Here is a 144,179-nt window from a genome sequence, read left to right as displayed (position 1 = left end):
GTATAACTTTTGTTCAACAAACTTATAACTTTAGTTTTATATAATTTTATCATCTGAACTTTAAGATTAGAAACTAAAAAAACCAACAATAACAAAAACAAAAAAGAATCGAAAATAACTTTAATCCATAATAACAAAAACCCGTTAATCTAACAAAAAAATCGTAAATCTAAGAAATAACAAAATAACAAAATCATGATTCATCAAAAAAAATTTAACAATGAAAAATAAAAATTTAATTTATTACTAAAAAATAAAAAAACCGTCTCACAACAACACCAACACACAAATTGTATAACTTTAATCGTAAATTGTATAACTTTAATGTTTAAAGGGTATAACTTTAGTCGTAAATTGTATAACTTTAATATTTTAAGGGTATAACTTTAGTCGTAAATAGTATAACATTAATGTTTTAAGGGTATAACTTTAGTTGTAAATAGTGTAACTTTTATAAAACCAAATAAATCTGAAAAATTAAAATCAACAAATAAATCTGAAAAAAAAAACAAATAAGAATAACAACCAAATAACAAAAACCCGAAAAAAAAAACAAATAACAAAAAAAAAGTAAATCTGAAAAACAAAAACAAATAACAATAACAACCAAATAACAAAAACAAAAAAAACCATTCATAGATCTGAAAAAACCCGACACACCTCCTCACCCCGCCTGTCACACTGACCCGAGCATCCCGACCACCCACCCGGCAACCTCTGCCCACAACCGTACCCCACAACCCCCACACCATCACTAATAGATCTGGAAAAAATATGAAACAAAGAAAACAAAAAAAGTAGAACGAAAATTTGGTAGCATGGCTGTAATGTGCATAAATTCTTTATCATATCATATTATAACAATATTCCCGAGAAAAGGGGACATTCTTTATGCCACTGCCTTCACATTAAAAATCAAGATCTATACCAGAAATTCCAGGAAAAAAAGCATTAAACACCAAGATTATGAAAATTTTAGAAAACCGCCACAAAACAACCACCGCCTGACCCCACCATCAACTCCCACTGCCGTTGACATCGCTACTGACCACGCCTTCTAACCGCCGCACCACCAACCACCATCACTACCCAGATCTTTAAAAAAAATAAAATCAACAAAGCAAAAAAAAAAATCGAAAAAACCCACCATATATACCCAGATCTGAAATATTTTTCGAAAAAACCGCCAAAGATGTTGTGGTAGGATGGTGGTGGCGTCGTTGGGTTGGGGGAGGAGGGTGGCGAGGGGAGTGGTGGAGGTAAATGGGCAGGCGGGTTTCGTGGTGGCGAGGGGAAGGCCGGTTGTGGATGCGGGTGTAAGTGGGTCCGGTGGTTCGTGGCACGTGAGGCAGTTGTGGGGTTGTTCGTGGTGGTGGAAGGGTGGTGGTGAAAGTTGAAATTGTGTTTTTTTGGTTTTTTATTTGTTGGGAATTTTAGGGAAAATGGTTTTTTTTTTTGGGTTTTTTTTGTTGTTGGGAATTTCAGAGAAAATGGGATATAGTGAGAGAGTAGAAGGGTGGGATAATGAGAGGAGAGATTAGGATAGGGTGAATGTTTAAGGAGTTAGAATGATTAAGGGAGTTAATTAGATGAGATTAATTTGTGGCCACTCAATGAGAGACAATCCCATCCCTCCAATCCCTTCATCCAAAGGCCTAGATGAAGACTTAGGGACTCATAATATATGAAGGACTTACTAGAACCCTTCTATATATATATATACATATGTATATATATACATATGTATATATATACATATGTATATATATACATATGTATATATATATATATATATATATATATGTATATATATACATATGTATATATATATATATTGTTGGGAAATGTGTCCTCAACAATAGTGCGATCACATGATTTAAATATCATTATTAAATCTCATTTTAAGAATACATGTGGGATGTAATATTTTACAGTCAACTGGTCCACACATATCGGTAATGATTGGCTGACTAGAGTTTGACATTACTGTCGTGCGACGGTGGTGATCAGTTGATCCCCTTAGGTCATACCTATAGGGAAATACTCTTAATTAATAATTTAATTGATCGTATACCGATACGAGTTAATTAAATTGCTTAAAATTGACGGATGATTTTGTGAGTATAATTTACGTATCTTATTGTAAATATGATTAAATGAGACACGGTCTAAGTAATCGAATTATTTTATTACTTAGATGAAATTATTGTTTAAAGAAACAATTGAAACGGAATGAATAAATTATTATAAATACAGAATGTTGTAGTTTATAATTTGGAAACATTTTTGGTACAAGTAATTACGAATTACTAGTCGATTTTGTAAATGACATATTTTATGAATATGTTGATTTTTAATATGTTAAAAATACATTACATTGTAACATGTCATGTAACATGTTACATGTGACAAATTTGACAAAAGACAAAATAAAATGGATTCTCCATTTTATGCTAAAACCGAAAATAAGGAGTTAGTGGAATAAAATTGTGTTAATTGTTTAGTGGTAGACACAATGATAAAAGCTAACTAGTAGGCTTGCATGCCTAGTCTCTTGTGAAGAGCAAAGATGAAAGCTATTGGGCAACCTACCCAAGGCTAATTTTCGGCCACTCCACATGAAAAGAGAAAAGAGCTTTTCTCTTAGATCATTCATTCATTCTTCCCATCTAATTTTCTAGTGTAAGAAAATCCATAAAAACTCTCTACAATTTATGAGAATTCTAGAGAAATAAACTCACAAAATTACTATCTCTTGAACCGAAATTCCAAGAGTAAAATCATTGATTTTGTGTCAATTTTATTGTAAAACTAATATTATTACTAGATCTAAATAGTATTGGTTTATTAAGATGTATTCCTTGGGTATATGCTTTTGGGAGGGATTCTACACTTGAATCCTTGTTCTTCCATTTGGAAAGCTCAAGAACAAAAGAGAAGGAGATCTCTTTTGTGCCCATAAAACCGAAACATCCATTGTAAGAATATGATTTCTTCTCTTTTTGTTTATTTGTTTGCATGCATAAAATCCACATTTAATTTTATGACAAATTAATTTCGACATATATGAGTATGTTAGTATGTATATAGATCTACATTTCCTTCAATTGGTATCAGAGCCGCGGTTGTTTGCATGCAAATCGGTTAAAAGTTTTTCCGAGTTATAAAGATTAACATATAAAACTTGTAAAATTTGTGTTATTATGATATATCACGAATTTAATCCATGCATGTTAATATTTATGGTCCTAAAATGTTTTAGGATTTTTTGGTTATTTTTACGGATTTTTATTGTTCATATTTCACTATAATGACATTTAAATATGATTTTATGAGTAAAAATGTCATTTTTGGTCTAAAATTAGCTATACTTCGAATTTTCAGTTGGTTTTTGGATATGTTGTTACATATATTATTTTGAGATAACCTGTAAATTTTCATAATTTTTGGACTTGTTATGCTCGAAAAATGGATTTTTCATTTTTAATTCGGATTTAAAGTGAAAAAATAGGTTAATATGAGTTAAATTTCGAATCTGGTCATAGAAATTTTATATGTTGTCACATGCAATTTTACAAGATGTGTGTAAAATAATTGGCTATAAAGAAGTCTTTTAGCATGATTTATGGATTTTTGAAGAAAAATAGCATAAATAGTGACATTATTAGTGAAAATTAATAAAACATAATCTATGACTTAGGAAAAACGTCTAATGTTGCATTTTATTATCTTTTTCAGATCTAAAATTGAAAAGTTAGTGAAAATAATTTTTCCATATTTTTATGATTATTTTATTAAAAAACGATAAACCGCAACATTGTTTTTCCGGAAACTTTTCGAAATTTTTAACCTAAGATTTTGAACATTATGAGTGTCATGGAATTTTTCCAGAATGTTCATAAATTTAAATTTCAAATTTTGAATTTATTTGAAATTTTGTGATTTATTTGAAGTTTATGGCTTATTTTTGTAATTTTTGGTCCATTTATGAACAATTTTATAAAATATGGGTTAATTATGGTCAAATTATTAGTGAAGACTATATTTTGAGTCCTAAGAGGTTAGGGTAATTAACTTATGCATAAATATGAGTTTATGTATTTTTGTGATTATAAAAATGTTGAAATCACGCAAATCCGTAAAAACCGAGTAATATACGATATTGGCTATTTAAAGGCGATTTAGCATAAAATTGAGCATGTTCATACATATTATAATGCTGCATTTTCTTTATGATTGTCATAATTTTAATTTATGTAATTTTGAATTATGTAATTTTACTTAGTATGGCCTTAGATTTTAATTGGTATTTCCCGAAATGTATGGGAATATCGATTCGGTTGTAATTTTTATTGTGATCTCGTATCACCGTTTTGTAATTTAATAGATTTATTTTAATTTATAAGTTACAAATGTATAATAGGAAATTATGTAATTTATTATGTAATTTTATTCATTCCGGAGTTCCCAAAGACGGATTTCTTCAAGAATGGCGATACATAAAGACGGTGTTACCTCGAGATGCGTGCCACAACCGAAGTTCAAGGGACCAATGGAGTTGGTTTCCGAAATGTAATAGTTAAATAGTTTTTCTATTTTAGGAAAGGCCATACTAGGATTTATTTATCTTTATGCTTGCATTTTATTTTATGTCACATGCATCGCTAAATCGCCATAACTAAAACATGCATCTTTATTTTATCGAGTTTATCGACCGTGTCAATTAAAATTATCGTAGTTCACCGCTTTAGTTCACTTGAAACGTGATAGATAATAAATTGACATGACCTCTCGCTAAAACAATCAATTGAGACATAGCCTTACCAAATAGTAGAAACCATGAAAACCTATTTCGCGAGGGAGTGCGCTCGGCCCTACCGGGGTACAAACCTTGTTACGTAGGGGAAGTGGGTGATGAATGTTAATCCACCGAATTCATGTTGATAAGGGATGAATCGGCCCTACCGTGCCCAAGTTGATGTGGATTTGGATCATGGACACATTTATTCGAAATTTGGATTGAACTCAACAAAAGTTTTTCGATAAGGGATGTATCGGCCCTACCGTGCCCTTGTCGGATGTGTTTTGGGCTATAGATAATTTTTAATGTAATATTATCGACCAAGAGTTCTAAAAGTAGAATCGATTAAAGAGTTAATCCACCGAGTTATATTGATAAGGGATGAATCGGCCCTACCGTGCCCAAGTTAATATGAATTTGGATCTTGGAATCATTTATCATAGTTGGGTAGAGGTCACTATGTAAATGCTTTACTTGTTATCTACAAGTATTATTATAACGATGAATGTTTTGTTTTCACTATTCCGTTATTATATTGTTCTATTTCTTTACCACTATTCATATACGATATCATTTCGTTTTTGATTCAAATCTCCATTAAAACATCGTAACTAAAGACAAATATGAGTTTGCTTCTAAGACCTCGAATTATCCATTGTAAGGATCTCTCGTAAAAGGTATAGATTAAAGTTATTCATTATTAAACAGGTTTTTGATTCTTGACTAACACATCTACTTACAATGAATTATGTTTCATATACTTAATTGAATTAAGTACCTTGAAGCGATAAATTGTTTTGGTAACTAGATTTATAGGAAATCAAAATTGACCAAAATAACGCAACCACTTCAGTGAAAGTTTTAAGACTAAAACGAACAAATGAAGAGTAATCTTCATGAATTAAATTTTGCTTCTCAAAGCAAAGACTCATTGAAATGAGTGGGAGCATTCTCTTAAACCGTTAAGATGAGGACGAGGTTCAAGAAGTAATGGAATTGATACAAGGTAATGTTAAAGGTAAAGTTGTTGAGAATGACGATACTAAACCTATCAATCCCGACCGATAAAGTTTCCAATGTCTCAAATGTTGGACACGAGAAAGGAAACTACCCCAAATTATTGAAGAATCAACAAATTAGTTGTGGGACATCTAATAGGATCTTCTTCTTTAAATGTTTATTTGATTAAACACAAACTTTGCTAGTATCACTTCGTCAATATTAGAAACCAATGGAGGTTTTCATCATTATGTTTGATACATAGGATGATTAGAATATGACGACTAGCAACGACGAAGTCGAGAGAATGAGTCATTGTGTACTGAATCTAGTTTTGGGTTTGGAGTGGTACTTAATTGTGACTATTAAGTACATAAACTCTAAATAAGAATACAAATTTGTTAAGATACAAAAGAGGTTTCACTCTTGTGACCCTATACACCACGATTTGATATATGGCTAGCCCATTATCAAGGTGATAATATTCTAAACCAAACTAGAACGATGTATCATGAAGATGATGCAAGACTCAAATTGGTAACCCAAGATTAAACCTTAAATTTTGGAATTATGAACGCAAAGAGTTATCGAGTACTCTTGAAACCATTAGATTGTTAATGGTTTATGCGTATCTTGTATTCAAAGCAAGATGTCTCGTGCCTTTTGGTTGAAAAGGAGATCGAGGTTGTAAATCATTGATCCAAAATAGGTTGATCATTTTCTTTTACCAACGATTTAAGTTGACGCTAATATGTTCACTTAATAAGGTAAATAGAAAAAAATCTTTGAAGAAGTTTAAAGAGTTCAAGGAATCACGATTAAGTCGTGATGGGATTATCAAAGTGAAGACTTTGATATAAGCCAAAGGAAATGTGATATAGTATCACAAGTTAATCTCTCTTAGCACGCATTATAGAATAATGTATGGTTGCATAAGAAATCAAACGCTATTCGATATGGTTTGAACTTCAATCAAGTTACTTTGAGTTACTTGATCCTTTTGGGGATATTATCATTTTTGTCTAAATTATTTTTCCACTAAATCGAATCATATGAGATATGAAATGGTAAGGGTACCATGTTTGTAAGTTTTTACAAGAAACAAATGCTCATTTTTCCCTTTCAATTATCACGAGTACGACGGGTTTGCGGCTCATGAAGCTGTCTTTCTGAAATACAAGTTTATTTCTAGAAGACAGAGTGGGAGAAATTATTCAAAGAGCCACAAAGAATGTTATGTCGCAAGAAACTGGTCTTTCTTGACTACATGAGACGTTTTGTGTAAGAAGTTGTTTCTTTTAAACCTAGGAGGTTAAATTCGTCACTTGTTAAAAATGATGAATTCATGCTACTTTTAAGAAAGTAAAGAGCTTATAACTTACAAAAGAAATTGTTTGATTCAAGTTAATTACTTCTAGAAAGTAATGAACAAATGACTTATATAAGAGTGTTTAAGTCACAACTCAATACAAGGCTTAGAGCCATGAGAATCCGAAAATAAAAGGCTTGATTAGTGACAAAGGTTTTTGCACTAATAAAGAGATATTTCAATACAAGATTGGATGCAAAGGGTTTTGCACTAATTGAAATGCTTAAGTCTATTTGGATCTTCTTAAGGATTGTGTTTCATTATGAGGTTATGAAATACGTAGCAAGTGAATCTAAAACCCGCTTCTTCATAAGAAGGAATGTATTCAATACATGTCATGAGTTTTGTAGATTCTTGCAATCCTAAGATAATGTGAAACTTAAGAGAGGGTCTTAAGTAGGACATCAATGAGTTGGAATCAACATTTTGATGTGATAAAACATTTCTCGATAAGTCGAGAAGTTGTGTTTATACATGAAGTTTAGTGGGAGTTACGGAAATTTTAATTAGTCCGATATGTGGTTGACATATTGATCATTAAGAATGATTTAAGACTTTTGGAGTATTATAATACATCTTTAATATCCAGATTTATGAAGATAAATCCACATGATATTAGCGTCAGTAAGAAGTCTTATGTTGATAAGATTCATGACTAGTTCAATTAAATTGAACATATTTGATTGATTCCATTTGCTTCCGCTGCCGAATCAATTAAAAAGAAATGATGTATAACACTTCATATGTTTTGAGTATGATGAATTGTTTTTCAAAAATCGAATTTAAGTAATCTTTACCAAGTAAGCTATAAAGATTACCCTTAAGTGCTTGCAGAAGCATTAAAGAAGTAAAGCAAAGTGTTTATGATGCAATATTGTGTAAGGGTGTTACACAAGTGACAATTGACAATTGAGATTGCGCATGGTTTCCGACAAAACCATAATCAAAACACATTAGGATGGTTAAGATACCATTGTGGCAATGTTAATTAAGAAGTAGATTTTCTAGAATCGTTCTAGGCAATAAAGAACAATGAGAGATATTTATAACGGAAATTGAGTACACTTGCAATCATGGGATGTGCAAGAAGGAAGAGTCCCGCACTGCAAAAAAAGTGGGAGCTATTCTAAGGATAGAAGGCCTATGTCTTGATTGGATCTCGACACGTACTCAGAAAGTTTTGTGATGCAAATGTATACATTACAAAGGAAAACGAGTATGTAGTAAGGTTGAGTAAGGTACAAGAAGTTGATAAAACCTACTAACCAAAGCCTTCTCAAAGGCTAAACATGATGAGTCATGTCATTTCAATTGAATTGAAATGAACAACTACGTACAAGATCAAATTAGATTATAGAATATGAAATAGTAATCAGGCATTGGCTATTCATATGTGATAATCACATTTGTCGTTCGAGTTTTACTTTAAAACTCTTTTATTATACACTGTTACATCCAAACGGGTTGTAGAGACAATTGAACCCCGTTAAAGTGAACACGGATTAGCATTGTATTCGCCCATAGTCATTTGTATGAGGTGACGTCTCGAAGTGACTAGAGTGTGATGCGATTGATGGCAAGTTCAAGTGCCATAGAGTCATGTGAGATGACTAGTCGATCACATAGGCAGACTGTTAGGAACATTTTGTCGGGCCTAATGACCGCTTATAGAGTTCTGGCAATTTATATAGCCTGGTCGTGGCGAGAGCTGCTATAGTATTCTAATGAGTCGATTCTTTTGACTAAAGACTGTTCACCTAAGATGGCACAGTTTCAGATTAACTTTGATTTATGTTACTACGACCTTCGTAAATGGGGTCAAATGGGCATATTTTGGGTTATGATGGCTGTGGCTAGTCGAAGGGAATGAGTGCGATAGGAATTGTCCATCCCCTTGTCAGGGTTAAAACAATATCTCAGGGCCACTCGAGGAGTAATGAACTGGAAATGCGTGGCCACGCTCGGAAGGTATCCAGAGTGGATAAATCCGGTCAATCAGTTGTTCTCCAGATCGAGGAAACCACTCTCGATATGATCACTTGCAAGTACGACCCGAAAGACACCTTGCATTGAGTGGGAGATAGTAATAGGACAAGAGAATTGGTGACGCACACTTGTCGAGGACAAGTGGGAGATTGTTGGGAAATGTGTCCTCAACAATAGTGCGATCACATGATTTAAATATCATTATTAAATCTCATTTTAAGAATACATGTGGGATGTAATATTTTACAGTCAACTGGTCCACACATATCGGTAATGATTGGCTGACTAGAGTTTGACATTACTGTCGTGCGACGGTGGTGATCAGTTGATCCCCTTAGGTCATACCTATAGGGAAATACTCTTAATTAATAATTTAATTGATCGTATACCGATACGAGTTAATTAAATTGCTTAAAATTGACGGATGATTTTGTGAGTATAATTTACGTATCTTATTGTAAATATGATTAAATGAGACACGGTCTAAGTAATCGAATTATTTTATTACTTAGATGAAATTATTGTTTAAAGAAACAATTGAAACGGAATGAATAAATTATTATAAATACAGAATGTTGTAGTTTATAATTTGGAAACATTTTTGGTACAAGTAATTACGAATTACTAGTCGATTTTGTAAATGACATATTTTATGAATATGTTGATTTTTAATATGTTAAAAATACATTACATTGTAACATGTCATGTAACATGTTACATGTGACAAATTTGACAAAAGACAAAATAAAATGGATTCTCCATTTTATGCTAAAACCGAAAATAAGGAGTTAGTGGAATAAAATTGTGTTAATTGTTTAGTGGTAGACACAATGATAAAAGCTAACTAGTAGGCTTGCATGCCTAGTCTCTTGTGAAGAGCAAAGATGAAAGCTATTGGGCAACCTACCCAAGGCTAATTTTCGGCCACTCCACATGAAAAGAGAAAAGAGCTTTTCTCTTAGATCATTCATTCATTCTTCCCATCTAATTTTCTAGTGTAAGAAAATCCATAAAAACTCTCTACAATTTATGAGAATTCTAGAGAAATAAACTCACAAAATTACTATCTCTTGAACCGAAATTCCAAGAGTAAAATCATTGATTTTGTGTCAATTTTATTGTAAAACTAATATTATTACTAGATCTAAATAGTATTGGTTTATTAAGATGTATTCCTTGGGTATATGCTTTTGGGAGGGATTCTACACTTGAATCCTTGTTCTTCCATTTGGAAAGCTCAAGAACAAAAGAGAAGGAGATCTCTTTTGTGCCCATAAAACCGAAACATCCATTGTAAGAATATGATTTCTTCTCTTTTTGTTTATTTGTTTGCATGCATAAAATCCACATTTAATTTTATGACAAATTAATTTCGACATATATGAGTATGTTAGTATGTATATAGATCTACATTTCCTTCATATATGTATATATATATATATATATATATATATATATATATATATATATATAATCAGGATCCTGTGCGAACTAAATTAAGGTGCGAACTGTACGAACTAAATAAGAAATGTCAGATAATATAAATCAATGGTCACGATTAAAACCCAATATGTAATACCCCCATACTCCAAGTGTCTTACCAGGACCACTCAGGTATGAAGACATTACCATCTCGGTTACCCGAGGCAATGATAATCAAATAAACAATGAAGAAACAACGTTTAAATATAAATACTTAGCGAAGAGTTACAATTCTCAAAACCAAACATAATGTGTAATACATGTTCTCAAACTAACTGTTCTAGCTGAAATGTAAATAACTAATAAGCTACAGCGGAAGACTTCTATCATCATGTCGTGGCAATCCCAGCTATTCCAGTACTCATCTCAATACCTGCTCAATATCTGCTCACCATCCCCGAATGGATCACCGCAGGTTTACAAAACAACATCGGGGTCAGTACTAATGACACAACTCAATATATATATTAACAATAAGTTAAACAGACAGCTTAACTGTCATACACACACAATCACGCCAAATCCAATCATCTCAATCACTGACTGTCCACTGGACCAGCCCTGCCAGTGGGGGACCGCAGCCGTACCCACCAAATCCCCGCTCCACATAGTGAGCGATAACCCTGTCCATTAATGTGGACATCCCTTCTGTGGCGGGTTCCACAGAAGGCGAAACTAGGGCGTGAAGCCACTCCCGCAAGTGACCTCACTCAGCCGAGGCCACGCCTCGCGAACCATAGACAACGATCACAATCACAATCACAATACAACTACTATATCAAACAACCAATCACAACACATCAACCAATATCCCATTATGGGACTAATACTGAGTAGGAAATCCTACCTGGAAAGCACACTGTCAGACGGTCTCTACTGCTGTATCAAAAAGCTTCCTCTATGAACCCTCCTCCTATCATACAACATATAAAGGCTACCAAATCACATACTACACATAAACCCCCAAATCCCTTAGTTAGGGTTTAACCAAAATAAAGGAAAGACAATAAAAAGGGTACATAGATCTTACCCTCGACGCAAGGAACTCAACGGTATAACCAACGCTAAGAACTGACCTTCCAAACTTCGGGGATTGCTAATAATGCGATTAGGATGAAGAACTTGCTTGATTTCTCTCTTAAACAGTAATTTAGGTTTTGCAAAAAGTGATTTAGAATAATGACGACAAAGCTTATATACCTTAATCGCATAATTAACAAAACCCGAGAAAACTCTCCGTAAAACCGGACACTCGATCGAGTACCCGAGGTACTCGATCGAGTACCCCCTTACTCGATCGAGTACCCTAGTTACTCGATCGAGTACCCAACAGGTCAGAAACTTTTCTAAAACGCAACTTACCCTTACTCGACAGAGTAAGGCCTACTCGATAGAGTACCCCAAGACTTATAAATACGGAGTATTACAGTCTTCCCTCCTTAAAAGGAACTTCGTCCCCGAAGTTCAAACCACTACTAAACAAAGGTACTCCCATAACATTCCCGACTCAACAACCAAAACAAAATTCAACATAAAACATGTTACTAACCCAACTCATCCCGACAAACATACCGACGCAACATACAAAAGGGGTATAAAACTCTTAAAAACTGTTCGCGATCATCTCCTACCCCCCTAAAAGAAACAAGGTTACGTCCCCGTAACCATACATACCTGATCAAAAAGGAAAGGGTAACGCTCTTTCATAGCTTCCTCTGGTTCCCATGTAGCTTCCTCGGTCTCGTGGTTAGACCAAAGGATCTTAAGCAAAACTGTCTCACCACTCCTAGTCTTCCTAAACTTTCGGTCAAGAATCTGCTTAGGCACCTCAAGATATGATAAGGACTCATCTAGCTCTAAGCTCTCTGCCTCTAACATATGTGACGGGTCACTCACATACTTCCGCAGCTGCGATACATGAAACACATTATGCACTCTCTCTAATGCAGCTGGTAAAGCCAGACGATATGCAACTTCCCCAACTCGCTCTAAGATCTCATAAGGCCCGATAAACTTCTGACTTAACTTGCCTTTCTTCCCAAATCTCATAACCCCCCGCATAGGAGACACTTTCAAAAGAACTTTGTCCCCCACTTGAAACTCTATGTCCCGGCGATGTAGATCTGCATAACTCTTTTGCCTATTCTGAGCTGCTCTCATCCGTTCCCTGATCATCTTAATCTGTTCCACCATCTCATACACCATCTCTGGTCCTAAAACCACTGCCTCAGCACTATCGTCCCAACAAATTGGACTCCTACATCTCCTCCCATACAAAACCTCAAACGGTGCCATACCAATACTAGTGTGAGCTGTTATTATAAGAAAATTCTATAAAGTCCAACCTCTGTTCCCAGCTACCACCAAAGTCCATCACACAAGCTCGCAACATATCCTCAAGAGTCTTGATTGTTCTCTCAGTCTATCCGTCTGTCGCAGGATGAAATGCTGTACTCATCTTCAAAGTTGTTCCCAACGATTCCTGGAACTCCTTCCAAAACCTCGATATAAACCTCGCATCTCTGTCAGACACTATGTCCTTAGGGACTCCATGTAACTTAAGCACGTTCTTTCGATAGGCCATAGCCAATTGTGCCTTAGTCCATGTATCTTTCATTGGAACAAAGTGAGCCGACTTGGTCGGATCGATCCACTATTACCCAAATCATGTTGTTACCTTGTTGACTCTTTGGCAAACCCACAATGAAATCCATGGAAATGGATTCCCACTTCCACTCGGGTACCTCTAAAGACCTGAATCTTCCCTTGTGGTCATTGCTGTTCCCCTTTAACTCTTTGGCATGTCAAACAACGGGACACAAACTCAGCTGTCTCTTTCTTCATCCCAGGCCACCAAAACGTTTTCTTCAAATCCTTGTACAGTTTGTCACCACCCGGATGTACTGAGTATGGTGTACAATGCGCCTCTGTCATGATAGTCTTTTTCAATTCCTCATCATTAGGGACACACCACCTACCATCGAACCTCAAACTACCATCTGTATGAATAGAAAATCAGGACACTGTCCCTTTCTCTACTCCAGCTCTCCACTCCACTATCTTGGGATCCAACGCCTGTTTACCTCGAATGTCATCATAAAACTCAAGATGTACTGTCATATCACCCATGGCGTCTCCTTTATGCATCATATGTATCCCAAACCTCGCTACCTCATCTCTCAGCCTCATCAAAGATAGAGCTGTACACAGAGAATGTACACTCTTCCTACTCAAAGCATCAGCAACAACATTGGCCTTCCCTTCATGGTAGATTATTTCCATGTCATAATCGCCAATCAGCTCCATCCACCTCCTCTGTCTCATGTTCAACTCCTTTTGAGTGAAAATGTACTTGAGACTCTTGTGATCAGAAAATACCTTAAAGATTGCTCCATAAAGGTAATGTCTCCAAATCTTGAGAGCAAACACCACCGCACCCAACTCCAGATCATGAGTAGGGTAGTTCTCCTCATAAGGCTTCAATTGCCTAGAAGCATAGGCAATCACTTTACCGTTCTGCATCAACACACATCCCAACCCATTCTTTGAGACATCTGTATAAACCTCAAAGTTCTCGATCCCTTCAGGCAATGCTAAGACAGGAGCTGTGGTCAAACGCTCCTTTAATGTTTGGAACGCCGTCTCACAACTCTCATCCCAACGAAACCTGTTCTCTTTCCTCATCAACGCTGTCATAGGTCTAGCTATCTTGGAGAAATCTTTCACGAACCGTCTGTAGTACCCAGCTAAACCCAAGAAACTCCTAACCTCAGCAACATTCTTTGGTGCTTCCCACTTTGTCACTGCTTCTATCTTTGCCGGATCCACAGCTACCCCATCTTTAGAGATCACATGCCCCAGAAAAGCAACTTTCTCTAACCAGAACTCACACTTGGATAGCTTAGCATACAACTCATGGTCCCTCAAAGTTTGCAACACAATCCTCAGAAGCTCCTCATGCTCCTCCTTAGTCTTGGAGTAGACTAAGATATCGTCGATAAACACCACTACAAACTTATCCAAAAACGGTCTAAAGATCCTATTCATCAAATCCATAAACAATGCCGGTGCATTAGACAACCCAAACGGCATCACCACATACTCATAATGACCATACCTCGACGTAAAAGCCGACTTTGGTATGTCCACCTCTCTAATCTTCACCTGATGGTACCCCGACCTCAAATCAATTATATAAAAGACTGATGCACCACTCAACTGATCAAACAGGTCATTTATCCTTGGCAAAGGATACTTGTTCTTTACCGTCACTCGGTTCAGCTCTCTGTAGTCTATGCACAACCTCAGACTCCCATCTTTCTTCTTCACAAAAAGAACTGGTGCTCCCCACGGTGATACACTAGGTCTAATGTATCCCTTCTCTATCAGATCATCCAACTGCTTTCTAAGCTCCGCCATCTCCTTAGGACCCATGCGGTACGGTGCCTTAGAGATTGGCCCCGTCCCTGGTTTCAACTCTACTGTGAAATCTATCTCTCTTCCCGGCGGCAACCGCGGAATCTCCTCTGGAAACACATCCTCGAACTCTCCCACCACTGGTATCTGATCAACTGTCGGACCCTCTATCCGGTCATCTCTCACATGGCATAATATCAACGGACATCCCTTCCTCAGATATGACTTCAAAGTAACAGCTGCAATCAACTTAACTTTGGGTTTGACTAGAAACCCACGATAAGACACACTAACGCCCTAAAGACCTCTTAAAGATACTTTCTTTTGATGACAGTCTATCTTAGCTTTATACTTTCCTAACCAATCCATCCCGACTATCATCTCAAAACCGTCAAAAGGAAACTCTAGCAAGTCTACAGGGAAATCAACTTGCCCAACTATCATAGATACATCTCTAAACAACCTCCCACATGATACAGACTCACCCGAAGGTATAAAAACTTGCTCACTAACAGACTCATATACCCTCAGACCCAACCGCTTAACATGACTCGAAGATACAAACGACTGAGAAGCCCCCGAATCAAACAAAACAAATGTATGAATACCATTAACAAGAAAAGTACCAGTGATAACGTGAGCATCCTCCTCAGCTGCTTTCTTCTCCATCATGAATAACTTTCCATCGGTCTTCGTCCACCTCCCGGACAAGATCTTGGTGATGTGGTTGGCTTAGCACCCGACCCTTGATTGTTGTTGTTGTTCGTTGGTGGTTTCTGATAAGAATTGTCGTCGTTGCGGTTGCCTCCACTCTGGTAACTCGACTTCCCGGTTTGGCCATGACCCGGCCCGGTCTATTGCTCGCATAGCTCTGCGCAGGTCTCTGGAAAGTTCCCGGTGCACTTGTGCACTCATGTCTCTTGTGGCCTACACCACCACAGCTATAGCAGGTCACTCCCCAACTACCACTAACACTTCCACATCCACACCCAAAGGAAGCCCCAAAGATCGAACCCCGACCTTAAGAAAACCCCTTAGATCGATTGTGGTTGCCTTTCTTGTGATTAGATTGGCCACCACCCTCGCTCTCAGACTTCCTCTTCTCACCACATGACCTCTCCTGAGCAATCTCCACCAACCTCTCAGCTCTCCCAGCCCTCTCATAGGCTTCCTTAACATCAGTAAGAACTCCCACGGGTAACTTATCCATAATCTTAGGGGTCAACCCTCTCTCAAACCTCAATGCCAAATTCTCCTCACTCAAACCCATATCCTCAGCATACCTAGACTTATCATTGAACCGCTGTAGTACTCGGCCCACGACATCTCGGCGGTCATCTTAAAAAAAATCAAACTCTTCTCTCAACTTACTCCTCACATGCTCCAAAGACAAACTCCTTTCTCACAGCCCTACGAAACTCCTCCCAAGGTATAGCAGGTAAGCCTTGGTTTGTATATATCTCCTTAGCACTCACTTTCACTATATCCCACCACTTGCCAGCTGCCTCCCTCAGATAGAACGCAGCCTATTCCACTCTCATCTCATCAGGACAGTGAACCAAATCTAGTATGTTCTCCATCTCTCTAAGCCAACTATCGAGAAGGTTAGGCTCCCCAACTCCCTTATACTCTTTCGGGTTAAACCTCACTATATAAAGGCTGATTTTAGAATGATCAACCTCTTTCTCCTTATCCTTATCCTTATCCTTCCCCACAGTCTTTAAAGCCTCAGTGAGAGCATCCTGATGCTCCAACATCTTAACGATGTCATCTATGTTCATAAGCTCAGCTCTCGCATACAAAGCAGTCTTCTTGGGCGGCATCTTGAAACTATCATAGAAAAAGGGGTGGATATAAACATACGCGCCAAAACCTCAAAACAAGGAAACACGCTGCCCAGACCCCTACTCGATCGAGTTCCCAAACATACTCGATCGAGTAACGGGCTACTCGATCGAGTGCCCAACATACTCGATCGAGTGCCCCAACATCAGACCTCAAACAGACCTTCTGACCTCTAACATACTCGACCGAGGTAGCTAAGCTACTCGATCGAGTGACCCCCTACTCGATCGAGTGCCCGAGGTACTCGATCGAGTGCCCAAAAACACGATTCTGGACTCAAAATCGTCAAAAACCCACCCGATCAAGTCAGTCCCACTCGATCGAGTCATGCTAACTCAGAAACGCTACCCGCATGCTATATCATATGCTAACATGCTAAAAACTTTATAAAACCACATATTATATCATAACTAAGCATATAATGCTACGCATCCTTTAAATACGATCTACGAGATCATTATATCATGTTATTAAATGCCACCTTATAAACATCCAACATGTTATCACTCCAACAACAAGTCTACATATATCATTAACCTTTCTTTCACATTCTCAACTTTCTACTTCAAACATCCAACAACTACACACACTTCATCACATTCATACACAAGCTAACCAAACAACACATACGACCTTGACATACACCCCCCATGTGACCGGTTAAAAATTGTAGGGCAAGTTCGCGACTTTAGGACGTCTCCCAAGCCTTTGCATTAGCTCCTACAACTTTTACCCCGGGTTCATTTTAATTGACTCCCTATGTTCATTAGGTTCATTGGTTACAGGTTTCAGGATCGTCTCTCAGATACCATTTGTAATACCCCCATACTCCAAGTGCCTTACCAGGACCACTCAGGTATGAAGACATTACCATCTCGGTTACCCGAGGCAATGATAATCAAATAAACAATGAAGAAACAACGTTTAAATATAAATACTTAGCGAAGAGTTACAATTCTCAAAACCAAACCAAATGTGTAATACATGTTCTCAAACTAACTGTTCTAGCTGAAATGTAAATAACTAATAAGCTACAGCGGAAGACTTCTATCATCATGTCGTGGCAATCCCAGCTATTCCAGTACTCATCTCAATACCTGCTCAATATCTGCTCACCATCCCCGAATGGATCACCGCAGGTTTACAAAACAACACCGGGGTCAGTACTAATCACACAACTCAATATATATATTAACAATAAGATAAACAGAACGACTTAACTAACGTCATACACACACAATCACGCCAAATCCAATCATCTCAATCATCGATCGTCCCTTTGGACCACCCGCCATGGGGGACCGCAGCCGTACCCACCAAATCCCCGCTCCACATAGTGAGCGATAACCCTGTCCATTAATGTGCACATCCCTTCTATGGCGGATTCCACAGAAAGCAAAACTAGGGCGTGAAGCCACTCCCGCAAGTGACCTCACTCAGCCGAGGCCACGCCTCGCGAACCATAGACAACGATCACAATCACAATCACAATACAACTACTATATCAAACAACCAATCACAACACATCAACCAATATCCCATTATGGGACTAATACTGAGTAGGAAATCCTACCTGGAAAGCACACTGTCGACGGTCTCTCGCCGTATCAAAAAGCTTCCTCTATGAACCCTCCTCCTATCATACAATATATAAAGGCTACCAAATCACATACTACACATAAACCCCCAAATCCCTTAATTAGGGTTTAACCAAAATAAAGGAAAGACGATAAAAAGGGTACATAGATCTTACCCTCGACGCAAGGAACTCAACGGTATAACCAACGCTAAGAACTAACCTTCCAAACTCCGGGGATTGCTAATAATGCGATTAGGATGAAGAACTTGCTTGCTTTCTCTCTTAAACAGTAATTTAGGTTTTGCAAAAGTGATTTAGAATAATGACGACAAAGCTTATATACCTTAATCGCATAATTAACAAGACCCGAGAAAACTCCCCGTAAAACCGGACACTCGATCGAGTACCCGAGGTACTCGATCGAGTACCCCCTTACTCGATCGAGTACCCTAGTTACTCGATCGAGTACCCAACAGGTCAGAAACTTTTCTAAAACGCAACTTACCCTTACTCGACAGAGTAAGGCCTACTCGATAGAGTACCCCAAGACTTATAAATACGGAGTATTACACAATATCCCATTGACTCTCACCATTTCAACGTAACCACCCTCCCCCACTTATTGTCTGTTATTCTAATTTAGTCATAACCCTATCTGAGTTCCGATGACCACCCACCACCATTGGCGATATACTTGACGCCGGCGAGTCATTTATGTCGGTGTCCCATCGCAATTCTTCACATTTACTTTTATTTCCTCTTCTCTCTCTTTTATTTTTTTGCCTTCCGTCGCGCTTCCCTACACCACCGCCGGAGGTTCGACGACTGGTTCTTTTTACCAGAGTTAAAAAGGGTCCCCTCACTCCGACTCAAACAATGCATCTGCTACTTCCTCTATATTTTCTCTCCTCGCAATTCGCCTCATCCCTCACCATACGCAGCCATGTCGGTGAGTCCTTGTCGTTCTCCGCTCAGCCTCTGTACTATTGTCATTATCTGCATCATTCCTCACCATACGCCGACGGTCTTTGCTCATTTTTATTTTGCAATTTCAAAAATTTCGTGCTTGAAAACATAGATCTACTAAAAACCAATTATAATTTCATAAAAATACTCACAATAATGATTTAGTTGGACGATTTCGGGTCAGTAAACGCCCTCGTCGGTTGGAAACGACTCCGGTGGTTATCGAGGTGGTGGCGGCAGGCGAGTTTGTGGTCCTGGGTTTAATGGCTAATGACGGTGGAGGGTAGGATGTATAATGAGAAAGTTGAAATTAAGGTGTCGTGTGTTCTCTGGAGTAGTCAACGTCGTCGCCGGAGTCGTCCAGTGTGGTCGAGCTGTCACCGACGTTGGTTTGGTTGCATTGTCTGGTTTCAGTTTTTGGTTGCTGAGGTGGTGTTGGTGTTGGTCTGGTGGACTTCGGTTGGTTGTAGTTGTGTGGTGGTGGGTTGTGGTGTTGTGGTTGGCTTCGTGGATCATAGTGGTGCGGTGGATACACAAAATACCAGCACGGATACGTATGGTATTACTACTGGATACACAAATTGATTTGTGTATCCGGAGGGAGTAACATGTGTATCTGAGACGTAAAAATGGTTGTCTCTACGTGCAATGTAATTGGCATGGCCTTGATCATCGTGGCGTCAAGCCCTTTCGCAGGAGCTGTTGTGATGCGCGTTGGATGAACACAACGACGGTGCTGAGGTGGCGGAAGCAAAAGAACCAACGAGAGTAAAAGAGGAGTAAAGTGGCGAGTAGGACAATGGCGAATAGTATGAAGAGGTAGAATAATGTTTGGCCGTGTATATGGAAGTTTGTGTTTTCTAATTGAGTGTAGTGTAATTGGGATAAGGGGGAGGTGTTGGGTAAATACAAGGAGTAAGAACACCATCTCCAATGACAGGTGAAACAGCAAGTATGGTGACAAACAAGAGACTGCATTTTGCAAAGACTGGTCAAATAGTATTTCAAACACAACACCGCCCAAACATAACAAATACTCCGTACTTCGTAGTAATTACTAATTAGCAAAACTCTCTAAGGTGTTTACGTCCAACTTCTTTGTCTTCCTTTTCTTGATTTGGGATCAATCCAATTTTCACATTTTGGGATTTCTGAAGATAGTCAAAAAAGGACGGCAATGAGAAAGGGTAATCATAAGAGGTACCTTTGACATGATTTACCGGAAAAATCTCCATATTTTTTTGCTGGTCGTCAATGGCGGGGGTATGTTGTACAAGGGCTTATGGTTTATCTATCCAATTGGTCTTGCTAAGTCCTAGGCAGTCTAAGTCTGAACACAAATTCTGGTTTGAAACGGAGATGGATAAGACGGAGATGGTCATTCCGTCTTAAACAAGACTTGCCGCTTAAGTTAAGACGGTCTAAACTGGAATTGGTACTTGACAAAATTAAACCGACTCGACACATGAACTCAAGACCTGGGTTTCACCCGAACCCAAATTGACCCAATTGAATATAACCCGACCGGAATGTTTGTTTAAATTAAATGTTTCACCTATTTCAATTGTCACAACAACATAGTAATGTACATTTATTAATTTGGAATACTTGAGCCTACATGCATATTTGTTACATTTATCATTACGTAAGTAACTGTAATAACCGATCTCGATAAAAAAATTTATGGTAGAGGATTGAATACTCGACAATATAATTTAATGAAGGGAATTGGAGATATATCTTACATAATACACTTCTTTCGTACAACTCATTTGTTTTCCTTTTTTATTCTTATTAGTTAACGGTGGGATCGATCCGGTGTGGTGGATTTTATGATGGTATCGGCTTTTGGTCATTGACGTCAAGATCTAAATTTGTTCAACCGATTTAACTAGCTAGATAGATACATACACTCCTTTAAGTTGTTAAATACATACTTCTAGCTAGCTAAAGAGCTTCCTTAAGTTGCTAGATACATATCTCTAGTTAGCTGGATACACTTTTTAAGTAACTAGATACATACCACTAGTTAGATAGATACACTCCTTTAAATTGCTAGATACTTAAATTTAACTTGTATGAATGCGTATCTGTGTTTGATAACATGTGTATCTAGGTTCGATAACATGTGTATCTGGGGTATTAGAAGGTGTATCTGAGGGTAATTACATGCGTATCTAGGGGTAATAATATGTGTATCTGAAGTATTATTATGTGTATCTCGACTTTTATTTTGTAAATTTATACATATAATATTCCCTCCGTCCCAATCATTTGTTTACCTTTGATGATAATACTATTTTTTCTTTTTTGTCACTCTTAAATGATTAGTGTCGTCTGGTAGAGTTTCATTAGCTTGAAGAGAGAATAATGAATTTGACTTCCACAAGAGAAAGCATACTAATAGTTGCGCTTCATTAGACCCGTAGTTAAACAAAAATACCCCTTTCATTAGTTACCTTCACAGATTCTCCCCTCTATAAAATAATTGTTCATCTTCCACAAGAAATTGAACTTCAACCAAGAAATCCAACAAGAATCAAGAAATTCACGTGCTTCTCGGTCTCTAATTTCAAATCATGCATTGTACAAAATAACTAATTACTAATTGGTTCTTTAATTACAATTAAATTTAGTTGTAATATCCTTGTGTATCTATAGTAATACCCTTGTGCATTTAGAGTAATATCCTTGTGTATCCCCATTTGATAGAACTTGAAGATTTAACAGAACAATGGATGCATAAAAACTACGTCATTAAGAACAGAAAAGACAAACCTAATATCAACACCAATCCTAATACCAAACCTAATATTTCCTTTTTTGAACCACATACTCTGGCAAGGTCGAGAGGAGAGATCAATGCTAGACCATTTTAACTCGAATCAACGGCAACATCTGACAGCACCGAGGATATCTCACGCACCAATTACCTTGCCATAGCTCCGCTTCCCTTCCCCATCTCCACCATTTATGGCACCAAATAGTCGCCGTCGACACCAAAATGAGACGACGAAAGTTCGCCGGAGTGAGACGACGAAAGTTCGTCAGATCTACATTAATATTTCGGTACCGAGGCGGTTAAGGATCATTGACGGTGAATGTGACGACGAAAGTTCGCCGGAGTGTCATGCCGTGGAAATAAAGGTGATAAACGAGTCTCCGAGACGTCGGTCGGTGCCTATTGTTGGTGGATAGGATAGAGAAAGAACAAATGGTGTTCGCGAGATCTGCGCTGCCAGGCTTGATAAGGAGATGGCGGTGACGATGTGTCGCCGGTTAGAGTATATGATATGTGGGTGACTAGGATATTGAGTGACATGGGTAATTGAAATTTACGGGGATAAGTCAGTATGTATGGAGGTTTAAGTTGGACTTTCCTTCTTTGCTTAATCTGACCCTTTTTAAGTTAGTTCATACAGTTCGTACTGAACATTAGTTCGTACCGGATCCCGCCCCTATATATATATATATATATATATATATATATATAAATAATCAGGATCTCGTGTGAACTAAATGTTCGGTGCGAACTTACGAACTGACTAACAGACCAATCAAAAACCACTCGCGCAAATTTTTTTTAATGCAACCACTCTTTCAGTCTACCTTACCCATGCTCCTTCACATCAACTATCATCCACATCGTCTTTTTCTCTCTTCTCTACCCACAACCTCCACCGCCGGCGTCGGACAGCCAGACCATGCCGGCAACGCCGCTAGTCCTCGGTTTCTCACCACCGTACTTTCAAATCCTCACTCCCCTCGTCCCATAACCAACCATCACACACAAGTACACATCCAACTTCATTGTTGACGGAGCTCTGGCGTATACGTCCCCAGTAAGCCACCTTAACCCCACTGTCCCTTAATCTCATTTTTGTCTTTGTTGTTTTTAGATCTGGAATTTATATCTACAAATTTTGCCGATGATGGCTTTCTGGTGGCCTCGCGTATGGGTTTATGTCGAGTAGCCGACAACGGTTACTCGAATCCATCGCCGTCAGATCAGAGATAGCGGGGGTGGAGCTCTGATGTGGTTTTATGTTCTCTGGAGGTTGTAGTGGTGTTCTATGTTGGTGATGATGGTTGTTGGGGGTACGGGAATTCAGTGAGAAAAGGTGGGAAAATTGGTGTGGAGATGAACTACGGGGAGGAACGATAGTGGTGGTTTGGTGTTAGTTGGCGATGGTGAGTGGTGGTGATGAGTGGTGGTCGGCAGTGGTAGTAGAGGTGGTGGTAAGTCCCATGGTGTTTGTGGTGTGTTAGTTAGGGTCAGAGTTGGTAATGGCGGCGGTGGTGGCAGCGACGGTGGTGGGGACAGTGGTGATGGTGGTGGCAGTGGATACACAAAATACCATCCTAGATACATTTCATATAACTACTAGATACACTTCGTATAACTATTAGATACACATGTATCCAGTAGTAATACCATGTGTATCTGGGGTAGTTCGTACGATTCGCACCATACTTGATTCGCACCGACCCGCCCTATATATATATATATATATATATATATATATATATATATATATATATATATATATATATATATATATATATATATATATATATATATATATATATATTTGGGATCCTGTGAGAACCTGTAATATAATGAGAACCATGAGAACTCCTTGAGAGCCATTGAATTATCAAATCTAAGTATCAAGATGAGTCCCTTATTTTAAAATCAAACTAAAACGCTTCCCTACTTGACGTATTCTTTTCACCAAAATGACTTTCTCTCTCTTAAATTATTTCTCTCTTCATTCATCTCGTTTCCCCAATCTGGCAAAAAAAAGCACATTTTTTCCCTCTTTCGTCACCTTCATCTCAATCGCAATCATATATGGCACTAGTTTATCGAAGATCTTTTTGTTTCCCCCTTTATTTGAAGAATAGTTTCACCTAATAATGCTTCATTCATGTAAGTTTTATCAATCTCATAAATTAATTAATTATTCTCAATGTTTATGCAGTTTGTTTCCATAATACTAACCCTAATTCTTCATGTACGATCTTTTTGACTAATACTTGTTGTTAGAAGCTAGAAATTGCATTTCTATTTTTAACAACAATCTCGTCCATTTACAAAAGTTCTGTTCATGTATGATACTTTTGGGTAATTGTGCAAATAGTGAAGATTATAATTAACAAGGATCTTGTTATTCAATCGGGGTACTGCATATTAGCTTTAGACTTTACTGATAATCTCTTCCTCAAAAATGAGAGTTTGTGACATTCTATGTACAATTGTTTACCTGTCATTAGTTTTTCAAGTTTGTTCACCCTAATTTAAAGAAAGTTGTATCCAAAAGACGGATATGTTGCGACACGTATTTAATTGCCTCGGTAAAACTGGCAATATAATACTCCGTATCTTATTTATTCATCTAAGCTCTTAGTATCCTATGTGAATTTATTTAATATTGTTGTAACTCTAATAGTTCATTCAAGCCTTTAATAATCCTTCTAGTGTGTTTGGGATGTTGTAAGTCATTAACGAAGACTGAAATGACAAGAGATTTAATGTATTTACCAACCTTATTTATGCAACGACAAGCCATTTTAGTGTATCTATTACATAGTTTAATAATGTAATAGACATTTCAATGTACCTATGTCAAATTACTACTCCCTCAATCTCAATCATTTGTTTACCTTTGATTAAAATACTTCTCACCAAGAATAAAAAAGGTAAACGAATGATTGGGATGGAGGGAGTATCTTTTTATTATTTTAGTTTTGTGTTTGATTTATGGTATTTTAGATAATTGTAGTGCAACTGTGATTGTTTTTTTTTTTAGGAAAAGTGGAGTTTTGTTAATTCTCAAAAGCGAATACGAAATCCAAAAATATAAGATCAGCGACCTACTAGGGTCCGCTATCCATCCAAATGTGGCTAGAATAATCTAGAGGCAATAGAGGAACCATTCTATGTGCCACATGATTATAAGTAAAAACCGAAACTCTCAGCAATTTCACAAATTTCTCTACCTATTAACCCAAAGTAATTAGCCGGGTAAATTCTTTTGATCATCATGTTAGCAAGTCGTACACACTCTGTTTCCACGGCCACCTTTTGCACCCCTTGTTGAATAGCCATCTTGAGCCCAAATTCCATTGGTTTAGCTTCAATAATTATGGGGTATCCACAGCTCAGAAATCTGCTTGCATCCCGCTCTTGACACTTCCCTATCCACTGTGTTGTTATTGTATGCACTTAGGAATGTTTTTAATGTATCTATATGGGTATTTAGTGTACTTGTGTTAAAAAGTACTTCGTAGTGAGTATGTGCGGTTACTAATAATAATATGGCTATCTAATTTCTTTGCAAAGTGATATGGTACCTAACATTTTGACATACTGGGTGGTTTTATTTTTTTAACTCTATGGAACAGCAAGTGTGATATATTTTTTTCTAGGTAACTACTAATTTTCCCCGAAAGACGAAAAACAAATTTCTTGCATTCTTCATTAATTTCATCAATTTAGCTAAACAAGAGTATATGCTTTTTCTCTACATGAATGGAAGTTAAGAAGCATGATAAAAAAAACATATATCACCAAAGCTTTTAATTAACTTCACATGGTCTTGGTCTTCAGATGCAAGATGTGCTCTTTGTGCTATAAATTATTATAGAAAAATTTATCTTGTGTTGCATTAGTCCACTACTGGAATTCTTCAATTTAAAAAAAAATGGTCAAATTATGCTATTTGAAACCATAGTTGTAATATGTTATTTTGATACCCTGTATATTTTGGTATTTTGAAATTGTTTTTGAGAGGTTGTCGTTTGATTTAGATATGCATAGGATAGCCTTCTGAATGGTATGGTACTGGTATGGCAAAATGTAATATATATTTTACCTTTTTGTATGAATCTTTATGAACGTGATTAAATTGTTTTATAAAATTAAAGATCATATAATAGCGTAAGTAATGATGTTTTGAAAGTCGGTTAGCTCAAATGGTAGAGCATTGTGCACTGCACAAGGTACGGGTTCGACTCCCATATCGGTTGTGAAATAATAATACTCACTTCATAAAGATGCACAAAAACTCACGCTACTGTGGACGTCGCCACCCGTTAAGCGGGCCACCTAATCCAACCTTAAACCATTTCCCGTCCTAAAATAATGGCAAAAATTTTGGGTGCAATAGCCTTATCAAGGCATGACGTAGCCTCGTAGATGCATAAAAAAGCAATATATATGCATTAAACAACCTTGTACATGAATGAAATATTAAATCCCGTTCTTACATTAAAATAAGCTAACTGACAACAATGTAGTGTGGTTGGCTAATCCTACCCTAAGCCCTTTTTCGGCCTACTTAAATACACTATTCCCAAAAATTTGAACTCGTTCCCATCATCCTTTCCCGTCCAAAAAGAATGGTAAGATATATGAGTGCAATAGAGTTATCAGTGCATGAAATAGCCTTGTACATGCATGAAAAATCAATATATGTGCATTAAACAACCCGGTACATGCATGAAATATGTAAAATCAGTTCCCATCATAAGGGAAAGGGTTTATGATTAGATTAAGCGGTCCGGCGCCGCCTAATCTAACCCTAAACCCTTTCCCGTCCTAAATTTTAGGAAACTCGTCACACTTCTTTGATCGCATTCCCCTCGAAAAGAGTTTACTCTGCCCCTCTAAGTTGTCTATTGGTCTTGGCGGCGTTCAAAAGACTTTTAAGCGAGGTTGGCTAATCCTACCCTAAACACTTTTTCGGCCTACTTAAGGCATTATTCCCCCAAATTTAAACCTGTTCCAATCATAAGGACCCCCAACTTTAAACCTGTTTCCATCATAAGGAAAAGGGTTTAAGGTTGAATTAGGCGGCTACGCTACCGCCTAATCCAACCTAAACACTTTCCCATTTAAAAAGAATGGCAAGAGTTTTGGGTTCAATAGCCTTATCAGTGCATGAAGTGGCCCTGTAGATGCATGAAAAAACAATAAATGTGTATTAAACAACCATTTACATGCATGAAATATTTAAAATCTTGTTGTTACATTAAAATAAGCTAAGTGACAACAATATTGCCGCGGGGTTGGCTAATCCTACCCTATACCCTTTTTTGGCCTACTTGACATTTTTTTCCGAAAAAAGGGAAAGGATTTAGGATTGGATTAGACGGGTCCGCGTCGCGGTCTGCCTAATCCAACCCTTAACCTTTTCTCATCCTAAATTTTAGGACACTATTCCCCTAATTTTAATCTCATTCCCTGCAAAGGGTTCACTCTTCCCCTCTAGGGTGTCTTTTGGTCTTGCTTTGTTAGAATGATAATAAGGGAAAAGGGTTTAGGATTGGATTAGGTGGACCATGGTAGCGGTCCGTCTAATCCAACTCTAGACCATTTCACGTCTTAAATTTTAGGATACTCGTCCGCTGTCATTTCTTCCAATAATAATGGTAAGGGTTTGGGGTGCAATAGACTTATCAATGCATGAAGTAACCTTGTAGATGCATGAAAAAGCAATCTATGTGCATTAAACAACGTTGTACATGCATGAAATAAGTGTTCAATTTTCTCATTTTTTTTGTCTTTTGGTGCATGATAAGAAGTTGTATGTTCATTAAAGAGGTCTTTGGTAAGTAAAAGAAATATTTGGTATTTCATAGCCAATATGGGAGTCGAACCCACATCTTGTGCATTGCACAACGCTCTCCCAATTGAGCTAATTGACTTTCAAAATAAGTAAAAGGTAAATATTCATAGTGTAAAAATGACAATGATGTCATGACGATATTATAAAATGATAAGTTCCCTCACCTCTCTACAGAGGAACAAGGTGAGAGAGCTACTGTTGTTTTTCTCAATGAACCTAAGTAGTTCTTATAAAGGCTCTAGAATAGAAAGGTATAAGAGGTATATCTAATATATGACAAGTAATATCATCACAATTTTAATAGCCCTTTCATATGTTGTAAAAGTCGAGAAGACGTCCTACATTTATATCGCAAACATTATCAACACCGATGAAGAAGAATCAAAGAAATAAATATATAACATATCGAGGTCACGTAAATAAGAGTAGAAACACGGTTATTACCCAATCTCTGAAAAATAAGTCTTGTCATTGATTCTGAAATTCACTAGGCTAGAAAAATAATTCCTGAAGAATTTAGTAGCTGTATAAACTAAAGTCCTCTTAAGCTTCTCACTTTATGATTTCTTCACTTTAGCTCACAACATTCTCAGGACATAGGAGTATAGTGAATTAGAGCTATCTACTATGGATCCTTAAAAAATCATAAATGTTAGGGAGGGGAGAAAACAGATAAAATCCTAATGAAATTCATCGATCAACTAAGAACGAAAAAGCTTTTGGGCAAGTCATGCCACTCCCAATCAGTCTCTCCACTGAGCAAGTACGACGCACTCCCCCCGTCTCAATCATTATTTAAGTTTGATTAAAATAGCTAAGACGAAAAAAGTACATTTTAAACACTCTTAGTCAAAATTATTTCTATGTATTTAGAAATAAGCTTAGGTGCATCGCAATTTGAAATAGATACCCAAAAATAACCAATACATACCCAAAATAACAAAGTAAATTTCTCTATGAATAGGTCTTAAATTGATGTACCCCTCTACCACTTGATGTGGGGTCTGTCTTAGGAGCCTTCTCAAATGCATGGAACCGGCTTGGTTTACACAGTAGGTACCATAAAATCAGAAAAAAAAAATGATATTTCCATCCCCAACAAAAGCGTAAAGAGTAAAGAGTAGATAGATGGAGTACATAAATAAGAGCAATAACAGCAAGAGAAGACGGGCCGAGCTCCGCAGTCGGAACAGTATCTCCTTTAGTAGGATAAATACTGGTAGGAGCTCTGGTCATCCTCCACGACAACGGTCTGGACATGGATGCATCGCCCCCGTTGGTGCTAGCCATACCGCCGCAACCTTGAATCGAAAATGGATGGAATTACTGGAAAATGAAAATGAAAAGGCAAAGAAATGGTATGGTGGTGGTCGGCATATTAATAAGGAAAAACATGCTTAGTGTGATAAGTGGGGTATTCTAATGTATTGGTATTTGATAAAGTAAAAGTGTAGAGTTTGTATTCCTATAAAGCACGTAAAGAATTCCCAAACTATTTGTGTTGCTTTACTTCACTGGACAATAGAGAACGGAGGAAATTGAGGACTAATAATGTCTATGAAAACTAACCAAACTTGGTAAAATTTAGCTCAGAATCATAATAAGACGGAACGAGGACTAATACTTACAAACAACAATGGAATAAGGCCTAATTTTCAGATTTTACTGCATATCAATTTTAGGGTAAAAACTAAATCAGTTTAAGAAATTTGGCATAAGCTCTTGAACTTCAATATCTGAGAAGTTGACGAATTAACAAATTAAAACAATTGAGGTAGTTTATAAATTTTCCCCAACCCTAATGTCAATTTAGTACCCCAATTATATGTATATAAACTCGAATAAAAAATTCGTTAACCCTAATTTGTTGATGAATTAACAAATTTGTAAGACATAAAATCGAAATTAGGGGAAATTAATAGAGAAATTAAACAAACCTCATCGAATTTTAATGTACGGTGAAATATTGTTCGATTTGCATCTCCATTGATGAAGGAAGCAGCAGATCGAATATTGAATTTTGTTTTTCAGTTGAAGGAAGCGGTTTGATGATGGGGAGAGAAAAACAAAATTGGAGAGAAAACTTGATTTGGTTAAATGACGAGGTTGGACAAAAAATGTGCAGAGTCTCAGCCCTTCATTTGTCTAAGATCTAAGGGTTGTGAGAAGTTCTCACAGTTCTCATTATGTTAGTGGTTCTTACCGGATCCCGACCCTATATATATATATATATATATATATATATATATATATATATATATATATATAGATAGATAGATAGATAGATATATAGATAGATAGATAGATAGATAGATAGATAGATAGATAGATAGATAGAGAGAGAGAGAGAGAAGATATCAAGTGAGTCCCTTATATGTATATAAGTCCATAAGTTCTATTAAGGGCCCTTGAATGTGAAAGTAGATGGTCAAGATCAACCCCAAAAAAGTGTGTTTAATAGCTAATCTCACCATCTATCTCCTTCCTCACTAATCCACTCTAATTAATCACTAATTTAATATATATTTGTTTTCCACTCACCCATTTCTCTCTCATCTTACACATTTCATTTCTCTCTTCTCTCAAACCTCCAACAAAAAAAAACAAATAAATAAAAAAACCCAAAAAATCCAAATAAATAAAAACCTAAAAAATCCAAATAAATAAAAAACCCAAAAATCCAAATAAAAAAAAAAAACCCAAAAAAATCAAAAACCGAAAAAAATCAAAAATCCAAACAAATCAAAAACTTCTCTTCCTCATACACCACCACCCCACCCGACACCACCCACCACCACCACCCACCGTCCCACCACCGCCGCAAATCAGTAATGTTTTTTTTTTTTTTTTTTTTTTTTTTTTCAGATTGTGGGTCTTTTTTTATCGTCTTTTTTTTTCATATTTTGTGTTAAATTTGTTGTTTGGAGTTTTTTATTTATATTTGTTAATATTAATCTTAGATATATTAAATTTATTATAATTCATATTTTGACATTTTAAATATCGTCTTGTTTTTTATTTTTTCAAATCTCGTCTCGTTAAAATTCGTCTTGTTATATAAATTTTGCAGTTTTACTATTTAAATTTCAATATGTATTTCAAATCTTTAGTACCGTATAACTTCAATGTCTTGTTTTATAAATTATTTAAAATCTCGTCTTTTTAAAATTCGTCTTGTTATATAAAATTTTCAGATTTAGTATTTAAATTTCAATGTGTATAACTTCACTGACATTATACATAACTCCAATTCACATTATGTATAACTTCAATGACATTATGTGTAACTTCAATCCACATTATGTATAACGTCAATGGCATTATGTGCAACTTCAATCCACATTCTGTATAATTTTCAGATTTAATATTAAAACTTCAATGTGTATAACTTCACCGACATTATGTATAACTTTAATCCACATTATGTGCAACTTCAATGACATTTTGTGCAACTTCACTGACATTTGTACAACTTCAGTGGGCTTTAGTGACATTAACTTCAATCTCATCTTGTTATTGTGTTGGTTTCAAATCTGAATTTATATTTGGACTAAAGTTATACGAAAAATTACTAAAGTTACACTATTATGGACTAAAGTTACACAAATTTGGACTAAAGTTATACAAAAAAGGACTAAAGTTACACTATTATACACCAAAGTTATAATATTAGGGACTAAAGTTACATTCTTAAAGCACTAGAGTTACACTATTTTGAATATATAAATTGCATTTGTATAATTTGAAGTCAAGATTGTGTCACTTTAGTCCATATTTGTATAAGTTTAATCCAAATTTGTATAACTTTTGTAATTTACAGGTAAAACTTTATTTCTTGAGAGTGAATTTTATTAAATAACTCTAGTCCATATTTGTATAACTTTTAGTCCAAATAACTCTAGTCCATAAAATTACACTATTTAGTCCAAAATTGTGCAACTTTAGTCCAAAAAAAAGAGAAGTAAGAAGAATAAGAGATTTAATATTTTAAGGGTATAACTTTAATCCTTAATGATATAACTTTTGTCTTAAATAGTGTAACTTTAATGTTTAAAGGGTATAACTTTAGTCATAATTAGTGCAACTTTCATCACAAGTAGTGTAACTTTAGTCATATAGTCCATGTTTATGTAACTTTAATGTTTGAAGTGTATAACTTTAGTCGTAAGTAGTGTAACTTTAGTAGCAGATAGTATAACTTTAGTTGTATTCACATATCATTTTGAAAATTCAAAAAAAAAAAAGTGATGAAAGTTGAGAAGAAGAAAACTAGATCTGAAAACTAATAACAAAAACAAAAAAGAAACGAAAAAAGAATCGAAAATAGCTTTAACCCATAATAACAAAAACCCTTTAATCTAACAAAAAAAACCCGTAAATCTAAGAAAAAAACCAAATAACAATAACAAAAAAAACCAATAACAAAATCATGATTCGTAAAAAAAAAATTAACAATGAAAAATAAAAATTTAATTTATTGCTAAAATTTTTAAAAAACACCTCACAACAACACCAACACACAAATACTAAAAAAATATACAAATTGAGTTATATAAAATAGATGGTTGTGTAACTTCAATTCATACAATGTATAACTTTAGATGTTAATTGTGTAATTTTAATGTTAAAAGGATATAACTTTAGCTGTAAATAGTATAACTTTAATGTTTCAAGGGTATAACTTTAATTGCAATAATAGGACGAATTTCGATCTGAAAAAATTAATAGATCTAAAAAAACCAACAACAACAACAACAACACAAAATTAATACCAAATCTGAAATAATAATAAAAAAATCTAAACTAAAAAACTAATAGATGTACAGAAAAATATAAAATAAGACGATATTGCAAATAACAATAACAATAACAACCAAATAACAAAAAAAAACCAAATAACAATAACAAAAACTAAGTAAATCTGAAAATATAAAAAAACCAAATAACAATAACAAAAATTAAGTAAATCTGAAAATATATAAAAACCAAAAAACAATAACAAAATAAAGTAAATCTGACACAAACACTAAAAAAAAAAAAAAAAAAGATCAAATACCACGGTCAAACACAAACAAATCTGAAAACAAACCCAAATTAACACTGTCAATGCCAACTACCATTATACCAACATCACCACCCAACAACTAAAAACAAATCTAAAAAAAACTAATGGGAAAGAACAAATCTGAAAACATTCAAAAAATGAAATCTGAAAAACAAAATGGGAAAGAAATGAGGGAGATTTAGACAGAAGTGGCGGCGACTCGGTGGTCGTGGCAGGCAAGACGAGAGAAAATGGTGGTGGCGTCGTGAGGGTGTCGGATCTGAGAGGAGGAGGTGCGGGTTGTTGGTTTTTGTGGTGGAGGTTGACGTTCGGTGGTGGTGGTGATGTGGTTGGCGTTCGTTGGTGCTGGTGTCGGTGTAGATGTGGTGGTGGTGTTGATGTTGCCGGTGTGTTGTTGTCGTCGGGTTGTGCAAGGGTGGTGGGGTGAGAGAGGATGGTTTTGAAATTTTTATTTTGTTTTGATTTGTTTTTTTTCTATTTGGTTTATTTTGATTTGTTTTTTTTTTTGAGAGAATGAGGGAAAATGAGAGAGAATGAGGGGATGAGAGAAGTGTGAGAGAATGAATAATGAGGAAGTGAGTAGGGAGATTAGAATGAGGAAGAAATTATACAGAATTAGGAAGAGTTATGGAGGAGATTAGGGAGGGAGATTTATGGCCTTCCACTTAGATACAATCTCATCCATCCATCCCTTACATCCAATGATCCATATAAAGACTTAAGGACTTATAAGATATAGTGGACTCATGAGAACCCTTCTCTCTCTCTCTCTCTCTCTCTCTATATATATATATATATATATATATATATATATATATATATATATATATATATATATATATATATATATATATATATATATATATAGATTTAGGATCCGGTGAGAACGAACACTCAGTGAGAACGGTGAGAACGAACTAGTTACATAGTATTATTAAAAGAAAACTAAGGCCCACCCTGTATCTCACTCACAATAACCCAAACATTTCATCACCCTAACAAAACTCACTGTCATTCCTCCCACCTAACATCAGCCACCAATCGCCGGCAAGTTACCACAACCGCCAGTCAGACCCGTACACCACCACCTCCAGACACCGGCGAATATCACCTCCTCCATCGTCGTGCTCACCATTGCTCATCGCGTTTTCTCTTTGGCGAACACCATCGCCACCGACGAGCATCGCCGACGATGTAAGACGACGCTGACGAGATCACCAGATGCCGACGAGGTGGGTAAATGACTGAGGGTGCGTGGGGCAGGCGGGCTATCGTCGCCGACGGTGAGGGATTCGTCGTTGCCGGCGGTCAGGGAGGCATCCATGTTTTCTTTATATAGCAAAAATTGGAAGGGTGGAAACAACTTTTAAAACATGGAAATTGCTATATAAGCAAAAATTGGAAGGGTCCACGAAATTGCAAATTTATGGCATTAATTTAGGCATGCTAGGTCTCCTCGTCGGAAACCATGTCGTCCTCTTCCCCTTCCTTCCAAATCTCGTCATTCTTCTCTGTAATTCCTCTTTTTTGCGGTTATTTGTCAATTTTACGCTGATTAGTTATTGTTTTAAGTTATAATTTTGACATTGAAAAAGCTTTTGAATTGTTAGTTGTCATTTTTATGCTGATTCATTATCGTTTTTGCTAGCAAAATTTGATTTTGATCAGTTAATTGTCAATTTCATGCTAACTAATTATTGTTTAACGTGTTGTCTTTGATTTTGAGCTAATTTTAAGTTTATTTGCGTCATTGGAGGTTTTTGATCGGTTAATTGTCAATTTAATGCTGACTAGCAGTAGTTGGTTTATAATTTGGGGAAAGTGTATTTACCATGGAAAAAGTGTGTATACATTGTTAAAAAAAGTGTATCTAGAATTTAAAAAAAAAAACGTATCTATATTGTTAAAAAGTGTATCTACATTGTCAGAAAAATGTATCTAGAATTATTTAAAAAAGTATATCTACAATAGATTTTAGTGTACCCTTGAATTTTGTTTAAAAAAAAGATGTATCTAACATAATATTTCATTGCATCTACTTCGTTTTCATCGTTCTCATCGAATGATCGTTGAAATATATGTCATATACACTTTTTATTTTTTCTTACCAAATTTCAGATACACTTTCACCTTTCATAGGTACACTTTTTACATAATTTTGGATACATTTTTTTGACACCGTAGATACATTTTATACTATCATAAATACACTTTTTTTACGTGAATTCTAGATACATTTTTTTCTATACTAGGTACATTTTTTTTTTCTACATATAATACAAAAAATTCAAATTATCTAGATACACAAAAAATTATTCTAGATACACAAATATGGGAACTAGATACACGTATATAACAAGACTCGAGTATTCAAAAAATCACCCTAAATTACAAAATTCAATAAAAATTACCAAATTTCAAAAACTAGATAATCACCCCAAAATTAAACAATCAAAAATATCGATGCATGTTGACTTGAACATATCCCCTAATTCATCATTTTGACATTTTGTCTCTTTCGTTTTACTGCATTCATCAAATAATCAAGTCACTTGCATTGTTTTTTCGACTTTTTCTTGGATAAGCTTCCTTCCTCTCGCTCATGTACGGTCTTTGTCATCTCCACCGAAAATTCAACAACTCCTTTCTCTCGATGTTTTCTGCCACCTTATTATCATTGTAGAAGCAATAGACAGGCAATTTCAACCACCAAATTCAGTTGTTACGACGACAATCAAAACAAAAACTCACCCAAATTGCAAAACGCCGCTAAACTCACAGAATCAATCTTAGCATCAGTGACATAAATATCAACCAAAAACGCAGCTAAATTCTGTTGGAGGTGCCGACAGCCGACGTGCTGCTGAATTCTAGGTAGTGACGGTGGTGGTCCAAGTGGTCGTAAACGAAGTAGTGGGTAGTGGGAGTGGGGAGGATTGAGTGAATTTCGGAATGACAAGGGGATCGGGTTCTAAATGAATTCTTTGCTTTGTATTTTGATTTAATTGTATGGTTTGACACTAGAAACGGATTGATAGGAGATTTGATCGCACTTCCGACATTGATGATGGTTGCAATTAGAAAGAGGAGGAGATGCGGACAAGATCTTCAATGGTGCGCGGTGGTGCACGGTGGTGCACAGTGGTCTGGCATGGCTGATTGCTGGTTAACGACAGTGGCGTGGAGGATCTCGCCGGGGCTACGGCGGCAGGGGCGTGGAGTCATGGGACACGTGAAAGTGGATGGAGTGTGGAAGTGTTTTACGACAGATTTTATTAATTGAATATATAATCTCTCAGCCTTTTATCTCACTTTCATCCAAGGGAGGAGGGATGTTCTCACCGTTCTCACCGAGTGATCGTTCTCACCGGATCTTAACTCTCTCTCTCTATATATATATATATATATATATATATATATATATATATAGCTGTGATCTTGTGAGTTTGGTTTCTTATGGTGAGTTTGTATATATATATATATATTACCAAACATTCCCTCACTTAGGCTAAGTTTAAAGGGGTATGAAGAGAGGTATGAGTGTGGATCTTAGCGCCAGATTTTTAGTGGCTGAAGGTCAGACTTGGATAAAGTAGTATAGATTGTACTAGAGTCTTAATATGGGTCTTTGATTTCCAAGACTCATGTTGAGACTTGTGAATAGTAGATTATATTATGCATTATTTTACAAATAAAATAAGATAAAAATCTATTTAACCAATTGGAATATCTTAGCTGCTCTTTTTAAGACAGATATATTTCGTGTTAAGAATAAAACGGGTCAAATAATGCACCACTTGTGTGAATGAGATATATGGAAATCTAATTTATTAAATTATGTTTATTAAAAAATATGTGTACCAGAAAATTGGAAAAAAAAATTAATATTTAAAAAAAAAATATAAATAGCTGTGAACCACGAATTTTAGAATAAGACGGTCTCACACCTTAAGACGGTCCATTTTTTTAAAAAAAAGTTCGTTCATTTAGTGTTAATAAATGTGTTGTTTTTTCTATATATTAGGACGATCTCACGGCATGAAACTGTCTCACACAAGAAATACTGATCTAGTCTTTTTAATTTTCATGTTTAGACCCTTTTATTTTACGTGTGTAATTTAAATTGAAGTATAATTTATTTTATTTATGTTGGTATAAAAAAACTGTCACAAGATTTATTTAATGTATAATTTATTTAATTGTAGTTATCAAATTAAGATATAAATATAGACATGAAAGTAAACAAATAAAATAAGTAAAATAAGTTAAGTGGAAAGTTGAGGTGTCAAAGTCTGAAATGAATTTGGGAATAAAGTCAGTTTTTTCAGTGAGTCTGAGTCTGAGTCTAAAGAATAAAAAGATAGTATAAAGCTGAGGTGGTAGAGTCTGGAGTCTGAAGATGAGTCTGTGGATAAACTTAGTCTTAAATGCTTTATTTCTTATACTAGCAATGACAATGTAGTCAATGAATGGGACCACCATCAATCCTAATACCTAAAAAGAGTGAAGAATTGTTCGCGTAATTTTGGCTGGACTATTCTACCCCTTTCTAAAAGTAGAACATCTCATTATTTTTCTCATTATTTTGGTGACACATGTTATAGACGTGTCACTCTTCCAAATCCCTTTTTCGGTTTCTCTCTTCACGACTGCTTTTTCATTGCATAGTTATCTCTGCTTCATTTTTAATCTTCTCCAGTTTCCATCTTACCAAATTCCATCATTTACTCTAAGCTTTTTCATCTCATCAAGAAAACCGATTGTCAGGTAATTTAAAATCAAAGCTACTTGTATTCAGGGAAATCATCGTCTATATTAGGAAATTGCCGTGCTTTTTTTTATCTGGGTAATGTTTGTTCACTAATTTTTGAAAGATTGCTCTTATTTTTTGTTGATTTCGAAACAATGTTTTGTATTTTATTACACAATAGTTTGTCTTATTTTGCTGCACACCATATGTTTGATAATTTTCCTCAAAGTTTCTATGTTTTAAATTTGATCATTATATTCATGATCTTTAGTTTACTTCCTCTATCCTAATCATTTGTGTAACTTTGCTTAAAATATCCCTCAAATATTATAAAAGGTTAACAAATGGTTGAGACGAAAGGAGTATTAATTTAAATTCAAATGAACTTTTATGCGAGTTTACCTGGACTGCTGTGAGTAACCAAAGTTTCTCAACATACATCTTGTTACTTTTATTGCATGTTTGTCTGTTTGCACATTAGATATGAATGCTAATTTAATTGAAAATGTTTGTTTCAAATTTGTAAACAGGGTTGCCAAGTAATGACTTAATTGACTAAAATAAGTGGTAGAGGTGTTCAACTTAAAGCTTTCCTGCTTGTGCGCGGTCAGGTAAGCCTGATATAAACAACATGCTGTATTAATTAAATTTTATAAAGGCTGGTGTATTACACATGACAAAGTTGTGATTTGGTTATTATATACATTGTTTCAATTATATCAGCTCTACTGTTGTTTTTCCTTTCAATGTGTTGGTTTAGGTGAAAGAATAGGGAGTATATGAATAGGTAAACAAATAATTGCGATGAACGGAGCTTCTTGATGAAAGTTCTTTGATGTTCACCGAGTGTATTGATTTTGATGTTTTTTTGTGTACAACCAATATGAGTGGGGAAGCCTTTGACGTGTTTGTTAAGATACATGTGGTTAGTTTCTTACCGCTTCAACTGCGAAAGGGAACTAATTGTTATGTTCCTTTTGAACAGGATTGAAGGAAGTGGGATTGATCTTCGTAGTAATCCTGGATACAATAACTTTTCTGTTGTAATTAAATCTCAATGCCCATGTACAAATGCTGCCTCACAGAAATACGAGTCCTCGTTTTAAGACCGTTACCTACACCTAAAATCTTTGTCAGGTTAATCAAGTAGTCATCTTCTTTTCTTTGGCTTCCTTTCATTAATTTTGTTGTTTCTTTAATATGATGTTTGTTCTCAGGATTTATGTGAATCCAACCAAATTCTTGGGTACTCGGTATGTCTCAGTCATTTGTTTACCTTTTTAATTCTTTGTAAGAGCTCTTATAATCAAAGAAGATAGACTAATGATTGGAACGGAGTGAGTATTCGATACCTTTAATAGCTTCAACTGCATGTTTGATTTCGTAAGGAGCTTTTTCTTTGGTTGAAACTTCGTGGTTCATGATGCCACTTATAGAGTTGTAGTCCGCAAACTGTCCCTCTCTAGCACACTACTAGTAACTCATTATGCCTTACATATGCTGTATGAATTATTGACAAATTATTGTTTTTTCATTAATTTCACTTATGTTGTGCAACAACCTGTTCAGGGAACGCGAATACAGACGACAATTTCCGCGGTCATTACTACATCTCAAACGCAATAGTGAAGCCAATACAAGAGCAACATCGTGTTGTTAATAACAAATATCAATTTTTTTGGTCAAGATGTAATGGTGAAGATGTAACAATTGATATCAACTTTAGACGGTGCAACCCGAGCATCGTCGGGCCCAAAAACTAGTTTATGAAACATCAATACTGAAAATAAATCTCCTTAACAAATTTGCAAACCGGGAAAAAAGCTCTGACACCCTCTTTCTCCCGCACTTGACACGCTCCAAATACAATTCCTCAAGAGTGGGACAACACCCCAAATGCTCGTAAGGACCCAGACACACATCACTACTCTCACAAGATTGAAGCTTCAACGTCTTCATTTACGACAGCGCTGCCAACCACCCACCACTCGTCCTATACCCAGAAATCGTAAACTCTTCCAACATCTTCCAACATTGCCCAATAGCCTTAATCCCATTGATACTGTCGTTTCGTACCAAAAATAAAATACCTAAGTACTACTAACAGAAGTCAGCGGCAAGTAGGGTCGATCTCCACAGGGAGGCGGTGTACTATCTATTTGTCTGTTTATCTGTCTAAATGTCACAATTGGGGGTTTTGATTGTGTTGATTTAAACTAAAGAGACTAAAGCAAGAGAAATAAAAAAAAAGAAATTAACAGAAGAAAAGGGAGTATGCTAGGAGTCGGTCCACCGTGGCAGCTATCAGATCTTATACTATCGGGAATATTAAGGCGATTAGACTATTGATAAGAAGAGCTATGGTCGTCACCTTTCGGTCCTTAGACCGCCCTAGAGCGTAAACAACTTAACTTTCGCCCTCACTGCAATACCCTATTGTAATTAAGCAAGCCTTCCCTTCCAATCTTTCGATCTAGGTCGGGGTTAACTAGAATTATGGTCTCCTGCATGCATTCATTCGACCGGATAACAATTAAATTGCCTAATACAATTCCTATCGCAAGACTAATCTATATAAGTCAATTAAAACATCGCTACCACGGCTTCCCTAATCCTAACATACTACGGGAATTAGCTACGCATAATTAAAGGAAGAACAAGAAATAAAGGAGAAACAATAAATAACATTAAGAAATTAAAGAGAAAAGGGAGAGGAATTACTGAATTAAATAGTCCGGAAATGAAAGAACAAAGTAACAGTGTAAAAGTAACAGTCTGAGAAAAATGATAAGAGAGCCGGGGGAGAAGAGAGGAAGAAGTAACGTGTGTTCCCCCTTTGATTTTTATATAACCTCAAAACATAAAACCTAATCTAGACTTCACGTGAATAGAGGCCCAATAGCTTGTAACTGCTCGATCGAACAGTTAAGTCACTCGATCGAACAGTTCCTGCGTCTGTTTACTCGATCGACCAAGAGAAACTGCTCGATCGAACAGTTGGCCACTCGATCGAACAGGTCCTTCGTCTGTTTACTCGATCGATCAAAAGAAGCTGGTCGATCGAGTGGTTCCTAGTTCCAGCTCGTGTTGGTCTTGTAATTTGGTCTTTGACTTGTCCTTTTAGCTCCCGAAATAGCTTCACGCATCCCAAGACAGCAATATTTCCCGCTCCAAATTATCTCTTCCTCCAAATGCATGCTAAACGGACGGTAAATGGCTTGATTTCACTACTTTCGGATCCATTCCTGCAAATAAGACAAAATACACCAAAGTAGCATATTCGGGGCATTTCTTAGCATAAAACCACGATAAAAGCATAAAGATACGCGCATAAAATAGGCTAAAAAGACTATATAAAATGCACGTATCAAATCTCCCCAAACCAAACCTTTACTCGTCCCCGAGTAAACCAAAATGCAACTAAAGGAAAGGAAAAAGATAACTCAGAGCTAGCTACAAATGCCCACTTAAGCCAATTTAATGCAAGCAAGCTAAACACTTATAGCAAAAAGTCAAATGCAAACGAGTTATAGGATGTCTACAATAAAGCTGAACCGTCGACCTTGCAAGACCTTTAAAATCGGACTCTCACGGGTCACTCTTCTCTCATGAAGCAAAGGCAAGCATATATATGTAAGAGAGAGAAAGAAGAATAGTCGCTCACCTAAACTACGACCCACATAAACATGCATGCAGCTAATATGATAGACAATTCTAGCTACCGCACATACATTCCAACCAAACAAGGTCCTGTCACAGCCGAGGGCTTACAAAAATATGGTAAAGTGAGGCAATGGGTAAGAAAAGGCAAAACATTTATGGGAATGTGGAGGTATAGGCGGCCAAGCTAGTACCTAAACAAAACCATATGAGACATATCCATTTCCAACTCAATTATGAACTAAATACAATACCCTTCACTTGGCATAAAATCTCACCAAACCAAACTAAACATACTCCTCAAATAATGTAAGATAGAACATAGGAGCAGAAACCGTCAACTAACAACATCTTTTTTCTTTTCTTTTTCTATTTTTTTTCATTTTTCTTCTTTCTCATTCCTTTCGGTTTCTTCTTTTTTTTTCGAATTCTTTTTTTTTCAACTTCTTTTTCACGTCTTTTTTCAACTCTTTTGTTTTCTATTTTCCTCCTTTTCTTCATAAATTACCAACTCCAAAACAATAGATATGAGCCAAACTTGATACAATAGACAATATACCGCAGAACAATCTAAACTAGCTTGACAAGGCAGGCTAAATTTGGTTGTAGCTAAGGGTCAACTGGCAGATTTGGCTAATGTGGAGTTTATGGGTAAAAATGAAAGAAAGGGAAAATGTAAGCACCTCCCTGCATGTGACACCAACCACTAACCCGAATGTATGAAGGCAGAAAGCAATTGAATTTCATATATGTGCAAATTAATGATACATGATATGCAAGGAGTAACTACTCACAATCCTACATGAAACTGGTCACAAATGACACCAGTTTATAAGGCTCTAATCCTTAGAAATTATAAGTAGGTTGCCAAAATCTCAGGTCAAGTCTATTCGTTCAGCTAAATTTAAACATTAACTCGTAGATTATGCGATAAGACAATGCTAAAAGATAACAGTTCAATGCAAGGCTTAAGCAAAAAGACAAATGTAGTGCAATATCATCATGGAAATCTACTGTTCCGACTCAACCTATATGCAAAAAGAAACGTGATTTTTTGAATTTTTAAATTTTTCTATTTTTATGTGATTTTATAACTTTTAGCAAAAGTAAACAACAATGCAAACATAAATTAAACATGATAACAGAAATGCAATAAAAACAAGATGCAGACACAGATATGGATGCATAACCTCCCCAAACCAAACCGTACAATGCCCCCATTGTACCAAAGCATGGAAAGGAAATGCAAACTAAAGGAAGAAGAGAGTGAATACGGAAAACTTACAAGATAGCGCGGAATAAGGGGACCTCCCCAAACCGACCATGAAATGGGAGGTTGCTAAGGTCCGGAAAACCGTCTCAGGAAGCTAATCCAAGTCAATAACACTCGATATCCGTCCAACAGTGGTCGATCGAGTGAGTGGGCATCCAAGAACAGCTCGATCGAGAAGAAACTAGGTCGATCGAGTGGGTTCTTACTTCGCAGGTACTCGATCGAGTAGATATTTCACTCGATCGAGAGGATTATCAGAAAGAGTACTCGATCGAGTGGAAAACCAGTTCGATCGAGTGATCCTCAGCGTGTACCTGCAAAACACAATGAAAAACAGCCCGCAACTGACAAAAACAAGCATACTGAGATAGTCTATGGTATAAAACCATTTATTACAACTTAAGGTAAATATAAATGCAGAAATAAATCGCCAGGTTGCCTCCCGGGTAGCGCTAGCTTCAGTCAGGTCCCAGCTCGACCTTCTTTTTCTTCGAGCCTCTCTAATAGTCACAATCAAAACAGCTCAAAGCGCGCAGCAACCTGTCAAATAGCTGCGCATGTGCTACACAACAGCATAAGTAGCACCAAAGTGGAATACAGAAATAGGAAATAAATATGTAAAACCGTTTAAGTCTAACAAATTTCCTATGGGAGCTCCTAAATTTATCCACAAAATATAGGAGCGCGGGAGCGATTGTCAATAAAGTAGGGATTCGTTCTAGATTAACATTATTGGCATGATAGGTAAGGTGAAAGGCAGTCAAATTATACGTCCACATGGGAGGGGGCGTAGCATTAAAAGAATTAGCATGAGTTAAATAAGGTAGCTTACTCTGAAAATTAACAATAATAAAATTACCGCTAATTACCTCAGGTAGGTTGCTCTCAATGGAATCATTGATAAAAGAGTGTAATACCTCATCCGTGCTAGGAGCAAATACCGACTCAGCTGTCCTTTCGTCGCCCTCAGTGGAATTCGTCCCGTAAATCTCGGCCTCAAGCGCATCTAACTCGGCCTTGAATAAGGGGGATTCACCGTAACCGTTATCATCGTCAAAGTCGTCATCTAAATCAAACCCAAATGACGAATTACAGCTCCCAATGACCAAATCAGTCGATCGAGCAGAATTATTACTCGATCGACCAATTTCTTCCCGCATTTCACTCGATCGAGTACAAACATCACTCGATCGAGAACTATCCTCCTGCATGTCACTCGATCGAGAAGGGATATTACTCGATCGAGGACTGTCTTCTGGAAAATCACTCGATCGACCAATAATTGTCACTCGATCGAGTGATTCCTCCTGTACAGCGCTGAAATCTTCGCGTGGGGTAGTGAAATATGATAGGAACTCGTCGTCCGAGTCATAGAAGTCATCCTCATCATTGGGCAACACGGTTTCCTTAGGAGAAAAACCGCTCTCAGCAAGATAAACCTCTTCTTCTTGCATCTCAGCTGTTAACTGAGCTATTTGTGACTTCAGCGCAAGGATTCGAGTATCCATATCCCTATCACTCTCTTGCATTTGTGACACAAGCATTCTCATTAAATATGTTAGCTCCGCGATCTCTTCTCTCTCCATCTCAATTTGCTAATTGAGCAACTGCTGAGACTCGAGCTCATCAAATCGCGAGACATATTCTTGCACTTGGAATGCAAGTGCCTCCATCAAGGATTTCAGCTCCGCAATGTCTTCTTCTTGTATATCAGGGGAATCTTGTTGCGGTGGCCATTGATAGGGCGGATGTGGCGGCACAACTACAAGCGCATTGTGCTCGGCGAGAACCACATCTCCGTAGAGAGATCACCTACTGCTGTTCCATATAATGGGACATCGGTGATGGGTCAAAGGTACTCAAGCCTTCCCTTTGAGTGTCTTTCACCTAGAACTGTCTAGGTAGTACCTGTAAGGCCTATCAAAACAGCACTAAACAAAAGATTAAAACGGCCTCAAGGGAAAAATCCCCTGAGGCTAAAAACAGATAAAATTAAACAAATAAATAATAGATTGCCTCCCCGGCAACGGCGCCAAAATTTGATACTGTCGTTTCGTACCAAAAATAAAATACCTAAGTACTACTAACAGAAGTCAGCGGCAAGTAGGGTCGATCTCCACAGGGAGGCGGTGTACTATCTATTTGTCTGTTTATCTGTCTAAATGTCACAATTGGGGGTTTTGATTGTGTTGATTTAAACTAAAGAGACTAAAGCAAGAGAAATAAAAAAAAAGAAATTAACAGAAGAAAAGGGAGTATGCTAGGAGTCGGTCCACCGTGGCAGCTATCAGATCTTATACTATCGGGAATATTAAGGCGATTAGACTATTGATAAGAAGAGCTATGGTCGTCACCTTTCGGTCCTTAGACCGCCCTAGAGCGTAAACAACTTAACTTTCGCCCTCACTGCAATACCCTATTGTAATTAAGCAAGCCTTCCCTTCCAATCTTTCGATCTAGGTCGGGGTTAACTAGAATTATGGTCTCCTGCATGCATTCATTCGACCGGATAACAATTAAATTGCCTAATACAATTCCTATCGCAAGACTAATCTATATAAGTCAATTAAAACATCGCTACCACGGCTTCCCTAATCCTAACATACTACGGGAATTAGCTACGCATAATTAAAGGAAGAACAAGAAATAAAGGAGAAACAATAAATAACATTAAGAAATTAAAGAGAAAAGGGAGAGGAATTACTGAATTAAATAGTCCGGAAATGAAAGAACAAAGTAACAGTGTAAAAGTAACAGTCTGAGAAAAATGATAAGAGAGCCGGGGGAGAAGAGAGGAAGAAGTAACGTGTGTTCCCCCTTTGATTTTTATATAACCTCAAAACATAAAACCTAATCTAGACTTCACGTGAATAGAGGCCCAATAGCTTGTAACTGCTCGATCGAACAGTTAAGTCACTCGATCGAACAGTTCCTGCGTCTGTTTACTCGATCGACCAAGAGAAACTGCTCGATCGAACAGTTGGCCACTCGATCGAACAGGTCCTTCGTCTGTTTACTCGATCGATCAAAAGAAGCTGGTCGATCGAGTGGTTCCTAGTTCCAGCTCGTGTTGGTCTTGTAATTTGGTCTTTGACTTGTCCTTTTAGCTCCCGAAATAGCTTCACGCATCCCAAGACAGCAATATTTCCCGCTCCAAATTATCTCTTCCTCCAAATGCATGCTAAACGGACGGTAAATGGCTTGATTTCACTACTTTCGGATCCATTCCTGCAAATAAGACAAAATACACCAAAGTAGCATATTCGGGGCATTTCTTAGCATAAAACCACGATAAAAGCATAAAGATACGCGCATAAAATAGGCTAAAAAGACTATATAAAATGCACGTATCACCCATCATAACTTCCCTCACACCCATTTAACTCGAGCATAACCAACCTCTGACATCCTTGAGCCAAAATCGTTAACCCAATATCGAAAACAAGAGAATCATACAACCCTTCAACATACTCATTCAATTTTAATATCTGCAAGTTCCTAAACTTCAAAAAATTCCTCAATCACTAATTCAGTAAAAAGTAAACAAATCACTAATTCACTAATTCCATTCTTTTGATGCATCGGATCAAACTCCTCAATACCATACCCATTCAATCAATCATCGACGCTTTCTGCGTACGGCGGCGGGTGGTCGAACGCGTCATCACGTGCGCCATCGCCTGAGCTCCAAAACGCCGCTGCATCGGACCTGTTATATGAATCCACCGGTCAAGTAAACAAGCAGCAACAACCTAAGTCGACGCACCACCACAAGCACAACCCTCCTTCCCACAAGCAGCAACAACCTAACTTGGAATCGAAACCAAGCCGCCATGGCTGCCCCCGTCACTTCATTAACCTCCAATTAAACAACCAACGCAGCAGCCCAGATGCGAGCTCGAATATAAATACGGATTACAATTAGTATTGGAATTATTCTTGTGTTGATTTAGTGATTTTGATTCGATTGTTTGATCTGATGCATCAAAAAAATTTTGACATAATTGGAATTTGTATTGATTTGATTCGATAATAATTAAACTCCAAATCCTATGGTTTAATCGCATGATTTGGGGTTTATTTTTGGATTTTTCTTAGTTTAGAGATAAGTTAGAGAGAAGTGCGTATTTGATTTTTTTGTAGCGTTCTCTTTATTATTATTATTATTATTATTATTATTATTATTATTATTATTATTATTATTATTATTATTATTATTATTATTATTATTATTATTATTATTATTATTATTATTATTATTATTATTATTATTATTATTATTATTATTATTATTATTATTATTATTATTATTATTATTATTATTATTATAAAAGGATGCGCGCAGCTTTCATTAAAAGGAAAATAAAAGTTTACATAAAATTGGTGGGGAGCCGAGAGACAATCTGGGCTCCCACACCCTTAGCAACAGCAAAGCTAAGTCTAATAAAAATGTAAGCAGCCACCCGAGCCCCCGCATCCTGAGATACCGAGAATTTCTGGATCCGCTTGAGCAAGGCAACAACATCCGAACCCAGCTCCCCAAGTGAAGACAAAGAGAAGGGAAGGAAACCATAACCCGCTGCCGCGCACAAATCCCCGTACTTAGCACACTTACGCTAAGCAGCATCAGCGACAACCCGGCCAGGCACAAAATCCGCCATCCCAGTCTGAGTCAAAGGAGAAGACCCTGTCAAGTCAACGCACACATCACGCCCTCTGTCCCAAGAATAAAGCAGCAAATCCGCAGGACGAAGAGAGCCACCATGCTCGTCAACCAACCCGATATCAACCTCCTTTCCCGCAGAAATACCAGATCTATAGCAGATGTCGAATAGAATTGAAAGATCATAGATCCATATTAGACTCTCTAATAAAATAAATTTATCTCATAAATAGTTATTTATGTGATCTATGTAACATGCATGCTAATATGAAAGCATAAAAACAAAGTATAAGGAAAAACAATTTCCTTACATTGATTATAAGGTAAAATGGGCACAAATTAGTTCTCCTTACTAATTTGTTCTTGAGCTAAATATATGTGGATGATCCTCCTTGTATAACCTTCAACTAGAAAGTCTCCTCCAAGTAGCACCCAAGAACAACCCAAATAATATTAATAAGTAAGAACTAGTAACTTATTAATATGTGCCCTTGATAATAATACTAGTAATATTACTAACTATTCTTAGTAATAATGCATACTAGAGAATAATTGTAGAGAGATGGAGGAAGTTTTGTTCACATGCAAAATAATGAATTGTGTAAGAGAGGTAGTGTGAGCAAGTGAACAAATATATGGAGTGTGTAAGGGGGAAAGGAAGTGGCGGGTGGAAGGAGTCTTTAGTGGACAATTTTTGTTTTATATTTTTATCTTACATCACATGCAAAATGTAGTATAAGACATATATTATGGTAGTATACAAAATAAGGTAAAAATGATTATGTAAGTAATCATTCATTGCACTTATTTTACACGGTCCACATGACCATATACGGGTCCATGTTGGTTTTTATATTTGTCGCACAAATCCGTGTAATTTTCATTTTAAACATCGTTTCATGTTTAAATGCTTCCATAATAAATTCGTCCAATTCACTCCGTAAATATACGTGTACCACTACACATATTATTTACGTACTAATATTAATCACATTAATCAATTAGTACAATTTTAGTAAATTAACAGATAATTAACTAAAACCCGTTTCCCAAAACTTATTATTTAATTATCGCATAATTAAATAATAACTGCCGCTCCTCGAGTTCGCAACTCGAAATCTCTCTAATACTAATCGACTAACCTCTTAGTTGATAAATCAAGGGACTAAATGAATTGTATCTCATACAATTAATTAGTTATCAATTGGGGTTCGTTCCTTTAGGTGTGACCGAAAGGGGTCAGTTGATCACCGCCGTCTCACGACAATAACGTCAAACTCTAGTCAGCCAACCGTTATCGATTTACGTTAATCAACTGACGAGGATCAAATAATTAAATATCCGATGATATTCTATTAATGAGATTTATTATGTTAACGCACTATTGTGGAGGACACTAGCTCCAACAATCTCCCACTTGTCCGACACAAGGTGTGCGCTACCAATTCTCTTGTCCGTTTTAATCTCCCACTCAATGCAAGGTGTCTTTCGGGTCGCACTTGCACATGAACACATCGCGAGTGGTTTTCTCGATCGGGAGTGTGACTACCAGACCGGAAAAATCTCTCACAGATTACTTCCGAGCGTGGCCACGCATTTGTAGTCATTAACTCCTCGAGTGGCCTTGAGATATAGTTACCCAACGTGGGTGGACAATTTTTGTATGCCCTATCTATCTTATTGCACAATACTGACTCACCATGACCTAGTAAATGCCCTTTTGGCCTCCTTTCACGGCACGACCTAGGACAAAAACCAAAGTCACTCGGAAGCGCACCTGCTCGGATAATAGTCTCCGATCAAAAGAATCGACTCATTAGAACATCTTAGAGATCCCCCGCCACGACCAAGCGTCTATAATAGAACTTAGGGACTCTCTAAATGGTCACTGTCCGACAAAGTGTCACACACACTGCCTATGTAATCGACCAGTCATCACATATGACCTTATGGTGTTGAACAACCATCAATCGACTTACAATCTAGTCACTCCGAGACGTCACCTCATTAAGTGACTAGGGACAAAATACAATGTTCATCTTATTCACTTGAATAGTGTTCAACATTGTCTCCACAACATATTCAGATAAACAAGGTATTAAAATTTAGTCACACTAAATAAAAATTCATAAAAGAATGAATACGAAAACAATGAATATGATTATCATATATATAATAAAAGATACACTATCCAATTATTACATATCCATAATCTAAAGAAAATCTGGTACTCGTCTCAATCCCATAGAGACGACATGACCATCATGCTTAGCCTTTGATAAAGGCTTGGTTAAAGGATCAACAATGTTGTCATCTGTCCCAACCTTACAAATGTCAATTTCCTTCCTTTCCACATAATCTCTAATTACATGGTATTTCCTTTCAATGTGTCTAGATTTGTTACTAGACTTAGGCTCTTTGGCTTGAAAAATAGCTCCACTTTTATCACAATATAGAGTGATAGGATCTTTGGCGGAATGGACTACTCCTAGCCCCTCCATGAATTGCCTAATCCAGCGACTTCCTTCGCGGCCTCGACGCGCAAGGTACTCACCTCTGTTGTAGAATCCGCAGTAACACTTTGCTTGAAGCTCTTCCAGCAAACAACTCCTCCATTTAGCATAAACACGTAGCCGGATTGGGATTTCATGTCATCCCGATCAGTTTGGAAACTTGCGTCCGTGTAACCTCTTACACACAACTCAGTTTCTCCTCCAAACACTAAGAACGAATCCTTAGTTCTTCTCAAGTACTTAAGGATGTTCTTTACGGCTATCCAGTGACTCTCACCAGGCTTGGCTTGATACCGACTTGTCATGCTCAAGGCATACGCAACGTCGGGACGAGTGCAAATCATAGCATACATGATAGACCCAACAGCGGAAGCATAAGGGACGGTCTTCATGTGTTCAATTTCCTTAGGGGTAGAGGGAGACTGTGACTTGCTCAAAGTAATCCCTTGGCCCATAGGTAGAAATCCTCTCTTGGAGTCTTTCATATTGAACCGGTCAAGAACTTTGTCAATATAAGCTTCTTGACTCAATGCTAGTATCCTCTTGGACCTATCCCTATAGATCCGGATACCTAAGATTCGTTGTGCCTCTCCCAAGTCCTTCATTTGGAAGTGTTTCCCTAGCCACTCCTTAACGGAAGTGAGCGATGGAATGTCATTCCCAATGAGCAATATGTCATCCACATATAGGACAAGGAATACAACCTTACTCCCACTAAACTTCATGTATAAACACGGTTCTTCCACACTTCTAGTGAATCCGTATTGTTTAATGACATGATCAAAGCGATGATTCCAACTCCTAGATGCTTGCTTAAGACCATAAATGGACTTCTTGAGCTTACACACCTTCTTAGGGTTAGATGTATCCACAAAACCTTCGGGTTGTATCATGTACACCTCTTCTTCTAGAATCCCATTCAAGAAGGCGGTTTTGACATCCATTTGCCATATCTCATAATCATGAAATGCGGCAACCGCTAAGATTATCCTAATGGACCTTAGCATAGCGATCGGAGCGAAGGTTTCGTCATAGTGTAAACCATGAACTTGGGTGAAACCTTTTGCCACCAATCTAGCTTTGTAAACATCCACATGTTTATCCACGCCGATTTTAATTTTGTATATCCATTTACATCAAGAGGTCGCACTCCCTCGGGTAAATCCACCAAGTCCCATACTTGGTTCTCGTACATGGAATCCATTTCGGACCGCATGGCTTCTAGCCAAAGCGAGGAGTCGGGACTAGACATGGCCGATTTGTAGGTAGTGGGTTCATTACTCTCAAGAAGTAACAAAACACCATCCTCTTCGATGTTACCAAGGTAGCGATCAGGTGGATTAGAAATCCTACTTGACTTTCTAGGAATAATTACCGTTTCGGAGGAAGAGGGAATGCTATCCTCCACGTTCTCCTCTACCTCGTTCTCGGTTTGTGGCTCTCGAACTTCTTCAAGTTCAAATTTTCTCCCACTCTGTCTCTTAGAAATAAATTCCTTTTCTAGGAAGACAGCATCACGAGCCACAAACACTTTGTTCTCGTGTTTATTGTAGAAGTAATAGCCACGTGTTTCCCTTGGATATCCTACAAAAAGACATTTGCGGATCCGGGTGCAAGCTTATTGTCGACTTGATCTTAACGTACGCTTCGCAACCCCAAATACGCATGAATGACAAATGAGGGACTCTCCATGTCCATATCTCATATGGAGTCTTATCATTTTGCTTTAGTCGGGCTTCGATTTAGTGAAAATATCGCAGACAAGAGGGCAAAACCCCAAAATGAACTAGGAAGCTCGGTTAGACTCATCATTGACCGAACCATATCAAGTAAAGTTCGGTTTCTCCTTTCGGCCACACCATTTAATTGCGGTGTGCCAGGAGGAGTCCATTGTGATACTATACCACAATCTTTTAGGTGTGAATCAAATTCAATATTTAGATACTCACCACCACGGTCGGACCGTAGAGTCTTTATCTTTTTATCCAATTGGTTCTCTACTTCCTTTTGAAACTCTTTGAACTTGTCAAAGGCTTCACTTTTGTTCTTCATTAAGTAGACATACCCATATCTACTTAAGTCATCATAAAAGTAATGAAGTAGTGAAAACCTCCTCTAGCGGTGATGGTTAATGGTCCACACACATCCGTGTGTATGAGAGCCAAAACCTCACTTGCTCGTGTCCCTTTTCCCGCAAAAGGTGCACGAGTCATCTTGCCTAAAAGGCAAGACTCGCATGTACCATAAGATTCGAAACCAAATGGTTTGAGCACTTTTGATGAAGCAAGTCTCTTAATGCGTCTTTCGTTTATGTGGCCTAAACGACAATGCCAAAGGTAGGATTCGTTTGGATCACCCTTTTTGAGCTTTTTAGTTTCCATATGATAAACGTCATTAACATCATTTAAAACATAAATGCCTCCAATTGAAATGGCCTTGCCATAAACCACATCATTTAAAGAAAAAGTACAACACTTGTCCTTAATCATAAAACAAAAGCCTTCCGCGTCTAACGCGGAAATGGAGATGATGTTCTTAGTTAAAGTTGGTACAAAATAACACTTATTTAAATACAACTCTAAACCACTAGCTAAAGTGAGCACATAGGTCCCTACGACAACGGCGGCTACTCTAGCTCCATTGCCCATGCGGAGATCCACATCACCTTTTGCTAGTGCTTGCACGTCCCTTATACCCTCCAAATGGTTACAAAGGTGAGAGCCACATCCGGTATCAAGTACCCAAGTGGAAGTACAAGCATAATTAACGTCTATCACATAGAGAGAGGAAATCATACCAATAGGCGTCACACGCCCTTCCTTGAGATCCTCCAAGTATTTGGGACAACTCCTCCTATAATGCCCCTTCCCATTACAATGGAAACATTCGGCCTCGGAGAGCTTGACACTTTTTGCCTTGGGATTGCCATTCACAACGGCCTTCCCCTTTCCCTTGTCAATTTTCTTTGACGATTTCTTGAATTGGGACTTTTCTTTCCCTTTTCCTTTCTTGACTCCAAGAGACATGTTCTTTAACTTCATGGTTAAAACATCTCCTTTTTCACTCCCACTAGCCTCCATATCCCTCTCCGCTTGGGTGAGGAGTGCATGAATTTCATGGTAACTCTTATCCATACCATTCATGTTGTAGTTTACCCTAAAGTGGGCAAACTTGGTGGGGAGTGAGTGAAGGATACGATCCACCACAAGAGTTTTAGGAATCTTACACCCTAGACGCTCTAGGATGTCAACATATTCGACCATTTTAAGGACATGGGGACCAACCTTTTGGCCCCTCTCAAGCTTAGCTTCAAAGAAGCGTGCCGCCGCATCGTATTGACGGACTTTAGGTGTTTGTGAAAACATAGTGATCATACGAGTGAATATCTCGTAAGCATTTAAAGAAATGCATGATAGCTTGAGGTTTGGCGATATTGACCATATCAACACATTCTTGATATCATTCAACATCCTCACATAGTCATCATGGGCGGTCCGCACCGCCGATGAAGCTCTTGCACCGGGCTCAATAGGAGGAGCATCGGTCAAGTAAGTGAGCACATTGTCGGACAACGCGGCACTTTTGATGTTGGATTCCCATTCAAGAAAGTTACTACCGTCATCTTTTAAAATACATTTGTCCATTACGGACCTTAGCCATGAATCTTTGCCTAGTGAAGTAGTCGATGGAGTTGATGAAGTTGCCATTGCGAATTAAAATGCTACAACAAAAAGGGAAAATTAACATTCATTGTTTTAAAAATTACTTGTAAAAACATGTTTAGCAAGTTTTAGCATTTATATAATGACCTCCCACTAAATTATATAAATGATTCCAAGACCCAAATATTAAACAAAAATGAGCATCGCTTGGGCGAAACATCCCATAATTGCGTAAATTCGGTAAGTCACGTTGACTAATTCTACCTCTAGAACTCTTGGTCGACAAATTTCCTCAAATTTATCTACTAGCCCCGGAACACAAGACCGTCTTATATCCCGTTGAGTCCAACCAATTTTGGCGTGTGATAACCGCTTACCACCCTACTTACCCAAGGTAAAAAGAGAACACCCCGCTTGGGCGAGCGTGGCTCTAATGAACAAGAGATTCATAGGTGTTACTAATTGGTAAGGCTAATCTCAATTTTAGTTAAGTGAGAGATCTTGTCAATTTAGTCATAAATTCCTTATAAGTGAATTAATTCAGTGAATGTAAATGACGTGAATTGACAACCGCGAAAAATAAAATGCATGTGAATGGCGATTTTGGCATGCGCGAAAATAAAACAAGCAAACATGTAAGCATATGATTAAATCCTAGTATGGCCTTCTAGTTAATAAACAACTAGTCTATTACACTTCGGAAACCAACTCCTTGGTCCCTTGCCTCTTCATTCCTTAAGTGGCTCTTCCTTGTGGGATTTGGAACACCTTCCAAAAATAGACTCCGTCTCGTTGTAATCCGTCTTTTGAAACGCCGGTAAAAATAACTATTACAAATTAATTACATAGCTATTCCTATTATACATTAATTAATAAAATGAATAAAACTATTAATTAATTACAAACCGACGATACGAGATCGTATTTAATTACAAACAAATCGATATTCCCATTCATTTCGGGTAATAACGATTAAAAATTAACTAGGCCATACTAGGTACAAAAGATAAATACTTTAAATAAATGACAATCATTCATTCAACTTAAATAAATATGCTTAAAATGCTGTAAATATGATGCCAAAATCGCCCTACCTATCATTCATTGGTATCCATCTCGGTTTTGTGGATTTAATCGATTTTTAACATGTAAAAATCAATAATTAACTCTTAAATCTCATTTAAGTCCAAACTAATAGTCCAAACTGTTTTGAACCTCAAAATTAGTCCTCACTAATTTTATGACAAATTATTAGTTTGGTTTGGTGATAATTTGCTAATTAAATCGGAAAAATCATAATATTTAAGTAAAAATCCAAAATAATTGAAAAATTACCCAAACAATTGAAACAAAAAATTTTAGTATTCTGGAACACTCCCAAGAACACCAAAAAGTCATAAAAATTGCCCAAAAATTTCGGATAAATTTTGTGAAGAAAAAGATCGATATTTATCGGTTTTTAACCACTAAAACCAATAAATCATCAAAACAAAGTGAAAACACACATGCAAAATCACTTTTGACATTTAAATAATATTATTAAATGTACATAAATTTATCATGGGCAGAATCAAAAATTTCGAAATTATGATTAATTAATTTGACTTTTATCGACTTTTTACTCAAAAAATCAATAAACATGCAAAAAAATTCGAACCAACCTTCAACCTTTTGCATACAATCAGTAGAAAACATGCATGAAATACCATAAAAAGGCCATGCACCGAATCAACATTTAACTAATTTTAGTCAATTTTTCACTAAAATGCGACATTTTGACTCGGTTTTCTACCAAAAATCATTAAAATTAGCAAAATTACTTGACAAATCACCAAAAATTCCACAAACCTTTTGAGATCAGTAGGTATGCATGTCCCAAAAATTTCGTGCCAAAACCTCTTCTAACACAATTTTTGAGTTTTTACTAATTATCTCATAATTCATAAAAATGCTTAAAATCAACATGCAAATTACAAGCCTATGCTCTGATACCACTTGAAAGATCATAGATCCATATTAGACTCTCTAATAAAATAAATTTATCTCATAAATAGTTATTTATGTGATCTATGTAACATGCATGCTAATATGAAAGCATAAAAACAAAGTATAAGGAAAAACAATTTCCTTACATTGATTATAAGGTAAAATGGGCACAAATTAGTTCTCCTTACTAATTTGTTCTTGAGCTAAATATATGTGGATGATCCTCCTTGTATAACCTTCAACTAGAAAGTCTCCTCCAAGTAGCACCCAAGAACAACCCAAATAATATTAATAAGTAAGAACTAGTAACTTATTAATATGTGCCCTTGATAATAATACTAGTAATATTACTAACTATTCTTAGTAATAATGCATACTAGAGAATAATTGTAGAGAGATGGAGGAAGTTTTGTTCACATGCAAAATAATGAATTGTGTAAGAGAGGTAGTGTGAGCAAGTGAACAAATATATGGAGTGTGTAAGGGGGAAAGGAAGTGGCGGGTGGAAGGAGTCTTTAGTGGACAATTTTTGTTTTATATTTTTATCTTACATCACATGCAAAATGTAGTATAAGACATATATTATGGTAGTATACAAAATAAGGTAAAAATGATTATGTAAGTAATCATTCATTGCACTTATTTTACACGGTCCACATGACCATATACGGGTCCATGTTGGTTTTTTATATTTGTCGCACAAATCCGTGTAATTTTCATTTTAAACATCGTTTCATGTTTAAATGCTTCCATAATAAATTCGTCCAATTCACTCCGTAAATATACGTGTACCACTACACATATTATTTACGTACTAATATTAATCACATTAATCAATTAGTACAATTTTAGTAAATTAACAGTTAATTAACTAAAACCGTTTCCCAAAACTTATTATTTAATTATCGCATAATTAAATAATAATCGCCGCTCCTCGAGTTCGCAACTCGAAATCTCTCTAATACTAATCGACTAACCTCTTAGTTGATAAATCAAGGGACTAAATGAATTGTATCTCATACAATTAATTAGTTATCAATTGGGGTTCGTTCCTTTAGGTGTGACCGAAAGGGGTCAGTTGATCACCGCCGTCTCACGACAATAACGTCAAACTCTAGTCAGCCAACCGTTATCGATTTACGTTAATCAACTGACGAGGATCAAATAATTAAATATCTGATGATATTCTATTAATGAGATTTATTATGTTAACGCACTATTGTGGAGGACACTAGCTCCAACAAGAATGTCACGGACGAGGTTATGCCGATGTTGAACGCCCACAGTACCAGTACAAGAAATAGCGTGGTCCCCAAAAACATCACCAGCAAAAACCCGAGAGCAAGCAGGACATGGCCTAGATACCGTGAATAACGGAACACCCAGACGATACCCAAGCACACTACGGTAAGTCCTCTCGTTCATAGTCTGACCCAACCCCGAGATAGGAACCGCACGCAACCAATCAGATGAGTGGGAACCCTGCTGAGACTGCCACAAAGCAAGCTGGCATGGTGTCAAAGAGAAAACAGACTCTGAGGCAGTAGCAACCGTCGCGAAATAAATGTCTGCCAATTTCTTCATAAGTTTAGGGGCAGCAATTTCACTAGGGTTACCTAAGATACCAGAGCCTATAGTCGCGGTAAACACCTGCGCGGCATCGTCAAAAGCAGGGCCAGTAGTGTAACACCCCGGTTTATGAAGGAGCCTTTGGCAAGACATTCCCTAATAAACCGAACCGTTACCTACTCGGTTTCCCGAGGTAGTGAATAACAAATGAAACTCCAAGGCAATTTATATGAATACTTTAACTTAATTATAACAAAACTTCATTTACATCAAATTACAAGAATTAACATGAATAAAAGTGAAAGTCTTCTAAATAGTGATCTAGCTACTAAGTCTTCCGATCCAGTGTCTCACGCCCATCCAGCTCCCGTCCTATCTCTTAAACCTGTCAAGTCTGCTCGCCAATATTTGGGTCATCACAGGTGTTCACGAATACACAGGGTCAACCACGAGGTTGAGTAGGGAATACAACGAAACAACAAAGTATGATATGCATGCTCCTCCGTCACCTCCATCTCCACCTCAACTCATATCTCATATCTCATAACCCGGAACGCCCAGCCATACCGATCCCCGGTAGACTATATATATCGACCGTAGTCGATCTGCCAGCTCGCAGCTGAGGACACAAGGGCAGGTCCTGCAGAACCAGCTTAGGCCTTATCACAACATCACATCGTATCTCATCATCGTCACCACCACACCATCCTCTAACTCCAATGCATATGCAATGCTCAACAGTAATCAATGCAATATAATATGTATATCAATGAATGAAATCATGCCAGCTATCAAAATAATGAGATAACATGCTCAACACGAACGGTTCATTCACCCACACTCCAGTATATGAAACATAACATAAATCACAACCACGGACAAGTCAACGATCACAGCTTGGTAATATGAAACACAGCAAATCAACACAATTTAATAACACCGGTAAGTCAAGTGTATTTCCCTACCTCAAAACTGCAGTAAAAATAGTCAGAAGCTCAGTGATAATCCACAATAATTCGCCCTCTGAAAGATAATGAAATGATAACCAATTACTTAACTATTCCCGTTCCCAAAATAGAAGTTACTGAAAAATAGAATTTCTTAAAATGGAAACTTTCCCGATATAGTAACTCTTCCCTTTTAACAAACCCGACTCAAAATCCGTCTCTAATTATTTTAAAAGACTCGGGAACTTAAATTAAATAAATCATTTAAATGATTCGGGAATTTAAATTAACTACGAAATACGATAATTTAAACAATAAAGAAACGAATCAAAGCCGACTAAAACACGCCCAAACCCACGACTTCCAACCCGTTTCCCGAACTCCCACGCGCCCCCTACCACCGTGACAGCCGCCAGGTCAGACACCGGGTCTGACCTGAGCACCCACCAACACCCTCACCGGGGCGACTCCCGCCGGTGAGTCGATCGTGGCCACGAACTCCCCCCCGGTTCACTCCACCTCCCATGGTTGCCACCACAAGAGACCCCCGCAACACAACCCCACGCCCACCGCCGTTGTCAACAAAGACTCCACCCTATCACCACCACTCTGCTCCCCGTATAGCCACGTACACAGACACCATAGCGCCACCGTTTCGACCTCCCCCTAGTCCACGGTGGCACCACCCCAAAACTACCCACCTAAACCCGTCTGAAACCGTAACCCAAAACCCGTTTTGGCTACCCCTGTCGCTACCGCCTTTCACAACCACCACCACCACCCAAAACCCACTTGACCGCCACCAATAGGAGCGACTCAGACCACCCAACACCATTACCCCGACACCAACCACCCTTATTACCTCCCTGCGACACACCGAGACAACAACCACAACCTGACAACCAACAAAAGAGAAAAAGGAATGATGACTGCTTACCTAAACCGTCACGACAACCACCACCAGGGCCGCCTCACCACGTCGACAACCACCCTAAGCTCTTCCCTGCTGCGCCGTCAATGCCCACGCTCTCTCTCTCTCTTTCTCGAATTGCGTGAAGGCTGAGATATGGGCCGTTGAAAAGGGGTAGGCGGTTGAGGGAGTAGGGTTTAGGATGTTAGGGTAGAATTAGGTTAAATTTTAGGTTAGATGGTAAATGGGTCATGGGTAAGCGTGATTGGGTAAGTGGGTAAATGTTATGGGTCCGCGTTGTTGGTAAAAGAATTAGTTACGTGATCTCATTCAGTTAAACCGTCTTGACAAGCTTACGAACAACCCGATTCTAAGATATCAATACGACCAGACAATTACTCGACTCGATAAACAATATAAAATACGGGGTATTACAGTCTTCCCCCCTTAAAATGAACTTCGTCCCGAAGTTCGCTCAACTACCAAACAGATTTTCTAGTACAAGGATTCATGAACTCAAGCGGGTGAAACGGAATGTTACAAGTAGCTACAATACCAGAAGGTCCGAGGAGCTTAGCCTGCAAATCAGCAGACTGCAAACGGGAAGCAATAAAATCATAGTGTAAAACATCTCTCGCCGCATAAACACCAAGACCACCAAGATGAAAAGGGAATGTAGCAAGGCGTCACTGCCAATCCCCAAAACCCGGGCCGGACGCGGTGATAATACGTTCCAAGCTGGAACGAAGAGCAGCATCAAAAGGAAGATGGACCGACCCAAAAATACTGGGGGAGCAAGTACGTAAGGAGAAATAGAGCATAGAAATACCAGTACAAGCTCGAAGTAGAAGCAACTCACATTGCGGGTCCTCAATCCTCGCAACCAAGTCCATTAGATCAATGGTCTTAGTTACTCTCTTTGCCACAATCTCACTGCCAAAACCAGGACAAGTACTGACAGGTCCACCCAAAACAGTAACACCACGCAAGGGCCGAGCAATAGAAGGGGGAAAACCCCAGGAAGCCGACTCTGAGGATCCTTAACAGGCCAAGAGACCTCCGTCTTGGAGACATTAAGATACAGTCCAAAACGAGGGTCATCCGCCATAATCAAATCCAATACCTTCCCCACCTCCAATGTATCCCCCACGATGGTGCCATCATCCAAGTACCACGCCTGCATAGTGAGGTCAAAAGTGTCCCGGATTTTGCATACCAAGGAATGCAAAACCAAAGCGAAAAGCAAAGGGCCCAAACGATCACCCTGCTGGACACCCTGACAAGACCACAAGCAATGCTCCCCATAAAAAAGACGGGCAGGGCTGGAATAACAAAACTCCACCCAACGGGAAAGAACCGGGCAACGGCGCCGGACTTCCTTAAGCATGGTCGCACGATCAACAAGGTTGAAAGCATTATGGAAATAAACCAGCAACATAGAAAGTCCCATATCAGCACCCCGAGCCTCAATGAGCCGATTCAAGGCATGCAAGATATGTTGGAGCTTGTGTCCTCCACAAATTAGTGTGATAACATTTGTAAATCTCTTACAGGTTCACAAGGGTATACTTCGTATTTTTAATCAGTTGATTAACGATTACCTAATAACGGTTGGCTTGCTAGAAAGTTTGACGTTATTATCATACAGATGGCGGTGATCAACTGGTCCCTAAAGGTCACACCTATAGGATGTGTTTGAGAGATGTGGTTATAGAAATATAATCACATTGATGCCTAATATGACTAAACAGTTAGTCAATGTGTTTATGAGACAATTATTTAATGAAGATTAAATAATATTAGTTGAGACGAATTAACTGTCAATTCGTAAATTGAATATAATAAGTTATATTTAATTAAATGTATGTAATGTTAACTTGGACGAATTAATCTGTTAATTCGTAATTAAATGTAATCGGTTATATTTAATATCAACAAGATGAATGTGTCATAGTGGTAATAGTGAGGGTACACAAACCAAGAGGTCATGGGTTCGATCCTCACTAGATGACAATTTACACATTTTATACATTTTTGTAAAAACCGAAAAAAAAGAGAAATGGACCTCTTTTATTTCGGTTAGCATATGGGCCGAAAAATAAAATAAGAAAATCTACCCTAATCATCTATATAGTCGGTTGTATAGGGTGAAGAGGGATAGAATTTTTAACCTAATTTTTCCTAAGCCATTCTTGCCTCCCTCTCATCAAGAAAAACACAAAAAAACCTAAAATTAATCTGTTGATTTGGGGATCGATTCTAGCATAAGCACAAGTGGTATCAGAGCCAAGGCCACGAATTTTAATTTTGATGATTTTCATAAAATTGTATGTAAACATTACAAGGAATTTCGAAAAAAAAGGGTATTTCGGCTGAAAATTTTTTTATTGCCGAGAAGAGTTTTTTTTTCGGTCTGTTTTTTCGTTTTTTTTCTTTTGTTTGATGATTTATTTCCAATTTCATTTTTCATATCATTGTTTTAATCAGTTAAAATTATCATATGAAGAATTGGTAGATTTTGATTTAATGCAGATTAAGTTAAAATGCAAATAGAATCGTCATGTCGATGATATAAGAATTTGTTTTTGCTATATAGTTTTAGCATATACGATTAATCATGTTTATTAATTCATTTGCTAAATCATGTTCTAATAGCAACTGTAAACATTTTCTTCATCGAATTTTTGAATTAGGGCTTTTTGCCGCAAAAGAAAAAAAAAAGACGGCTTATTTTTTAGGGTTTGCCGTGAGCTAGAAGAAAAAAAAATTTCTGTTTTTGTTGCATTTTTCCAGAAATGCCGAGCCAAAAAAAATAAAAATAAGATTCTGTTTTTTTTTTTTGTTTTTTTCCTATTTTGCCGAGAAAAAAAAAAATGGAAGGGCTGTTTTTTTTTTTGGCCGTGAGCTAAGATTAACAAAAAAAAAAAAAATTTCCTGTTTTTTCTTTTTGCCGAGACCCAAAAAGAAGAAAAAAAAGTTTTTTAATTTTGTTTTGATTTTGGCCAATTAGTTATTGTGAAACGGTTCACAATTTAAAGATACCATATTATTTTAAAGCAGTTTAAAATTTTGATGGATTAAATTCATATTACAAGTTTAATATGAATTGAGATTGAAATTAATGTGATTAATTGAGGAATTGTCACTTAATTTAATTTTTAAATAAGTGGTTTGGATAAATTAATCAACATAATTAAGGAATTGTGTCATGTATGTTTAATTTATTTTTAGTTGATGCATTTTAATTTTGTTGAATGAATCGTTGAATGATTTTATTTACGTATTTTTTTTTGCAATCGGTTGTAATTTGTAATACTTAGTGTGGCCTTAGTCAAATTATGTTTTCGTAATGAAGGAAACATGATTTTTTTATGTAATTATGAGATCTCGAATCTCCTTTTTCTTTAGTTTTTGGGTTTTGAAATTAGAATATAATAAATAGGTTTATTATGTAAATTTTATTTATTGTATTTTTCAAAATAAGACTAAATATGGAGATTGGAGCTCACTCCCGCTACATGGATCAAGATGGAACATCAAGACAAGCTTCTCGGGTCCAAGGATGGATTCCAAACTTGTATTTATTGTTCATTTTGATAGGATAGGCCACACTAGGACTTTTATTGTTTTTACGTTTTCATTCTTATTGCTTTTCATTCACATGATAGTTTATGCATCATATTCCGCCTAAAACCAAACCACCTACTACTAAAATGCATGAAAATTGACTCATATAGGTTGTATGTTAGTTTTCATGGACATACGGATGTCACAGACTTTTAAGCCATCACCTTAGTTTATTTATTCTCGCATGCTAGATATTAGTTCACTTAAAATGAATTAAAACAAAGTTGATGGGATCTTCCTCTAAAACGGAAATTGAGACTAGTCTTTATAAGGACAAACAACTATGAATCCCTTCTTCGTCGGTAGGCATAATATGACCCCTTCTACGTTGGGTAAGTAGTTGTGTTGACTTAGTTTATCTCAACATTATAGTCCGAAGAGTTTCTCATGATTATGATGGACTAAAAGATAGAATTTACAGAAATTTATCGACCAAGAATTCTAACGGTAGAATTAGCTAAAAGGTTAGCTTATCAATTTACAGAGAATTGAGTCTTGGGATCATTTATATAATTCTTGAGGGAGGTCAATTGTATAAATGCTTGAGTCTTCGCGTTATGACAGTAGTTCATTAGACTTAAAAATATAAACGATGCACACGCTTATTTTTTTTATTCTTCTTCTCGCAGTGTAGAACACGTATATTTTGATAATACTGTAACAACTAAATGGCTGGAAATAACGAAATCCCAATGCCGAGTGTCACACTTGGACGCGAGTCCTGGCTTAAAATCTTTATGGACCAAATGAATCAGTTCACACGTCTGAAAAATGACGGGTCCAACTTTTGGATCGGGTGGCAAAGACTACGGAATCTTTGCCATTCCGACGGTAAGCTCAAGTACTTAATCGAGCCAATACCGCCAAACCCAGGCCCAAATGCAAGAATCAATGATATTGATGCTTATAGTGACTTCGCTATGGAAGCGGGTGCGATAAAGAACGTACTCATCTTTGCAATGGAAACCAATTTGCAGAGACGCTTTATTGCCCAAGGTGCAAACAAGATTTTCACCACGCTCACTAACGAATTCTCAAAACACCGAGGATCGTTACTTATGAGCATACCTGTCGCTTCTTTGATGCGAAACTCCAAAAGGGCCAACCGCTTAGCCCACACATTCTTCACATGATTGAGAATGTCGAGAAGTTGGAGGCACTTAATTGCAAAATCAGTGAGAGCATTGTCATTGACCGAATGCTTCATTCTCTTCATGATGGTTTTGCCCTTTTTAGGGCGAACTACTACATGAATGACTTGAAAAGGAGTCCTCATGAGCCACTCCCTTCTCGTACAAACCGAGAAGGATATGAAATTGAGTGGGAGCATGAAGCAGGATGTTCTCACGATTTCCAATAAAAGTAAGGGTAAGGGCACGACGAATGGCGACCTAGCTGTAGGTAAGCTAAAGTTTAAAAAGCCAGGAAACGGTAAGAGTGCGCCTGGTGAGACTAGTGGCTCACAGGGCAAGGCAAAGAGCAAGGGCGGTGACATAGAGTGCCACCATTGTCACAAGACTGGACATTGGAGGAGGAACTGTCCCGTCTACCATGAGGACATCAAAGCAGGCCGCGTTGTTCCTGTTGGTATGTCATCTTATATTCATATGATTGAGATTAACCATGCAAGTTTCGGAACTTGGGTACTTGATACTGGTTGTGGTTCTCATCTGTATAATCATTTGCAGGGCCTAAAGAACATCATACCTCTCGAAAAAGGTGATGTGGACCTGCGAGTCGGGAATGGAGCACGAGTTGCTGCTGTCTCGAAGGGAACATATGTAATCCAACTCCCTAGTGGTTTTGAGTTAATTTTAAATAACTGTTACTATGTACCCAGTTTGTCTAAGAACATTATTTCAGTTTCCGTATTTGCTAAAGACGGTTTTGCATTTTCAATAAAGGATAATAGCTGTATTTTCTCTTTCAATGAAATGATTTATGGCAAAGCAGTTTCCATGAATGGAATTTACAACTTAGACCAAACCACGGAAGTATTATACGTGAATAATAAGAAAATAAAGGTTGGTGACAAAGATCAAACCTATCTATGGCATTGTCGAATGGGACACATAAATGAGATACGCGTGAAGAAACTCGTCGATAATGGGACTATTCCCGCATTCGATTTTTCTACATATGGCACGTGTGAATCATGTCTCACTGGCAAAATGACTCGAATTTCCTTCAAAGGTGTTGGAATGCGCGCTAGTGACCTATTAGGACTCATACATACTGATGTTTGTGGACCTATGTCAATTACCGCTAGAGATGGCTATAGATATTTTATCACTTTCACGGACGATTTGAGTAGATACGGGTAGGTCTACTTAATGAAGCATAAAAGTGAGTCCTTTGAGAAATTCAAGGAATACCAGAACAGGGTTGAGAACCAACTGGGTAGAAAGGTTAAAGCACTCCGTTCAGATCGGGGTGGCGAATATCTTTCAAATGAGTTTGATCAACACCTTAAAGACTGTGGAATCGTTCTACAGTTAACTCCACCTGGAACACCTCAATTAAATGGCGTGTCCGAACAGAGAAATCGAACCTTACTTGATATGGTTCGATCCATGATGAGTCACACGGTAGTGCCTGATTCATTATGGGGTTTTGCTCTTTTGTCAGCTGCTCTTATACTTAACCGAAGTCCGACTAAAGCTGTCGACAATACTCCATATGAAATGTGGAAGGGAACGGTCCCTAACTCGTCCTTTATTCGGGTTTGGGGCTGCGAGGCTTATGTCAAGTGGAGACACGAGGATAAGCTCGGCCCACGATTGGTCAAAGCATACTTTATAGGTTATCCAAAAGGAACATTTGGTCATTACTTCTATTCGCCTACCGAACATCGAGTTTTTGTTGCGGCTAGTGCGACGTTCTTAGAGAAAGAATTTCTCGAGAACAAGACGAGTAATAGAACTTTCGAGCTGTCGGAGATTCCAGAACCAACAACCGAGGAACGGATGGAGGAAGTTATTCCTCCAACTGATGACACGGTTAATATTCCCGAGGAACCTAGGAGGTCGGGTAGAGTCTCTCATCCTCCGGACAGATACATTGGTATGGTCGAGGAGAATGACGTTTTACTCCTAGAGAGTAATGAACCCGCTACCTATAAAGGTGCTATGGCCTATTCCGACTCAAAGCTATGGCTCGAAGCCATGCAATCCGAGATGGACTCCATGTATGAGAATCACGTATGGGATCTAGTTGATTTACCTAATAAGGTAAAACCTCTACAGTGCAAATGGCTTTACAAAATAAAGCGTTCTGTAGACGCGCAACCAGATAACTATAAGGCACGACTTGTGGCAAAAGGTTTCACTCAAGTGCACGGATTGCATTATGATGAAATTTTTGCACCTGTTGTCATGTTACGTTCCATTCGGATAATCTTAGCGATTGTCGCATTTCATGATTATGAAATTTGACAAATGGATGTGAAAACCGCCTTCTTAAACGGTTATTTGGAGGAAGAGTTGTACATGGTGAAACCCGAAGGTTTCATAGATCCTGAACATCCTAAGAAAGTATGCAAGCTTAAGCGTTCCATTTATGGACTTAAGCAAGCTTCTCGGAGTTGGAATCATCGTTTCGACCAGGTGATAAAAGAGTATGGTTTCACTCGATCGGTCTAGGAACCATGCTTATATATCAAGTCGAGTGGGAGCAAGATTGTCTTCTTGATATTGTATGTCGATGACATACTGTTGATTGGGAATGACATTCCTCTCCTATCTTAGGTTAAAGAATGGTTGAAGAACCATTTCCAGATGAAAGATCTGGGTGAGGCACAGCGCATTTTGGGAATTCGTATCTACCGAGATAGATCATGACGGACGTTATCACTTTGTCAGGAGTCTTATTTGGATAAGATTCTTGAGAAGTTCAGCATGACCAACTCCAAGAAGGGGAACCTTCCAATGACGACTGGGATGCAGTTGAGCAAGTCTCAGTCACCCACGACGCCTGAAGGGATTGAGCGCATGAGTCGTGTTCCTTATGCATCTGCAATAGGATAGATCATGTATGCCATGATATGCACACGTCCAGACGTGGCATATGCATTGAGTATGACGAGTTGGTACCAAAAGACTCCAGGTGAAACACACTGGATAGGTGTTAAAAATATCCTCAAGTACCTACGGAGGACTAAGGATTGGGTATTGACTTATGGAGGCGATACTAAGCTATGCGCAATCGGTTACGCAGATGCTAGCTTCCAAACGGATCGAGATGACTCAAAATCTCAGTCCGGGTTCGTCTTCACTCTTAATGGTGCCTGCGGTCAGCTGGAAGAGTTCCAAACAGAGTGTTGTAGCAGATTCTACTACTGAATCCGAGTACTATGCCGCTTTGGAGGCAGCAAAGGAAGCGATATGGATGCGTCAATTCTTACAAGGACTTACGGTAGTTCCTAGTTCGAATGACCCGATCACCATCTATTGTGACAATAGAGGTGCCATCTTCCAGGCTGAGGAGCCAAAGTCTAGCAACAAATCTAGACATGTACATCGGAAAGCTCACCTGATCCGTGATTACGTGGAGCAAGAGGAGATAGTGATAGACAAGATCGCGATGGATGATAACATCGCGGATCCTCTCACTAAACCGTTGAATTATGATAAGCATGTAGGGAACGTTAATTCCATGGGAATTAAACATGTTCTTGAGTTGTAGTACTTGATTATGGGTTTGATACATTATCTTTTTCATATACTATTTATAACTTCATCGTTTTATTATAATATTTTGTTTTTCATGTGGATTGTACTGACAACATTGAACGCCACAAAGTGAACTGGATTACATTACATTTGTTTTGGTCCGTAATCGCCAATGTGAGCTGATAACTCCGGCTATTATATTGTGCAGTCGATTGATGGTGGGTTCAACGAGCCATAAGTCAAACGGTTGACTGATCGATCACAGATGCGAGATTATAACGATACCTCGTAGGACAACTTTTTGTGACAACGTAATGGAGTCCTAACTGTTTAAAAACATTCGGTGCCAGGTCGTGGATAGGACAGACATTGTGTTCCTAGAGTCGATTCTTTTGACTATCGACTGTCTCTTGAGATTAAGGCAGTTTTTGGGTGACTTTGGTTTCTTTCTCACGGTCCGTGAATCGGAGGCTAAGTAGATTTTTTTGGGTCATTTCACCGTGCTTACATCTGCAGGATTCGAGTTGAGGAAAATATCCAACCCTTATCAGGTATAGTTATTTCTCAGGGCCACTCGAGGAGTTGTAACTGAAATGCATGGCCATGCTCGAATGTTGATTCGTTTATCAGTTAAGTTACTCTCTAGTCGGGGAAACCACTCTTGATGATGATCACTTGTAAAATACGACCTTTGTGAATACGGATTTGCAAATTGTTTTACATTGAGTGGGAGAAATTTTAGGATATGAGAATCGGTTATCGCACATACACTTGGGAGGACAAGTGGGAGTTTGTTGGAGCTTGTGTCCTCCACAAATTAGTGTGATAACATTTGTAAATCTCTTACAGGTTCACAAGGGTATACTTCGTATTTTTAATCAGTTCATTAACGATTACCTAATAACGGTTGGCTTGCTAGAAAGTTTGACGTTATTATCATACAGATGGCGGTGATCACCTGGTCCCTAAAGGTCACACCTATAGGATGTGTTTGAGAGATGTGGTTATAGAAATATAATCACATTGATGCCTAATATGACTAAACAGTTAGTCAATGTGTTGATGAGACAATTATTTAATGAAGATTAAATAATATTAGTTGAGACGAATTAACTGTCAATTCGTAAATTGAATATAATAAATTATATTTAATTATATGTATGTAATGTTAGCTTGGACGAATTAATCTGTTAATTCGTAATTAAATGTAATCGGTTATATTTAATATCAACAAGATGAATGTGTCATAGTGGTAATAGTGAGGGTACACAAACCAAGAGGTCATGGGTTCGATCCTCACTAGATGACAATTTACACATTTTATACATTTTTGTAAAAACCGAAAAAAAGAGAAATGGACCTCTCTTATTTCGGTTAGCATATGGGCCGAAAAATAAAACAAGAAAATCTACCCTAATCATCTATATACTCGGTTTTATAGGGTGAAGAGGGATAGAATTTTTAACCTAATTTTTCCTAAGCCATTCTTGCCTCCCTCTCATCAAGAAAAACACAAATAACCTAAATTTTTACAGAAAATTTGGATCGATTTCTAGCATAATCAAAGGGCATATCTCATATCATCTTGGGTGCAACTGATAGGAGAATATCATTGCGATATTGTTCATAGGCCGTATTTGCTAGGACCGAATGTTATCTCTTAATCCTTTACTTTTGTTTATGTATTTTATTTTATGACTAGTGATCGTCTTCATTAAATTCGTTATAATCCTTGAATATAAAGGGATTCATACAGATAAATCCCACAAGATAGCCTCTCCTCCACCGGACACACCCACCCCAAACTGAAGACCAACAAAGTAACAAGACAAGGAAGGACCAACCAGAAAAGCACCAACCTTAGAGACAAGCCGTCTCCAAACAGTGCCAACAGTAATCGGACAAATACCACCACCTGGTTTAACAAGCGGCGTGAGAGGGGCGCTGGCAATGTACTCACCCAGAGCAAGAGGACACCGACCCTCAAGAAAAAGATTAACCAATCTAGTAATAGAAGCAATCAAATCATCAGAGATAGCCACAGCTGCGCCACTCAAACAGTCCATCAGGTGTTGGGCGCGAAAACCATCCCTCCCACAAGAAGTACCACATGGAAAGCTCCGAATCATATCCAAAACCACTGACGAAGAGGCAACCAGAGGATGATGATCCCCAGACAAAGGAGGCAAAGTAGGAGGCGGGGCAATAGGATGCTTCTCACGCAAGGCCACAAGAGTGGCATCGGAGTAGGGGGCAACCTCAGAGGAAGAGAGCACCCGAACAATAGCAGTATAGTGACCATCACAAATCTTCCTCCGACATTGATGGAGGTTAAGCTCACTCAAATCCAGATCCTCCTCTACAGCAAATAAAGAAGGACCCTCATCCAAACACTCCTGCAACAGCTGCAAACCCCCCCAGGTACCCCCCAAGCAAGGATAGCCCTGGCAATACTCTCCCCCTGACGCTGACGCCGAATAGCAGTCCTACACTCAAGATTACTCCGACGAGCAAAAGTCTTAAGGAGACAAAGTGGTAAAACAAGCAAACGAATCCAGCGGGAGAGATCACTAGGAGAACCAGCCACATCATCCAGGGCTCCTTTCAAAGCACGAGCAAACCCAAGACGACACTTAGGAGGAATAGATTTCACGGTGCGAAGGCCCAAAGACAATAAACGATCAAGCGAAGATATAGACCACTGAACAAGCCCAACACTATCATTAGAAGAAACCGAAGTAGAAGGAGCCAAAGGTCTTGGAATACCACAAATATAAAAGCTGTAGAGGCCATCAACACACTCCGGAGGCATCACAATATCACCCCGACTATGCCGACATCTAGCGCGAGTGGTACGGGTTTTAAAGCATACCCCACACAACCAAAGCCCAATCCGCTTCAATGTACTCTCGGCATTAGAGAAAACAGTCAGACTATCAACAAGAGTTTGACGCGTAAGCTCTAAAGCACCATCATGACAATGCCGGACCTGAAAATGTTTCTGCCATGTAGCCTTAGTAAGGCCTTTACCAAACCCATCCGGACACGCATGAAGACTCGAAAAAGGACAGTGAAACCGTACAAGTTCAGGCATGAAGGAACACACCACCAACCTGCACAGAAAACTATAAACCCACAACAAACACCACCCGAACGGAAACCACTAAACAGGCTCATGCACAAGAAGCTAAGAGCTCAAAATGTACCCGCTACCAGCATCCACAAGGGCAGCCCATCTGACCACCAACGCACCACCCACTGCGGTGGTGATCAATAAGCAGCCGACACCACCACAACCACAAAGGCAGGCGGCAATTGAACCCAAACCCCACAGCAGCCACAACCTGTTACAACAAAATAAACCAGTCCAACAGCACCGGCAGAGGTGGCAGCAGAGGTGGCCGGACAACGGAGCAAAGAGCAAAAGATAACAGCAACACGGGATGAAGAAAAGAAGAACCCTAACCGAAAAAAAAAAAGAAAATGGTAAATTTAATCTTAGCCTTCTATTTCCATTTATCCAATGGCTGAGATTTGTGAGCACAAACTCACCATAAGAACCAAACTCACGAGATCCCGCCCCCCCTCTCTCTCTCTCTCTCTCTTTATATATATATATATATATATATATATATATATATATATATATATATATATATATATATATATATATATATATATATATATATATATATATATATATATATATATATATATATATATATATATATATATATAGGCAAGTTCAAATGAGTCCACCTAAAGTGAATAAAAATTTAAATTTATGTTATAAAATTTTATTTTAAATATATAAATTTGATTTTTAAGTGTAACTTTAGTGTTCTACGAGTAAAACTTTAATGCTAAAAATTAAAATTTTAATTTTTTTAGACAATTTTTAATATAAAAATTTAAATTTATTTAATTTTACTGATTTATAAATGTAACTTTAATGTTTTATGAGTGAAACTTTAATATTAAAAATTGAAACTTTAAGTTTTTTAGACATTTTCTAATATAAAAATTTGAATTTATTTAATTTTTCTGATTTATAAATGTAACTTTAATGTTTTACGAGGAAAACTTTAATTGTAAAAATTGAAACTTTAATTTTTTTAGACAATTTTAATATAAAAATTTGAATTTATTTAATTTTACTGATTTGTAAATGTAACTTTAATGTTTTACGTGTGAAACTTTAATGCTAAAAATTGAAACTTTAATTTTTTGTAGACAATTTCTAATATCAAAATTTGAATTTATTTAATTTTACTGATTTATAAATTTTATGTAAATATTGTAATTTTATGAATGTAACTTTAGTCTTGTACGATTGTAACTTTAGTCATAATTTTTGAAACTTTTTTCTGTAGGAGTGTAACTGACACGGCTGTCGCAACCCAAGGCAGCATCGTTTCCGCTCCAAACCCACTCATCTTCTAAATGCAAGCAAAAGGGACAGTTCCAGTCTCAATTATGCTACTTTCGGATCCATTCCTGCAATTAAAGTCAAACGAACCAAAGTAGAATATTCGGGGTATTTCGTAGCATGAAATTACGAGAGTAGCATAGGAATACGTGCATAAGAGGCCAGAAAGGACTATATAAAATGCACGTATCAAATCTCCCCAAACCGAACCTTTACTCGACCTCGAGTAAACTAAATGCAAACTAATGGAACGGAATAGAAAACTCGGAGCTAGCTACAAGTTGTCTACTTAAACCGGTTTAATGCAAACAAACTGACACTTATAGTAAGACTAGTCAAATGCAAACGAGTTGTATGATGTTTATAATAAAGTTGAACCGTCGACCTTGCAAGACCTTTAATAATGGACTCTCACGGGTCACTCTTCTCTCATGAAGCAAAGGGTAAGCAATTTAAATGTAAGAGAGAAAGAAATATAGTCGCTCACCTAAACTACGACCCACATAGACATGCATGCAGCTAATATGATAGACAATTCTATCTACCACACATACATTCCAACCAAACAAGGTCCCGTCACAGCCGAGGGCTTACAAAAATACAGAAAAGTGAGGCAATGGGTAAGAAAAGGCAAAATATTTTTTTTGGAAATGTGAGGGTATAGGCGGCCAAGCTAGTACCTAAACAGAACCAAATGAACCATATCCGCTTCTTAATCCATCGAAAATAAGCACAATGCCCTTAATTCGGCATATAAACTCACCAAACCGCATAAAATCAGCTCCTCAAAAGATAAAATGATCGCAGAGGAGCAAAAACAGTTAACAAACAAATTCTTTTTTTTTCATTTCTCTTTTTCTTTTTTTCTTCTCGGTTTTTTTTTTCTGATTTTTTTTTTCTTTTTTCTTTTTTTCAATTCATCCTCTTTCCTCCATAAATTGCCGACTCCAAATCATGCAATACAAACCAAACTTGGAACAATAAATTGTATATCGCAAAAACATACACTAACTAGCTTGACACGGCAGGCTAAATTTGGAATGTAGTTAAGGGTCAAAAGGCAAATTTGGCTAATAGTGGAGTTAATTGGGTAAAAATGAAAGAAAGGGAATGTAAGCACCTCCCTGCATGTGACACCAACCACAAACCCGAATGTATGTAGGCAAAAAGCAATTGAATTTCATATACGTGCAAATTAATGAAACATGCTATGCAAGGAGTAACTACTCACAATCCTACATGAACTGGTCATAAATGACACCAGTTTTTGAGGCTCTAAAACTTAGAAATTATAAGTAGTTTGCCAAAATTATCAGGTCAAGTCTATTTGATCAGCTGTACTTTTAACATTAACTCGTAGATATGCAAAATGTCAAAGCTAAAAAGATACCAATTTATCGCAAGGGTTAAGTGAAATGACTAAATGTAGTGCAATTTCATCACTGAAATCCACCGTTCCTACTCAACCTATATGCAAAAATAAACATGATATTTTTTGAATTTTTTCGAATTTTATAAATTTTATGAGATTTTCATATTTTTTGAAAATAAAAGACAATGCAAGCGGAAAATTAAACGTGATAACAGAAATGCAATAAAAACAGTATGCAGACACAGATATGGGTGCATATACCCTACCCAAACCAAACTGTACAATGCCTCCATTGTACCAAAAAATAGGGAAAGGAAATGCAAACTGAAAAGAAGAGTGAAGATGCGGAAAACTTACAAGATAACGCAAAATAGGGACCTCCCCAAACCAGCTAGCAACATGGGAGGTCACAAACAGCTTCATAGCAACGTCATTGGAAACAAATCAAAACGAATCTATTCGATCGAGAGTGCAAAGTACTCGATCGAGTAGAATGGGCTGCAAAAGTGCTTGATCGAGGAAAAAGGATTACTCGATCGAGATGTCAGTTTCGGTAGGTGCTCGATCGAGGAAGATAAGCGTTCGATCGAGGGAGTCAAACACTCGATCGAGTAGAAAATAGCTCGATCAAAAGCTCCCTATTGCGCGTACTCCTAGGCGTCAGTGAAGCACCTGCAAAGATGCAAATAACAACCACAAAAATGACCAAAAACCACCAAGGCGATCGAGTAGAATAGTTTATAGTTGTAAAAACCAATTATTACACACACACAACAAAAACTAAAATGTTTGTAAATCAATCGAAAAAAAAATTAAACACCGGGTTGCCTCCCAGACAGCGCTAGTTTCAGACAGGTCCCAGCTCGACCTCTTCTTATCTTCACCTCAGCTAACCCAGTGGTCACAATCAAAGCAATTCAAAGCTCTTAAGAACTGGTCATAGATCTGCGCATGTGCTACACAAAAGCATAAGTAGCACCAAAATAGAAAAGGAGCATATAACAGCAGTCTAAGGTACCGTCTCAACCTAACAAATTTCCGATGACAAATATGGTGAAAAATTATTAACTTATTTGTCCAACCGGGAGAGGGTGGAGCATCAAAACAGAAAGCAGAAGTCCCATGAGGTAGTTTACTATCAGCCATAACAATAACCATGAAGTTATCGTTAACCACCTCAAGTCGGTCGCTTCTAATGTCGGAATCATTGGCAAAAGAGTATATTACCTCTACCGTGCTAGAAACATTCGTGGACTCAGCTACCTTCTCGTTCTCCTCCCTTTTGAGTTTTGTCCCATAAATCGTAGCCTCTAAAGCATCCAGCTCGGCTTTCCAAATGGGAGATTCAGCATAACCATTATTTTCTTTTACATCGTCATCCGAAACTGGCCCAAATGACATAGCAAAAATGGTACTCGATCGAGAGCTTTCCTTATGAATATTACTCGATCGATCACATGTAACTTCTCGCTCGAGTGGTTCTTCGTGCAAAGTGTTCGATCGAAGGATGAATTCTGTTCGATCGAGCTCTTGTTGCTGTACAGTGCAGAAGTCTTTGTATGATGCATTATTTTCAGATAAATCTTCAGATTCCGAGTAATACATATCATCATCGTCAATAGGCAACTTAGGTCTTTCATGGGAAAGACCGCTTTCGGTACAAGTAGCATATACCATTTTTGAGTGCCTAAAGTCCAACTCGGCAGCCAATTGAGCTATTTGAGACACAAATTCCTTGATATGAGCCTCTCTAGATTTATCATTCTCTTGCATTTGAAGTGCTAGCGTCTTCACCAAAGACTTCAATTCAGCAATCTCTTCTTTCTTCTTATCAGGAGGAGAAGCTTGTTGTTGCGGTGACTATATAAATGGAGGCTTTTGGTAGCCTCGCTGCTGAAACGGATGTGGCGGCACATATGCATAGGATTGACTAGCTTGTCTACGCTGCGTAAACGCATAGACTTCATCGTTCTTCGCCAAGCAAATAACAGCATTGTGCCCAGCAGCACCACATCTCTCACATTAGACCACCTGTTGTACCATAGGATGGAACATAGGTGGAAGATCAAAGGTACTCAAGCCTTCCCTTTGATGATCTTTTACCTAGACCTGTCTAGGTAGGACCTGTAGGACCTATCAAAACAGCACTAAAGGAAAAAGATAAGAACTGCCTAAAGGAATAAATCCCTTGAGGCTAAAGACAGACAAAAATAAACAAGTAAATAAAATAGTTACCTCCCAGGAAACGTCGCCAAAATTTGACACGGCTGTTGCAACCCAAGGCAGCAGCGTTTCCGCTCCAAATCCACTCATCTTCTAAATGCAAGCAAAAGGGACAGTTCCAGGCTCAATTCTGCTACTTTCATATCCTTCCTACAATTAAAGCCAAACGAACCAAAGTAGAATATTCGGGGCATTTTGTAGCATAAAACTACAAGAGTAGCATAGGAATACGTGCATAAGAGGGCAGAAAGGACTATATAAATTGCACGTATCAGTAACTTTATACTAATTTGAATTTATGTAATTTAAATCCTTGGCGAGTAAAATTAGTCCATATCAGAGCGTAACTTTAGTCCATATAAGCGTAACTTTAGTCCATTGGCGAGTGAAACTTTAATGCTTGCGAGTCATTTTATATAGTCGATCCGCCGCCATCAACACCGCTAACCGCCGCCGCTGCCAACCAATAACGACCACCTCCTTTGTTGCCAGCCCAAACCACCACTACCACTCCCACCACTAGCTGCTCACCCACACACGACCCACCACCACCACCACGGTCCACCCGTGACCACCACCACCAACAACAACCCGGAAAAAAAAAAGCGAATCTGAAAAAAAAAAATGGACAACTCCACCACCACACCTACAACAACTCCACCACAGTCCCATTATATTCAGAAACCACAACCACCACTCCAAAAAGTGTTAATCTGAAAAAAAAAAAAAACAATAAACAACCAACAACAACAACAAACACTTTTTTCAGATATGAAAAAAACAAAAAAAAAATAAAAGGGAGACCACCACCACCAACTCAATTTCAGATCTAAAAAAAAAAAGCAAAAGGGAGAACACCACAAACCACCACCACCGACTCATGCCCACTACCACCACCACGATATCCCCATAGATCTGAAAAAGAAAAAAAAACAGAGAAATGAGAAGGGAGAGAGGCAGCAGCCACCAACCGCCACCAACACCCCCACCTGACCCACCATAGCACCACGACAACCACAATGACTCCTTTATCCGATCTAGAAAAAAAGAAGGGAGAGAGGCGGCAATGGCACCACCACGACAGCCCACACCAGCATAAGACGGGATTGGACAAAATTAAGATCTGAAATGGAAAAAAAAGAGGGAGTGCGGGTTGTGCCAAGGAGGCAGAAGAGGATAGGATGGAGGCGTGGCAAGGAGGCAGAAGAGGAGATGAGGCTTCGACGGCGGCAGGTGAGGTGAGAGGCGGTGGTAGTGGCAGCGGCAAAAGATAATTGTAAAGAATGGCGGTGGTTATGGGGGTAATGGTGTTTTATGGTTGTTGGTGGTAAATCTGGTAAAGAGAGGGGGTGGGTGGCGGTAGTAGTGGCGTGGGATGGGTGGTGGTGGAGGGAGAAGAGGAGAGAAGATGGAATTTAGAGAGAGAAGTAAGAGTGAAGGGAGGAGTTGAAATGAATTAGTGAGGGAGATTGGTTAGGGTTTTTATGTTTTTAGAGTTGATCTTGACCCTTTATTTTATCTAGATCTAAGGGTGAAAAATAGGACTTATGGACTCATCTATTCTAAGGGGACTCTGGTCGGACTTTCGTTTTCGGTTACTTGTCGTTAGGATCACCTAGACCAAAACAATATTTATAGCTTCACAAACTACTCTACTATTAGTAAAGGGGTAAATAAAGGTCGGATCCCAAGGAACGGATATTATGTAGGATTTTCGATTGCAAGTAGTGATGTCTAAGGGTGTCATAATTTGGGTTGAGATAAGAAGATCACTAAACTAAATAACAATGTAAATAAACAAGCAAGATGATTAAAATGAGATGTAAACAATTGATTAAAAGCACTAGGGTGTCATGGGTTCATAGGGGATTCATGGGAATTGATCATACAAACATATTCTCAAATTATAAGCAAGCAATTATTGTTGTGATAGGATCGAGTTGGTTTATATCTTACAATCCTAGGAAGGTTTGGGTCCCGGAGCCGAATCGATTAGATTGTATAACACCTACAAGTTGACTTAATCCTCCCTACTCAACTATATGCATGGTCTAATGAGACTCGAGTTGGTTTATGTCTTACAAGTCTCATTGAAAAGGTAAGTGATGGGTAAAAAATGCAAGGATTCATAGGCTCGCATTTCATCAAACATAACATGTGTATAAGTTGAGATCACAACAAGCAAGCAAATAAATTATGTGAACATATTAGATTAAGCATGAATCATCCCCCATGTTGGTTTCCCCTAATTCCCCATTAACCCTAGTTAAGGAAACTACTCACTCATTATCAAGTTTAACATGCTAACAAGGTTGTCAAACATATTAACAAAGCAAAACATGATGAATGAATGGAGAATGATTAACAATAATTAAAACAAGGGGTAAGAGAATTATACCTAATGATGATTCCAAAATAATAAGCAAAGAATAATAGAAGTACTTGATTATTGATGGAAGGTTGTCAATCTCCCAATAATACCCAAATAATCTTCAATTACCCAAAATAACTGATGAACAATAGAGAAATTAAGGAAATGAGATTTGTATTAATTTTTAATTAAAAGTTGATTATAAGATTAAAATGAGATTGGGAAGAACATAAATAATATTAAGGATTGATGATAATCTAATTAGTACAATGGGGTATTTATAGTGAGGATTAGGTACCTAAATTAGGGTTACTAAGGGCTTAAATGACGATTAAGACCCTTAAGAAAAGTTGAGGAAATGCTCCTCTCGAAGGAAGATGCTAGTCTTCTTTTTGCTAGTCTTTCAGAAATATGCGCATCCCGAGTGGAACAAGGAAGAGACGTGTTGTACTGGGCAGGAATCCGAGCGGACAAGGGGTCGGGACGAGCGGATTGTAGTGGTGCAGGACGAGCGGATTGTGTGGTGGGACGCTCGGATTGTAGAGGTCTTGGACGAGCGGACATGGTGGTGAGACGCTCGGATTGTAGAGGTCTTAGACGAGCGTCCTGAGGCTGCGACGGGCGGATTGTAGTCCAGCAAGCTTCTTCCTCTTTTCTTCTTTTCTTCTTCTAACAATCCTCAAGGATCTTGTCGATGATGCAAGGATCTTCTTCATCATTTCCCATCTACTACATTATTTACATAGGCCTTCTAGTCTTGTCTTCACTTTGATGCTTGGTCATTAGATTCGATCAATTTAGCTCCATTTTGTCATGAAAATGCAAGGTTTGCACTCCTCTCCTACCAAGGAATCAAAACCTCAAAGAATATGCAAAACAAAGGACTAAAGATAGTAAACGACCTAATTATGCACTAAAAAGTATAGGAACGAGGCTAATTCGGGGACTAAATATGCTCAAATATTGGTCACATCAAATATCCCCAAACCGAACCTTTGCTCGTCCCGAGTAAAGAGGTGACAAAATTAGGAACCTTATTTAAACTAACCTACTAATATAACCGATATGAGACAATTAGCGGGTCTCACTGCGCCCCTTCAACTCACAACAAGACAACCATGAGGTAGGGTGCCTTCTTGCAAGGCAAGGTGGGGCTTGCCAAAATGGCGACACATCCAAGCATTAAAGCACACAAAATTAAGTAATGGATGCATCAAAAAAAGAATAGCCACTTTCCTCATATAAGTGGCGGAAATTATGCAAAAGGGAAGCAATTCAAGGGTACACACTCCTTCATAAATATGGTTTCTTCAAACTACTAAGCTTAGAAGGATACCAATAAATCACCTCCAAGTTGTGTCAAGCTAGGGTACCTTTGTCCTCAATCGTTAAATGCTTTCATCAAGAGTAGACTCCTTATGGTGTTAGAAACACTGGAGGATCGCGGAATTCCCCTTCTTGCCTAGACAAGAATAAGGGTCATCCCCTCTCTACCATGCACAAAAGTGGATTCGATGGAAAAGGGATCAATAAAACTTGAGTTTCATTTGGGAGTTTGCTTTTGTTGTTGTTTTTCCCCCCAATTTCTTGTGGCATATAACATTTGAGAACACTTTATTTTTGCCATTTCTTTTGATGTTTGGCATTTCAATACTTGACAATTTCAACTTTTCTTTGCATTTCTTTTTGAACATTTTCAAAGTCACCCCATTTGTAGGGAGGGTGCTTATATTTGAAGCTTTAGGAGTCTATTTTTGCTCCTCTTTTCTTTTGATGCAATTGCAAACTTTTTGACTTTTCATTTCATTTCTTGAACTCAAATTTGAACAATTGTTTTTGTGCCCATTCCCATTTTGATGACAAAATGTGGTAGAACATGGATGATGGATGGTTGCATGGTTTCAAAGGTCACCTTGGAATAAACGGTAGCCAAGGAGTTATCACACCACAAGGTACTCTTGACTAGGCCTTAATCCATGGGTCAAAGGATACTAGTATGACACATCCTAGGGTGTTTTACAAGTATTCTAACAAGCAAATTCTTAAGAAGAAAAAGTATCTACAAGGGCCTTATATACACTTGTCAAGTTTCCCAAATAGATCGTTTCACAAAATTTTTCTAACATGCAACTATACGCCATGATGAAACTAACATATATACATCCTAATGCATATGCTTCTACCGACTAGTATGTCATATAAACTAAATGCAAACCTAAATTCACATTGTTTTTACCGCATTAATCAAAATAAAGCCACATAGTCATTAACATAAAGAGGAAAAAGAATATTGGAAAGATCATACCATGCGGTCTTCAATATCCTCATGTGTCGGATGTGGCGTAGTCAATCAATGTGAACAAGGAGGAACAAACACAATATATACAAACAATATATACAAGACTACACTACAAAGGAAATGAACTTGTTTTTGGATTTTTCAATTTTTTTGTATTTTCGAAAATTTTTAAATTTTTTTGGATTTTGTTTTAAAAGTCAAGTTATAATTTCCTATCCCGACACTAGTATGGGCATTGTCCTCAATGGCCAATACGATAGGAAATTATGCAATTTACATGAACATGCATGATTTCTAAGCTAAATGCAAACTATACAAAACTACACTACATGGTGCATGTGTTTTTGTTATGGTGGAGAGCATAATTTAGATTAGCTCCCAATGTATATGCATAAACTTCCCCAAACCAAAATAGACACTATTTCTAATGTCAAAAATTTTGGGGGAGTTCATGCACATAAAATGCAATGCATGAAACTAAAATTTGTCATTTTGGATTTTGAAAGTTGGGAACAGTAAAATGAACACCTCAATGAAGCCAAGGTGTTAGTCCTCTAGTGTTGCTAGGACTCCGCAAAATGATCAAGATAAAATAAAAACAAGAGAAGTAGACAAACCATAAAGGAGGTGTAAGAATGTAGGAGCCTCCAAAAGCTTGCTAGTCCTCACCCATCGTGTCATCATTATCATCATCTTCCTCACTCGAGGCATCATCAACCTCCATGGATGTGGAGTCATGTACACTCTCATTTTCACTCTCTTGTTCTTCCTCACTTTCCTCTTTTTCTTGAACTTCTTCATCGTCACCTTCTTGGTTACCACTCTCATCAACAACCATCTCCTCTCCACCCGGTCTACCACCACTAGAAGTCCTAGGAAAGAATACCTCCTTATCTACCCAACTAGGCAAGGGACAAGATGGATCGAGAAGTCCTTGCCTAGTAAGATGTAGGAGGGGCGGATATTGGGCCTTGTAAGCATCAACTCTATCATTGTAAGCTTGTTTATGCATTTCCTTCATTAGTAGAGTCAAGTAATCGTTTCCCGCCTTGGCATTTTCGGGGTTGAACTCGTGGTATTCAAATGGATAAGGTGGGGTGATAATGGAGGAGGAGAACTCGACAACTTCTTCCCCTTGGTGTTGAATGATGTATTCGGTCTCTTCGGAGAGTGGGAGAAGGTAATTTGGTCTATGAACATTCAAGCGGCAAATTTTGTTAGGCGATGTGAAGGATCTAGCTTCATTCGTCAACCACCCAAATTTGTTATCAAGAGTATCATTCTTGACCCATTTGAACTTTAGAATCATGGTGGGCAAATCGATAAGATGGTCTCCTTTTACCGGTGTATAAGTGTTATTCTTGTTGAAATCCCGGTTAAAATGCTTAGCCAAATAGGTAACTAATCCTCCATTTGTAATAAAGGCCGTGCCTTCTTTGCCACAATCATCATTAAGCCATCGATCAATCAAAAGTCGTAAAGCATTGTATGGCTTGGTAAACTTTCTCCCAATGTTCAAAGAGATGATTTGTGCCTTTCCTAGCTATCAAAGTATTCCCAATGACCTTATGCCATACTTTAATGCCCGGATGATGGACTAAGAGAGCACGACAATCATGATAAGGTACGAATTTCTTTCCGGAAATGGCCATCCAAAGAGGAGCGGGGTCATACTTGGTAGGATTCTTTGTAAAAGTCGCATTATCACTAAGGCCAAATATCTTACCCATTTCGTCATAAGATAAGCATCTATCAACATTTTCAAGATGAAACTCAATAATGGTTCGGGTCTCCACCTTTGTGACTTTCAAAGAGCTCAAAAACTCTAAGGTGAGGGAGGAGTATATCAATTCTTGCATTACAAACAATTTACTCAACCCCATAGACTCGAAAAAGGTCTTAGTTTGCTCAAGAACACCCAATTTTGACAATGCATCTTCACAAATGAACTTAGTAAGCATGATGGTTTTCTTAGCAAAGAGAATAAATTTCTTTCTATGGGAGTCGGAAGTGAAAATTACCTCCGGATAATCGGCTAATTGTTCAATGACCGTAGTGGTAGAAGTAGTAGCTTCCATAGGAGGACCTTGTTCTTGAATCTCCAACCTTGCATTATGAACTACCAATGCCTTTGATGCTTGTTTGTCTTGAAGAGCTTGTTGCCTCTTAGAAAGTGTCTTATTTTGGGGTGCCTTGCTTCCACCTTTTGTTCTTGCCATACTCCTTTGCTTAGTAACACCAATGAAAGCTTGAAATCTTCAATTTCTAGTAATGCCCAAATCGATTTAGGATAGATGAAGGTTGCCTTGTATCCTAAAAATCAACTCAAAACTTGAAGATTTTGGTGTTTGAATCACTTGTTTTTGCTAAAGGAGTGATTAATTTTTGTTTTGAGGAAGTTGGGGATATTTGATGTGGTTGATTTTGGTTGAGAAAATTGGGTTTTGTTGATGGAGAAGATGAGGGTTTTGAGGTTTTGGGTAGTGGTTGTGTTTTGAAATAATGAAAATGAATGGGAAAGGAGGGTTTAAAAGACCCTTTGTTTTTGAATCGCAGAGGGAGACGGGCGACTTCAGTATCAGGACGCTCGGATTCTTTAATTTCTGGGTTCAGAAAAAGACGCATGGGACGAGCGGATTGCAGGAAGGACGAGCGGATTTCTGAGCTGAGACGAGCGTCTTTCGCTTAGGACGCTCGGATTCCTTTCCAGTGAAAAATCCCAAATTTTAGCAGTAAAAACACGAGCGTCTTTCCTCTTGGACGACCGTCCTGACTGAGACGAGCGGATTCCTTGCTGGGACGCTCGGATTCACAGTCAGACCCAAAAATAATTTCTGCAGCTTCATAAGACGAGCGTCTTATGCCTTGGACACTCGGGTTCTTTCAAGACGAGGGGATTATCCGTCGGGCCGCTCGGATTCTTCCTCGACCACATGGATTCAGGTCCATCCGTGGGTGCTTCGTAACCCGTGTCATTTCATTCTTTAATTCTTGTGTTCTTCATTGTAGGGGCACTACAAAGGCATGAATAGCCTAGGCAATTGCTATCCCCACACTAAGGCAAAGCACTACACATCAATAAACTCATAAGACCCTCCCTCACTTCTCTCAAAATGATGAAAATCTTGATCAAGGCATAAAAATGTAAATCCAAAAATGACAAAAATACAATAAAATAATTGAAATGCAAGTTAGGGAGTTAGAATATTTACAAATGGTGGTTTAGGGAGGACTCCACCAAACTCTCATCCAATTTGAGATGTCAAGGGGGCATGTTTAAGGTGTTGTTGATGTTACTCAACACCTTGAAGAAGTAGTCAAAAGCTTGCTCATTATCATGATAAAGATCCTCAATAGACCTTTGCACTTGTTGTTCTCCATGATGGTCTTGGGTCGTAGCATTACCAATATAGGGATTGAATATCCCTTCAAACTTGTCATCCCAAAGACCGCATACTTCGTCTACTTGATCATTAAAAATGTCTTGAGTTGATGAAGACAACTCTCCTTCTTTCTTGTCTTGGCCAATGAGGCCTTCTTCTTCACTTGTCATGGGTGAGCTTTTCAAGCTCTCAATATTGTAATTTCCTTGCTCTTTTGATGGAGCATCATCAACTTTATTTTTCCATTGAAATTTCAACTTCTTTCTATCATCTTTCTGGCTATAGTGATCAACCATAAAACGTGGCTCATGCAATCGGAGAGCTCTCATAGTCTTGTCAAGATTGAAAGTGATGGTTTCATCTCCCACTTCAAGGGTGAGTTCTCCATGCTTTACATCGATCACCGCTCCCGCGGTGTGCAAGAAAGGTCTTCCTAAAATAATAGGAATGTTAGAGTCTTCTTCCATGTCAACAATAACGAAATCCACCGGGATGAAGAATTTTCCAATTCTCACGGGAACATCTTCCCATACCCCTAAAGGTGTCTTTGTTGATCTATCCGCCATTTGAACCGTGATGTTGGTGCATTTGAGTTCCCCCATGCCTAGCCTCTTGCTTACTGAATATGGCATAACACTCACACTTGCCCCAAGGTCACATAGAGCTTTGTTGATCGTGGTGTCACCAATAGTGCATGGAATGGAGAAACTTCCCGGATCCTTGAGCTTTGGAGGTGAACTTCCTTGAAGAATGGCACTACTTACTTTAGTAAAAGCAATAGTCTCAAGCTTCTGGATTGATTTCTTCTTTGTAAGGATATCTTTCATATACTTTGCATAGGCCGGAACATGATTGATCAATTCCGTAAATGGAATTGAGACTTCTAAATTATTCACAATCTCCATGAATTTTCCAAGTTGGTCATCAAACTTAGGCTTAGCTTGACGACTCGGGAATGGAAGTTAATCACAATAGGCTACTTTTCTTTGGCCTTCTCTTCATCCTTATTTGAAACTTCTTGAGTGGTGGGTTCTTCTTCTTTAGAGTTTTCAACAACTCTTTCCTTGTCACTAGCATTCACAACATCTTCATCAACGGGCTTCTTCGGCCCTTTATACCTTGTACCACTCCTCAAATGGATGGCACTCACCGGTTCTTGTCTTGGGGGATTACCTTGAGGTGGTAATTGCCCCTTTTGTCTTTGTGAACTTGAATATGCTAATTGAGACATTTGGGTCTCCAACATCTTTGTGTGAGCTAGTATGTTGTTAATGGTGATGTCTTTTGCTTGGCTATCCTTTTGCATTTGAGTGAAAAACTTTTGTTGGTTCTTTTGCATTTAGAGGACCGCTTTTTGAACATCAAAACCTTGGTCATTTAATTGAGTGTATGGAGTTTGGTTTTGGAAACCTTGGTTTTGGTTGTAAAAGGGTCTTTGATTTTGGTTTCTCATTGGAGGTGGGGTGTATGTTGGTTGAGGGTTCTGAACATTTTGGCTTTTGTATGAGAGATTTGGATGGAATTTGGTGTTTTTATTGTAATAGTTGGAATAAGGGGTACCACTCTTGTATGCTTGAAAAGCATTTACTTGCTCACTTGTTCCCCTACATTCACTTTGGTCATGTCCCAAAGTTCCACAATTCTCACATATTCCACTTGAAATTGATGAAGATGCCACCATGGCATTAACATGTTGCTTTGGCGATTTTGAGGCTTCTTCAAGTTTAGCCATAGCCTTCTCAAACTTCAAATTAATGGTATCAATATGAGCACTAAGTTGAGCACCCAATTGAGTAATAGAGTCCACTTCATGCTTTCCTCCTCTAGTAGCCTTCCGAGGTCTACTATATTGTGAGTTATCGACCGCCATTTCCTCAATCTTGTTCCATGTTTGATTATCGTCAACTTCGGTGAACATACCATTTGATCCCATGTTGAGAATGTTTCGGGAGTCTTCATAAAGACCATTCCAAAATTGTTGTACCAAGAACCACTCGCTAAGTCCATGATGAGGACATGAGCGACAAGTTCCTTTGAATCGCTCCCAAGCTTCATACAAAGATTCTTCGTCCCTTTGTTTAAACCCCGTGATTTGGGCTCTTAGCATGTTAGTCTTTTCCGGAGGGTAGAACTTTTTGTAGAAAGCAAGAGCCAATTTCTTCCAAGAGTCAATAACAAGAGTAGCCTTATCAAGGCTCTTTAACCATTGTTTCACGGTACCAATCAAAGAAAAAGGAAATAAGACCCATCGAATTTGGTCTTGAGTCACTCCGGTCTATGAAATCGCATCGCAATAGTCACAAAAAGTCTCCATATGAGAATGAGGGTCTTCACTAGGCATCCCCCCCAAATTGGCTTCTTTCGACTAATTGGATAAATGCGGATTTTGCAAAAAAATTACCGGTCAAGTGTTGTGGTGTGGGAGTACCATTGGGTAGGCTCTCCTCGGTTGGTACGGAATGTGATGAAAATTTAGGCATTGTGGGTTGATTTTGTGGTGGGTTTTGTGTTGGGTTCTTCTCTCCTTCTCTTGCAAAAGGGTTGATGAACTCAATATTGTTTGGTTGAATATCCACAATCTCACCAATACCTCTCAAAGTATTTCTAGCAAGTCTTCTATTGGTTGTCAAAGTTCTTTCAATCTCGTGATCAATGGGTAACAAGTTACCTTGTGATCTTCTAGACATGCAAAATATCAAACAACTTGAAAACAATTAGAACAAACCTTGAGGAGTTTTACTTCCCCAAGGCAAAGAAAGACACAACTAAGAACAATCAAAGAAAATCAAATCAAGTTAACACTGTCCCCGGCAACGGCGCCATTTTTGGTCGGACTATCGTTTTCGGTTACTTGTCGTAGGAGCACCTAGACCAAAATAATATTTATAGCTTCACAAACTACTCTACTATTAGTAAAGGGGTAAGTAAAGGTCGGATCCCAAGGGACGGATATTGATGTAGGATTTTCGATTGCAAGTAGTAGTGTCTAAGGGTGTCACAATTTTGGTTGAGATAAGAAGATTACTAAACTAAATAACAATGTAAATAAACAAGCAAGATGATTAAAATGAGATGTAAACAATTGATTAAAAGCACTAGGGTGTCATGGGTTCATAGGGGATTCATGGGAATTGATCATACAAACATATTCTCAAATTATAAGCAAGCAATTATTGTTGTGATAGGATCGAGTTGGTTTATATCTTACAATCCTAGGAAGGTTTGGGTCCCGGAGCCGAATCGATTAGATTTTACAACACCTACAAGTAGACTTAATCCTCCCTACTCAACTATATGCATGGTCTAATGAGACTCGAGTTGGTTTATGTCTTACAAGTCTCATTGAAAAGGTAAGTGATGGGTAAAAAATACAAGGATTCATAAGCTCGCATTTCATCAAACATAACATGTGCATAAGTTGAGATCACAACAAGCAAGCAAATAAATTATGTGAACATATTAGATTAAGCATGAATCATCCCTCATGTTGGTTTCCCCTAATTCCCCATTAACCCTAGCTAAGGAAACTACTCACTCATTATCAAGTTTAACATGGTAACAAGGTTGTCAAACATATTAACAAAGCAAAACATGATGAATGAATGGAGAATGATTAACAATAATTAAAACAAGGGTTAAGAGAATTATACCTAATGATGATTCCAAAATAATAAGCAAAGAATAATAGAAGTACTTGATGATTGATGGAAGGTTGTCAATCTCCCAATAATACCCAAATAATCTTCAATTACCCAAAATAAATGATGAACAATAGAGAAATTAAGGAAATGAGATTTGTATTAATGCTTAATTAAAAGTTGATTACAAGATTAAAATGAGATTGGGAAGAACATAAATAATGTTAAGGATTGATGATAATCTAATTAGTACAATGGGGTATTTATAGTGAGGATTAGGTACATAAATTAGGGTTACTAAGGGCTTTAATGACGATTAAGACCCTTAAGAAAAGTTGAGGAAATGCTCCTCTCGAAGGAAGATGCTAGTCTTCTTTTTGCTAGTCTTTCAGAAATATGCACATCCCGAGTGGAACAAGGAAGAGACGTGTTGTACTGGGCAGGAATCCGAGTGGACAAGGGGTCGGGACGAGCGGATTGTAGTGGTGCAGGACGAGCGGATTGTGTGGTGGGACGCTCGGATTGTAGAGGTCTTGGACGAGCGGACAGGGTGGTGGGACACTCGGATTGTAGAGGTCTTGGACGAGCGTCCCGAGGCTGCGACGGGCGGATTGTAGTCCAGCAAGCTTCTTCCTCTTTTCTTCTTTTCTTCTTCCAACAATCCTCGAGGATCTTGTCGGAGATGCAAGGATCTTCTTCATTATTGCCCATCTACTACATTATTTACATAGGCCTTCTAGTCTTGTCTTCACTTTGATGCTTGGTCATTAGATTCGATCAATTTAGCTCCATTTTGCCATGAAAATGCAAGGTTTGCACTCCTCTCCTACCAAGGAAACAAAACTTCAAAGAATATGCAAAACAAAGGACTAAAGATAGTAAACGACCTAATTATGCACTAAAAAGCATAGGAACGAGGCTAATTCGGGGACTAAATATGCTCAAATATTGATCACACCAGACTCATTTGATCCTAATTCTATATATATATATATACACACACACACACACACACACACACACACACACACACACACACACACACACACACACACACACACACACACACACACACACACACACACACACACACTAGTTTAGGACCCGTGCAAAGTTGCACGGGTGTGTATATATTGTGTATATAATTTTTTTCGTAAATTCATAGATTTACAACATTGTTTTGGTTTCTTAATTGAGGTAATTTATTTCCTATATGTTACATGGAAATTATATACTTCACTACTACAATTACAAATACAATACTTCTATAACAATATAATCTACATATTTAAATTATAGTATTAATTTTTTTTTTCAAAATAACATTAGTATTAATAGAGTATTAATTGTAAAAAAAATAGTTACACTCCTTTTGTATATCGTGCTTACACACGTCGTATCTCATATCTTTGAATAGTGCATGCATATGCCGACATGTTTACACCTATGTTAAAGCATGTTAATAATTTCAAATATCGAAAAATTTTACCATATAGGATAAGTTTTCAAATGTTTGCACAAAAATTAAAATTGAAATGAAGACAAAATAAAAAGTAGAATTTCGAATTAAGTCAAAACAATATTAGTTAACGTATACACTTGAAAACTTGGCATAAAAGGAAAAAATGCTTACGAGTTACACATTATGATATCTCTATAAATTATTTTCTATTTGATATACTAATCAGTATATGTAAATTACCATACTAAAACCTCTTTGAGCTTTTGAAATTATTTTACGACCCGTTAATCGCGAAACATATTTGGTCTCTATGTCTTTAAAGAAGGTCTCACAATAAATTTATTATGAGCTTATTTTACAATTATAATATAAAACAGTACCACGGGCAATAAAAAAGGTGAAAATATGGTTAAAAATAAAATTAATACACTTATTATAATAATATATACAAAGTTAAAGAGTCGTTTCAAGTCATGATTAGCAATATAATTATATAATAGTCATGAAAACGAATAAATGAGTACAATGTTATATCAATAACTTATTTAGAGACTATCTCTGATCTCCCTCATTTTTTTTATTAGTTAATGCAATTTATACGAATGAAATTTGATTATGAGTAGGTTGACATTGTTTAAACATTAATAAGGGATTAAAGGGTATGTATCAGAGAGTTTTGATTGGATGTATATTTAACATTAGCGAACATGAATAAAGGGTCTACACTCTAGAGTGTCAAGGGCCTAATTCTTAATCACAAATTATACTAAGATATGATACCCTAATATGGTGGGACCACATAAAAGTGACCATTTTATGGTAAAAATTTAGCTTTTGATATTAAAAGTTGCACAAATTCTCATTATAGACGGACACTATCCGTCTATATGTATAGACGGATACCACTTTTCCTCACAAAATACCCGTTTGCCATAAAGTGGGAAGCACATGGGGGTGCCCCACCTTGTCCCCCTTACCCATTTTATTAGAGGTCTTTACCCGTCTGTTCGCCCCACCCGTCTATACCAAGACCTATTGTAAAAGTTGCCACTATTTTGTTATTAATAGGGACTACTTAAAAAAACAATCATTTTTACGTGAAATGTTCACTATTTCTTATAAATTGGTCACTTTTAGCAGTCTACATTCTACTTGCATTGATAAAAGTGACCAATTTCTTATTTCTTATAAATATTAAAAAAAAACAAATCATAAATATCTTTTTTAATTTTCCGCCTAACTACTCACCTCATACTAAACATAATTTTACCAAAATCCATAAGCCCACTAATCAAATGACCCATAATGATCATCAAATTTATATCTACTAACTCATACATGGCTAATATTGACTATGAAATGAGCCCACCATGTTAACAAAAATGAACCTCAAATTGATTTTTTACCAATTTCTGCCAGTCAAATATTGAAAACCTTGAAACTAAAAAATAAATTCAACTTAATATATGACTTTTGAATGTCTGCATAAAACATATGAGACACGAGTAATGTTATGGGACATAGAGACCAAATATGTTTCGCGATTAACGGGTCGTAAAATAATTTCAAAAGCTCAAAGAGGTTTTAGTATGGTCATTTACATATACTGATTAGTATATTATATAGAAAATAATTTATAAAGATATCATAATGTGTAACTCAGTTCATGTTAATAACACATATACTGATTAGTTTATCAAATAGAAAATAATTTATGGAGATATCATAATGTGTAACTTAGTTCATGTTAATAACTATGGTAATTGTTATTGTTTTATTAATTAGTATAGATAGTTAGATTGAAAGTTATGAACACTTCAACATGACTGGCCACTTTAATAAATAGGTATTTACACCGGTTTAAAAACATAAAAAGAATGATTTTGAGACTAACGATTATCTAAATTGCATGATTAAACAATATTATTTGATCGAGTAAAAACATGATGCTTGAAAATTTTAAATTCACGCCAAACAATTGTATAGGATATGAAAATTAGTTTTAAAAAACCCACAAAATTCTAAAACTAATTATGATATCATGGAGACCTTAGAATATAGAGAAGTTAGTAAAAACAACAATAAAATATGGTGATATAAATCTTATGCTAACAACATAAAAGAAATCCTATATATTGGGCTATTTAGTTAGTGCGCCTATTTTTAAAGAATCCAAAAATATGTTAAATGTGGAAGCGAGGTTTTAGAGGGAAAAAAATATGTTATGGTTACACACAAAAAATATATATATATATATATATATATATATATATATATATATATATATATATATATATATATATATATATATATATATATATATATATATATATATATATATATATATGTATGTATGTATGTATGTATATATAGAATTAGGATCATATGAGTATAACTCATATATTTAGGGATTGTGGATCAATCTAAGCCATCTAAAGTAATAGATCCTACGTCTTATATTTAACACATAGAATTAAGGGCAGTTTGGTAATTTTAATTCTTTGTATATATACCCCTGCTTCCCTAAATTTTATAACCTTTTTCAGTTACAATATCAATTTTCTTTCTCTTTCTAAATTCATCTTCCTCGACCTAGCTTTATCCATGGATTCCTTCTTTCTGCTGCTTATTTCTTGCGCGATTTGTTGATTTCTATTTCTTATCAAGGATTATACTTGTCTTCAATCTAAATCGCTATGTCAGGTACATCTTCTTTCTGCTGCTGCTGATTTCTTCCTTGATTTGTTAATTTCTAGCTTTATTTTGATGTTATTGTTGTTTTTTTACACATATTCGCTACGTTTATTATGAATTCATGTTTAGATTTTCAATTTTCAGCTTTATTTTTATGTAATTGTTGTTTTTGTTACACATATTTGAATTACTCTTCTTATTACTACTTTGTTTCGAATGTATGTCTACCTTCGTAATATCCAGCTGTATTTTCATTTACTTGTTGTTTTTGCTACATATATTTGCAATTACTAGTGTTGTTACTTCGTTTCTTATGAATTTGTCTATATTTTCAATTTTCATACGGTTTTATTGGTGTACTGCACGAAATTTCAATTTTCATACTGTTTTTGCTACCTATATTTTCAATTTTCTCTTGAGTTTGCCATCATTGTAACTTATTGTTTACTTTACATCTGTTATCAGTTGTTGTAATGCATTCTCGTACTATATTCGTTTGCAGACCTTGACACTGCTTTAGCAGTATTACAATAATAACAGATATCCAATATAATATCACACCATATTCAATACAATATCACAACTATTACAATAACAAACTTTGTCATTAGTCTTGGCCCCCTACTGTTTGCTTAATACCTGTTATGTTTTTAATTGCCTCTCATATTGCATTCTTTTCCAGATGCTGATAGTTGTATACCTTCTTCTGGATCCATCTTTCACGATACTAGTGTGTCTTAAATTACTTCTATTCCATGCATTGAAAGTCCTTCCCCACCTACGTCTAATGTTAATGATTTTGCTGAAATTACTTCTACTCCACGCATTGAACAACCTCCTGTTTCTTATCATGAACATCAACTGTTTTTGGAATCCACACCTGGTGGTACTGAATTGTGGACAAGGAATGTCGCAATTCAATCTAAACCTCAATTTGGTCAGATTTTTGAAAAATTGGAAGATGCTATCAGTTTTTATAATGTGTATGCAGAAGCATGTGGTTTTGAACCTAGGAAGTCCTCTCAAAAAAAAAATGCTGATGGTGCCATCTTTTATAAACTTGTTGACTGTAATCGTGAAGGGTTTAGAGATGGTAAGAAAAGAAAAGCTATTGTTCATGATAGTGTAGTGGAGCAGCCACTTATAAAGCCGTTTAATATTAAGAACAATAAACTAACTAGGACTGGTTGTGATGCTATGATTGAATTTCGCCTTATCAAGGATGTTTATGTTGTCGCTTAGTTTCGTGAATGGCATAATCATCGTCTTTGTTCCCTCACAAATCAAGAATTTCAAAGAAAAAAGAGACACCTTCATCTTTTTTATAAAAAGGCAATTATTGATCATTCAAAAGTTAATTTAGGCCCTACATCGGCATATAGATATTCTAAGGAACATGCAGATGGTTATGAGAATGTTGGTGCTCAATTGATTGATTTTAAGAACTTTGGAAGGGATATCAAATGTTTCATAGGAGATAAAGATGCTCAATTGTTTATCAATCATTTCGAGGACCTCCGTGAAACCAATCCAGGTTTCTACTTTGCTTATGAAGTGGATTCTTTCAAATGTTTGGTTCGTGTGTTTTGGTGTGACGCACAGGCACGTCAAAATTACTCTTCCTTTGGTGATTTGGACACTTTTGATCCAGCTTACGGTACAAATAAATATTCTATGATTTTCACTCCTTTTACTGGGGTAGACCACCACAAAAGATCTGTGACTTTTGCTGCTACATTGTTGTTTCATGAGGATGAAGATTCATTTAAGTGGGTTTTTGAGAAGTTCTTAGACGCTATGGGTCAGCGAGAGCCGCAATGTATAATCACTGACTAATGTGCAGGAATAAAGAAGGTTGTACCCAAAGTTTTCAAGAAGGCTAAGCCTAGATATTGCATGTGGCATATTATGCAGAAGGTCCCTGACAAGATTGGAAGTACAATATCCAAGGAGACTAATTTTATGAGTCGTTTGAATTCTGTCGTTTGGGACTCTGACTTGGAACCTTTAGAATTTGAACGAAAGTGGTCTGAGTTAATTGCTGAACATAACTTGCAAGCAAATTCATGGTTGTCATACATGTATAAAAAAAAGAAGGAGATGGATCCCAGCTTATTATCGTGATATTCCTATGGGATGTCTTCTCCGAACAACTAGACGATTGAAGAGCCAGAATAGCTTTTTCAAACGTTTTGAAAATATACATGGTACACTTGTTAAGTTTTGGATACGGTTTCAAAGCGCCATGGATCAACAGCGCCGTACACAAAAGCAACATGATCGAGACAGTGATTATACTTTACCCCAATTAGCTACGTCTCTACACTTGGAAGCTCATGCGTCCAAGGTTTATACCCATGCTATTTTCAAAGATTTTCAACAAGAGGTTGCTGCCTCTATGTGTTCCCTTAGTGTTGGTGGCTTCACACCACCTGTCGACAGTACAGAGGTCATTGTTGTTACTGATGCTAGAATGCATAAGACCTATCAAGTAGTGTTCAATTCTATAAGAACCGATGCAGAATGTTCTTGAAAGTTGTTTAATAGGAAGGGTATTATTTGCAGACACATTATTTGGGTTTTCTCTGGGAAACAAGTCAGGACTTTGCCTGATAAGTACATACTTATGCACTGGACAAAGAATGCACAAAAGATCCCTTTGTATGGTTCACATGGTGAGTTACTTGACGACTTTGATGCCACTGATGAAAGGAAGCTGGAGATGTGCAAATTATGGTCAGAGTTCTACTCAATTATTAGTTTGCTGAGAACTATGCCTATCAATCAGATCACTGATCTTGCTGACACATTGAAGCAATTTCGGGTCAAACTCAATCCACAAGCACAGTCAATGACAAAAGAGCAGGAGTTGAAAATGCTTCTTGGATGTAGTTCCTCAACTGAGGTGACGATTCTATCGCCTCGTCAGGCAAAGAATAAGGGTAGTGGGAAGAGAATGATATTGACAAAGCAACAATGCATTGCCAAAGCAGAGAAGCCAAAAAGGCTTTGTAAAAATTGCAAACAATTGGCTAACCATGATAAGCGTAACTGCCCTCATCCTTTTGTACCTGACGTCGAGAATCGGGTATGCTACCTAAATAAATATATTCTATTACATTCACATTCTTCTATAAGTAAGATGCCATACGATTCTGTTTATGAGTTTAATTTTTGGAATTGTATATACTGTTGATATTGAGCGCTGACGAGTACTCGTGGTGCTGTTTATGATTTTAATTTCTAAAGCTGTATCAACTGTGTTTGTTCATTTGCTGACAACTACTTGTTGTGCTGTTTTGTATTTTTCAGGGGAGTTCAGATGATGATTGACTGGTATACTGATTCATGTTCATCAAGGTCATCCAAAACATTTTTTGTGTCGTCGTCTCTTGGTTGGAGGATTCTTTGTTGATGGAGCTCAATATATATAGGATATACATCTTATAGTTTCATTACTATTATAGCAATTACACTCCATACGTTAGGATTTACGCACTGATATAAGTGATCTTATTCGTACATTGTTTGATACTATATTTCATACGCAAAGTATTAAAAATAGTCTTATTTTGTATAGTTAGACGTGTGATATTTCATAGCTAGATGTGTGATATTTCATAGTTAGACGTGTGATATTTCTTCTATACTACTTTCAAAACAGTATTATCAGAACTCTTATTTTTAAATGTACATATCGTGATATTGCATAGTTGGACGTGTGATATTTCTTACATAAAGCTTCCAAAAAAATATTATCAGAAGTCTGATATTTTATTGTACATGTCGTGATATTGCATAGTTAGACGTGTGACATTTCATAAATAAAGCTTCCACAAAGTATTATCAGAAGTGTGATATTTCAATGTACATGTTCTGAAACTGCAGAGTTAAAATGGATGACGGTGGAATATGGATGACGGTGGGATTTTTAAATGTACATATTTTGATATTGCATAGTTAGAACTATGATATTGCATTTGATATGCAATGTGATATCACATTATATCGAATAAAATATCACACTTGTCTCAAATAAACACCACACGTATCACAATAATTTCAGTATTCTTTATAGTATCACAGTCTGTTCAATACAATACCACGCAATATTCAATCCAAAATTTTACTTTTTGGGGAATAATTATTATCCTCGCAGTGTTTACAATATCACATGATATCGAATACAATATCATCTTGTCTTAAATAAATATCACAAGGGGGAATAATTATTATCCTCACAGTTTTTTGCCATACAATATCACAAGATATCGAATACAATATCATACTTGTTTTAAATAAATACCACAACTATCACACTAATTACAGTATTCTTTACAATATCACAACGTATTCAATACAATACCACATAATTAGACGTGTCATGGGATACAATATCACAACGTATTCAATACAATATTAGTTGTTTTGCTATACAATATCACACTTTCCGTCCAAAAAGAGATTTCTCAGTCAAGGGTGAACAATGTTTGTTCAATAAGAGTTACTATATCACATGTTTTTACCTTTTCCAAATAATATATGTCATTTTGAATGCTTTTAAAGTAACAATTTCTCCTAATGTTCGATTTAAAGTTTAAATACCACGAATTTCATAATACAATCTCGCAATGCATTCATTCCAATATCACACGTGTAAGATAAACTAGTTGCTCAACAAATAGATGAATGAACCCTTTTAAAATAGCACATTAACACTAGTTTGATATATCTTCATTACAAAACCTTACCAAACGATCTAGATTGTACCATTTTTGTCTACCTATTACAAATCAAACTCCAAACCCATTTTCCTAAGTCAGATTAAACACTTTCTATTTTCCTACATTGCTGCCTCTACCTCGACCTCTATCTCAACCTCTTGCTCTTGAATATTGTGCAACTGTTTTGATCCTCTGACCACCACTTGTGTTTTACCCACTGACAATATCACTGCAATCCCAAATATGTGCACAGATACTCATTAATATATGTCCATAGTCAAATAAAACCAAAACGAATATCTTACAAAGTAATGACATTATTATATCCGATTAGCCATTTTTTTTATTTTTTTTATTTACCTTTTAGGAGAACTACGAAGAACAAGCATTTCAGTATTCACCGGCTTTTGCACATCTTCACCCTTGCCTCCTTTTACAGGTTTTTTGTTCATCGCTGCATCTCTTTTCAGTTTCAGTTGAGGCCAAACTTCTTCCTTTATTGCTGTGAACTCTGCTGCCCTTTGAATGAGTTGCTCCCTAATTCCATTTATGTCAGCCAAGAGTAATGCTGTTGCCATTTCTGCCCAATAGTATCTGCGGCCAACATTTCCATCAAGATCTGCTTCAAATACTTCTCCCTCATACCTTATCATGTGCAGCATTAGAAAAGTGTCGGATTCATTGTTCTTTAGTTCCGGTTTTTGCCATTTGAAGCTTACGTTAACAATGTTAAAACCTATTATTTCTTCAGCTTTCGGCCTTTTCTTTGCTTCCAGATAGTCACTCATGCATGAAGCCTGACACATTTCAATAAAACCATCGGAATGAAACACACATATATTATCCAACAATGTCTCAGATTTCCATTATCAACTAAAGCATTCAACTTACCACAATATCTGCCAGTTTGTAAACACTTGTATCTTACCATTTATCATAGGATGTATTATCTAGGACTTCAACCTTTTCTTTGTTAAAGTTTATACAAACACAAAAGTAATGGTCTTCAAATAGCATTGGTACGAAAACAATCTCAGCTGTCAAGTTGCATGTACCCTTGTTTGCGGTAATAAAAGTATCCCAAGCTTCAAAAATCCTCAATTTATGAGTTTCATCCTGACTTTCATCACCTCCTTGTTGATATAATGCGTGAACAACATCCTGTTTGCAAATCAGTTGTTTAACAATAACAGCACATATTCATTGTATTAATATTAAATTTACAATATTTACAATCAAATATCTAAACTACTTGTAAATAATATTGCATACCATGTGGCGAAGTCCGAGAAACAGTAAAGTTGTTGTGCTGTGATCCTTGTACTCAATGTCATTCAGTAGGTGTGCCCAACATTCAATCATTTTGCTCGTGACATTCACCGTCTGTTGTATTGATAGTATATCCTCTTTGAGGAGTTTTGATTCTTCGCCGTAGACAGCAACACAATCACTACAAGCAATGGTATAGGAAGAGCATTAGTGGAAATATTCTTTTTATATGCTACTAAATAAATGATGGGCATCAGTTAAAATATTTGAGGATATCATAATAGTTTTCAATCTTACTCTATAGAGAATGTGTGGTCGTCTAATAAGCAGTAGTCAAGTACTTCTTTTCTTACTTTCAACAATCTTGCTAAAAGTGCTTGATTGTTCCTCATAAATTTGGATACAACCAGTATATAACCAGCTTTGCCACAGTTGTATGTGCACCCAAGACCATCTGAATTTCCTTTTCGACGGCTATCCAAGACACTAGTATTGCAATCATTGTCGTCTGGTCTTTTCAACCCTAAAGAACAGTTCAGGTGATGCTGCTGTTTTAGTACCAAATACAACTATGCTGTTTAAGAAAAAAATGAGCACCTAAGTAAAAGTAATTAACCTTTGATTTTTGACTTGGGTGTACAAACTTTCTTCAGACTGTCTGCTTTTGCTTTTCATCCTCTTCTCTTTTTAGCCTCCTTTTTTTCCAACAGGATTGGTTCCAATGATTCCTTTACTGTGTTGAAGTTTGCAACAGTATCCATTGTTTCAGTCCTGGTATGGTTATAATCACTGAAAACCAATGCCGCTCAGCTCGATATAATTTCCTCTTCATTTCATCATTCAAATCACAATCAAATACTTCCCCATCGTAAAACATCATGTGCAGCATCATAAATACCCAAGAGTCTAAGTTAAAATCATTTGTTTGCCACTTGAATTTCTTATTAACTAAGGGAAACATTTGCACTTTTTCTCCTTGCTTTATACCTTTGCTGCACATGTAACTCCCAAATGTCTTTGCCTATAAATTTTTGACAACAATTAAAAATCTCATTAATGTAAAGAAAATTTTCTCCAATTTAATAAAACACATCAATTGTAGTTTTGCAGTAAAGTTTGAGTTTACGACTTACAGCCAACTCAGCGAGGTAAAAAAACTCTGATTCTTCGAAGTTGTCATAGAGCCTATTGTCTAAGTAGTTCACTATCTCGTTTTCAAAGTTGATGCATATGCAGAAATAATGTTCGCTTATCAGCAAAGGCAGGAACACCTAATAAAGTTTGCGTGAAAGAATTTATCAGTTTAATCAGTAAATAAATGGCATAACACAAACAATTGCGACAATGCTAGTGTCTTCCCAGATCTGAATTTAAGTTCAATGGCTGCCTGCAAACATTTGTCCACGTATCCTATGCTCCAGCTATTTCTTTAGTAAGTATTTCCGTCGTCTCAAAGTCTTCTCCATTTAGCATTAATATTTTTTCTAGAGGTGTCTGTAACATTGCAATAACACAATAGGTTCCTTTCAATATCCCCTATTTACTAAATGGATAGGTGAACTCACAAGTTTTCCCTCCAAAAAGCATCTTTTTAAATAAGGAAGTTATTGATAATTTAATTGTATTCACTAAATAAGGAAATTAATAATTATAATGTATTTCATTATATAATTCTTTTCATTTAAATTAATCTTTTTATCAAATTATATAATCTCCACTAAACACTAAAATATTATATTTTAATTAAAGTATAAATAATATAAGACTATAAACTATTAAATTTTTTATTGATATTATTCTTTGATAATGACTTCACTCATACTATTCATACTATGTATAAACAAAAGTATAACTGGTTTTGATTACTTTCATAACTGAGAGAATTTATAAATTGGATCGTTAGCATTGTGGTATAAAAAATAACTTAAAAAAAAAGTATTTTAGCACATTACTCAATCCTCTTAGATTAATTTTCAGTTTTAATTTATTTTTTGCTCGAAACAAAAGATAATAACGAGAAAAATGAATAATTAATGAGATACCCCTATTATTTTACAGTTCAATTTTACTTAGTTTTTTTTGAATAATTTTACAGTTCAATTTTTTTCCTCAAAATATAATAACGGTAAATATGAAAAATTAATGAACGGTTACTTTAGCATGATTAAGTAATACAAAAATAAAAAGTCTATAAATACCGCGCATTCATTGCGCGGGATCTAAACTAGTTAATCAATATTACAATAACAACTGTCTTACACTACAATAACACAAACTTTTCAATCCAATATCATACTAATTGAAATTTTTTTCCATGTCTACAAATACAATATCACAATATATCCAATACAATATTACAAGATATCCATTTCAATTTCAGAACTAGTTTTATATTTCAGCCAATACATTATACAATATCACAATATAATACAATATTACGGCTAGTTGCAATATCACAACATTTACAATACAATATCACACTAATTGAAATAACACAAACTCTTCAATACAATATTAATCAATATTACAATAACAACTGTCTTACAGTACAATAACACAAACTCTTTAATACAATATCATACTAATTGAAGTAACAATTGACTTAAATTACAATAACACAAACATTGCATTACAATATCACATATTTTTGAAACAATTTTATCAGTCATGGTTTAAATTTCTTTTGCAGTCCTGGTTTAAAAATATTTTACAATAATACATACTTTTCAATAAAATATCACACTTTTAAGAAATAGAACTTACTGCATGTGCAAGCCTAAAGAAAATCCTTTTAGGTGCTGGTGCTTCTTGTTCCTTTTTTTATAACTCATTCATCAAAATTGACCACCATTCAATCACAGACGACTCAATCTTCACATTAGGCAATAATGATTCTATATCTGATCTTGAAATTACATGGTAAGTCCCATATGTTGCAACTGTTTCTCTGTCGTATATTATCAACCAAATTAAAGATCAATTTACTAATATGCTTAAAAATAGCAGTAAGCCTTTTAATTTTTTAGTGTTTGAAAATGGACTTACGTTTTCTCAATTTTATGATCGTGAATGAAACAATAATCCATCACCTCTTTGTGTTTCTTCAAAACCGGTTCAAACAACTGTCTATTTCCCACCAAGAATTCTGACAGTAGTCTCATTTGCTTATCTGGTTGTCCACATTGTACGGTACAACCTAAGTTCTGAGATACCAACAGTGCACATTCTGGTATAATCTTTGAGTGGAGAAAATAGTCACTAAGTAAACTCCTTGACTCACTTGTTTCTCCTTTTTGAACAGTTGTTGTTTTGCCTTTTTCATTGTTTTCACTTGCATGTGCATCTCTTCTACGAGAATATACGACTTCCTCACTAATTTCTTCATTTTGTACATTCATATCAGCTAATATCTCATCCAAATTAGGGCACTCTTTCATATCCCCATAAATCATGTCATCAATGATTACTTGAGAATCCATTTGGAGGTCTTTATCAGTACAACCACCGTAGGACTTGTCCAATTCTTTATACTGAGCTTTCAACATCTCAGTCCATACGTCGATTGATGGCATCCTTTGTGAATAATCTTACATTTCTTTTGCCCTCAGTACCAAACAGTCGATAAAGCTATGGTAGAATGGATCTTTCATAAAAGGTAGTGTTTGAGGAATTTGGCTGCCAAATTGACCTTTTTATGTTGTATTTTTCTTCTACCTTATCATCATTGCCATCAACAGTTTTTTCACCAGTCTCTTCTACAGTATCTTCCTTGGGAGGACATTCAGCTGCTTCGGTTTTATCACTTCTCAGTTCATCTGATTTTGTATCATTTCCAACATGTTCATCTATCTTTGAGTTGAACTCTTTCATATTATCAGTGTATCTTTTGTAAAACAATGTTGAATCCCTCGTCATTCTCAAAAAAAAATTCATGAATTTCCTAGCAATTTAAAAATCATAATACAATATCAAGGTCACATCTATAAATTAATATTGTAATACTAGTAATACTAATAAGGTTTAAGAATATCATAAAATATCTGAAAAGATAACATAGTTATAAAGTTTGTCTTACATCTAATGCGCTTCCTCTTATTTCTTCGTCACTTTGTATCCCAGGAGGCAATTTGATCAACATGTATCCCTTTGGTATTTCAGTTTCAGTCTGAGGTTGAGTTTGAGTTTGAGGTCGCTGATCTTCTTGATAACCTGGCTGCTCACAGATAGGGTAAACAATTTTAGACGGGACAGCATTCCCCAATGCACCTGTCGCCAACTCGCTTTTAACTTTTTTTGTCAACTCTTTATGATCCCAGTGTCGAATAAGCGGTAGGCTGTGGGCTAACACATCCCCTTTAAAATTCACCCTATGCAAATAGCATATCATTAACACAAGTATGCATCTAGTAATATTACTTGTCTTTTTGGTCCCCTCCTTAAAATTACCAACACCCTCTACCAACTGCTCAAAAACATACAAACTCCAGTCACAATTTTTTATGTTTGGTACATCTTCAACAGCTTCTTGAAATCATCACCCGACTCATTGCATCTCATTAATCTATCATGCACAATGTTCAACTTAATAGGGTCTGCCTTACTCTCTAATCCAAATTTTCTTCGCCACTCAACTTTCAATTCATCGTCAGCAGTAACTTTGCAATTACCAGTCATAGTTTTCCGCACCCTAGGACCAACCCTAGGAAGCAGGAATACATCATGTACATCAACTTTGCTTAACAAAAACTCGATCTTTTTCACCCTAAACATGTAGCTGGTATGCTTGAAAGCTTTTATAAGCAATTCAACAATCCCTCTAGGAATCTCCTTAATAAGTTTTAAATGCAACAAGCCTCCAAAACCAATTTCTTCCACTGCCTTCTTTTGCTCATCATTAAGCTCACTAATAAGCTCAAACAGCTTGTTTGGCCTACACTTTGTTACAAATTTGTGCTCACTTTCATGTCGACCAGTTTCTTTTTTCCTTTGCTCAATCACGTCCATAATTTGTAAACCATCCTCATTTTCATTTTACACAATCATTTTGTTTTGATCAGAGGTATCTCCCATCACCACATTTGGAGCTCTCTTTGTTGGTTTGTTTTTTTTGGTGGTGTTTTTTTGGGACTTATTATCACCTATAGCTTTTCTCTTTTTACAAGGTCTTTTTGTAGGAGTTTCTGTAAGTGCCAGCGTGTTCATGACTGTATTTGTTCAAAAACCTGAGACAAATTATATCAGTACAAATATCATATAGTACTACTGTTAGGGAAGCTAGGTAGATCAATTTTTGCATAACACAAATAATTCAATACAACATGAAAATTTTTTCCATGTCTACAAATACAATATCACAATATATCCAATACAATATCACAACATATCCATTACAATTTCACAACTAGTTTTATATTTCAGCCAACACATTATACAATATCAGAATGTAATACAATATCACAGCTAGTTGCAATATCACAACATTTACAATACAATATCACAACTAGTTATAGTATTAGACAGTACACATAATAAAATCTCACAATGCATTCGAAGATACGTTTTTCTCGTGTTCTTCATCTATTATCTGTGATGTTACATCTAAATGCAAATTAAATGAACTAGAGAAATTTTGCGAAGCAGTAATACACACAAACACGATCAATAATATGAAAGTAGATGAAAATTAATCGATTTTATCAATTAATTCATGCGAATATTTTGCATGAAGATGTTAAAATAATTGCACAATATTTCTGAAACCCTAGCATGAACATTTTTCGGATTTTGCCCAAATTATATGCATGTCTATGTTATAAAAACATCTTAACAAAGAATCAGACAAAATATATTGAATATTTAAACCAATGATCAATTATTTCTGTAAAATATGCCTAAAATGGAAAATCGGAAGAATTTAGGGCAAAAATTGTACCTGAATTCAAAGAAAAATGCGATGATATGCAACAACGATTCGTATTCCTTCGTAATCTTGATTGATTCACCAATTTAATCAGTATTTTCTTCGATTTTTCTTCAATTTTAAGAGAGAGAAAGTTGTAGTAGAAAATGAAATATCAATCAACTAATTTTATGTTTGATGTCGCGCGTTTTTGTTTTTTTGGTTTGATTTTTTGCGCGTGGTATTGTATTGAATAAAGTGTGTTATTTCATACTGTCCTCAATCCTCAAATATATAGCCGTCCTCACGGATCCCGCCTATATATATATATATATATATATATATATATATATATATATATATATATATATATATATATATATATATATATATATATATATAGAGGCGGGATCTCGTGAGTTGGGTTCTTATGGTGAGTTGTGAGTTTGAAAAATCTCAACCATTGAATAAAGTGAGATCAACGACTGACATCAACTGTTTTAATAACAAATTAAAATCCTTATATCCCAACTCCAAGGGACACGCAGACCTCCAACTATCAACAATAGTCATTCATAACTTTACACCTACTGTCAACAGTCTCAACATCAATGCCGACAACCACTAACGGACTGAGGACGGAGCTCCGTCATGAACCTCGTCAGCGATCAAGCGCAAGTTCACCGTACCGTCGCTGCTTTTCCTTATATTCTCCTTTTTTTTTGTCCGGATTATCTTAATTAATCTCGTCTCCGGCGTACTACTCGCACCACCTCCAAAATTAGAGACATTTTCGACCAAAATGGAATCCATTGGACTCGAAATATTGCAACAATGTCATTAGTGTGGTTAGTGTTTTGAATTTTTTCTTCGTTTTGCATAAATCTGCGATTTAAATCACAATTGTTTTAAAAAAATGAGATGTATTGTTTTCATGGAGGTGCGTCGGCGTGGTGCGATTTGATATTTGACGGAGTTTTGAATTTTCGTTCTCCGGAGTTCCGTCATCAATTTTTCATCAATTTTTTTACCTTTTTTTTCATTTATTTGTTATAATGTTCATATTTTGTTCGAATTTTTCAGATTTATATTGTTGTTGAATTGTATATGGATTAATAGTTGATTAATCGAAGTATGGGATTGATTGTTTTTGGTACTTTGAATATCTTGAATATCTTGTGTGGGATTGATTGTTTTTGGTACTTTGAATATCCTATCTTTATAAATGTTTCGACAACTACTTTCATTTTTATCTGTGGTATTGTTGTGATAACCCCCACCTTATGCTGAGTTTCTGAGAAAGTCGCACCTCGGCTCTCAAATGCTCTAAACTTCTGAAGGAAGGTAGGATTTAACAGTTTCCCGAGTCACCGTGGGGAATAACTTGAACATTGTCTTGGAGCATTCTGTGGGTGCATGTTGGTTGTGTTGCTATTGACTAGTCACATATCAAACGATAAAGACGAGTATTAGGCCATCTTTTGTTGTCGGTCGTAGATCGTTGTAAGGGGCTAAGGGAACTATGGCTCAAAACCAGTGCAGATTGTTAAATTGAGCAGATTCACTGTCTGAGTGTCTGTCAGTAGAGTAAGAACACAGTACAGTACACTGCATGACTCAATAACAAATTCACAAACCCCTTAATACTTCTTGATCACGGCGAAGTGAACCGGCGAAGTGAACGGGATTGGATTATCAGATACTAATGGTATGTGAGTATGTGACTGTTGTAATTCAACAACATGCTGTACATACTAACTTTAGGATGCACACAATTTTTTGGGTGATAATGTGATATTCATAGTGAAGAAGAATAAAGGTGATGGTTGTAACTTGCAAGTTAAATGTCGTGAGTGAAATAGACTATCAAAATGTCGTCTCAAATTCCGTCTCGTCTTGCTTTTGACTCGCTTCACTTTATTTTCCTCCTTGCTTTCCGTCTCACCTATACATAATAACAACATAATAACACTACAATAACAACACAATCACCCGGGGAAAAAAAGAATAAAAAAATTAAAGTAGTAAAAAAAAATCAAATTGACACCGGAATAACATCACAATAACACCAGAATAATAGCACAATAACATGCGGTAAAAAAAAAAAGTAAAAATCAAAGTAGTAAAAAAATTAAAGTGACACCGGAATAACATCACAATAACAGCAGAATAACAGTAGAATAACAGCACAATAACACGTGGTAAAAAAAATAGGAAAAAAAATCCAAAGTCCTAAAAAATAAAAGTGACAGCAGAATAACATCACAATAACAGCAGAATAACAGTAGAATAACAGCACAATAACACGTGGTAAAAAAAAAAAAAGAAAAAAAAATCAAGGTCGTAAAAAAAATCAAAGTGGCACCGGAATAACAACACAATAACAGCACAATAACATGCAGTAAAAAAAGAGTAAAAAAATCAAAGTAGTAAAAAAAATCAAAGTAGTAAAAAAATCAAAGTAGTAAAAAAATCAAAGTGACACCTGAATAACATCACAATAACAGCAGAATAACAGTAGAGTAACAGCACAATAACACGTGGAAAAAAAAAATCAAAGTCGTAAAAAAAAAAATCAAAGTAACAGCAGAATAACATCACAATAACAGCGGAATAACAATAACATGTGGTAAAAAAAGAGAAAAAAAATCAAAGTCATAAAAAAAATCAAAGTAAAAAAAAGCACAATAACAGCATAATAACACGAGGTAAAAAAATAAGAGTAAAAAAAATTCAAGGAAAAAAAAAATTTGGTACAAAAAGAAAAAGAAAAAAAAGGTAACATAATGAGAAAATTAGAGAAAAACATAAGAGAAAAAAAAAATCAAAGTTGTAAAAAAAAGCATAACAACACGAGGTACAAAAGGAGATAAAAAAAATTAAAAAAAAAAAAAAAGAGTAACACTAGAAAAAAAGAGAAAATAAGTAAATGACAGTGATTTTATATGACATGTAAGATTAGATCTTGGCCATTCATCTCTAATATAATCTAGTGGCTGAGATTTTCCAAACTCACAACTAGTGGCTGAGATTCCCCCAACTCACAACTCACCATAAGAACCAAAATCACCAAATCCAATCTATATATATATATATAGAGGTGGGATCCGGTGAGAACGCACTAGATACCTTAGAATATATATAAAAGGTGCACTTTTTTTTTTTTTTTTTTTTTTTTTTTTTTTACCAAATCTCATATACACTTGTAACTAAAGTAGGTACACTTTTTACCAAAATTCTATATACGCATTTTAGGAATGTAGATACTTTTTTTTTTTTTACCAAATCTCATATACACTTTTAACTAAAGTAGGCACACTTTTTACCAAAATTCTATATACGCATTTTAAGAACGGTGAAAACAAGCTAGATACATTAAAAAATATATGTTAGATAAATTTTTTATTTTATTTTATTTTATTTTATTTTTACCAAAAATTAGATGCACTTTAGACATTTGTAGGTACACTTTTTTCATGTATCCTAGATACACTTTATAACATTCCAGATACATTTTTTTCCAAGTTTTTTGTACAGTTACTAGATACATTAAAATACATGTTAGATAAGTTTTTTTCATAAATTCTCAAATACACTTTACGCTATTATAAATACGCTTTTTACATGAATTTTAGATACATTTTATGACTATGTAGATACATTTTTTTCTATACTAGATACAATTATTTCAGCTTATAATTTAAAAAAGAAAAAGGAAAAAAAAAAGAATACCTATATATACACATAATATTATTCATGATACATTAATATGATACCAAGATACACAAATCTAATATGACTTAGATACAAAAAAGTCAACCCCCAAATTAAATAAAAATCCCCAAATTTAAACCATAATTACAAAATATCAATTCACCACCTTAACTACCACTGCACCACCACCATGCGCCCCTGACCAACACCACCACTGCCCCCAACGGCCAGCCGCTCCACTATCGCCGCCATTACCGACCTCAGACGACGGCGCCTGATTACTTACTGAGGAACTCCGACGACCACATTACTCATAAGAATAATGAATTAATGACATTTTATTGCCAATTACAAAACAAAATCAATACAAATTCATAAAATGGCAGATGACCAACACCACACACTCCACCCTCGCTGGACTCAACCATTGCCAAATTTACCTGAGTTACCACCGTCTACTACCACTCACCAATTATCACCACTCTTGCTTCATTTCTGCCGGCGACATTACTGAAGCCAAAGATTTCGCCGAAAAATCGAGATCTGAAGAAGGATAATAATCGATATCTGGAGTTCGAAAATTGGCGGTTTGAAATGTTTAATGGATGCTATTAAGTTGTGGTCGGCATCAGGTAAGTTTGCGACATCGACTTGAGATGTCAGAGATGCAGATGATGGTCCATGCCGACAACGATCAAGTGCACGTGCATGATGATGATGGCGTTATCGTTCGTAGACGGCGTTAGTAATGGTGCCTCTGTCGCGTGTGCTCGCCGGAGTTGTCGACCGTCGTCGGAGACAGCGGCAAAGTGGTAGGTGGTGATGGGGGATTTGAAGGGTTGTTAGGAGTTGAGGAGAAATGAAGTTTGGTTGTGAGCATCTAATAACGCGCGTGAAGTTTTATTATAATGGTCGTTCTCACCGTTCTCACCGGATCCTAGATATATATATATATATATATATATATATATATATATATATATATATATATATATATATATATATATATATATATATATATATATATATATATATATATATATACACAACCGGGTTGAAACGCCGTGGATGCGCCACGTGTCAACCAAGCATTAAATACAAGTATTAATTACAGATGAACATTAAATATAGACTTAATAAATGCTACATAAATCTCAGCAAATTAAAGTATTAATTAGAGTTTAATAAATGTATTATAAAATTAGATATAACAATTACGGTGATTTGATTTATTTAAATTTATATAAAAAAAATTTGATAAAAATTCTAAAATGTAAATAAATAGGTTTATATAGTGTGATAACGAGTATGTGTACGAGTATGTATGTACACAGTGATCGTGAGTGCATTTGAATAATCAAAATACAAGTAATGATTATTAAATAATATAGTATTATAAACGACATGAAAAAGTAGAAAAAACGTTAAAATATGTATACGTCAAGTGTAAATATTGATTATGACTAGCTAAATATTACTTTTAGTTAAATATTTTATATGTTATCTTTTAAATACTTTGAAGTTAAAACCTCAAAAAATATTATTTGAGAAAGTTTAACCTATTTTATTTACAGGTAAACTCTTAAACATCATTTATATATAGTTGTTTAAGAATACAAAAAGGTGCAATTCTTATAGATATGTATGGCACATAACACATCCAAGATACAATCAAAACATTTGAATAAGTTGAGTTTGAACTCTATATGTTTGATACATAAATATTACACGTTATACATAAAAAACTAAAAATTACATAAAATTATATTCACATCATTTTGAATAAATATTAATTGATTTGGAACATAACGTATCGTGAAATGTTATAATTTGAGAACTTATTGTTGATTGTTGCATTATTTGAATAAATTTTAATTTAATTAATATGATATTTGATCAGTAACAAAATAATTTATAAAACGTTGATCATGCATAACTAATTATCACTTTTTTTTTTAATTAAAATTGTATGTATTTTATTTTAAAATATTGAAGTTAAATCTAAAAAAATTAAATTTGAGATTTGAAACTTTTTAAATGAAACTTTAGTGTTTTATAAGTGAAACTTTAATTATGAGTGTAACTTTAATTTTCTACGATTGTAACTTAATCTTTATGGTCATTTTGAAAATAAAAATACAAATTTTATGAGATACAATGTAATTTTAAATATATAAATTTGATTTTTGGGTGAAACTTTAATACTTTACGAGTGAAACTTTAATGCTTAAAAGTGTAATTTTAGTTTTTTAGGCCATATCTACTATAAATATTTGAATTTATGAAATAATTTAATTGTGACTAATATTTATTTAATTTAACTGATTTTTGTGTGTAACTTTAATGTTCTAGGAATGTAACTTTAACGCTTAAAATTGTTGCTTTAGTTTTTTAAGCCATTTTTAATATAAAGTTTTGAATTTGTGTAATAATGTAATTGCGACTAATATTTATTTAATTACACTGATTTATGAATGAAATTTTAATGTTATACGAGTGAAACTTTAATGCTTAAAAGTGTAACTTTAGTGTTTTAAGACCATTTTTAATATAAAAATTTAAGAGTCTATCGATCCGAAATACTCAAGAGGGGGGGGGGTTGAATTAAGGATTAAAAACTTTGACCTACTTTTCGATTGTAAGAGTATAATTAATTATTTAAAGTTTATTGATTAAACTTTAACTAATTAACCAACTAACGAGTTAAAACAATGCAAATAAACGAAAGAGAAAGAGAGGCACACAGATTTTTGAAGCGGTTCAGTTTCACAAATCGAAACCTACGTCCACTATTCTCGATTAATAAATTTAGTACTTTTCTACGGATCACAAATTTACTAACCCAACTCGTACAACTAACTCTAGTTGTAACTCAAGTGAGTACCGTTAAATACTCGAGTGACTAACTTACGCAAATAAGAAAGCACTAATGATTCTACTAAAAGTTCACGTTAATGAACGAGTAAGAAATCGATTAAGCACTATTATCTTATAACGATAACAATAAAAATGAATGCACGAGTTTATAATATACACGACCTTTTCAAAAAAATTACAAAACGGATTTCTTGCTTTAAAACACGGTTTTTGCTTTTTGAAATAAATTAAAGTTATGCTTAAAGGTCTTACTTTCAATGTTGCAAAGTGTAGAGTATTTATAGAACAAGAGGAAGCAAGGCACACGGTTTCATTGAAACCCTAGAGGCCGAAATATAAGATATGTAAACAAATCATATCTTAATATTTTTATCCATAAAATCTTAGGAAAAGATATAAGTTGTTAATAGATTATCTTATCATATATTCACCTAATATTATTTCCTTAAACTAGATATGCCGAATGAAGATAAAAAAAAATCATAACAACTTTCCTTATTTTATTTAAGCAATGTCTTAGAAAAGATATAGGATAATCATAAGATAAGCCAATAAAATATATACTTAATATATTTTCCTTAAATCTAAAGATAGCCGAAATATATGATATGTAAACAAATCATATCATATTATTTATATCCCTAAAATCTTAAGAAAAGATAGTGAATAACTAAAAGATAACTTTATAATTATTCTTCTATTATCTTTTCCTTAAATTTTAAGATATGGTAAGATTTTTCATAACAAAAATATTCTTATCATATATAACCATATCAAGTTAAATATAAAAGATATGTTAAGATAATTCTATAGAATAAGATCTTAACAATAAACAACTTTTATCCTTAGGCTTACACGAAACCAACATGGCTCATATGCCTCGTTTTTCGTGAAAACCCTAGCTTGATATTAGGTTAGATTTAGGGTTTAAGAGTATGCAATATTAGAAACCCTAATTAGTAATATGACCCAACTCACAAGTTGATTCAACATAATTACTAATTATAAGATTAAAATAAAACCACACTCAATATGATTGTGGGCTTCCTAGTTAAATAAATACTTTTTTTGCAAAAACATTTAAAAGAGACAAAAACATTTTTCAAAAACAATTTAAAAACATTTTAGTCGTGTATTATGTAAACTTGACATCTAAATGTTATAGTAGAAGAGCTATAACATTGAGCTCTTATATAAGAAATGTTATAGATGTGAAGCTATAACTTTACCAATTTAAGAAGTGCACTCTAACGTTACCATTACGAGATAATCACCTACGCTATTCTAATCTTCTTAGGAGATCTTCGAGTGTAGGCTACTTCATCAATCAAGCTTGATCAATCTTTAAATGAGCTTCATCTTCTCATGAATGCTTGAATAATTCTTTCACTATCTTGTAATATCTTGATCCTTGATTGAGGGTTTGATCATAATATAAACGCATCATACTTCCATCACAATTCCTTAATGCTTGCGATTAGTAAGTCCAATCTAAAACACTAAATAAACAATTACGCGCAACGAGTATATAAAATATAAAGCACTCTTGACATCATCAAAACATACACATATATATCTATATGGTTCAACAAATTCCCTCTTTTTGATGATGGCAAGTCTCCTGAAATTGTGACTAAGTATATAGTTCTCCCTCAATATAATACCGTCATCTTTATAGGTAAAGATTAATGCAAGATCAAACAATTATATACAAGACCGAAACTTTAAGGTCTTTAAGAGACAATAGGTCTTGACAAGGAGCAAGCTTAGGCAAATACTAAATCATGGTCATTTCTTCCCCCTCTTGACATCATCGAAAAGACGAGAACAGACATAAAACGACTAGAATGATATCAACCGAGGCAAGAAATATATATTAATCAAAGCATATATTATAGCATAAGAACGACTTCAACATAAGCAAGCCCTACATATAAAGTGTGTAATACAAACCAAGTTGAGTACTGATTTTGTAGGAGAGAAGGAAAGTAGTCACTCACCTAACTACGACCTACAGAAGCATGCATACAATCTAACATGATAGATATCTCTAGTAACCGTACATATACACTCCTACCAACCGAGGTCCAAAACACATGCCAAGGACTTACATATGAATGTGAGAAGAGGTAATTGGGTAAGAAGGGGCAAAATAATTTGGATATGTGGAGGTAAAAGCCAAGCTAGCACCGATCACAACCAAAAGTAGCCATATTTCACTTTCCAACCCAACCTTAAAGATGATGCACCATGCCAAGTACCGCACGCACTCACTCACATCAACAAGTACTTCTCCTCAAGTAATATAGAAATGAATAAGAATAGGAGTAATAAGAGATTCTGCATTTCCATCTTTTATAATAACATTTTTCTCCCTTTTTTGTTTTTTTTATTTCATTTTTTTCAGTCCATCTTTTTCTTCCTTCCTTCCAATATTCATCACAACACCAACAAAATTGACCACAACAAGACTTCCAAACTTACCAACAAGACTAGCTTGACAAGGGTAGGCCATATGGAATGTAGTTGAATAAATAGGTCAAAACAAGGCAAATTTGGTTAATGTGAGGTTAGTAGGTAAAACGTAAAGGAAGGGTCGCCTCTCCACTTGTGTCACCACCACAAACCCGAGTGTATACAGATAATAAGAGACAAATTTCATGCTTATGCAATTTGATGTTACATGCCATGTAAGGAGTACTAATCACATCCTAAATGAAACCAATCATGAATGTCATTGGTTTATGAAGCTCTAAACCTTAGAATGTATATGTGATGAACAAGAGTTATGCTTTGTATACAACACAAAATATAATAGACAAGCAAACGGAATATTCTTATAAGATAATAAAATACTATATAAGAATGTACTTGCAACGGAAAATACGAACATAGACATACAATCTTGTCAAATCTAGTCAGTCATACGGGAAATAAAATATTTATGACAAGTTTAGTTGCCACCAATTAAACCAATTTCCAATCGTAAAGTCTCAAAACGTCCTCTAGCTAAAGGCTTTGTCAAAATGTCTGCCCATTGTTTTTCAGTACTACAAAATTCGAGTTTTATATTCCCTTTTTCAACATGGTCACGTATAAAATGGTGTCTAATTTCAATGTGCTTAGTACGCGAGTGATGTGACCAATATTTGAGCATATTTAGTCCCCGAATTAGCCTCGTTCCTATGCTTTTTAGTGCATAATTGGGTCATTTACTATCTTTAGTCCTTTGTTTTGCATATTCTTTGAGGTTTTGTTTCCTTGGTAGGAGAGGAGTGCAAACCTTGCATTTTAATGGCAAAATGGAGCTAAATTGATCGAATCTAATGACCAAGCATCAAAATGAAAACAAGACTAGAAGGCCTTTGTAAATAATGGGCAATGATGAAGACGATCCTTGCATCTCCGACAAGATCCTTGAGGATTGTTGGAAGAAGAAAAGAAGAAAAGAAGAAAAAGCTTGCTGAACTAGAATCCGGCCGTCGCAGCATCGGGACGCTCGTCCAACCTCCACAATCCGAGCGTCCCTCCAGCCAATCCGCTCGTCCAACACCTCCACAATCCGAGCGTCCCTCCAGCCAATCCGCTCGTCAATCCCCCACAATCCCCTCGTCCCGACCCCTTGGCCGCTCGGATTGTCATCCAGTACAGCACGCCTTCTCCTTGTTCTACTCGGGATGTGCATATTTCTGAAAGACTAACAAAAAGGAGACTCGCATCTTTCTTCGAGAGGAGCATTTCCGCAACTTTTCTTAAGGGTCTTAATCTTCATTTAAGCCCTTAGTAACCCTAATTTATGTACCTAATCCCCACTATAAATACCCCATTGTACTAATTAGATTAGAAAAAATCCTTAATATAATTTATGTTCTTCTAATCTCTCTTTAATCTTATAATCAACTTTTAATTAGGCATTAATACAAATCTCATTTCCTTAATTTCTCTATTGTTCATCATTTATTTTGGGTAATTGAAGATTATTTAGGGTTTATTTGGAGGATTGACAACCTTCCAATCATTCATCAAGTACTTCTATTACTCTTTGCTTATTATTTTGGAATCATCATTAGGTATAATTCTCTTAATCCCTTTTTAATTATTGTTAATCATCTTCATTTATTCATCATGTTTTGCTTTGTTAATATGATTGACAACCTTGTTAGCATGTTAAACTTGATAATGAGTGAGTAGTTTCCTTAACTAGGGTTAATGGGGAATTAGGGGAAACCAACATAGGGGATGATTCATGCTTAATCTAATATGTTCACATAATTTATTTGCTTGGTTGTTGTGATCTCAATTTATGCACATGTTATGTTTGATGAAATGCGAGCCTATGAATCCTTGCATTTTTTACCCATCACTTACCTTTTCAATGAGACTTGTAAGACATAAACCAACTCGAGTCTCATTAGACCATGCATATAGTTGAGTAGGGAGGATTAAGTCGACTTGTAGGTGTTGTACAATCTAATCGATTCGGCTCCGGGACCCAAACCTTCCTAGGATTGTAAGATATAAACCAACTCGATCCTATCACAACAATAATTGCTTGCTTATAATTTGAGAATATGTTTGTATGATCAATTCCCATGAATCCCCTATGAACCCATGACACCCTAGTGCTTTTAATCGATTGTTTACATCTCATCTTAATCATCTTGCTTGTTCATTTACATTGTTATTTAGTTTAGTGATCTTCTTATCTCAACCCAAATTGTGACACCCTTAGACAGCACTACTTGCAATCGAAAATTCTACATCAATACCCGTCCCTTGGGATCCGACCTTTACTTACCTCTTTACTAATAGTAGAGTAGTTTGTGAAGTTATAAATATTGTTTTGGTCTAGGTGCTCCTAACGACAAGTAACCGAAAAATATAGTCCGACCAAAAATGGCGCCGTTGTCGAGGACGGTGTTAACTTGATTTGATTTTCTTGGATTGTTATTAGTTGTGTCTTTCTTTGCCTTGGGGAAGTAAAACTCCTCAAGGTTTGTTCTAATTGTTTTCAAGTTTTTTGATATTTTGCATGTCTAGAAGATCACAAGGTAACTTGTTACCCATTGATCACAAAATTGAGAGAACTTTGACAACCAATAGAAGACTTGCTAGAAATACTTTGAGAGGTATTGGTGAGGTTGTAGATATTCAACCAAATACTATCGAGTTCATCAACCCTTTTGCAAGAGAAGGTGAGGAGAACCCAACACAAAACCCACCACAAAATTAACCCACAATGCCTATGTTTTCATCACATTCCGTACCAACCGAGGAGAACCTACCCAATGGTACTCCCACACCATAACACTTGACCGGAAATTTCATTGCAAAATGTGCATTTATCCAATTAATCGAAAGAAGCCAATTTGGGGGGATGCCTAGTGAAGACCCTCATTCTCACATGGAGACTTTTTGTGATTATTGTGATGTGATTTCACAAACCGGAGTGACTCAAGACCAAATTCGATGGGTCTTATTTCCTTTTTCTGTAATTGGTACTGCGAAACAATGGTTAAAAAGCCTTGATAAGGCTACTCTTGGAATCGACTCTTGGAAGAAGTTGGCTCTTGCTTTCTACAAAACGTTCTACCCTCCGGAAAAGACTAACATGCTAAGAGCTCAAATCACGGGTTTTAAGCAAAGGGACGAAGAATCTTTGTATGAAGCTTGGGAGCGATTCAAAGGAACTTGTCGCTCATGTCCTCATCATGGACTTAGCGAGTGGTTCTTGGTACAACAATTTTGGAATGGTCTTTATGAAGACTCCCGAAACATTCTCAACATGGGATCAAATGGTATGTTCACCGAAGTTGACGATAATCAAACTTGGAACAAGATTGAGGAAATGGCGGTCCATAACTCACAATATAGTAGATCTCGCAAGGCTACTAGAGGAGGAAAGCATGAAGTGGACTCTATTACTCAATTGGGTGCTCAACTTAGTGCTCATATTGATACCATCAACTTGAAGTTTGAGAAGGCTATCGCTAAACTTGAAGAAGCCTCAAAATCACCAAAGCAACATGTTAATGCCATGGTGGCATCTTCATCAATTCCAAGTGGAATATGTGATAATTGTGGAACTTTGGGACATGACCAAAGTGAATGTAGGGGAACAAGTGAGCAAGTGAATGCTTTCAAGCATACAAGAGTGGTACCCCTTATTCCAACTATTACAATGAAAACACCAAATTCCATTCAAATCTCTCATACAAAAGCCAAAATGTTCAAAACCCTCAACCAACATACACCCCACCTCCAATGAGAAACAAAAATCAAAGACCCTTTTACAACCAAAACCAAGGTTACCAATATCAAACTTCATACAATCAACAAAATGACCAAGGTTTTGATGTTCAAAAAGCGGTCCTCCAAATGCAAAAGAATCAACAAGAATTTTTCACTCAAATGCAAAAAGATAGCCAAGCAAAAGACATCACCATCAACAACATCCTAGCCCACACAAAAATGTTGGAAACCCAAATGACGCAATTAGCATCTTCGAGCTCTCAAAGACAAAAGGGGCAATTACCACCTCGAGGTAATCCCCCAAGACATGAATCGGTTAGTGCCATCGACTTGAGGAGAGGTACAAGATATGAAGAGCCAAAGAAGCAAGTTGAGGATGACATTGTGGAGACTAGTGACAAGGAAAGAGTTGTGCAAAGCTCAAGGAAAGAAGAACCCAACAATCAAGAAGTTTCAAAGAAGAATGAAGAAAAGGCCAAAGAGAAGGAACCCATTGTGATTAGACTTCCTTTTCCAAGTCGCCAAGCTAAGCCTAAGTTTGATGACCAACTTGGAAAATTCATGGAGATTGTGAAGAATTTAGAAGTCTCGATTCCATTCACGGAATTAATCAATCACGTTCCGGCCTATGCAAAGTATATGAAGGATATTCTTACAAAGAAGAAATCAATCCGGAAGCTTGAGACTATTGCTTTCACTAAAGTAAGTAGTGCTATTCTTCAAGGGAGTTCACCTCCAAAGCTCAAAGATCCGGGAAGTTTCTCCATTCCATGCACTATTAGTGACACTACAATCAACAAAGCTTTATGTGACCTTGGGGGCAAGTGTTAGTGTCATGCCATATTCGGTTAGCAAGAGGCTAGGAATGGGAGAACTCAAATGCACCACATCACGCTTCAAATGGCGGATAGATCAACAAAGACACCTTTAGGGGTATGGGAAGATGTTCTTGTGAGAATTGGAAAATTCTTCATCCCGGTGGATTTCGTTATTGTTGACATGGAAGAAGACTCCAACATTCCTATTATCTTAGGAAGACCATTCTTGCACACCACGGGAGCGGTGATTGATATGAAGCATGGAGAGCTCACCCTTGAAGTGGGAGATAAAACCATCACTTTCAATCTTGACAAGACTATAAGAGCTCCCCGATTGCATGAGCCATGTTTTATGATTGATCACTATAGCCAGAAAGATGATAAGAAGAAGTTGGAATTTCAATGGAAAAAGAAAGTGGATGATGCTCCATCAAAAGAGCAAGGAAATCGCAACAATGAGAGCTTGAAAAGCTCACCCATGACAAGTGAAGAAGAAGGCCTCATTGGCCAAGACAAGAAAGAAGGAGAGTTGTCTTTATCAACTCAAGACACTTTTAGTGATCAAGTAAACAAAGTATGCGGTCTTTGGGATGATGAGTTCGAAGGGATATTCAATCCCTATATTGGTAATGCTATGACCCAAGACCATCATGGAGAACAACAAGTGCAAAGGTCTTTTGAGGATCTTTATCATAATAATGAGAAAGCTTTCGACTACTTCTTCAAGGTGTTGTGTAACATCAGCAACACCTTGAACATGCCCCCTTGACATCTCACATTGGATGAGAGTTTGGTGGAGTCCTCCCTAAACCACCATTTGTAAATATTCTAACTCCCTAACTTGCATTTCAATTATTGTATTGCATTTTTGTCATCTTTGGATTTACATTTTTATGCCTTGATCAAGATTTTCATCATTTTGAGAGAAGTGAGGGAGGGACTTATGAGTTTATTGATATGTAGTGCTTTGCCTTAGTGTGGGGATAGCAATTGCCTAGGATATTCATGCATTTGTAGTGCCCCTACAATGAAGAACACGAGAATTGAAGAATGAATTGACATGGGTTACGAAGCACCCACGGATGGATCTGAATCCGTGTGGTTAAGGAAGAATGCGAGCGGCCCGAGGGACAATCCGTTCGTCCTGAAATAACCCGAGCGTCCAAGTCACAAGACGCTCGTCTTGTGAAACTGCAGAAAATATAATTTGGATCTGACTAGGAATCCGAGAGTCCAAGCCAGGAAACCGATCGTCTCAGTCAGGACGGTCGTCCAACTGGAAAGACGCTCGTCTTTTTACTGCTAAAATTTGGGATTTTTCACTGGATAGGAATTCGAGCGTCCTGAGCCAAAGACGCTCGTCTCAGCCAAGGAATCCGCTCGTCTTTCCTGCAATCCGCTCGTCCCGTGGCGTCTTTACCTGAACCCAATTTTTGAAGAATTCGAGCGTCCCGACACTAGGTCCGCTCGTCTCCCTCTGCATTTCAAAAACCAACGGGTCTTTTAAACCCTTCTTTCCCATTCATTTTCATTACTTCAAAAGAAAAACACTACCCAAAACCCTCATCCTCTCCATCAACAAAAACCAATTTCCTCAACCAAAATCAACCAAATCAAATCCAAACTTCCTCAAAACAAAAATTAATCACTCTTTTAGCATCAACAAGTGATCCAAACACCAAAATCTTCAAGTTTTGAACCGATTTTTGGGATACAAGGCAACTTTCATTTATCCTAAATCTATTTGGGCATTACTAGAAATTGAAGATTTCAATCTTTTATTGGTGTAATTAAGCAAAGGAGTATGGCAAGAACAAAAGGTGGAAACAAGGCACCCCAAAAGAAGACCCTTTCTAAGAGGCAACAAGCCCTTCTTGATAAGCAAACATCAAAGGCATTGGTAGTCCATGATGCAAGGTTGGAGATTCAAGCTACTACTTCTACCACTCCGGTCATTGAATAATTAGCCGACTATCCGGAGGTAATCTTCACTTCTGACTCTCATTGGAAGAAATTTATTTCCTTTGCTAAGAAAACTATCATGCCTACTAAGTTCATATGTGAAGATGCATTGTCAAAATTGGGTGTCCTTGAGCAAACTAAGACCTTTTTCGAGTCTATGGGGTTGAGTAAATTGTTTACAATGCAAGAATTGACATAGTCCTCCCTCACCTTAGAGTTTTTGAGCTCTTTGAAAGTCACAAAGGTGGAGACCCGAACCATTATTGAGTTTCGTCTTGAAAATGTTGATAGATGCTTATCTTATGACGAATTGGGTAAGATATTTGGCCTTAGTGATAGTGCGAAATTTACAAAGATGCCTACCAAGTATGACCCCGCTCCTCTTTGCATGGCAATTTTCGGAAGGAAATTCACACGTTTTCATGATTGTTGTGCTCTCTTAGTCCACCATCCGGGCATTAGAGTATGGCATAAGGTCATTCGGAATACTTTGATAGCTAGAAATGGCACAAACCATCTTACCAAACTTGATTTTATCCTTCTTGAGTCGGCTTTGAACATTGGGAGAGAATTTACCAAGCCATACAATGCTTTACGACTTTTGTTTGATCGATAGCTTAATGTTGATTGTGGCAAAGAAGGCACGGCCTTTATTGCCAATGGAGGATTAGTTACCTATTTGGCTAAGCATTTTAACCGGGATTTCAACAAGAACAACACTTATGCACCGGTAAAAGGAGGCCATCTTATTGATTTGCCCACCATGATTCTAAAGTTCAAATGGGTCAAGAATGATACTCTTGACAACAAATTTGGGTGGTTGACAAATGAAGCTAGATCCTTCACTTTGCCTAGCAAAATTTGCCGATTGAATGTTCATAGACCGAACTACCTTCTCCCACTCTCCGAAGAAACCGAATACATCATTCAACACCAAGGGGAAGAAGTTGTCGAGCCTTCCTCTTCCATTATCACCCCACCTTATCCATTTGAATACCACGAGTTCAACCCCGAAAATGCCAAGGCGGAAAATGATTACTTGACTCTACTAATGAAGGAAATGTATAAACAAGCTCATAATGATAGAGTTGATTCTTACAAGGCCCAATATCCGCCCCTCCTACATCTTGGTAGGCAAGGACTTCTCGATCCATCTTGTCCTTTACCTAGTTGGGCGGATAGGGAGGTATTCTTTCCTAGCACTTCTAGTGGTGGTAGACCGGGTGGAGAGGAGATGGTTGTTGATGAGAGTGGTGACCAAGAAGGTGAAGATGAAGAAGTTCAAGAAGAAGAGGAAAGTGAGGAAGAACAAGAAAGGGAAAGTGAGAGTGAACATGACTCCACATCCATGGAGGTTGATGATGCCTCAAGTGAGGAAGAAGAAGATGATGATGACACGATGGGTGAGGACTAGCAAACTTTTGGAGGCTCCTACATTCTTACACCTCCTTTATGGTTTGTCTACTTCTCTTGTTTTTATTTTATCTTGATCATTTTGTGGAGTCCTAGCAACATTAGAGGACTAACACCTTGGCTTCATTAAGGTGTTCATTTTTATTGTTCCCAACTTTCAAAATCCAAAATGACAATTTGTAGTTTCATGCATTGCATTTTATGTGCATGAACTCCCCCAAAATTTTTGACATTAGAAATAGTGTCTATTTTGCTTTGGGAAGTTTATGCATATGCATTGGGAGCTAATCTAAATTATGCTCTCCACCATAACAAAAACTATGCATCATATAGCATAACTTAGTTTGCATTTACTCTTGTTTATATATCATTTGCATTTAGCATAGAAATCATGCATATTCATATAAGTTGCATAATTTCCTATTGTATTGGCCATTGAGGACAATGCCCATACTAGTGTGGGGATCGGAAATTCTAACTTGACCTTTTTAAAACAAAAATGATAAAAATTAAAAATTTTGAAAAATACAAAAATATGTCCTTTGATTTCATTAAAACAAAATACAAAAAAATTTAAAAATTTAAAAATCCAAAAACAAGTTCATTTCCTTTGTAGTGTAGTCTTGTATATATTGTATATAATGTGTGTGTTCATCCTTTTTCACATTGATTGACTACGCCACACCCGAGACATGAGGATATAGAAGACCGCATGGTATGATCTTTCCAATCTCCTTTTTCCTCTTTATGTTAATGACTATGTGGCTTTATTTTGATTGGTGCGGTATAAATAATGTGAATCATATGCATTAGGTTGTATAAATGTTAGTTGCATCATGGCATGTAGTTGCATGTTAGAAAATTTTGTGAAATCGTCTATTTGGAAAGCTTGACAAGTGTATATAAGGCCCTTGTAGATGCTTTTTCTTCTTAAGACTTTGCTTGTTAGAATACTTGTAAAACACCCTAGGATGTGTCATGCTAGTATCCTTAGACCCATGGAATAAGGCCTAGTCAAGAGTACCTTGTGGTGTGATAACTCCTTGGCTACCGTTTATTCCAAGGTGACCCTTAAAACCATGCAACCATCCATCATCCATATTCTACCACATTTTGTCATCAAAAAGGTAATGGGCACAAAAATTGTTCAAATTTGAGTTCAAGAAATGAAATGAAAAATAAAAAAGTTTGCAATTGCATCAAAAGAAAAGAGGAGCAAAAATAGACTCCTAATGCTTCAAATATAAGCACCCTCCCTACAAATGGGGTGACTTTGAAAATGTTCAAAAGAAATGGAAAGAAAAGTTAAAATTGTCAAGTATTGAAATGCCAAACATCAAAAGAAATGGCAAAAATAAAGTGTTCTCAAATGTTATATGCCACAAGAAATTGGGGGGAAAAACAACAACAAAAGCAAACTCCCACATGAAACTCAAATACTATCGATCCCTTTTCCATCGTATCCACTTTTGTGCATGGTAGAGAGGGGACGACCCTTCTTCTTGTCTAGACAAGAAGGGGAATTTCGCGATCCTCCAGTGTTTCTAACACCATAGGGAGTCTACTCTTGACAAAAGCATTTAACGATTGAGGACAAAGGTACCCTAGCTTGACACAACTTGGAGGTGATTTATTGGTATCCTTCTAGCCTTAGTAGTTTGAAGAAACTATATCTATAATGGAATGTATACCCTTGAACTGCTTCCCCTTTAGATAATTTTTGCCACTTAGATGAGGAAAGTGGCTATTCTTTTGTAGATGCATCCATTACTTGATTTTGTGTGCTTTAATGCTTTGATGTGTCGCCATTTTGGCAAGACCCACCTTGCCTTGCAAGAAGGCATCCTACCTCATGGTTGTCTTGTTGTGAGTTGAAGGGGCGGAGTGAGACCCGCCAATTGTCTCATATCGGTTATATTAGTAGGATAGTTTAAATAAGGGTCCTAATTTTTGTCACCTCTTTACTCGGGACGAGCAAAGGTTCGGTTTGGGGATATTTGATGTGACCAATATTTGAGCATATTTAGTCCCCGAATTAGCCTCGTTCCTATGCTTTTTAGTGCATAATTGGGTCATTTACTATCTTTAGTCCTTTGTTTTGCATATTCTTTGAGGTTTTGTTTCCTTGGTAGGAGAGGAGTGCAAACCTTGCATTTTAATGGCAAAATGGAGCTAAATTGATCGAATCTAATGACCAAGCATCAATGTGAAAACAAGACTAGAAGGCCTTTGTAAATAATGGGCAATGATGAAGACGATCCTTGCATTTCCGACAAGATCCTTGAGGATTGTTGGAAGAAGAAAAGAAGAAAAGAAGAAAAAGCTTGCTGAACTAGAATCCGGTCGTCGCAGCATCGGGACGCTCGTCCAACCTCCACAAAACGAGCGTCCCTCCAGCCAATCCGCTCGTCCAACACCTCCACAATCCGAGCGTCCCTCCAGCCAATCCGCTCGTCCATCCCCCACAATCCGCTCGTCCCGACCCCTTGGCCGCTCGGATTGTCATCCAGTACAGCACGCCTTCTCATTGTTCTACTCAGGATGCGCATATTTCTGAAAGACTAGCAAAAAGGAAACTCGAATCTTTTTTCGAGAGGAGCATTTCCTCAACTTTTCTTAAGGGTCTTAATCGTCATTTAAGCCCTTAGTAACCCTAATTTATGTACCTAATCCCCACTATAAATACCCCATTGTACTAATTAGATTAGAAAAAATCCTTAATATAATTTATGTTCTTCTAATCTCTCTTTAATCTAGTAATCAACTTTTAATTAGGCATTAATACAAATCTCATTTCCTTAATTTCTCTATTGTTCATCATTTATTTTGGGTAATTGAAGATTATTTGGGGTTTATTTGGAGGATTGACAACCTTCCAATCATTCATCAAGTACTTCTATTACTCTTTGCTTATTATTTTGGAATCATCATTAGGTATAATTCTCTTAATCCCTTTTTAATTATTGTTAATCATCTTCATTTATTCATCATGTTTTGCTTTGTTAATATGATTGACAACCTTGTAAGCATGTTAAACTTGATAATGAGTGAGTAGTTTCCTTAACTAGGGTTAATGGGGAATTAGGGGAAACTGATGTGATAAATATTTGAGCATATTTAGTCCCCAAATTAGCCTCGTTCCTATGCTTTTTAGTGCATATTTGGGTCATTTACTATCTTTAGTCCTTTGTTTTGCATATTCTTTGAGGTTTTGTTTCCTTGGTAGGAGAGGAGTGCAAACCTTGCATTTTCATGGCAAAATAGACCTAAATTGATCGAATCTAATGACCAAGCATCAAAGAGAAGACAAGACTAGAAGGCCTTTGTACATAATATAGTAGATGGGCAATGATGAAGAAAATCCTTGCATCCCCGATAAAATCCAGGAGGATTGTTGGAAGAAGAAAAGAAGAAAAGGAAGCTGAGGCGGAATCCGCTCATCCAAACCATCGGGACGCCCGTCCAGCAGCTTCCCAGGATGCTCGTCCAAGCCACCCAGACGCCCGTCCAGCAGCTTCCCAGGACGCTAGTCCAAACCACCCAGACGCCCGTCCAGCAACTCCCCAATCCGCCCGTCCCGACTCTTGGACACTCAGATTCTACTCCAGAGGGACACGTCCACTTCTTCCTTCCATTGAAGATGCGCATATTTTTGGAAGACTAGCTAAAAGGAGACCCGCATCTTTTCTTGAGAGGAGCGATTCCTCAAGGACTTAATCGTCATTTAAGCCCTTAGTAACCCTAATTTGTGCACCTAATCCCCACTATAAATACCCCATTAGTCTAATTAGATTATCATGTTCTTCTTATCAATCTTTAGTGTAGTTTATATTATCCTAATCTCTCTATAATCTTGTAATCAACTTCTAATCAAATATTAATACAAATGTCATTTCCTTAATTTCTCTTTTGTTCATCTTTTATTTTGGGTAATTGAAGATTATTTGGGTTTATTGGGAGATTGACAACCTTCCATCAATCAACAAGTACTTCTTTTATTCTTTGCATTATTATTTTGGAGTCATCATTAGGTAAAATTCTCTTAATCCCTTTTTAAATATTGTTAATCATCTTCATTTATTCATCATGTTTTGCTTTATTAATATGATTGACAACCTTGTTAACATGTTAAACTTGATAATGAGTGAGTAGTTTCCTTAACTAGGGTTAATGGGTAATTATGAGAAACCAACACGGGGAATGATTCATGCTTAATTTAATATGTTTTCATAATTTATTTGCTTGCTTGTTGTGATCTCAACTTATGCACATGTTATGTTTGATGAAATGCGAGCCTATGAATCCTTGCATTTTTTTACCCATCACTTACCTTTTCAATGAGACTTGTAAGACATAAACCAACTCGAGTCTCATTAGACCATGCATATAGTTGAGTAGGGAGGATTAAGTCGACTTGTAGGTGTTGTACAATCAAATTGATTCGGCTCCGGGACCCAAACCTTTCTAGGATTATAAGATATAAACCAACTCGATCCTATCACAACAATAATTGCTTGCTTATAATTTGAGAAAATGTTTGTATGGTCAATTTCCATGAATCCCCTATGAACTCATGACACCCTAGTGCTTTTAATCAATTGTTTACATCTCATTTTAGTCATCTTGCTTGTTTACTTTTATTGTTATTTAGTTTAGTGATCTTCCCATCTCAACCCAAATCATGACACCCCTAGACACCACTACTTGCAATCGAAAATCCTACATCAATACCTGTCCCTTGGGATCCGACCTTTACTTGCCTCTTTACTAATAGTAGAGTTGTTTGTGAGGTGATAAATATTGTTTTGGTCTAGGTGCTCCTAATGACAAGTAACCGAAATCTAAGCTCAAAGCGGACCGACCAAAAATGGCGTCGTTGCCGGGGAAGGTGTTAACCTGATTTGATTTTCTTTGATTGTTATTAGTTGTGTCTTTCTTTGGCTTGGGGAAGTAAAACTCCTCAAGGTTTGTTCTAATTATTTTCGAGTTGTTTGATATTTTGCATGTCTAGAAGATCACAAGGTAACTTGTTACCCATCGATCACGAAATTGAAAGGACTTTGACAACCAATAGAAGACTTGCTAGAAACACTTTGAGAGGTATTGGTGAGGTTGTAGATATTCAACCAAATACTATTGAGTTCATCAACCCTTTTGCAAGAGAAGGTGAGGAGAACCCAACACAAAATCAATCACACAATCAACCCACAATGCCTAAATTTTCATCACATTCCGTACCAACCGAGGAGAACCTACCCAATGGTACTCCCACACCACAACACTTAACCGGAAATTTCATTGCAAAATCCGCATTTATCCAATTAGTCGAAAGAAGCCAATTTGGGGGGATGCCTAGTGAAGACCCTCATTCCCACATGGAAACTTTTTGTGACTATTGTGATGCGATTTCACAAACCGGAGTGACTCAAGACCAAATTCGATGGGTCTTATTTCCTTTTTCTCTAATTGGCACCGCAAAACAATGGTTGAAAAGCCTTGATAAGGCTACTCTTGGAATTAACTCTTGGAAGAAGTTGGCTCTAGCTTTCTACAAAAAATTCTACCCTCCGGAAAAGAATAACATGCTAAGAGCTCAAATTACGGGTTTTAAGCAAAGGGACGAAGAATCTTTGTATGAAGCTTGGGAGCGATTCAAAGGAATTTATCGCTCATGTCCTCATCATGGACTTAGCGAGTGGTTCTTGGTACAACAATTTTGGAATGGTCTTTATGAAGACTCGAGAAACATTCTCAACATGGGATCAAATGGTATGTTCACCGAAGTTGACGATAATCAAACTTGGAACAAGATTGAGGAAATGGCGGTCCATAATTCACAATATAGTAGGCCTCGCAAGGCTACTAGAGGAGGAAAGCATGAAGTGGACTCTATTACTCAATTAGGTGCTCAACTCAGTGCTCATATTGATACTATCAACTTGAAGTTCGAGAAGGCTATGGCTAAACTTGAAGAAGCCTCAAAATCACCAAAGCATCATGTTAATGCCATGGTGGCATCTTCATCAATCCCAAGTGGGATATGTAAGAATTGTGGAACTTCGGGACATGACCAAAGTGAATGTAGGGGAACAAATGAGCAAGTGAATGCTTTTCAAGCATACAAAAGTGGTACCCCTTATTCCAACTATTACAATGAAAACACCAAATTCCACCCAAAACTCTCATACAAAAGCCAAAATGTTCAAAACCCTCAACCAACATACACCCCACCTCCCATGAGAAACCAAAATCAAAGACCCTTTTACAATCAAAACCAAGGTTATCAAAATCAAACTCCATACAATCAACAAAATGACCAAGTTTTTGATGTTCAAAAAGCGGTCCTCCAAATGCAAAAGAATCAACAGGAATTTTTCACTCAAATGCAAAAACATAGCCAAGCAAAAGACATCACCATCAACAACATCCTAGCCCACACAAAAATGTTGGAAACCCAATTGACCCAACTAGCATCTTCAAACTCTCAAAGGCAAAAGGGGCAATTACCACCTCAAAGTAATCCCCCGAGACATGAAACAGTTAGTGCCATTCACTTGAGGAGTGGTACGAGATATGAAGGACCAAAGAAACAAGTTGAGGATGAAGTTGTGGAAGCTAGTGAAAAGGAAAGAGTTGTGCAAAACTCTAGGGAAGAAGAACCCACCAATCAAGAAGTTTCAAATAAATGTGAAGAAAAGGCCAAAGAGAAGGAGCCCATTGTGATTAGACTTCCATTCCCGAGTCGTCAAGCTAAGCCTAAGTATGATGACCAACTTGGAAAATTCATGGAGATTGTGAAGAATTCAGAAGTCTCGATTCCTTTCACGGAATTGATCAATCACGTTCCGGCCTATGCAAAGTACATGAAGGACATCCTTACGAAGAAGAAATCAATCCGGAAGCTTGAGACTATTGACTTCACTAAGGTGAGTAGTGCCATCCTTCAAGGGAGCTCACCTCCAAAACTCAAGGATCCGGGATGCTTCTCCATTCCATGCACTATTGCTTACACTACAATCAAGAAAGCTCTATGTGACCTTGAGGCAAGTGTTAGTGTCATGCCATATTCGGTTAGCAAGAGGCTAGGAATGGGAGAACTCAAATGTACCAACATCACGCTTAAAAGGGCGGATAGATCAACAAAGACACCTTTAGGGATATGGGAAGATGTGTAATACCCGCCCTTTTAGGGACCCTTTGACCATCGTTGACCGACCTTGGGAGCGGAAGTAGTCCTAGGAAAGTGTGCCAAAACCTGTTTGAGCTGCGTGGTAAGAGTGGTACTCGATAGAGTAGAGGCTACTCGATCGAGTAGCTAGGGTACTCGATCGAGTAGGGGGCCACTCGATCGAGTAGGTTGGGTACTCGATCGAGTATAGGGTTTTCAGCGAGGGTTTTATATCGCGTTTTGTTAAATCCGCATATCACTTCCGCCACTTTCCTCCTATCCTTCAGTCGCCCCTTTCCCTTCCCTTCACCTCAAAACCTCCATGGAAGCCTTTTGAGGATTCTTGTGCCTTAGGAGAGCGTCTCTTGAGTCGGGTAGCGGTCTTTTGCTGAGTTTTTCCCTAATAGGTATGTCACAATCATCATCCGTGCCTTTGTCTCTATAGTTAGGGTTTGCTTGTTAGTAATAGATGTTTGTATGGTGGTTATAGGCTTTGCTTGGTCGCTGGATATGTTATCTGTCGGCGTGGATTGGTTGCGGTTGCTTAAAGGTAGGTTCGCCTACTCAGTTTCTGTAGATGGTCTAGTGGGTCGGTCGTGTGGTTGTATTGTGATTGATTAGTATCGTGATTGTATTGTGACGATTGTGTTTGTGGTTGTGATTGCTGTTGATGGTTCTCGAGATGCGTTCTCGGCTGAGTGGGGTCACTTGCGGGAGTGACTTCACGCCCTAGTTTCGCCCTTCGTGGAACCCGCCACGGGAGGGGATGTGCACATTAATGGGACAGGGTTATCGCTCGGTATGATGAGCGGGGCTTAGGTGGGAACGGCTGCGGTCCTCCACTGGCAGGGCTGGTCCAGTGGACAGTCAGTGACAGGTTTGGTTGGATTATTGTGATTGCGGTTGGGATCAATATCATTGTTTGTATCGTTGTTTGTAGTTGCCGTTGTCTTATCTTGTCTCAGTACTGACCTTGTGTGGTTGTTTGTTTGTTATGTGTCTGCCGTGATCCCTTATGGTGAGCAGTCGGTCTTAGCAGGTGTTGATGTTGGTGATAGCTGAAGTCCGGGCAGGGATGAGTCTTCACGAGATATGATGGTCATAGCGAGTAGTCTTTGAGTTGTACCTTTGCATCGTATTTTGGTTTAAATCACTTGTAATATAACTTAATAGTTCTTTTATTGACGTTTGATAATTACTTTCCTCGGGCAACCGAGATGGTAACGCCCTTATATGCTAAGGAAGGCCTAGCTAAGGTTCCTCTGGATATGGGGGTGTTACAAAGTGGTATCAGAGCGACGATTTTGGAACCTGTAACCAATGAACATAATGAACGTAGAGAGAGTCTAATAAAATGAACCTGGTGTATGTGAAATGGGAGCCCCGGCTGATGCTAGATTTTGGGTGAGTAGGCGCTCTCATTTCAAAATCTTGGCCCCATGACGCTTAAGCCAGTCACATGGGATGGGAATGTGGAGTCCGTGTGTCTATGTGTGCTATGTATGTTAATTGTGCCGGAACTACCTCCGGTTAAGTTTTGTTAGAATTAATAGAGGTGTGATAGTAATGTTTGGGCCGAGTATGGTAATTAGTGATGAGATTATTGGAGCTCGTTGGATGATTAGTGAGCTTATATGATAGCTAGGAGTTATGTGACGAGATTATACGTCATGGAGATGCGTGAAAGTGTGAAATCGAATGTGTAATATGAATAGTGAACACGTAGGTGTTTGCCATAAAAAAAAAAAAATTAATGATGACGGAAGTTGTACGTGAGATTATAAATCCTACCGCGATGACTATAATGATAATTATAGTATAGATGAGTAATAATCCGAATCACGGTATGTGGTAATGTGTTTATGCTTTGCTATTTAGTTGAAATTTTTCCGCTGCGTAGTATTTGATTTATACAAGATAGATTGCTTGGGATAGAATGTAAGACATAATTGAATAAGTGGGTTGCAAGGTGTATAATTAGGTGATAAGTGAAAGGAGGAATTAATATAAATTATACGTTTCAATTTGAAGTAAACACGAGTTTAGTAATAGCACGTAAAGTAAGTTTAAGTGTAATAAAATGACACGACTAGGTTCATAAATAACTCGGTGACAGGTAGACCGAGTTGGGTAATTTGTATAACGTAACGTGATACGTCTCTTAGTTGTTGAAGGGTTGTATTTTGTGTGACAATGGTTACAAAACGTGATTGAATGTGATAATTAGTGTCGGATCCCGAACTTAGTTTGGAACCGACACGCGGCGTTGTTTTGCAGGTATCTTCGAGTTACTTAGTGTTCAGACCGAGTACGTAACTATACTTGACCGAGTGCGAGTGCTTACTTGACCGAGTAGACCTCACTCGATCTAATTAGGAAGCTATGATGTCGAGATGTGGAAAACTTCTGCAGTTACTCGATAATTTAGCTCCTACTCGATCGAGTAGGGTGGTACTCGATCGAGTACCCCAGGCACTCGATCGAGTAGGTTACTGTGCAGTAATTCCTACGGGTTTTCTTAAAACCCTTCATCTTTCTATTTTTTCCTCTTATTCGCTATATTTCGACACACTTATACCTAAATCACCCTCAATTCCTTGTCTCCTCTCAAATCCTCTCTTTCTCTTGGGTTAGTAGTGATTCTTGGGGTTGATTTCTTAGTTTAAGTTCGTTTCTCTACTTTGTTCATCAATCAAGGTATGCTATTCTTCCTAATGTACATGGTTTATTGCTTTGAATGTGCTAGGAAAGTAAAACAATCTGAAATTTTCGATGATAATGACCAATTTGGTGCTTTTAATTGTTGAAACATGATTCACATGCCTTCTTTCCATGTTTGTTGGTAGTTAATTGCTGTAAATTAGATTAGAAATTGCAAAATTGAACTCGAAATTTCTAGGGTTTCCAAAATTGAAATCGATTTTTGGTTGTTTTACAATGGTTAGATGGTAGAATTGAGCCTTAAGTATCGTTTATATCATGTTGGAGGATAGATTTTGATGATTTTACCCTTAGAAAGTTGCCTTAAAACTCCGTCTTAAAAGTGCCTTAAATGGAAATTCGGGATTTATAATTGAAAAATTGATGTTGTAATTGACAGTATAAGCATGAGTTGAACTTCATTATGCTAATAGAATCGATGAGTGATGAATATATGCCGAAATTTTCACAGCTGTAGAGACCGTCTGAAAATTTTAGTTGAGTGTTGAACATAATATGAAAGTGATGGTGATATACCATAAATTATTCTTTCTCTTGAATTAGTGACATGTAAGTAGCAATGTAAATGGAACGACCTTTAGAAGCATGCTAGGATATTCGAATTGCTGAGAATATGTGTTCACACGCCAAATTTTCATAATTGCGGTTTATAAGTGGCTACAAACTGAGACTATATGTTAAAATTGAGGAAACCATTAATGAAATGCGTGTACCTAGCTGAGCATCTAAGTTTAAGGGCATGATTTATGTGCTTCAATTATTGAACTGCTTGATGAGTTAGGGAACTTGCTAAGTAGATAGAACTCAAATTGTATGAAGTATATGCCTACATGTTTTATACAAATTGTTTGACCTTATACCTAAAGCAGATGCCGAGACTGAACCTTGGAACCCGCCAGAGTAAACGGGGGAGGGGTAAACTACCTGAGTTAGGGGAAGGAAGTGGACCTGTGGTACCCACAGTCCCCGAATACCCTACAGTTGTTTTTGTTGACTTCAAGCAAAGGGAGCATTTTGTAGCTTTACAAAAACGCAAATTGAGACCTACAAAGTGTATAGACACCAGTGTATTAGAGGAGTTGGAGATAGAGACGGATGTCCGTCACATATTCGAGACCTTGGGTTTTACGGGTTTGTATAGGCTGAGGAAGCATACTTACCCTTTTCTTACCTTGGAGTTCATGAGCTCTTTTAACTATGACCAGCGGGCGATTGTCGAGTTTAGATTGATTAATACCAGTTTTTGTTGACTATGGACTGTTTGCCTCTCACCTTGGGTTGGCCAAGCCTCCCAAGGACTCCTTTCTTGACATTCCGGTGAGTGCGGCGTCGCCGCCTAATGCCTTGCTTGACGGGGAAGCAAGCTCCCACCTCGAGCAACATCTTTGATTAATGATGTTGAGCATATTACCTTGAGGGTCTTTCTCCGTTCTCTTTCGAACCTCCTCTATGACCGAAAGGATATCAGTAAATTGAATAACCATGAGGTTTTACTTTTGATGTCGTACCTCAACCCGGAGCGGGCCAGGAAAGTGGTCTTTAATGCTCCTTCTATAGTTTTGTCTTTGCCCTTGCCTTGATGGCTTCTTCCTCTTCCGCACACGAGTTGTGGTGCTATTGCCACTCGGTTAGAATTTGAAAAGCTAACCTCCTTTGAGGCTTCTTTGGCGTACGTGCCTCTAGCTACCCCAGTGCCTACCATGGATTGTGAATACTATCTCGACCTGAAATGGTTGAGGACCTTGGCTGACGGCAGCCTAGCATGGAGAGTGCATGGGATGAGTTGGATGAAGATTCCAGCTCCTGAGCACCTCCCACCCACGGAGCCCTTGGAGCCGATGGTAGTGACGGTGGACTCCGATGACGAGGAGGAGGAGGATGACGACGGACCCCGCCAGCTACAGACCTATCTCATCGACGGTACCATCCTTGAGGAGATGCCGGAGCCGACGAAGGGCGAGAATGCGGGAGTTCAGGCGGCAGAGAGGCCTTGAGTGGTGAGGGGACCCCGTCGAGTGAGAGAGAGGGCCTCGGAGACTAGGCCACGGCCGTGAGCACCGCAGCGAAGAACGATCTTTTCCATGCTACCCTTACCTCGACACCCCGGAGACGCGATCCAGTTACCTGGAGGAGAGAGTGTCATCTACCTTGACACTCCGGAACATGCACGAGATGGCCTACGCTCAGGGGATAAGGACCGAGGGACCGCATCCGGTGTGGTGGAGTGGAGTCGGGGACTACACAGGGGTTTTCCATTCCTACGGGGTGGATCAGTCGACGTGGGGGCACCTCGGTCCTTCCCTTACGGTGGCTTGACTCCATGGTACGTGGGCCGGGAGCGAGAACAGGAGGTGATGCGGGAGTGGGCTCATCAGGTGCGGGTATGGCTGGAGGTGGTGGTGGTAATGATGAGGTGATGTTCGAGCAGCAGCAGCAGCAACAGGAGGAGTGATACTCCTCGTTCTTATCTTCGTTGATAGTAGTTGATGTTAGATGGTGATATTGTTGTTAGACTTTGGTAGTTGTTTCCTTTTATTATTGAGACTTAGTTGGATTTGTATGATTGGACATAAGGCCGGATTTGATATTCTAACAGATTGCAGGATATTAGAAGTCGGGGAGTCGTCCCGACTCGGTTTCATATGACAAATATGCGCATGGGTGTTCACTCGTGACAGGTTTTATGAGGAATTGGCCTGTAGGTACTCGACAGAGTACCCCGTACTCTATCGAGTAGCTACAGGATGAAATGAGAAACAGTTTCTGACCTGTAGGCCACTCGATCGAGTAGCCAAGACACTCGATCGAGTAGCATGGCACTCGATCGAGTACCGCTAGTTACTCGATCGAGTAGCACTGTTACAGGAGGTTTTTGAAATTTAAAAATGTTCAATTGTTTTATAATTGCGAGTTTAATGTTTAAAGTAGTTGTGAGTGCGTAGTAACACCTTTGAACCGTTAATTTCATATGTTACAAGTCATGATTGAAGTTTTATAAGCATATTTGTTTCAATTAGTGAAGCGGTAATAATTTCTTGTTACGATTAGTGAAGAGTTAATAATTTCTTGTTACTATTGCATACGCCTCATTACGATCTATTTATTGGAGTAGTAACTTCGCCTATATGTGTGCATATCATTTTAACGTGGGTTGTCAACGGTAACTAGTTATTCCGGTGACTTGCGTATGATTTCTAAGTTAACGACTGTATAATTAGCGAGTAATGTCCACAACAAATAATATGGTTTTCTTTAAAGATTAAGATACAAATAATAAGTAATACGCGTTGATATTGGGGTGGTGAACTTCGGGGACGAAGTTCCTTTTTAGAGGGGAAGAGTAATGTCGCGAAATAAAAAGGTTGCCTTTGAATAATGTTTTGCTTGTTATAACGTTGTTGGTAATTGTTTATAGCTTGTTATAACGTTGTTGGTAATTGTTTATAGCTTGTTATAACGTTGTTCGTAATTGTTTATAATGTAGTTGGTATCATGTAAAAAAAAAAAAAGTATAACGATTTGCTTTAGTTCTTAAGGGAGTGTGGTCATGAAGAATAGTTATAGTGTGATAAATCGTACTCGAATCGCGTTGCCAAGTAACATGGTGGCATTAGTTGTATCACGTGAAAGTTGATATGAGACATGTTCTAGATCGATAGTTTGATAGTTGACGTTGTACGTCGGGTGATCGTGGGTGGTGATTCGCGTTGCGGGTTTGATGTTTATATGTGTATAAAGTAACGGTTAACGGTAATAGTGCTTGCATGATAGTAGTAAAAGTCATTGGATATAAGTATGGACGGTGATGATGATGACATGGGGGGGGAAATGATATTTCCAGGGAGTAATGGGTTGAGCGGGAAGATGATTGAGGACGTGTTGTTCTCGTGTCTCGAGCGGGAGATGGGTGAGGTGAACTTCGGGGACGAAGTTCTTTTTAAGGGGGGAAGACTGTAATACCCGCCCTTTTAGGGACCCTTTGACCATCGTTGACCGACCTTGGGAGCGGAAGTAGTCCTAGGAAAGTGTGCCAAAACCTGTTTGAGCTGCGTGGTAAGAGTGGTACTCGATAGAGTAGAGGCTACTCGATCGAGTAGCTAGGGTACTCGATCGAGTAGGGGGCCACTCGATCGAGTAGGTTGGGTACTCGATCGAGTACCGGGTTTTCAGCGAGGGTTTTATATCGCGTTTTGTTAAATCCGCATATCACTTCCGCCACTTTCCTCCTATCCTTCAGTCGCCCCTTTCCCTTCCCTTCACCTCAAAACCTCCATGGAAGCCTTTTGAGGATTCTTGTGCCTTAGGAGAGCGTCTCTTGAGTCGGGTAGCGGTCTTTTGCTGAGTTTTTCCCTAATAGGAATGTCACAATCATCATCCGTGCCTTTGTCTCTATAGTTAGGGTTTGCTTGTTAGTAATAGATGTTTGTATGGTGGTTATAGGCTTTGCTTGGTCATTTGGATATGTTATCGTCGGCGTGGATTGGTTGCGGTTGCTTAAAGGTAGGTTCGCCTACTCAGTTTCTGTAGATGGTCTAGTGGGTCGGTCGTGTGGTTGTATTGTGATTGATTAGTATCGTGATTGTATTGTGACGATTGTGTTTGTGGTTGTGATTGCTGTTGATGGTTCTCGAGATGCGTTCTCGGCTGAGTGGGGTCACTTGCGGGAGTGACTTCACGCCCTAGTTTCGCCCTTCGTGGAACCCGCCACGGGAGGGGATGTGCACATTAATGGGACAGGGTTATCGCTCGGTATGATGAGCGGGGCTTAGGTGGGAACGGCTGCGGTCCCCCACTGGCAGGGCTGGTCCAGTGGACAGTCAGTGACAGGTTTGGTTGGATTATTGTGATTGCGGTTGGGATCAATATCATTGTTTGTATCGTTGTTTCTAGTTGCCGTTGTCTTATCTTGTCTCAGTACTGACCTTGTGTGGTTGTTTGTTTGTTATGTGTCTGCCGTGATCCCTTATGGTGAGCAGTCGGTCTTAGCAGGTGTTGATGTTGGTGATAGCTGAAGTCCGGGCAGGGATGAGTCTTCACGAGATATGATGGTCATAGCGAGTAGTCTTTGAGTTGTACCTTTGCATCGTATTTTGGTTTAAATCACTTGTAATATAACTTAATAGTTCTTTTATTGACGTTTGATAATTACTTTCCTCGGGCAACCGAGATGGTAACGCCCTTATATGCTAAGGAAGGCCTAGTTAAGGTTCCTCTAGATATGGGGGTGTTACAAGATGTTCCCATGATAATTGGAAAATTCTTCATCCCGGTGGATTTTGTTATTGTTGACATGGAAGAAGACTCCAACATTCCTATTATCTTAGGAAGACCTTTCTTGCACACCGCGGGAGCAGTGATCGATGTAAAGCATGGAGAACTCACCCTTGAAGTGGGAAATGAAACCATTACTTTCAATATTGACAAGACCATGAGAGCTCCCCGATTGAATGAGCCGTGCTTTATGGTTGATCACTATAGCCGGAAGGATGATAGGAAGAAGTTGGAATGGAAAAAGAAAGTGGAAGATGCTCCATCAAAAGAGCAAGGAAATAGCAACAATGTGAGCTTGAAAAGCTCACTCATGACAAGTGAAGAAGATGGCCTCATTGGCCAAGACAAGAAAAAAGGAGAGTTGTCTCTATCAACTCAAGAAATTTTTAATGATCAAGTAGATGAAGTTTGCGGTCTTTGGGATGATGAGTTCGAAGGGATATTCAATCCCTATATTGGTAATGCTATGAACCAAGACCATCATGGAGAACAACAAGTGCAAAAATCTATTGAGGACCTTTATCATGATAATGAGCAAGCTTTCGACTACTTCTTCAAGGTGTTGAGTAACATCAACAACACCTTGAACATGCCCCCTTGACATCTCACATTGGATGAGAGTTTGGTGGAGTCCTCCCTAAACCACCATTTGTAAATATTCTAACTCCCTAACTTGTATTTCAATTATTACATTGCATTTTTGTCATTTTTGGATTTATTTTTGTGCCTTGATCAAGATATTCATCATTTTTAGAGAAGTGAGGGAGGGACTTATGATTTTATTGATGTGTAGTGCTTTACCTTAGTGTGGGGATAGTAATTGCCTAGGCTATTCTTGCCTTTTTAGTGCCCCTACAATGAAGAACACGTGAATTGAAGAATGAAAATGACACGGGTTACAAAGTACCCCCAGATGGACCTGAATCCGTGTGGTCAAGGAGGAATCCGAGCGTCCAAACGGATAATCCGCTCGTCATAAAAAACCCGAGCGTCCAAGGTCACCAGACGCTCGTCCGGTAGAGCTGTAGAATACAAAAACTAGTCTGTAAAAGAATCCGAGCGTCTCAGCTGAGAATCCGCTCGTCTCATTCTGGACGGTCGTCCATCACAAAAGACGCTCGTCTTTCTAATGGCAAAAATCTGGGATTTTCTCTGTAAAGGAATCCGAGCATCCACCCAGAAAGACGCTCGTCCCTACACAGGAATCCGCTTGTCTTAGAAGCAAGACGCTCGTCCTGTGGCGTCTTTTCCTGAGCCAAACATTGAAGAATCCGCTCGTCCCGATGCCTGGTCTGCTCGTCCTCTACTGCACTTTCAAATATAACGGTTCATTTTAAACCCCTTTCTCCCATTCATTCTCATTTCTTCAACATACAAACACTACCCACTATCCAAAAATCCAAAAAACCCTCATCCTCTCCATCAACAAAATCAAATTTCCTCAACCAAACTCAACAAAATCAAATCCAAACTTCCTCACAACAAAAATTAATCACTCCTTTTGCAACAACAAGTGATTCAAACACCAAAATCTTCAACCTTTGAGTCGATTTTTAGGATACAAAGCAACATTCATTCATCCTAAATTGATTTGGGTATAACTAAAAATTGAAGATTTCAATCTTTCATTGGTGTAATCAAGCAAAGGAGAATGGCAAGAACTAAAGGAGGTAACAAGGCACCCCCAAAGAAGACACTTTCCAAAAAGCAACTAGCTCTTCAAGCAAAGCAATTGTCAAAGGCATTGGTAGTCCATGAGGCAAGGTTGGAGGTCCAACAACAAGATCCCCCTATGGAAGCTACAACATCAACAACTCCGGTCATTGAACAATTATCTAATTATCCGGAGGTAACTTTCACTTCCGACTCTCATAGGGAGAAATTTGTTCTCTTTGCTAAGAAAACCATCATGCCTACTAAGTTTATTTGTGAAGATGCATTGTCAAAATTGGGTGTTCTTGAACAAACCAAAACCTTCTTTGAGTCTATGGGATTGGGTAAATTGTTTACGATGAAAGAATTGACATACCCCTCCCTCACCTTGGAATTTTTAAGTTCTTTGAAAGTCACAAGGGTGGAGACTCGAACCAACATCGAGTTTCGTCTTGAAAATGTTGATAGACGCATAACTTATGGCGAATTGGGTAAGATATTAGGCCTTAGTGATAATCCGAAATATACAAAGACTCCTATCAAGTATGACCCCGCTCCTCTTTGGATGGGAACTCGATTGTATTCTTCTTGAGTCGGCCTTGAACATTGGGAGGTAATTTACCAAGCCATACAATGCTCTAAGACTTTTGGTTGAACGATGGCTTAATGTCGATTGTGGCAAAGAAGGCGCCGCCTTTATTGTCAATGGAGGACTAGTTACCCATCTTGTTGATATGGACACCATGATTCACAAGTTCAAGTGGGTCAAGCATGACACTCTTGACGATAAATATGGGTGGTTAACAAATGAAGCTAGATCCTTCACCTTGCCTTCGAAAATTTGCCGATTGAATGTTCACCGACCGAACTACCTTCTCCCACTCTCCGAAGAGACCGAGTATATCATTCAACAACAAAGGGGCGAAATTGCCGAGCCCTCCTCCTCCATAAAAGATCATAGATTCTAATTAGACTCTCTAATTAAAAACAAATTATCTCATAATATGTTCATTTAGTGATCTATGTAACATGCATGCAAATATAAAAGCATAAAATTTAAGATTAAGGAAAAACAATTTCCTTACATTGATATTTATGGTAATATGGGCACAATCAAGATCTCCTATCTTGATTGTTCTTGAGCTTAAAACAAAAGGATGATCCTCCTAGAAAAACTGTCAAAAAGAAAGTCTCCTTCAAGTTGCACCCAAGAACAAATCACCCAAATAAACTTATAAATATTAACTAGATATTTGTAAAACTTAACCTTGATAATATTTGTAATATTACTAACACTCTTAGTAATAATATTTTGATTACTAACTTCTTAGTAAATGATGTATAATAATTTTAGAGAGAAATACCAACAAGTTTTATTCACATGCAAAATAGTGTACAAGTAAAGTAATATAAAAATTAACAAAACTTGGAGTATATAGGAGGAAGTGGCGGGTAGAGTGTGTAGTAGTGGAGTGTAGGATTCATTTTCCTTATTTTATTGTCCAACACATTATGACACACATAATGATCACATGACAATTATGGAAGAAAAATAAGCAAAGTGTAATGATCATGATCATCCATTACACTCCATTTACACTGTCCAATGTCCCATTTACGGGTCCATTTTGGTTCTTATATTTGTCGCACAAATACGTGTAAATTTTATTTAAACATCGTTTCATGTTTAAATGCTTCCAATTAATTTCGTCCAAATCACTTCGTAAATATACGTGTGCCGCTACACATATTATTTTACGTACTAATATTAATCGCATTAATCAATTAGTACAATTTTAGTGAATTAACAATTAATTAACTAAAACCCGTCTCCCATAATTTATTATTCAATTATCTCATAATTAAATAATAACTGTCGTGCCTCGAGTTCGCAACTCGAAATCTCTCTAAAATAACCTTTTAGTCTACAAATCAAGGGACTAAATAAGTTCTATCTCATACAATTAATTAGTTATCAATTGGGGTTCGTTCCTATAGGTGTGACCGAAAGGGGTCAGTTGATCACCGCCGTCTCATGACAATAACGTCAAACTCTAGTCAGCCAACCGTTATCGATTTACGTTAATCAATTGACGAGGATCAAATAATTAAATATATAATAATATTCCTTTAATGAGATTTATTATGTAAACACACTATTGTGGAGGACACTAACTCTAACACTTCATTATCACCCCACCTTACCCATTTGAATATCAAGAGTTCAAACCCAAGGATGCCGAAGTGGGAAATGACTACTTGACACTACTCATGAGGAAAATGCACAAGCAAGCTTACAATGATCCGTCTTGTCCTTTGCCTAGTTGGGCGGATAGGGAAGTATTCTTTCCTAGCATTCCAAGTAGTGGTGGACCGGGTGGAGAGGAGATGGTTGTTGGAGAGGGTGGTGACCTAGAAGAGGTTCAAGAAGAAGAGGTTCAAGAACAAGAGGTTCAAGAAGAAGAAGCTCAAGAAGAGGAAGATGAAAGTGAGGAAGAACAAGCAAGTGACAGTGAGAGTGGACATGATTCCACATCTATGGAGGTTGATGATGCCTCAAGAGATGATGATGATGATGATACAATGGGTGAGGATTAGCAAACTTTGGAGGCTCCTACATTCTTACACCTCCTTTATGGTTTATCTACTTCTCTTGTTTTTAATTTTATCTTGATCATTTATTTTGTGGAGTCCTAGCAACATTAGAAGACTAACACCTTGGCTTCATTAAGGTGTTCTTTATCTTTGTTCCCGACTTGTAAAATCCAAAATGACAATCTTTAGTTTCATGCATTGCATTCCATGTGCATAAACTCCCCCGAAATTCATGACATTAGAAATAATGTCTATTTTGGTTTGGGGAAGTCCATGCATATGCATCGGGAGCTAATTTAAATTATGCTCTCCGCCATAACAAAAACACATGCATCATATAGTATAGCTTGCATTTAGTTTAGAAATCGTGCATATTCATTGTATAGTTTCCTATCGTATTGGCCATTGAGGACAATGCCCATACTAGTGTGGGGATGGGAAATTCTAACTTGACTTTTATTCAAAATCCAAAAAGATCAAAAATTTTGAAAAATCCAAAAAAATTGAAAAACTGAAAATCCAAAAACATGTTCATTCCTTTTTAGTATAGATTTGTATATATTGTTTTGTATATATTGTGTTTGTTCGTCCTTGTTCACATTGATTGACTACGCCATATCCGAGACATGAGGATATTGAAGACCGCATGGTATGATCTTTCCAATCTCCTTTTTCCTCTTTATTTTAATGACTATGTGGCTTTATTTTGATTGATGCGGTAAAAACAATGTGAATTTAGGATTGCATTTAGATTATTTGGCATATTAGTTGGTAGAAGCATATGCATTAGGATGTATATATGTTAGTTGCATCATGGCATATAGTTGCATTTAGGAAAAATTTTGTGAAACCGTCTATTTGGGAAGCTTGACAAGTGTATATAGGCCCTAGTAGATGCTTTTTCTTCTTAAGACTTTGCTTGTTAGAATACTTGTAAAACACCCTAGGATGTGTCATGCTAGTATCCTTTGACCCATGGATTAAGGCCTAGTCAAGAGTACCTTGTGGTGTGATAACTACTTGGCTACCGTTTATTCCAAGGTGACCCTTGAAACCATACAACCATCATTCATCCATGTTCTACCATACATTTTGTCATCAAAAGGGAATGGGCACAAAAATCATTCAAATTGAGTTCAAGAAATTAAATGAATAGTCAAAAAAAGGTTTGCAAATGCATCAAAAGAAAAAAGGAGTAACAAAAATAAAAACTCCTATGCTTCAAATATAAGGCACCCTCGTTACTAATTGGGGTGACTTTGAAAATGTTCAAAAGAAAATGCAAAAAGTTGAAAAATTGTCAAGTGTTGGAAATGCCAAACATCAAAAGAAATGGTAAAAATAAAGTGTTCTCAAATGTCAAAAGCCACAAGAAATTAGGGGGAAAAACATTAACAAAAAGCAAACTCCCAAATGAAACTCAATTACAATTGATTTCTTTATCCATCGTATCCATTTTTGTGCATGGTAGAGAGGGGACGACCCTTCTTCTTGTCTAGGCAAGAAGGGGAATTCCGCGATCCTCCAGTGTTTCTAACACCATAGGGAGTCTATTCTTGACAAAAGCATTTAACGATTGAGGACAAAGGTACCCTAGCTTGACACAACTTGGAGGTGATTTATTGGTATCCTTCTAGGCTTAGTAGTTTTAAGAAACCATATCTATGAAGGAGTGTGTACCCTTGAATTGCCTCCCCTATAGATAATTTCCGCCACTTAGATGAGGAAAGTGGCTATTCTTTTGTAGATGCATCCACTACTTGATTTTGTGTACTTTAATGCTTGGATGTGTCGCCATTTTGGCAAGACCCACCTTGCCTTGCAAGAAGTCATCCTACCTCATGGTTGTCTTATTGTGAGTTGAAGGGGTGAAGTGAGACCCGCTAATTGTCTCATATCGGTTATATTAGTAGGATAGTTTAAATAAGGGTCCTAGTTTTGTCACCTCTTTACTCGGGACGAGCAAAGGTTCGGTTTGGGGATATTTGATGTGATCAATATTTGAGCATATTTAGTCCCCAAATTAGCCTCGTTCCTATGCTTTTTAGTGCATATTTGGGTCATTTACTATCTTTAGTCCTTTGTTTTGCATATTCTTTGAGGTTTTGTTTCCTTGGTAGGAGAGGAGTGCAAACCTTGCATTTTCATGGCAAAATAGAGCTAAATTGATCGAATCTAATGACCAAGCATCAAAGAGAAGACAAGACTAGAAGGCCTTTGTACATAATATAGTAGATGGGCAATGATGAAGAAGATCCTTGCATCCCCGATAAAATCACGGAGGATTGTTGGAAGAAGAAAAGAAGAAAAGGAAGCTGAGGCGGAATCCGCTCGTCCAAACAATCGGGACGCCCGTCCAGCAGCTTCCCAGGACGCTCGTCCAAGCCACCCAGACGCCCGTCCAGCAGCTTCCCAGGACGCTCATCCAAGCCAACCAGACGCCCGTCCAGCAACTCTCCCCAATCCGCCCGTCCCGACCCTTGGACGCTCGGATTCTACTCCAGAGGGACACGTCCTCTTCTTCCTTCCATTGAAGATGCGCATATTTTTGGAAAACTAACTAAAAGGAGACCTGCATCTTTTCTTTAGAGGAGCGATTCCTCAAGGACTTAATCGTCATTTAAGCTCTTAGTAACCCTAATTTGTGCACCTAATCCCCACTATAAATACCCCATTAGTCTAATTATATTATCATGTTCTTCTTATCAATCTTTAGTGTAGTTTATATTATCCTAATCTCTCTTTAATCTTGTAATCAACTTCTAATCAAATATTAATACAAATCTCATTTCCTTAATTTCTCTTTTGTTCATCTTTTATTTTGGGTAATTGAAGATTATTTGGGTTTATTGGGAGATTGACAACCTTCCATCAATCAACAAGTACTTCTTTTATTCTTTGCATTATTATTTTGGAATCATCATTAGGTATAACTCTTTTAATCCCTTTTTAATTATTGTTAATCATCTTCATTTATTCATCATGTTTTGCTTTGTTAATATGATTGACAACCTTGTTAACATGTTAAACTTGATAATGAGTGAGTAGTTTCCTTAACTAGGGTTAATGGGTAATTAGGGGAAACCAACATGGGGGATGATTCATGCTTAATTTAATATGTTTTCATAATTTATTTGCTTGCTTGTTGTGATCTCAACTTATGCACATGTTATGTTTGATGAAATGCGAGCCTATGAATCCTTGTATTTTTTTACCCATCACTTACCTTTTCAATGAGACTTGTAAGACATAAACCAACTCGAGTCTCATAAGACCATGCATATAGTTGAGTAGGGAGGATTAAGTCGACTTGTAGGTGTTGTACAATCTAATCGATTCGGCTCCGGGACCCAAACCTTTCTAGGATTGTAAGATATAAACCAACTCGATCCTATCACAACAATAATTGCTTGCTTATAATTTGAGAATATGTTTGTATGGTCAATTCCTATGAATCCCCTATGAACCCATGACACCCTAGTGCTTTTAATCAATTGTTTACATCTCATTTTAGTCATCTTGCTTGTTTACTTTTATTGTTATTTAGTTTAGTGATCTTCTCATCTCAACCCAAATCGTGACACCCTTAAACTGTAACATCCCGTATTTTATTAAGTTGGATAAAATTCTTTTAATTGCTATTTTGAATTTAATTATATCATTTAACGATTTATATATATATGCTTAGCTAATTAATTAATTTCATCATAATTCGATACGTTAATTTTAATAATCATTAATAAGTTTATTTAAAGTTAGTTCGAGTTTATTGAAATTAGTTCGAGTTTATTTATTTAATAATTTCTGTTTCTTTACGAGTCCTTATGAAAGTTGTTTTAAGTAAACCCGAGATGGATTTTGGGAACAAAACCGTCCAATTTGTGGGTTAATATCCGTATACTACCCTTTAAATTTAGGACTATAACGTAAATTTAAACATGTGAATATGGTCATAAAACATAAATACAAACGAGAAACGATAAGAAGCAAGTAACAACCTCGGGTCCTTTAAATTGCGGCGTAAAGAGCAGAAATCAAAGCAGATTTCCTCCTAATCGTTGCACCCAAGACTTTGTCCGAGATATGCCCTTGTGCTAGAACAGTGTTCTCCGATTGCCTTGCAATATAGGGAGAACTGATGTGAATTTTGTCGAGATGAGAGATCTCAGGTTTTCAGAGAAGAATGCTCTTCAAACCCTAATCTTTGTTTCAAATGATGATTTCAGGTCAAAAGGAGAGGGAGTCTCTCCTTTTGTTTGGTTCGGCCGGACCGAGTGCATGCATGGGGAAGTGGGCTTCCACTTCCTCTTAATTTTAGCTCGAGGTCCAGTTCGCCAAATCCTAGAATGTATATGACGGGTTTGTATTATAAACTGTTATCGGTTATCGGAAATTAAGGCATCAGCTAATAATACGGGTTAGCTGAATTATTAATACGTGTCCGACAAAACAGTATTGTATAATTATATTCAATATACATTTAATTAAATATAAAACGCTTATATTTAATTTTACGAATTAACTGGTTAATTCGCCTTAGCCCATGATATTTAATCCGTATTAAATATAGTATCTCATCATCACATATTTGACTAATTACT

At 37.1% G+C, this 144,179-nt stretch overlaps 3 protein-coding genes, 3 non-coding genes and 1 pseudogene across 8 annotated transcripts; 3 read left to right on the top strand and 4 right to left on the bottom strand.

Moving 5' to 3' along the window:
• Positions 1-39,161: 39,161 nt before the first annotated feature.
• Positions 39,162-46,659, bottom strand: LOC141601900 (F-box protein At5g51380-like; annotated as a pseudogene).
• A 5,766-nt stretch (positions 46,660-52,425) lies between these two features.
• LOC141598370 (uncharacterized) lies at positions 52,426-138,365 on the bottom strand. 3 transcript variants are annotated; one of them, XM_074418138.1, is made up of 3 exons: positions 138,069-138,365; positions 52,798-53,721; positions 52,426-52,696 (listed from the first exon to the last, which is right to left on the bottom strand). In XM_074418138.1, exons 2-3 carry the CDS (start codon positions 53,705-53,707, stop codon positions 52,662-52,664), a joined length of 945 nt encoding a protein of 314 aa, XP_074274239.1. In that variant the 5' UTR covers positions 53,708-53,721; positions 138,069-138,365; the 3' UTR covers positions 52,426-52,661. The 3 variants fall into 3 exon arrangements, with proteins under 3 accessions (XP_074274239.1, XP_074274240.1, XP_074274238.1); XM_074418139.1 differs by lacking the exon at positions 138,069-138,365 and adding an exon at positions 55,795-56,124; XM_074418137.1 differs by lacking the exon at positions 138,069-138,365 and having other exon boundaries at positions 52,798-54,311.
• Positions 76,524-93,366, top strand: LOC141601899 (protein FAR1-RELATED SEQUENCE 5-like). The gene is made up of 4 exons (XM_074422208.1): positions 76,524-76,633; positions 92,010-92,472; positions 92,575-93,043; positions 93,086-93,366. The coding sequence occupies exons 1-4, from the start codon at positions 76,524-76,526 to the stop codon at positions 93,364-93,366; spliced, it is 1,323 nt and encodes a 440-aa protein (XP_074278309.1).
• LOC141603224 (small nucleolar RNA R71) lies at positions 85,449-85,555 on the top strand. The gene has a single exon (XR_012525116.1). It is a non-coding gene; the product is annotated as a small nucleolar RNA R71 (small nucleolar RNA).
• On the top strand, positions 93,488-94,575 carry LOC141601898 (protein FAR1-RELATED SEQUENCE 7-like). Its single transcript, XM_074422207.1, has 3 exons — positions 93,488-93,691; positions 93,779-94,330; positions 94,555-94,575. The coding sequence occupies exons 1-3, from the start codon at positions 93,488-93,490 to the stop codon at positions 94,573-94,575; spliced, it is 777 nt and encodes a 258-aa protein (XP_074278308.1).
• On the bottom strand, positions 115,337-115,443 carry LOC141603129 (small nucleolar RNA R71). The gene has a single exon (XR_012525025.1). It is a non-coding gene; the product is annotated as a small nucleolar RNA R71 (small nucleolar RNA).
• LOC141602973 (small nucleolar RNA R71) lies at positions 125,753-125,859 on the bottom strand. The gene has a single exon (XR_012524875.1). It is a non-coding gene; the product is annotated as a small nucleolar RNA R71 (small nucleolar RNA).
• Positions 138,366-144,179: the final 5,814 nt, after the last annotated feature.

This window comes from Silene latifolia, chromosome 9 (genome assembly GCF_048544455.1).
Source record: "Silene latifolia isolate original U9 population chromosome 9, ASM4854445v1, whole genome shotgun sequence".
In the NCBI taxonomy this organism is placed as follows: domain Eukaryota; kingdom Viridiplantae; phylum Streptophyta; class Magnoliopsida; order Caryophyllales; family Caryophyllaceae; genus Silene; species Silene latifolia.
The sequence above is the reverse complement of the archived record's forward strand: the minus strand, read 5'-3'. Positions and strand labels throughout refer to the sequence as shown.

What these genes read in the sequence shown, in the direction of transcription:
- LOC141598370 (XM_074418138.1), bottom strand. Translation starts at nt 53,707, where the DNA reads ATGGCAACTTCATCAACTCCATCGACTACTTCACTAGGCAAAGATTCA. An exon ending in AGGGCGTGTGACGCCTATTG is followed by an intron (nt 52,697 to 52,797) that starts GTATGATTTCCT and finishes AACCATTTGGAG; the next exon opens with GGTATAAGGGACGTGCAAGC.
- LOC141601899 (XM_074422208.1), top strand. Translation starts at nt 76,524, where the DNA reads ATGGAAAAAAAAGAGGGAGTGCGGGTTGTGCCAAGGAGGCAGAAGAGG. An exon ending in GCCTTATCAAGGATGTTTAT is followed by an intron (nt 92,473 to 92,574) that starts GTTGTCGCTTAG and finishes TTTTATAAAAAG; the next exon opens with GCAATTATTGATCATTCAAA. An exon ending in GAAGTTCTTAGACGCTATGG is followed by an intron (nt 93,044 to 93,085) that starts GTCAGCGAGAGC and finishes ACTAATGTGCAG; the next exon opens with GAATAAAGAAGGTTGTACCC.
- LOC141601898 (XM_074422207.1), top strand. Translation starts at nt 93,488, where the DNA reads ATGGATCAACAGCGCCGTACACAAAAGCAACATGATCGAGACAGTGAT. An exon ending in CACCTGTCGACAGTACAGAG is followed by an intron (nt 93,692 to 93,778) that starts GTCATTGTTGTT and finishes TGTTCTTGAAAG; the next exon opens with TTGTTTAATAGGAAGGGTAT. An exon ending in TACCTGACGTCGAGAATCGG is followed by an intron (nt 94,331 to 94,554) that starts GTATGCTACCTA and finishes TGTATTTTTCAG; the next exon opens with GGGAGTTCAGATGATGATTG.